At 56.9% G+C, this 120,889-nt stretch overlaps 7 protein-coding genes and 2 long non-coding RNA genes across 17 annotated transcripts; 4 read left to right on the top strand and 5 right to left on the bottom strand.

Annotated features, from left to right (window-relative positions):
* Positions 1 to 1,221: 1,221 nt before the first annotated feature.
* On the bottom strand, positions 1,222 to 17,691 carry PRX (periaxin). The gene is made up of 5 exons (XM_007433784.3): positions 17,364 to 17,691; positions 9,858 to 9,999; positions 9,022 to 9,181; positions 8,561 to 8,754; positions 1,222 to 7,504 (listed from the first exon to the last, which is right to left on the bottom strand). Exons 2-5 carry the CDS (start codon positions 9,882 to 9,884, stop codon positions 2,378 to 2,380), a joined length of 5,508 nt encoding a protein of 1,835 aa, XP_007433846.1. The 5' UTR covers positions 9,885 to 9,999; positions 17,364 to 17,691; the 3' UTR covers positions 1,222 to 2,377.
* A 2,165-nt stretch (positions 17,692 to 19,856) lies between these two features.
* On the bottom strand, positions 19,857 to 24,043 carry SERTAD1 (SERTA domain containing 1). 2 transcript variants are annotated; one of them, XM_088139609.1, is made up of 2 exons: positions 23,354 to 24,043; positions 19,857 to 21,982 (listed from the first exon to the last, which is right to left on the bottom strand). In XM_088139609.1, the coding sequence occupies exon 2, from the start codon at positions 21,961 to 21,963 to the stop codon at positions 21,280 to 21,282; it is 684 nt and encodes a 227-aa protein (XP_087995735.1). In that variant the 5' UTR covers positions 21,964 to 21,982; positions 23,354 to 24,043; the 3' UTR covers positions 19,857 to 21,279. The 2 variants fall into 2 exon arrangements, with proteins under 2 accessions (XP_087995735.1, XP_007433847.1); XM_007433785.4 differs by lacking the exon at positions 23,354 to 24,043 and adding an exon at positions 22,306 to 23,326.
* A 532-nt stretch (positions 24,044 to 24,575) lies between these two features.
* BLVRB (biliverdin reductase B) lies at positions 24,576 to 30,198 on the bottom strand. Of its 2 annotated transcripts, XM_088139610.1 has the most exons (6): positions 29,706 to 30,198; positions 29,540 to 29,591; positions 26,719 to 26,880; positions 26,546 to 26,635; positions 25,836 to 25,967; positions 24,576 to 25,356 (listed from the first exon to the last, which is right to left on the bottom strand). In XM_088139610.1, exons 1-6 carry the CDS (start codon positions 29,739 to 29,741, stop codon positions 25,193 to 25,195), a joined length of 636 nt encoding a protein of 211 aa, XP_087995736.1. In that variant the 5' UTR covers positions 29,742 to 30,198; the 3' UTR covers positions 24,576 to 25,192. The 2 variants fall into 2 exon arrangements, with proteins under 2 accessions (XP_087995736.1, XP_087995737.1); XM_088139611.1 differs by lacking the exons at positions 29,540 to 29,591; positions 29,706 to 30,198 and adding an exon at positions 29,031 to 29,307.
* A 160-nt stretch (positions 30,199 to 30,358) lies between these two features.
* Positions 30,359 to 70,993, top strand: SPTBN4 (spectrin beta, non-erythrocytic 4). Its single transcript, XM_088139596.1, has 37 exons — positions 30,359 to 30,498; positions 33,544 to 33,773; positions 34,441 to 34,592; positions 35,857 to 36,030; positions 36,417 to 36,508; positions 37,035 to 37,115; positions 37,385 to 37,500; positions 38,837 to 38,949; positions 39,492 to 39,679; positions 39,878 to 39,995; positions 40,088 to 40,246; positions 40,762 to 41,064; positions 41,842 to 41,992; positions 42,131 to 43,004; positions 43,181 to 43,318; positions 43,637 to 44,017; positions 44,208 to 44,589; positions 48,768 to 48,970; positions 50,390 to 50,480; positions 51,680 to 51,865; positions 55,206 to 55,469; positions 58,891 to 59,115; positions 59,549 to 59,638; positions 59,944 to 60,222; positions 60,733 to 60,863; positions 60,943 to 61,147; positions 61,513 to 61,890; positions 62,018 to 62,262; positions 62,364 to 62,502; positions 63,371 to 63,455; positions 63,851 to 64,047; positions 64,181 to 64,788; positions 65,197 to 65,266; positions 65,405 to 65,688; positions 67,697 to 67,870; positions 68,071 to 68,113; positions 68,201 to 70,993. Exons 2-37 carry the CDS (start codon positions 33,614 to 33,616, stop codon positions 68,360 to 68,362), a joined length of 7,641 nt encoding a protein of 2,546 aa, XP_087995722.1. The 5' UTR covers positions 30,359 to 30,498; positions 33,544 to 33,613; the 3' UTR covers positions 68,363 to 70,993.
* Positions 70,994 to 71,181: 188 nt separating this feature from the next.
* SHKBP1 (SH3KBP1 binding protein 1) lies at positions 71,182 to 77,599 on the top strand. 3 transcript variants are annotated; one of them, XM_088139598.1, is made up of 18 exons: positions 71,182 to 71,393; positions 71,479 to 71,532; positions 71,637 to 71,682; positions 71,788 to 71,861; positions 71,960 to 72,018; positions 72,131 to 72,214; positions 72,312 to 72,467; positions 72,770 to 72,860; positions 72,960 to 73,150; positions 73,663 to 73,778; positions 74,531 to 74,618; positions 74,744 to 74,860; positions 75,076 to 75,246; positions 75,335 to 75,490; positions 75,575 to 75,671; positions 75,951 to 76,129; positions 76,447 to 76,570; positions 76,852 to 77,599. In XM_088139598.1, the coding sequence occupies exons 1-18, from the start codon at positions 71,329 to 71,331 to the stop codon at positions 77,156 to 77,158; spliced, it is 2,175 nt and encodes a 724-aa protein (XP_087995724.1). In that variant the 5' UTR covers positions 71,182 to 71,328; the 3' UTR covers positions 77,159 to 77,599. The 3 variants fall into 3 exon arrangements, with proteins under 3 accessions (XP_087995724.1, XP_087995723.1, XP_087995725.1); XM_088139597.1 differs by having other exon boundaries at positions 71,637 to 71,861; XM_088139599.1 differs by having other exon boundaries at positions 71,637 to 71,861; positions 76,821 to 76,956.
* An 840-nt stretch (positions 77,600 to 78,439) lies between these two features.
* LOC148216080 (uncharacterized) lies at positions 78,440 to 83,585 on the top strand. The gene is made up of 3 exons (XR_015795931.1): positions 78,440 to 78,847; positions 80,582 to 80,696; positions 82,077 to 83,585. It is a non-coding gene; the product is annotated as an uncharacterized LOC148216080 (long non-coding RNA).
* Positions 83,586 to 84,719: 1,134 nt separating this feature from the next.
* On the bottom strand, positions 84,720 to 86,580 carry LOC148216079 (uncharacterized). The gene is made up of 3 exons (XR_015795932.1): positions 86,457 to 86,580; positions 85,650 to 85,799; positions 84,720 to 84,857 (listed from the first exon to the last, which is right to left on the bottom strand). It is a non-coding gene; the product is annotated as an uncharacterized LOC148216079 (long non-coding RNA).
* Positions 86,581 to 92,183: 5,603 nt separating this feature from the next.
* LTBP4 (latent transforming growth factor beta binding protein 4) lies at positions 92,184 to 113,056 on the top strand. 5 transcript variants are annotated; one of them, XM_088139589.1, is made up of 29 exons: positions 92,190 to 92,776; positions 97,829 to 98,047; positions 99,005 to 99,237; positions 100,108 to 100,219; positions 100,481 to 100,555; positions 100,735 to 100,857; positions 101,620 to 101,784; positions 101,998 to 102,171; positions 102,377 to 102,475; positions 102,600 to 102,731; positions 103,076 to 103,201; positions 103,327 to 103,452; positions 104,044 to 104,169; positions 104,387 to 104,512; positions 104,592 to 104,723; positions 104,904 to 105,029; positions 105,148 to 105,270; positions 105,810 to 105,941; positions 106,166 to 106,291; positions 106,417 to 106,542; positions 106,680 to 106,823; positions 107,821 to 108,030; positions 109,501 to 109,575; positions 109,720 to 109,848; positions 109,962 to 110,111; positions 110,304 to 110,456; positions 111,084 to 111,481; positions 111,647 to 111,799; positions 111,946 to 113,056. In XM_088139589.1, exons 1-29 carry the CDS (start codon positions 92,482 to 92,484, stop codon positions 112,150 to 112,152), a joined length of 4,515 nt encoding a protein of 1,504 aa, XP_087995715.1. In that variant the 5' UTR covers positions 92,190 to 92,481; the 3' UTR covers positions 112,153 to 113,056. The 5 variants fall into 5 exon arrangements, with proteins under 5 accessions (XP_087995718.1, XP_087995715.1, XP_087995716.1 ...); XM_088139590.1 differs by having other exon boundaries at positions 92,196 to 92,776; positions 111,084 to 111,464; XM_088139591.1 differs by having other exon boundaries at positions 92,199 to 92,776; positions 111,084 to 111,464; positions 111,650 to 111,799.
* Positions 113,057 to 113,117: 61 nt separating this feature from the next.
* LOC148216078 (potassium channel subfamily K member 6-like) lies at positions 113,118 to 117,540 on the bottom strand. Its single transcript, XM_088139594.1, has 3 exons — positions 117,096 to 117,540; positions 114,236 to 114,631; positions 113,118 to 113,995 (listed from the first exon to the last, which is right to left on the bottom strand). The coding sequence occupies exons 1-3, from the start codon at positions 117,403 to 117,405 to the stop codon at positions 113,763 to 113,765; spliced, it is 939 nt and encodes a 312-aa protein (XP_087995720.1). The 5' UTR covers positions 117,406 to 117,540; the 3' UTR covers positions 113,118 to 113,762.
* Between the last annotated feature and the right edge of the window lie 3,349 nt (positions 117,541 to 120,889).

Genomic DNA, 120,889 nt, shown 5'->3' with positions numbered 1-120,889 from the left:
ACTGTACTTTGTGTCATATTTTTGTGGTTTAAAAAAAAAATACATATGCTTCAGAATGGATTAACTGTATTTACATTGAACCTTATGGGAAAATTTGATTCGGGTTGCGACCAATTCGGGTTGCGACCAGAGTCGCGGAACGAATTAAGTTCGTGAACCGAGGTACCACTGTATATGCAACTGCTCAATCCTAGACTCTTAAAACAGGCATCCGCTTCACAACACCTGTTCAGAGGATTTGATCTAATCAGTTTGATGATTAGTAATTTCAAAACTGCTAGCAAATTCCTAGGCAGAACTTTTCCTGTTTATGCAAGTACTGTACATCTTCTTTTACAGTGTTCTGGAGCAGAGGACCACATCTGTAACACATGCAGTTGTTACACATCTGGAAACACTGCAGTTGCCCACAAGACCTTCCTTAAAGCAGAAGGGAGGGGGGAAATAACTCTGTGAGGACCTTGGTTTGCTCTATTACCCGAGCAGCCCTATGTTGGGACCAGAAAGGCCTTGCCAATCTGAGCCCTTTCGTAGGTATGTCCTTGCCGCCCAAGCCAATTCAGCTGCTGTCCAGGAGCTGGAGGCACCTGCAGACCAGATGCTTGCCGGGCAACTTGAGGAAGCCCCTCACCAGGAAAAGAGAATCCCCACTAGCTTCTTCTGGCCTGATGCCAGCAAAGCCAGCTTGCTGAAAGGGTAGCAGCCTTGGGGCACCATAAAGACTGATTTATTATTGCATGTGCTTTTGTGGGTCACTGTGCACGTCACTGGATGCATAAAGCCCTGAGAGGGAGCGCTGGATGGACCCCCAGCTGTTGCTGTTCTCTCTCCTCTGCAATCTCCTGTCACGACACCTGATCAAAATGTTGGCTTCTTTCTCCAACAGCAAACCAGCACAGATGACTTTCTGGCGTCCTGAGGCAGAGAAGGTCCTAGTCTGGGCTGCGAGCACACTGATGACATTTCGCTGCCTAGGAATTCCCTTTGAAACTGGCTCGCTTCAGGTCCCCGGCACGCAAGCAGCGTACAGAGGGGAGCAAGCAAGAGTCTCCGGGTGCCAGCACTGACCTTCAAGGTGCTGCTTAGAAAGAAGGAAAGGAATGAGAGATTCATGTATTTCTGAGTCCTTGGCTAGCTTGGCTGCTGTGCAGAGCTGAGCAGACGTGACATGATATAGCTTTGGGTAGCTCGAAGATGAAACGTGAAGCAAGAAGCAACAGAAGTAGTTCACAGATTAATTTTTATTCAATCCCAGGGTAAAAAACAAGCAGCTATCAGAGATAGTGTGAATTCTCTATTTAGAAAAACTCAGCACATAATCTGGGAAAGAAGCAGTTATCAGACGTTTTAGTTTTTTAAAAAGGCCATTACAGCAAGCCATGTTGGTTAAACGCTAGACTAAAAGGTTTCTGTACATTCAGAGCCACATGGAATAATTTCTGCCCCATCTTCACCCAAGAATGGGGAGAGCCCCCACCGCTGCTGCCTAAACTGCACAGCCAGTGCCCTTCCCAGTGCAAGTGCCCCCTTCCCTTTGAAAGGAAGTCACCGGTGGGCCATTCCCAGGATTATCCCTTTTGACAAGAAGAGAGGAAGACCACCGGGGGGGGCGGAGTCCCGAGCTAAGGCAGCGGAGCCCCCCTCCCCTTGCCAGCCCTTTGGTCCCCACAGGCCCAGTGTGCCCTTAGCTTTATGACCGCCCCAGCCCAGCACAGGGGGGAAGAGGGCTGTTCCAGAAGGGGGCATGCCCCTTGTTCGTGGCACCTAGCGCTACTGCTTAAGCTTTCCAACCTCGGAGATGTTCCCTGCGACAAACCAGCATGCGCGGCTGATCGCCTGACCTAAAGCCCCCTTTTGCAAAGGAGGTTCAGAAAGGATCCCCTGGAGCAACCACAGCTGCTTCCTCGCTGAACACCATCCACCAGAAGTCTTCCTCCCCCCCCCCCAATTCTAAAGTTAGTGTTACAAAAGGAGCTGCAGGTGGTGGCGGCGGCCTGTCTTCTAATGGAAAGAGGGAGTTAACTCCTTTTGGCGTGCCCTATCCCAAATGGAATGCCGTGCCCCGAGATACAGAGTGGGAGGCAGGCAGTGCCCAACAGGGGCTTGCCAGATCTGCATCCCTTGGGGGACTGGGACGGAATGAAGAGGCTTCCTGTCTTAAGGCACGGCCAGGGCTCTCTCCCCACTGATCTGCCGTGAGAGAACGAGACCTCCAGTGAAGGGCCATGGTGAAGGGGCAGTTAAAACAGGAAGCCCCCATCAGAGAGGCGTCCCAAGACCTGTGCCAGCCAGCCGCCCCTCACGCTGCCAAGGCCTGCCCCCTCACGGTTAGTGCTGGACATTGCACAGCATGAGCCAGGCCAGGGAGCAAGCTTTTTCAGAGAGCAGCAGCGGCTGCGGCTGCTTCCTTCTCCCCAGGCCTCCTGGGGTCCTCTGCTACCTCATGAGGGCTGCTCTCTGCAGAGAAAGCCACAGCAGGTAGCCTGAAGTTCAGCCCCCCCTGGTCCTGCTGGTGCTCAGAGATCTCCAGCACCCCTTGGGATCTGGAGCTTAATGCCAGTTTGGGAAATCTGAACTTGGTGGACGACTCCCCTTTGGTGGGGGTTCCCAAAGACCCCGTCTCCATGTGGGGCAGGGGAGCAAGTGTGGCCTCGGGGGCCAACTCCCCATTTCGCTTCTTGAAGCCGGACAGCGTGATTCTAGGGGACTTGAACTTGGCAGCCTTGAGGGCTGTGGAAATGGTGGAGCCACGGTGGGCTTCCTCCTTGGCCTCGTCTGCCTTCACCAGCTTGAGGTTCAGCTCTGGGTCAGTCTCTGCCACCTTGGAAGGAGACAAGAGTTCCACCTGGGGCAGCCGGATTTTACCCAGCTTGCTTGCCCCCTCCTGGAGCAGCACTTCCACCCTCTCTCCGTTGAGCTGGGTGGCCACCTCCGCCTTGGAAAAGCCCAGCTTGGGCACCTTCAGCTTGGAGGAAACCTCCTCTACTTCACCGTTGAGTTCAGCTCCCAGTTTTGGCTTGGAGAGGGAGAGCCCGAAGGTCGGCTTCGGCTTGAGTTTGGCCCTCGCACGCTTGGCCTCGCTCTCCTCTTCTCTCTTGAGGAGCTCCGAAGAACCCTCCGTGCCCTTCTCCTTGGGCCTCCCCAAGGCCAGGAGGCCCCTCTTGGCTTCTGCCTCCTCCCCTGCAAGGCCCTCTGGAGCCTCCAGCCCTGCCTTGGGCAGGAAGAGGCCAAACTTGGGAATTTTCACCTTGTATCGCTTCCCTGCTTCTGCGTTAGAGTGATCTTCTGTCCTCTTCCAGCCATCCCTGCCAGGACCTTCCAGATCTAAGGGGCCTCTCTGCCGGATATGGGCCCCCTCCACTTCATATTCAGCATGAGTTTTGAGACTTGGTGTGGAAATTTCCAAGCCAGGGACCTTAAAAACAGATTTATTCCCTTCCAGACCTCCCCCACCTGCACCCCTCTGACTTTGAGTAGTGGTCTCCGTGCCCCCCTTGGTGCCTATTGCCCCAAATGCTGGCATACCAATTTTGGGCATCTTCAGCATGCCCTCCAGCCCTCCCACATCCACCTCCAGATCTGCCATGCCTGCCACTTTCCCTGCTTCCACCCTGGCCTCTTTTTCCTCCTCCTGCTCCGCAGAGAATCTGATCTCAGGCAAAGCAACCTGGGGTATTTTGAAGGTAAGTTCTGGCTCCTCGGCAGGGGGGCAGAGGGGCTGGGTATCTATGCTTAACTCAACATCTGGTTTGGAGATGCTCAGGGATGGGAGCTTCAGCTTGAATTTGCTCTCATCGGTTCCCATCCCAGCTTCCGTTTCCAACTTGCCAAGGCCAAGAGGTAAAGCGGGCATCTTGTATTTGCCTTCTTTTGCCCCAGTTTCGGAGCTCAAGGCCTCGGTGCTTCCTCTGAGTTTGGGAGCTTTCAGCTCCAGTTGGGGGACCCTGGGCAAATTCTCCTCACCCTCCCCTTCTCCCTCTGAGCCAGGGGTCCCAAATTGGGGCCACTTCACTGAAGGAGCACCTACTTTGACCTTGGGCATCATTCCTCCCTCCAGACTCACATCCAGCTCTAGCTCAGGTGGTTTCACTTTTGGGGTGCTGAATTTTGGCAGCCCTGCTGAAGACTTATTGAACTTTGCTTCTGGTCCTTCCAGGCCAAGCTCCACCTTACCCAGAGGCAGTTCCACATCTGACATCCAGGCTTTGGGCAAGGAAATGTCCACTTTGGGCAGCCGTATCTTGGTGCCCAGTGCGGAGGCTTCAGCCACCCCTGCTAGGTCTTTCTCTCCTTCTTTCCCAAAGCCAAGCCTGTGCCCAAGCAGCTGCATGGCTGCCTCTGTCCCACCATCCTCACCCTTCCCCAGCTTTGCCAGCTCCGCCTTTGGCAGCTTGATCTTGGCATCTGTGCTCGGGGCTGCCAGTAGGATGCCCTCCTCTTTACCAGCCATGGGCAAACCAATATCCAGCTCTAGCGTGGGAGCAGACACATCAACAGAAGGCACCCTGAGGATCTTAAGCTCTCCCTCGTGGCACTGGGTCTCCGCCCTGGATACATCTACTGCCAGCTTCTCCAGAGTCACCTCCCCTTCAGTTTTGGGACTCGGCACAGCAATCTCCACTGATGGCAGCTGAACCCTGAAGCTGGGGCTCTCCAGCTCTGAGATCAGCCCTGTTTCGGCTCTGGCGCCAGGCTTTGGGAGCTCTGCCTGGGGGAGGACTTTCACGTCCAGCTGTGGAGCCGGAAGGTGGAACTTCCCTTTACCCTCTTCTGCCTTTAGGGAGGAATGCTTCAGTTTGGGCATCTTCCCAAGCTTACTTCTTGGCTCCTCCTTTGGGCTTCCAGAGACTTTCTTGGCTTTGCCCTCCACCTCTCTTCTCATCAGGCCAAGAGAAGCTACCCGGAACTTGGAAGCCTTGGCACTCTTCTCCAGCGTCTGGGGCTCTGCCCGCCCCGCTAAACCCTCCTTGCCACCTTGCAGCTTTCCCTCCCCACTCTCTAGGGAACCCCACTCTTCCTCCTTGCCTTTGCCCCCGAACCTGGGCAGAGAGAATTTTGGCCCTTTAAACTTGACACCTGGGAGCTCAAGAGGGGCTCCCTCCCCATCCATGCCAGACCATTCTTCCTTGCCTTGTGGATGGCCAATATCCACATCCACCATGGGCAACTTCATTCTGCTCTCAGTAGTTTTGTCAAGCCTTTCCTTGGGTACTTGCCCTTCAGCCTCAAGGGCTAATTTGGCATCTTCTACCTCTGCTCCCCGTTTTGATCTTGGGAAAGAGATCCCAAACTTTGGAAATTTCAGTCTTGAACCCAGGTCAGCAGCTTCTGCACCCTCCACTTCAGACACCGAAACTTCTGGGCTTGTTTTGCTCCAGACTTTGGGCCCAGAAATGCCGAATTTGGAGAGAGAAAATCGAGATGACTTCAGCTTGGCCTGACTCTCAACAGTCATCTCGGGGAGACTTACTGCTGGGATCTCTACAGTTGGCAGCTTCATTTTGGCCCCTGGAGCAAAGCCTCCCACTTCTAGGTCAGTCTTTGGCCACAGTTTCCCCTTCATCTCTAGATCAGGCTCTGCCCCTTCAGTGTCTGCTGGCTGTTTCTCAAAAGCAAGGTCCACTTTAGGGATTCTGGCTACCACCTCAGTGACGGTTGGCCCTTCAATGGCCCTCATCCTTGGCTCCAACTCAGGCTGGGTCATCTGACACTTTGGAATGCTGATTTCTATCCCTAACCCTTTGCCCACAGTCTCCAGTGTGACCTCATGGGCTTTGGGCACCTGCTCGGAAGTATCTCTTTCAGCCTTCGCCAAATCCAGCTCAACCCCAACTTTCGGCAACTCAATATCTAGTGCAGGCACAGTTGCAGATGGAAAGCTCAGCCGAGCTGGAGGAACAGTCACCTCAACCTTTGGCTTCTCAACGGAGATGTCCAGCTCTGGCTTTGGTACTTTAGGAAGTTGCACACCTGGCATCTTCACTGCAGACAAGGAAAAATCCACCTTTGGGAGGTTGACCTTTGCCCCAACGTCTCCTTCTGGCTTCAGCATTTTGACATGGACTGGAGGTGGGGAAGGGGCTGCCTTGACAGGGAGATCAAATTTGGGGAGTGATATTTGGGGCATCTGAAACTTAAATCCAGCCCCTTCTGCAGCCTCCTTGGGCTTTGCCCTTCCACAAGGGGCAGCCAAATCCCCCATTGCCTTGGGAAAGGCAATATCCTGGACTTTGGGGGCAGAGATGCCAAGAGAGGGCATCCTCATCTCAGGGAATTTCACTTTACTATCATCTGCCACTCTGGCTACCTCTTCACTCTCCAACTGCTGCTCCATCAGGGAAATCTCCAGACTAGGTATCTGAATTATGGAGCCTTTCATTTTGTCTGCCTTGGGGCTTTCCAGTTTCCCAATGCTGATTTCTACCTGGGGCAGTTTGCCTTCCCCTTCTTCTTGGGCTTTGGAGCCCAGTTTGGGTAGCCTGACCGAGGGAACTTTCACTGAGATTTCAGGGCTTTCCATGTCTGTCTTCCCCTTGGGCAAGGGGAGCTCTAGATCCACTCCAGGAGCTACCACCTCCAGAGAAGGCATTGAAACTCCTGGTTTCAGCTTGTCCTCTAAATCTTCAGCTTTTTCTCTACTTTCTCCCAGGGCCATCTCCAGGGCAGGAGCCTTCATCAAGGGTAGCTTCAGTTCTGCTTCCTCAGCAGAGATCCCAAACTTGGGGACTTTGATTCTGAACCCCTCCCTCTTAGGGGCAACCTCTGGAGCAACACACTCCAATTTGGGCAGAGCCAAGTCTACATCTACTTTGGGAGCTACCACTTCTGCTGTAGGGAGCTTCAGCCCAGCTTGGAGAACACCTTCGTGGATCTCCAGAGCACTGGCACTTACTTTGGGCAGGGCAGCCTCCACTTTGGCCAAACCAAACTGAGATTCTGGGATCCTTTCACCTTTGGTGCCGGCCTTAAGAGACTCATCATCAGGCCCCATTTTAGGCAGAGGGAGACTTAATTCTACCTGTGGTGCTTGGAATCCCATTTCCATTTTTGCCCCTGCTTCTTCCTTGGGCTTCTTTGTTTTGGGAAAAGGGATGGTGAATCGAAATGTCTTCCCCTCCACTCCTCCTTTGCCTGCTTCTTTCAACTCCACGCCAACTTTGGGCAGGCCCATGTCAAGGCGGGCCACTGCTTCCTCCATTCTTGCAGCCGCTGCTTCCTTGACCTTCAGCCGGGGGAACTTCAGTTTGTGTCGCTTTGTCTCCAGGGAGGACAACTTCAGAGAAATGTCTGGGCTTGGCTCAGCCACTGCCACCTCTCCAGCACTCTTGGCCTTGCGCAGTTTAGAGAACTTGGGGAGGGAGAACTCCACATCAACCGGGGTGATCTCAAGTTTCCCGGATGCCAGGTCCTCCGAGCCATGTGCCTCTGTCTCCTGCAGGCTCTTCACCATCACCCTCTTCTTCTTCTTCTTCCTCCTTTTCAGGGAGGAGAGACTCTGGATGTTCTGGGGAGAGAAGAACCAGAGCTATAAGCGTCTCAGCTGTCTCATCACATTGAGATCTAAGTGAGAAACATGGTTACTTCTGGGGTGGAAGTACACAGACCCATGCATTTTCACAGGCCTCTTCGTCAGTCTCACACAGAAATCACTCTTCTAAGTGGTCCAGTTAAAAAACAACAACATTTTCATAGCCGGGTGCTCCTCTGCCTTTACAATTAACAGGCCAGGGGCAAGAGGTTCCAGACACCAGTTCCTCAAGCCATGAGACCCAGGGAAAGTCAGGACGCACCCTTCTTTGGGCACTCTCCCAGCTTTCCCTATTATGCAGGGTGACTCTAGGGACAAAACAGAAGAAGGAAGATGGTCCAACCAATCTTTCTGAACTGCTTGAAGGAAGGAGGAAGGTTGGGAAGCAAACAATAACTTGCAGACAGGTCTGCTGGGGAGAAAAATGAGCAAATGTCCTGCATCAAGCTGAACAGTTCGGCCTCATCCATCATCAGGAAACCCGTCAGTAGTGCATGAGGAGGAGAACTGTGAGAGCCTACTCTGGATTAGTCCCATGCCGTAACAGGGGGCAGACAGCAACCATTCCTCCTCTCTCAAGTGTGAGGCCTCTAGCCTGTTGCACCATGCAGGTGGGAGAAAAAAGCAGAATTGAATCTAGATTCTGTTATAAATGCAGCTTGCATTTTAGATGCAGCCACTGCTGGAATTATCCCTTAATGGATTTCTTAGTCCTGCAATAAACTTACTTACCAGAGATCTACAGCCTTGGATGACTGCCTGGGTTTCCAGTTCTCGTGTCTGCCAAGAGAAGCCTGACAAAACCCGTTTCCCCCAGTTTCCCCTCTGACTTGCACTCTGGCCATGGAGGCCTTAAGCAAAGAGTAGTGGATGGATCCCGTGGTCCTTTTTTTTTCCACCTCAGCCTTGGTCTGAGGCCACCACCTCACCCTCCCTGGGCTTGCTGCCATGCAGAGAGGAGCCCTCCAACAAAGTCTGGGTCCCTGAGGTACAGCAGAGCCGCAGACACACAGCGGTGTCAGAGTCACTTACCAGCTTGGCCATCTTGGCTTTGGGGCCTCTCACTTCAAAGGTACTGGTTCCAGGTTTGCGGGAGACATCTGCACTGGGAACCACCCGCTTCAGGCAGAAGGAGATTTTGTAGGGTTCAGCGCACTTGAGGATCTGCAAGGCGTCTTCATACTTTATGTTGTCAAAGAAAACTCTGGCACTCAGGAGCTGATCCCCTGCAAATTGCAAGATGGCGGGGAGGATGTAACAGGCATCCTTGCAGGCTCTTGTTTTAGCCCTCCTGGTTCCAAAGGTCTACTGGCAATGAGGCAGCCCACAAGTGACATAGCAACTCCTCTCTCATGAAAGCAGCCTTTTAAGGTACCAGAGCAGAAAGGTCTGACCTCGCCAAAGCACCAGGGCAAGGCAGTGCCATCGTCTTGCTCTGCCCCCCCATTCCCAGTCTCTGTCTACCCAGAGGTGGGCCCTTCTGGATCCCTCACCTTCCTGAAGGCTCAGCACTCGAGCCGCCGGGGAGTCCTTCAGCACATCCTTCACAAAAAGGCCTTGCTTCCCTCCACCAGCCACCCTCAGCCCCCTGGCCCCGGCTTCTGCTTCTGTCTCAACCACCATCTCCAGCAGCTCGGAGGCCTCAATGGTCTTCTGCAGAGAAAGAAGAATCAGTCAGTTGTTTGCTTCCTTGCTTCCTGGTCTAAGCCTGAAGGATGAGGGGGTCTCCCTACTAAATTTGCCATGGACCTGAGCTCGGATAAAAACTGGCTATTCTGGAGGACTCTTTTTATGCTTGTTTGTATAATTGATGCTGCTTGTAAATCAAAGTGGTATAAACAAAAACACCTGGAATATTGTTTGCAGGGGCAGGAGTGGGGAAGGCAGATGGGAGGAGGAGAAGGGAGGAGGAATGCAGGGGGGGAAGCTTGTCCCAACAGCGTGCCTATTGGATAGCAGTTGCGGAGCTGAAGCAGACCCCTTCCCCTGGCAAAGCTGGTTTACCTGTCCTGCCAGGTACACCTGCTCAGTGTTGATTCCCACAGAAGGCAGGAGAGAGCACGTCAGACTTGCCAAAGGACCCCTCAAAGCCACCCACCATCTGTGCATGGGTCCAGGCAGGGGTGAAGAGGGGACAGTGCCCCAGCCACACCGCCTCTCTCTGAGCTCGGCTTCACTTGCTCAGCTCGGCTGGGGCCCTCCTTGGGGTTCTTACCCTAGGTATCAAGGCACAGGGGCCCTTGGGGGGGAATAAAACACAGGCCCCCGATTCAGAGGTCCCCTACTGTAGGCAGAGCTCTGCAGCTCAGTGTCCTCCCACCGCGCTCACCTCCATTGCAACGAGTTGCGCCGCCATCTTGGGGCAGTGGTGGCAGAAGGCCGCTCCACTCCACTTCAGGACCTCCTCCCTGGCTTCTGCCTTTGCTCAGGAGGACCCACTTTAGCACCACATGAAGTTTCTCTTTCTAGGCCTGGAAGGGGATGGAGAGTCTCAGACAGAGGCCACCCTTGGCGGAGGCTCTTCAAACGGCAGAAGAACAACAGGGAGCCACAGGCCACCTCCTCTGCAAGGGTGCTGAGCAAACCCACGTCCTGTATCTCTTCTGCCCTCAACTTGAACAGTGATGCTGGGGCGTGAACTTGCTTTCCTGAAGCTGCACAGCCAGCCTGAATCACCCAAAAGTACCCTTGGCCCTCCCCATTGCCTCCTCCCACACGTGACGAAAGCCCTCCTCCCCCTCGGAAAGAATTCCCTTCCCCTCTCCTCTTCTTCCTCCCACCTGGGGAACCACCTTTGACTGCAGCGGGGCCGAATCAGCAAGGGAACGTGTCCCTCGGCCCCCCACTAAGAACAGGGAGCAAAAGCCACCTTCAGCATGATTGCTGGGGGGGCTAAAACCTCCCCCTCCCCAGCAATAGCAAGTGTGTACTGCTTGTCATGGAGTGGCCTCGCCACCCATCACCCTCCTCCAGGTGCCCCCAGGGTAAGAGCAGTCCTGCAAACTTGCAGCTCTCTTCAGGAAGAGAACTCGCAGATGCCTGGAGCTGACCGGCCGTTAATTCCCTAGAGACTTAGCTGGGGGTGGTGGGGCAAAGGAAAGGGTGGCACATGGAAGCCCCGGAGTGAAGGAAGCTTCCGCTGGCTCCAGCAGGAATCCACCCTCCCCTGCCAGCCACAAGGAACGATAAATGCCAAGGGAAGGAGGCGAGAGGCGCAGAGAATGCCTGGCGCCTGGAATCCCTTCTACCCCTCCAGAAAGCTCAGGTCTAGGTCCCGCAAGCAGGGGGCAGAGAACGGAGGCGTCAGCAACCTTCAGAGCCGCTGCCCACTCAGCCCCCCGGCCGAATCCAGCCTGTTTCTGAACTCAGCCTTCCCTTGGTGGGCTTCTCCCCCATGCCCAGTGCAGTCTCGCTCTGTCCTGGTTTTGGCAGGTGGGCAGGCAGACCGACCCCCTGCACACCCCCTGGAAGAGGGAAGCCAAGTGTGCTATTCCCAGCTTGCAGGGCCCATCGAGTCTCCGAAGCCGCCTGACGTGTTGCCGTAGCCATCCCCGCAGAATTGGGAGCCAAACGTAGGGGGCGGTGAGCCAGTTTGGGCTTCTTTCTAGTCCGTGGCTGCAGAGCTGCAGAAACAAAACCCTCCGTGGGCCAGGGACGCTCTGCGGCCACCCTCCCCCGAACCACGGGCACTTTTGCCTCCTTTCCTACTGGTCGGCGCTGGGTTGGGGGCTGCTCTGCTTGAACGCGAGCCACGAGACAACGGGGCGTTTGTGAAATGCCGCCTCCTTTGCCTGGGCGTCCCCCACCTGCTGGGCTGACAGGAAGCCCTAGTGCTCCCCCAAGCCTCAGCCGACCTTGCTTGGGCTGGAAGCCCGGCTCGGCTTTCAAGCAACAGAAACGTGGCCAGGGCAAGGCAAACCAACCCTGAATTCGATTTCCCCTGTTTACCAAATTATATGACTTAAATACAGTTAATGTCATCGCTCCCTTTGCATCTAGTGCCTGTTACGGATGTACATGTGCTTGGCTGTGTTACAGGATGTGGTCCTAATGTGAATGAATAGCTGTTGTACTGGGTTTCTCTTAGTTGTTAACATTTGAATACTGTCCTGGCTGATAACCTGCAAACTAACTGTTGGACAGAATTTTGCAACAACTCTGCCTGATTTGTACCACACCTCGGACAATTATTTTAGGTACTGTTATTATGTAAATGTGTGTACTGTCCAGAGTCATTGGGAGCTATACAGGTAACAACAACAACAGCTCTCAGTCATGTTGAAAATGATAATTTGGCAGTAGCTTGGGGGGGCACATAAGGCTTAGGACCGCTTGTTATTCCTTCTATCTGGGAAGGGGGAGCCAATGGGAAGGCTTCCTACCCACCCGCCTTTGGGACCTCAGCTTATGGCATGGACAGGAAGGCAGCTTCTGGAAAAGGGGGCCGGGTTCCTGCCCCACGGTGCCTTAGGAGCAGCCCTCCCCGCCCACCCCGTGCATCAGCTACGCTCCCCCAGACCAGCCCTGTCGGAACCCATGCTCCTGCTAGTGCAGGGCATTTCATTCCCACGCTGGACACCGGGGACCCACGCCACAACATTCCCCAAAAGGTCAGGGCTCTGTGCCACACATTCCCAGGCCTGGGAAGACAAAGGGGCACTGAGCCTCGGCCAGGCCCCTGGGCATTGCCAGCATTCCAAGGACAATTCCTCAACGCCTCTTCAGAGCCCGGTGGGGGAAGGGGGCCCAGGGCTCCTCCCATAGCAGCTACGGAGCAGGAGAGGGCCCGGGTGCAACCGGACTCAGCCTCCCTCAGGAGCACCTTTGGCCAAGCAGCGTGTTCAAGAGTGCTTGGGCATGCAGCGCAACTCAGAGGACCAACCTGGAGAGGACAAATGGAGATGAGAGGGCGCAATGCAGGGCCGTGATCAGCTGGCTCAGGACAGGCAGAAGGAAGCCCTGGCAGGGCTTGGGGCAGGCATGCCAGAGGCCACCAGCAGGTGTTTGTGTAAGCTTTTGGGGCTGCAAAAGGGCCAGGCAGGAAGCTGCAGGGTTTGAGTGCCTCAGCCAATTGGGCCCACGGCGTTCCATGGGCCCCATAAGCCACTTCCTGCAAGGCTCAGCCAGATCCCTCTGGGAAGCCCCTCGGGGCAAGGGTGGCCCCCTGCACTTCTTTGGGAGTTGGACACAGCCCTTGGAGGCCTTTTTGGCACGGATCCAAGTTACCTCTTTGGCAAACAGCACAACCACTAAGTCTCTCAAGCATGCTGGAGCCAGGCAAGAGCGAAGCCAAGCTTCCCAAAGCACGTACAGCAAATTAAAGCTGGACCCAACGAGGCCCAGAGTGCCAGGCTGGGGCCAGGTAAAGATCTCCCCAGTCCCTAAGCCAGCTACAGTGCAGCCCTGAGGCACCTTCAAGAGCCCCCAGAGGCTCAGCCCCCCCCCCCCCGCTTCTGAACAGAAGACACAGCAGGAGAGGTGCTCCCACTCGGAAGCAAGAGAATTGGTGGCTTGTTCAGGTCCCTCCTCCCTCCATTCATGGGCCGAGCATCACCAGCCGCATGCTGCTGCAAGGTTGGGGGAGAATGCCAGGCATTCTGTAGGCTCAGCAAAACTCGAGGGGGGCCAGAGCAGAACCAAGGCCGAGGCAGCAGTTCCACATAGCAGAGAGATCCCAGGAAAAGTGAGCCAGCCTACCTGTAGAGGATCAAGGCTAGATGTCATTTCAGAAGACTCCCCCCAGGCCCAAACACTTTGGAGATTGGCCCAAATTCCAGAAGGAGACTGATCTCCCAAGATCGCTGTGCCTGTTATGCATTCATGCTGGACTTCCATCTACATTCCTTCAGCTCCCTCCCCTGCTTCATTCACCTGTCCCTTGAGGGCACCCTTGCCCTGGCCAGATTACAGGACCCCAAGATTTGGGAGGTGCAAGGCAAGATGGGCTCACACTCTTGGGGGGAGGGGGATCCACAAGCAAAATCAAACTGAGCTGGGGGAGCAAGCATATAGGGGCTACACCAGACCACACAGTGGTAGTGGCGATGTCTGAGCAGGGCCTGCTGCTAGGAGAGTCCTCCAATCCCAAAGGACTCTTGAGCTGTGAAAATCAAGAGCAGAACAAAATTGTAAAATCAAAGACATATTAACATCTCAGATGTCAAAAGGAGCAAAAATGAAATAAAGGAAAGAGAACTTTCTCCTTCAGGAGAGATTGCCAGAATTGGGGGCTGCTCCCAAAGACCTCATGCCATATTTCCATCCACCCAGCCAATTTCATTCTCTGGAAGAAAGACTGGTCATTCCCATGATTTAAGGAACATGCTGGCTGGTGATGAGGGCATTCAGCTCAAGCATCCTCTGAGAAAGGCTGTCCCGGCCCATCCCACGCCTGCATCCTGTTGCTAATTCTGGGTTCGGATCTGGGTAAACACTTGAAGCCGGATGCTCTCCATCACAGCTCAGAGTACATATCCTTCCTTCTTGGAGGAAGCAACTCCTCTTTCCTTAGCAGGCTAAGAATGTAATGTTTTGAGAAGCCTTCTCTTGTATTTCTTAAAAAAGCAGACTCTGATAGCAGAAGCTAAAAGCTCTACAGTGACAGCAGCCGGAGCAAGCACAAAGCGTCAGATAGGTGGGGAGAAGGAAGAATCTGCCTTTGATCCCTGGGCATTAAAGGCGTTCCTTTTAGGCTCAGCTGTGAGGCCGCAGAACTGAGGGGGTTCCCCACCACATGGCTGCTGGGGAGGACTTCCAAAGCCCAGCCCAGGTTGCTTGGAGGGGCCGCTGAGGCCAGAGCGGAGACCATTTCATCCGCAGGCTTTGGGAGAGACCCTAAGCCTGCAGGGCAGTTTCAGGTGTACGGTCAGCAGGACTGGTGTGTTTTCGTACCATGGCTGTGAAGAGGGAAACCTCTTCCTTGAGCCATTTCTCCTGCACGTCAAGGCCAGCGCCACCAGGTCCATCTCCAAGGATGACCGCTCAAAGCACTTGGGCCCCTGGGAGCCGATTCCAAATGCTCAGCTCAAGGACCGGCTGTAGCTCTCCTGCCCATCTCGGTCGGTCCCTTCTAGTCTCGGTTCTGGTCATCCCCCAACACCCTGCCCTGGCTTCCTGTTTTCCTCTGCTCCTCTGCAGCCTCTGGGCTCTGCTCTCTCCTCTCTTCCCAGGGCTCTGGCTGTCCCACAAACCCAGTGGCTCTCCTTCTGGGGTCCCTGTCTTGTGGGAACTAGTCCTTTTTCCTCCCCAAAACTGGACAGCAAACATCCTAGCAGCTTTGTTTTCTGGACCCGAGGAGGACCTGGGACAGGACCACCAGTACCAAGACCTTTCCTCTTGTGGCCTGGACGACCCCCAGCACATTCATGGTACTGAACTGCCCCAATGTCCAGGTGGGGAAGCACCAGCCAGGACAACTGCAAGGGCCCTTAGGGAGGCAAAATGGGGTTCCCCAAGGTCTGAGCAGCTCCCAGAAAAGGAACCAACTCCTTTCCTGAGCTGGAACGCCAACTCTCGCCTTTGGTGGTCAGTACAGGAACATGAGCTGAGGAGCCTCCCTTGGGCTGCAGAGTTCTTGATCCCATCAAAGTAGGAAGACACCACTGGCAGTCAAGTGGAAGCAGCCGTCGGGTTTCTGCAGATGCTGCCGCCTCTGCAAAGGAGGGCTCTTCAGGCACTGCCAGCTGGGCTGCAATTCTGAGCCCCCAGGACCAGGGAAGTGCCAGTGGGACTGGTTCCCTCTGCCAAGGGCGCTAAAGGAAAAGAACGGTCAGGATGTGGCCAGGATGGGGACAATGGAAGGAGGAAGGGGGGACCTCAGTACCCTCTTTTCAATGCAGGAAGAGCTTATCTGCAGTCCATTCCAGGTATCCTCCCAGAGAAATCTTTGCCCCCTGCATTGATCCCCCATGCCCCAGAGTCTGTCCGTGCTGTTTTTGTTAATGCCCAGGAGAAGGTGAGGACAAGGGTGACTCTGGGTACATGCAAAAGGAGGGGGTTTTGTCCACACAGTCCCTCTGTAGCAAGGCACCCGTGGCGGAGGCTGAGCTTCTGGCTCCCTCTTGCGAGGAGTCCATTGCTGCTAACTCAAGCCCCTCCTGGAAGCAAAGAGAACATTGTCCACACGCTGCAGAGATAAGAAGAATCTCTCTCCATAGTGCCACAAATAAGCAGAAAGGGGCTATGAGCAGCTCTCAGGCCAGAAGACTCGAAAAAGCCCTCAGCAGACAGACAGCCTCTGGGAAGGGGGACCTGGGATTCTTCCATCAGATTGCTGCTTGACAGAAAATGGAAGCCACCCTGGGACCCTCACCGTTCTCATTCAATCTCTACTTCTTCTGTGCCTGGATATCTACCAGTAACTTCTTGTTTTGAATCTGTAGGCAAATTAAGAAGCCACTGAAGGAGCTCTGCCACCCAGAACCTGGGTTCACGTGCTCAGAAGTGCAGGCTTGCACGGCTACTAATATGGTTAACGGAGAAGCACATTTTTCCTCAGAGACTGACAATTTCTCAGAGAGTGGCACAAACAGCAGCCACTGCCACGACCATCATGAAAATATTTGCCAGTTCCCTTGTGTGGGTTGTCACAAGCCATGTAGATCCTCTTGCAACTGGAGAAGCAGCACCTGGGAGACTCATGAGCAGAACCCAGGTGCCTGTTGCCAACTTGCCTACAGGTAAGCATAGCAGGGGCCAGAGAAGAAAGTCTCAGGCCAAGCCAGGAGGAACAGGCTTGACCATGCCCTCGGCCTCCCAGCCAGCTGCTACCACATGCTCAGAGATGGTCACTCAAGCCCAGTGCCCACTCAAGCATATTCATGCTTTCCAATCCCAGGAACGTTCCATCCCTTGTCCCTCAGCTGCTCTTCCTTCCTTCCCCAGGACATCAGCCAAGGAGTTCATGCTCCCTTGCCAGCCCCAGATGAGGAATCTCCAAAGTGCAGGCTGGAATTCTAACCGCCATCCAGCAGAGCGGGTGAGCTGCCCAACCAATGTGACTGTTCAAGACAAGAGGGAAGCAACCGAGCTGGAGGGAGGTTCCAAGCATGGAGGGCAGCTCCGTCTTTCAGGCTACAACGTCTCCTGGGCAAAAAGCCTGCTGGCTGGCCACTATAGTACCTACAACCAGAACCACACAGAATCCACAACCCTTGGTGGCCACTGGTGTTCCTTGGGATTCTTGCAGCCCAGAACTGGTGCCCTGAATTCAGCAAAAGACAGGGGAAAACCCTCTAACAAACAAAGGTTTGAAGAAGTTTCATGGCGCCTGACCCTGGACCCAGTGGCTCCGGGGCATTTTCCAAAATGGAGCTGGGCCAGGCTCAGCAAGGTCCTTCATCCCCTCCCACCCCTTCCCCGATTCCGCGGTCACGGCTTTTCCCGGGCCGCCGGGCAGCCCAAGAAGGTCCGGCTCCCCAGCCGATGTCCGAGGGGACGGGGCTGGCGGGGCGCCCTCTCCTGTGGCCCGGCCGGGAAGAGCGCAGAGGCTCGAAAAAAATCCGCCAAGTTGCAGACTCGCCGCAGCCGGCTCCTCCGGCCAGCAGGTCTCCGGGGCCCACCTGCCTGCTCGGGGGGAGCCCACCCCGCGAACCCCTCCTCTTTCGCGCTCGGCCGCGTCCGGCGAGCCAGGCAGGGGAAGGGGCTGAAAGCCGCCGGGGCTCTGGCGGGGGGGTGAGGCGGAGGAGCCGAAGCTTCCCTACCCCTCCCACAAGACGAGAGCAGTTCTGTATAGCTAGGCGGGGCCCCGATTTGTCCCCAGGGGAGCTGTGCTCCGCAGAGCGGACCGGTTGGCGGAACCAGGCAAGCCGCGAAGGGTCGGCGCCCTGGGACTTACCCGACCCCGTTCTTGCGCTCCGCTCCCCACAGCTCAGCCGCCGGTCTGGCAGACGCGCTCCGGGCGCGGTCGAGCAGGAAGGGGGCGGCTCCGGCCGACCCCCCATCCCGTGGGTGTCCAAGGCGGCCGCGGCCGGGCCAGGGCAGGGCCTGGGCGGCGACGGGCCGGGTCCGAACCGGCCCCGCCCAGAGAGGAGTTGTTGCGACAGAAGCCGCCCCTCGCCTCCCTCCCCGAGACAAAGGTCCACCTCCGAGGCCCGTCGAGCGCGCGGAGAAGGCGCCTGAAGCGAGGCGGCGGCGGCGGCGGCGGCGGAAGTTCCCGGGGAGGGGCCGGGCATCCCTTGCCCTCGGCAAAGGACCCTGCCAGAGCTGCCCACTTCCATCTTCGTCGGGCAGAAGCGCGCGCGTCGTTTCTGACCAGGCCGCCTCAGATAAGTGAGTGGTGCCTGTCCTGCGCCAAACCGGTCCCTTGTCAAGGGGAGCGACTGTGCGGCCTGGGTCGCCCACGGAGTGGAATAAGCTCCCTCAGCATTCAGGAAATCAAAATGCCAGGGGCGCCTCTTTGGCCAGGCACCTGTTTTGTACTTATTGTATTGTTAATATGTATTTTAATTTTTTAGATTCTGTTTTTGCTTTTAAATGTTGTTTGTCCTCCGGTGCTCACCAGAACAGAAAGACAGATACCGTATGTCAAATAATAGCAACAGAAATGTCAGAAGGACTTCATTTCCTTTGGAAGCAACAGTAACATGCAACACGCTGCAGCCCCTTGAATTCCTCAAGGTTTGCAGAGAAGGAGAATGGTGGCGTTGGCCAAGCGGAAGCGCTAAGCCAGATTCAGATGTGCTGTAAGGCGGGGTGGGCCGGCCAGCCAGCCAGCCAGCCAGCCAGCCAGGCCTGTTAACCAACTGGCCATTGGAAGAAGGAGGACCTGCCCCAGCCAGGGCCACTGGTGGGTGAAGAAGTGCCCTGGCAGAGCTGGGAAATTGCATCAAGCTGGCTGGGGCTGAGGCCTCGCCTCCATTCCACAACTGTCCCAGTCTCAAGGTTTGCAATGGGCGAATCTGGGTCTGGAATTAGAAGGGGAGTCCTCCCACCTAAGTGAGAAAGAGGCATCGGCCTGGGGCAAGGTGAGAAGCCCACCAGCTCCGGCAGAGATTGAAGGTGTATTGCCTTTACACTCCCCCCTGCAGCAGCTGCAACACCAGGCAGAGGCCTCCCTGGAGTAACCAACCTCAGGAGCCACTCCTGCCCCCTCTGTAGTGAAGTAGGGAGAAACCAGACCCACCCTGGACACATCCCAGGGATGGTTTGGCCTGGCAACGATGCAGGGCAGCTTGCAATGAAGGCAAGGTCTCCTCACCGGAAGGAGGCTCAGATGGGAGAAACCCAGGAGCTGGTCTGGAGCAGGAGAGGGTTTTGGTTCTTCCCCAAAATAATGCAAATGAAAAAAAGGTATTTCCCCTTCTTTCCCCAAAGGACTGCGCCCTGGCCCTCTTCCCCCTACCCTTTATCCAATAAGCTTTACAAATTAAAAAGATATTTTCATTCTCGAAGTTTGAATCAAAAGTTCCAAATTGTCCGGGAGCAGCAGAGAGGAATGGAAACTGATGCCGTCATCAGTCACAGAAGTGGAAGAGTCTGGCTCAGACCAGGAGGTAACTTTCAGCGCCTCCGGCTGCCAGCTTCCTTCAGCCCACGTTGGCTGGGCTGAGCAAAGGCCCAGCGGCTCCGTCTTCACAGCCACAGTTCTTGCTTCTTTGCTCTACGTGTCCTTGCGGACTCCTCTTAGTTTAGGGTGGAGAGCAGCCTAGCTAATTTGGAGTATCTGGCATCATCCAAGGCCTAAGAGTGTTGTCCTCTGGCCGGCAGGCAAACCCAGAAACCAGGAAGGATTTAAGGGTTAGGGTCCATTTAGCTCAGAGGCCCAGGCTTCCAGCACGCCTCAGCCATGTCTTCCCACAAGACTGGGGAAGGCTCCAGGCGCTCTTGGAGTTGGGAGCTGAGCTTCTTCAGAGAGGCTGGGCTCTCTGCCGGACTGGTGCTCCAATCGAAAGAACCTGCCCTTCCGAAACGCATCTCCAGAGGAGCCTCAGAGGATGCCAGCTGGGGTGGCATCTTGGAGTGTGCTGGGCTATGCAACTCTGGAGAGTAAGTTGGGTTTGTGAGTAGGTTTATGGTGGCAGGGGTGAGACTGGAAAAGTTCCCCGTGCATTCATACTTTTTTTTTAAAAAGTGTTTAAAGCAGATTGGAGTCAGTCCTGCTGTATATTTAGATGCAAACAGAGAGGCCTGTAACTTGTAAATAAGGGCCAAGGAATACTGAAAGTGCAGAGGTTAGGAACCCCTTGGAGAAGGGTTCAGGAGAGGTGAAGGGGAAAGTCCCTTCTCCTTCTTTGCACCATGCATAATATTAGCCTGATTCACAGAGCAAGATAAAATGAGACAGGTCGGGCTTGTGTGAACTTCTGCAGTTCAGTCAATAAACTGTAACTAATCAGAACATGGTTTAATGTATTGTTCAAATCCAACAACCATGAATTCCACTGCAAAAGTTGGGAACAGTCACTTGCTTAGACAATTTAAAGATAGATTTATAGCTCCAATTATTGGAAGACAAGCAACTTGGAATCTCCTTTAGCAGCAGCACTATATCAGCCAGAGGATAACAAAAAACACAGCATACTTCATTCACAGTTGGCTTGTCACTGCGGAAGAAAAAACGTTGGACTAGATGGGTCCCCTTTGGTCTAATCTAATGTAGTTCTACATTCTTAACCTTAAATCAACCCCAGACCAATTCAGAATTTGCAAGCTGCACAAACCTTTCTGTCCTGGAGTTGTTCTCCACTCCAGCAGCTACTTTGGATCTATGCACACGGGCCTCAACCTGTATGCCTGTGGCTTGTGCACACTTTCCAATCTCAGGAAAGTCCCATCCCTCCTGGAAGCATCCACCCTTGCCCCACAAACAGTCTCCCTCAGCTGCTCTTCCTTTCCCTTCCTGCTCCCTTGCCAGCCCCAAATGAGGAAACTCCAAAGTGCAGGCTGGAATTCTAGCTTGCTCCCTGAACAAGATCGCCATCCAGCACAGAGGGTGAGCTGCCCCAACCGATGTGACCGTTTCAAGACAAGAGGGAAGCAGCTGGGTGTTCTCTGGGTGGGCTTGGGGGCAAGAAAGAAAACCCCGTACCAGCAAAGACCCTCTTCCTGTCCCTGGTTCTCAGACAGACAGAATACAGTACACAGAATTCCAACATGAAGGTGTTGAATCCTTTCAAAGCAATTTAACAGGAAGCAGCTTTTCACCTCTTTTAGCACTTGATGCTCATATAACAAACTACCCTCTGTCTCACCACTGTTGGCTGCCCAACCTTGCGCGAGCAGCTCCTGCCTACGCACATAAAGAGGTCCAGCCCAGCCACCCTCCCTTGCCTGGGCAGCTCAGGAGGGTTCCCTGGGGGAGGGAGGAGAAAGCAGGCAGGGGCCAACGGGGTGGGCGCTGTCTCTCAAAAGCAGGTGTTCTGGGTCCTAAGACTCAAAGGCCCAGCATATTCCTGCCCACCAACCCAGACAAATCTAGCCCTTTGTGCAAGTAAAAAGATCCCTGCTGAATTCCAGAAAAATGTCTAAAAAGCTATTGCAGAACTTTGCCATAGCAGACAGCTGTTTATCCTAGATTATTACTGAAACTGACGACAGCAAGTATAGTACCCAACTTATTTCAAGTTGGTCGCTTTTCTTTTGAGAAAGCTTCCAAAAAGGTAGCCATGTGAGGCATTCAGGAACAGTCTTATAGAAGATATAATGAAAACTTTGTTCTCTATGGCAATGGCTCTTTGTCTGGGATTGTCAACCCTCATTTCCACCACTCTCCGCTGGTGACTTGGGACCACAATTTACTTTGATCAGTGCCCTCATAGTTCCTGTACCCCCACAAGCATGTCCATGAGACAGTCAAGATCTGCCAGATCTGGCCTCTGCTCTCCCGGTGAGCAGAAGGCCTCCTTGAAGTTGGGAAGGCTGGTGGGCAGCCACAGATCACAGTCATACATGGAGGTGTCAATGTCTTCAAAGACACCCTCCAGGCCATCTTCCAGAAGGTAGCCAGCAGGGCTCAGAAGCTCCAGGGTGCTAGAAGGGCAAGGGTGGGAAGGCCTTTCAGCCTCAGGGCTGAGTAAACACAGATGGGGCCCTTCAGGCTGAGCAATGTCATTCGAGTCCTCCAAAAAGGTGGGGAAGGCAGATGAGTCAGCAGTGGAAAGAAGGCGTTCGTCCACATGTGGGGAGAGAGAAGGCAATGACGGCAGCCTCCAGCTGGGCTCCGACAGACGGCAAGCCAGGACGCTGGGCATGGAGATGGAGCTGCCCCCAGGACAAGGGCCCTCCTGGCCTAAGGTGGCCTGGAGAACAGGGGCAGGCACTGGCTGCATCTCACCCTGGCAGCGACGGAGGGTGTTGGCCACCAGCACCAGGTGCCGGAGGTTGGGCTCAACGTGCTGCAGGCTTTGGTGGAGCTTGGAGACAGACAGGCTGAAGAGAGAGCTGCACGGCGTGGCTGCAGCAGGCCCAGCCTCCTCTTCACTCCACTTCCGCTTCATGCCTTTCGTCAGCCAATTTCTGGAAAAAAACAGCAGGGGAGGCGGTCAGAGAAGCCAACCCAGCCAAGTCCTAGGCAGTGGGTCCAGCGGAACAGGCCTGCCCTCTGAGGTAGGCCACATCAAAAAACAGACAAAGCAAGGATTTCAGGAATGCTCCTTTACTGGTGCAGAGTATCATTGCAGGACCTCAAAAGCCTGCCGGAGCACCCCTCTGCCGTCCTCATTCCAGAGGTTAGTTTCGGTTTCTTTCTCTTTCCCGGGACTGAGCTGCCCTCAAGGTCACCTCCCGCCCCCCCCCCCCGTGTCAAGGAGCCTCAAGGCTCCCCTCTGGTCGCTGGGCACCTCTTGAATCAGTCTCAGGCTTCCTGCGACATCCCGTCCCACACAGGCTGCCATCTGGAGCGGGAACTGTGCATCAGGAAGCTTGAAATCAGTTCAAATGGCAGCGAAGATGCAGTTCGTGGCTTTTCGACTTGCAGCACTGTGCAAACACCGCCTTCTGCCAGAGGCCTCTTTCCATCCCAAACAGTTGATAAAGAACCATCCAGGGAACCTGCTCTGCTGAGAAGTGTCACCTCTCTTCAGCTGACAGCCTGGTTCACACAACATGTCAATTCCAGGCTGCCTCCCCCTCCGCATTAGGCGAGCAGAGGTGCCTGCCTCCAGGCACCGTCCCGCTGGGTATTAGATGAGGTGGGCTGTGCGGCCAACCGCCCCCTGCTTTCCACGTGCGCTGGGGACCAGTCCCCTTCGTCCCGACGGGAGCCAACGCTCCAAGCGGTTCGGGCTCTTCGGCTCAGTCTTAGCTCCTCTGGAGGCTGAGCCCCCCGCTGCTTTCCCCGGGTCAGGCCGGCGCTTACTTCACCTAGACATCCGAGCGGTTCGTGTTCTGGGAACCGAGTCAGTTCCAGAAGCTGCCGGCGGGCCGACCAGTGCGGCGCCAGCGAGGTCGGACTGAGTGAGGGGGCGGCCGGCCCGCGAGGCTCCCAGAAGAACGGGGCGGGCGCCGACCCCCGGCCAGCCAGGGAGGGCGGCGGCGGCGGGCGCAGGCTCGAAAGCCGGAATCAGAGCCGCCTCGAGGGCGCCGGGACCCACCCACGCGCTTCCCCTCCCGCGGCGTCCAACTGGGCCGGTTCCGCGGGACGTTCGGGAGACGCGCGCGATCCCCAGCCCGGCAGCGCGCGGCCAGCGGCGGGGGCGCCTTCCCGCCCCGCCCCGCCCCGGCCGGCGCAGAAGCGGAGGGTGACTCACGCCAGCGGCAGCAGGCACCGCCCCCGCCTTGCCCTCCTCCCTCCAAAGCCGGCCGAGCCCGCGGCCGCGCCGCCGAACCCCGGGCCGCCGCGCGAGCCCCGCGCCCGCAGAGGGTCCCCGGACCCCTGGCTTCACCTACCCTGCTCCTCAGAGGCCAATCAGCGGGGTCTGGAAGCCGGCGCGCAGCCAATCAGCGGCCGACATGCCCCCCTCGGCGCCCCGGGCGAATCTCTCCGGTCCGGCGAGTGGAGGACGGCTCCGGGCGCCCCGCGTGGGCGGAGGAAGACCGCGGCGGCCAATGGGCGCGCTCGCGCGAACGCCTCCTCTCCATAGGGCGGGCGGGCGCCGGGAGGGGAGCGGCGCCCGACCGAACAAACCCGCGAGGCCACGCCCCGCGCGCCGATTGGCTGGCGGAGAGCGGCTCCGCGTCCGCCCGGCAGGGGGCGCTGCCGCGGGCCGGGCGCTGCCTTTGAAGGCGGAGCCGGGGCGCCGGGGCCCCCTCCCCCGCGGCTCCCTGTGCCGGGCGCTCCTTCGGCCGTTGCCCGGGGCGGAAGCTGGTCTCCCGGCGGAGGGCGGCAACGCTCAGCTGGGGCTGCAGGACGGCCGGAGCCCCCAGCCGTTCGCCTGCGGGAGGGCGCCTCTGGCCAGGCCGTGGGTCCCGGGGCCCCAAACGGGAGGACGGCGCCCCGGGGAAGGCGAGGGTTTGGAAAGCGCCCCCGCCCTTCCTGTCCCCGGCCGGCTCGGGGGGCCGAGCGCCTCCGCCGCCTCCCGGCGCCGGCTTTCCCCGCGAGGGGGGCCGGCCCGAAGCGCCCGGCCGGTTTCCTGCCGAAGGGAGAGCGGAGCCAGCCGGTGCCGTCAGCCCCGCAGCTGCAAGAGGGCGGCCACTCCCGGCTCGTGCAGCAAAGCGCAGTCACGGCCGTCCTTAGGCGGATCGCCGTGACTGCTGCTCGACGCCTCGCGTCGCGAACGGCGTCTCCGCCGTCAGCAGTAACGCCCGAGCGCAGATGTACAGTGCCTGAACTCGGTAGCTCCACCTGCCATTTTACTGCTCATAAAATCCTGGCTCTCCACGTCTCCCTGCGTGAAAAGCGGTGGAGGTGCCGCCCCGACCTCCAGGACGGCCACTTAAACCGCGCCCGCCTCCGCTCCCCCAACCCCGGTGCCCCTCGCGGCCGGCGAGTCGGAAGCAGGAGAGATCCGTCGTCGTCTCTGCGGCCACTAGCAGAAAGCGAGAGACTCTGCGGGGCGCGATCTGTTTTTCTACCTTTTAAGCACAACGCACGAAATAAATGGTTCAGTGTAATACTGAAAACTCCTTCCAAGCCAAGGCTTAATTAGAGCCAAATAATAACGTTACCATCCCAATAGATCAATGTTTATTTCATTAGGGGCTTATGCTTTGTATGCTTTCGAGTTACACAGAACTTTGCAAGAATCAAAACGAATCAAGCTTTCTCAGCAACACAGGAGGAAGGTTAATATTAATATGGAGATACTTAGTTACTTCCATTCCAACCTTTTAGTACTTCAGACAGGATTATTAGCCACTTTCTAGGTAGATACATCGTTTTAAAAGTGGCTTCTGCATCACACCTCCTCTCTGCTGATAGAAGGGGCTTGGCTAACGCATTCCACTAGTTTGGTTCTAAGTAAAGGCTTTCCTGGGACTGCAGCAAAAATCTTTGCTGCCCAAAGATTCCTTTCCACCCAGGGGAGGAAGCTGCAGACCAGAACTCTGGCACAAACACACAAGGGGCAAGGGCACACCCAGCTGCGTCTGAATTCAGGAGAGCGTCAGCACACAGGGGCTGCTTGCAGCTGGTCTGCCTGAGGTGGGGCTCGTGGGGGATCTGCTGCCCTCCTGGATTTCCTGCAACGGGGAGGAAGGCACTCAGTAGCGCGAGGGGTGGGGGCCGATCCATCCGAGACAGCGACTTCCAACATCTGGCTGGAGGAGGGGGTGGCAAGGCCGTAGGGCTCATTCCTTGGGGTAGTGCCGGGAGAGATAGATGTTCTTCCCGTCATACTCGGATGTGGTCAGGCACTTGAGAAAGAAGTGCCCCAGGTCATGCTTGGAGATGACTCGGGAGCCGCTCGAGGTGTTCATGGTCACAGTGTAGTCGCCAGTGAGGGGCTGGTCACCTGCAGGAGGAAGAAAGCCCCAGTGTCATCTCCAGGAACCGCACAGCAAGCCAAACTGGGCCAACCGTGCCGGGAGCAACCTTAACCCAAACAGGCTAAGCCACAGCTCGTTTAATCCTGATTTCTGGAATAAACCCCAATGGAAGTTCCCATGACACACTCAGCTGAAACCAAATGAGCCATAGTATGGCATTTACCTTGTGAGAACCAGGCCTAACATGCTGTCTGGAAGGAGGAGGCAAAGGATTTTATTTAAAAGAGGCATTTTAACCAAACCTGTTCTTAATTTAGCACTGGGAACAGGGCATGTTTCCACATTAAAGGGTTCTGTGTTACCCTACTCATGGAAAATGAGTTTTTGTGCATGGAAGATTTTGCTGACTACTTCCACATTCACAAACCCTTCTTGTGCCCAAGATGGACCCAGTGGTTGCAGGCCACTGTGCTCCCACAGCCCCAGATCTCTCCCCAAGGCACACCTGCAATGTGGGGTGGCATGACATAGACACAGTCCAGTCCCGACTCTTTCAGGATCTGCTGCATCCGGATGTGGTCTTCTGTCACCGGCCGCAGCTTAGCAGGAACTTTGTCCAGGTCCCACATCAGGAAAGCTATGAGCAAAAGCCCAAAGAGAAGCACCTCATTGCAGTGTCTGTGTCTCCCCTGCAGGAGCAGCCCGAGGGCCAGGACAGGAACTCGCCCCGCTCCTTTGCGTAAAAGGTGCAAGAGCCTCCAAGGGAGGGAAAACATGTCTGCACCTGACCATGGGGATCTAAACTCAACCCTCTTTGATCTGCCAAGGTCCCAAGGCAAGCCTGTCACAGCAACAAGAAAAGGGCTTTGGAGACCAAGGAAGGTGACTCTTGGTGCAGAACCAACCGCAGCTCAAGTCATCCTCTTGACTGCTGGGGCTCACAGCCAGTCCAACTCCAGACCTCCGGGCCTCATCCCCTATTTGGGTCTGGCGAAGAGTCGAGGCTGGCACCAGCTATCTCACTTACTTCAATCTCCCACCTCCAGCACCTCAAACTGCTCGCTCAGTGGAACTGCCTCTCCAATGCAGCTTTTTCCCAAGAAGACCCAGGGCTATTGGACAGGCAGTGATTGGGGTCTTTCTGATCCACTCAACAGGAGATCCTGTCCAGGGGATGGGGGAACATTAAATCTGTGCTTGCAAGGAGACCCCTACCTGAGAGACACACCACCACCTTGCGGATGCCACAGGATTTCATGGCTGCAACAATGTTTCGGGTGCCTTCAGACATCATTGTTGTGGGACCTAAGAGGTGGAAAAGAAAACCCATGTGAGCCAAAAGCCACAGGGCAGGGAGGGGACTGGGGAGGAAGTGCAACCACTCCTACTGAGGTCGTTGCGGGTGCCCAAGATGATGATTACAGCATCCTGCCCATTCACTGCTCGATCAACGTCTGCCCGGTTCAGTACATCTCCGACCACCACTTGTGCAGGCTGGAGCTCTGGGGGGAGCCGGACAGGGTCCCGTACCAGCACCGTCACCTGGTAGCCTGGCGAGGGAAGAAAAAGGAGCTGGTCAAGGAGCAGAAAGTGACAGCTAGGACTTCTTCCCCCAAAGCACAGGAGGGTGCAGCAAAGCAGGCCTCAGAGCAGGCCGGTGAAGAAAGAGCTTCTGCCCATTGTCCCCAGCAGTGAAGGGCAGGGGAGGCTTCAGGAGATGGATTTCTCCCCCCACCCTCCCTCCCTCGGCTTCGCCTCTGGTTCCTTCCCTCCTCCTGCCTGAGAAACGGCTCCTCCCACCTCTCCGGACACAAGGACGGGAAGAAAGGCTTCCGCCTGGGGAGGGCTTTGGGCGCTCATTTGGTTTGGCCACAACCCTCTTTCTGGAGGACCCCCTTTGCTCTTCCTCCCTTTGACAACCAATGGCCTCCTCAAGCTTGTTCAGCATTAAAATGCTTTGCCTTCTTTGTAAAATAACCTCAGTCCAATTTCTTCTTGGCTTATTCTTGACATATTTAAGAAATAAAGTACAGAGGAAGCACAAAACCTGTTGTATATTTAGCCTGGCAGAACTTTCTTTTACAATTTTTTTGCATGGTAAAACCTTCTTTTTTAGCTCATTCCCCTCTAAAGCCTTCTTTGATTCAACCATACCGGCATTCTTTAAGAACTATTTTATATATTCTGCCAGTGCAGCACATTTTAGTCCATTGTTTTAAAGGAATTTGCTACCCTTAAATGGGCCCTTCCAATGGACTTTCAACTAATTATCTTGTTGCTGAGGCACTTCTCTTTTGAAAATCAACCTGGCCTGTGTTGGGCAATTCTGGCATTTTCCCCTGCCTCTGCAATGAGTTTGATAGCACAGGTCCAACCCTCCCTAGGCAGCTCAGCCCCACTTAAAGGTAATTTGAGGCACTGTATGGTATTAAAGCAAAAAGGTTGACTCTCCTTCCCATGATTTCACAAGCAGCTGATCTAAAGGACCATTATAACTGTATATTGAAACTTGAAAGAAGCCCAGATGTCAGGGCCTAATCCTACAATCTGCTCCGCATCAGAAAGAGGATGCCCATAGAAGCAGAACCCAGAAGAGGGTGCCCTGGCCAAGGAGGAGTCTAGATGTGGGGGGCGGGCAGGAGGCAGGGAGGGGTTAACTGGCCAGTTCAGCTGGCTAAGACTCTCCCCACCTGAGTTGGCAGGACCAGTTAGGATCACTCAAACAGACCCTCGCCAACTGTAATACCCATCCAGGGGACCATGCCGGGCCTCTTTGCTCAGAGGGCTTCCTCAACTGGAACATCACGTGCAGCACATTTTGCCCTGGCCCCTCTCCCATGTCTGTTTTGCACACACTCTGGCAAAGAGCAGTTCAACCTCCCCAGCAGAGGTGGACCAGCCCACCTGCCTGCCTTTGGTTGGAGGAAACCCAAGAGGGCCAATGCAACCTTCAGAATTAATTCACCTCCCAAAGAAGCCACAGCCTCCCCACCCATTCTCCCTGCAGTGCTGGTCCCCCCTGATACTCCCTGTAAGGGCCTCCTCCTCCTCCTTATCACTACATGGCAGGCAGAACTGGGGAGTGTGTGTGTTGGAGACAACACGCAACACGTCGCCCTGCTGCTTATGATACCAATGGCGTGTTCCCAAGTGCCTAGCCTGGGTTACTTCAGCTTTCCAAGCATGCTGAAACAGGCTGAACGCTACAATGCCATGGCTGCTCTGTGGTTCAGGGTCTGCTTGCACCACCTGCCAAACCAAGCCCCGGGGGTGGGGGTTGAATACTCTGTGCTGCGAATCTGGTCAGGCTCCCAGAGCCAAGCCATCCCCTGAAACCGCACTAGCACAATCGTGCTTGGTTAACTTCGAGTTATGCGTCAGCCGACTCCTTAGAAAGTACTTTATCTGCCCTAACCTACTTCGCAGGGGTCTAACAGAGAGAGGAAAGCCGCTGTACACAGCTGCCCCCGGGTGAAGTCGTTCCTCCTTCGGCGCCCCCTCCCCCACTCCGGGTGTGAGCCGCAGCCGGCGCTTCTCGGGCTGGCGGCTGATCCGGGGGTAGCAGCCACGTCCCCGGGCGGCGCAGCCTCCGAGGCCGGAGCGCTCCCCGTCGCGTTCTTTCGCACACGGGGGGGGGACGGCGCGCCCCTCCGCGGGTCCCCGCTGCTCTGCTCCCCAGGCCGACGCGCCCCGCCCTCACCCGCCTCGAGGGCTTGCGCCAGGGTGGCCAGGCCCGTCATGCCGGTGGCGCCGAAGATGGCGATTTTCTTGCAGGCTGCGGCAGCCCGGCCACCAGGCTCGCGACTCCCCTCCATGCTGTTGCCGTTGCCGCTGCCTCCTCGCCGCTCCAGCGCAGGGCCAAAGCAAGCTCTTCCGCCTGGAGCTCCGCCCGGGGAGGCAGGCCCAGCGGAGGGCGGTGCCTGGCTGCTTCGGCTCGCCCCGCGAAACGAGCAACCGAAGCGCGTCTCCTCCGTCCCGCGGCCCCGCTGCCCACGCGCGCGCCTGCCTGCCTCTCTTCCAGTAGCTGGAAGAGCCGCTCGCCGGCCCCGAGCGCCCGGGGGAAGCCGGCGGCCCCTTTCTCGCGCGTCGGCTTTACTACCTGAATTGAAAGGGGCGGGAGCGGCTCAGGCGGCGGACAGGCAGCGGGCTACGGCCTGAGTCGCCTCAGCCAGGGAGCCTCCCTGGGAAGTACCCCCCAGCCCAGCTTACCTTCAGGGTTGCTGTTTGGGGGAAACACGAGGAGGAGGACGCGGTACGGCATCTAGAAGGAAGGAAATGGAGGAGGGGCCTTACGCCGCAGTACCGGGAAGGGGAGTCGAGCCGTCAGATAGAAGCTGCAAGGCTCTAGTTCTCTCGGGCGAGCCGCCCCGCGCACCTCTCCTGTCCCCGCGGGGCTGGGCCTCTGCAGCATCGCCCAAACGCGCAGCCCGCCGGCCGGCAGTGTTCAGCCATGCAGGTTCACTTAATAGCGGCGTACTCCGCTTTGGCGTGGTTCGGTCAATTTTGGCGACAGCAGCAGCCTCCGCCTCGCTCGCGCCTTGTCATCCTAGCTGCCGGGCCCTGCTCCGGTTCCTTGCGCCACAGCCCCGCACCCCTTTCTTCCAACTCAAGCTACGCCTCAGGACTCGCAGCCGCGGGAGCCCAGCGCTACAACTCCCCTCACTCCAACCAGCAGCCTCAGCTCGCGTCAAGAAGCTCGGGGTCCGGGAGGGAGCGGGCCAAGGACGGGCCCAAGGTGACCCTCCTCGCCCCCCTGCTGCTGCAGAACCCCTCCCGGGCATCTCGGGCGGCGCGGGTTGCCGGACCTTTTGCCCCGTGGCTGCTGAGCGCCGGGAGAAAGGAGGGCGGCCGCCGCCGCCGCCGCTCCTGGAAAGCGGTCCTTGCAACGGGCGCGGCGGCTGCGGGAGGGGGGGGGGCTCTCTTCGGCTTTCTGGGAGGGACTGATCGGCGCTCCTGGATTGGCTGCTCGGCCAGGATGGCGATAGCGAGAGGGGCATAGCAACGCTGCGCCGGGCACTGCCGGACTGCTTCGCCCTGCTTCTGCGACCACTGACGAGAGTTCTCGCCAGCATCTCGCCCGGCGCGCGGGCGAGGCCGCCTGGCTCCTGCTGCTGCTGCTGCTGCGGGCGGCGGGGAGGGACGAGGCCCCGCAGGTTTCTGGTGCGCAGGTGAGGTTGGCCAGGCCGCAGCTGTTCTCCCGGGAAGAGGCCCAAGGGACACCCATCGGGCTCTAAGGGGCTGACGACACGACCGGAATGGGAGCGAGTCGAAGAGGACAGGAGGCTGTTTCCTGTAACGCCTCTCCGGAGGCGAGAGAACAGGCCGGGGGTCGGGGGCACCCAGGAGACGCCTCCCCACCTCCAGGCCCCCAGCTCTGGCGCGCTCAGAGAAGGAGGGCCGTCGGAGCCAGGCCGTCCATGCGGTAGAAAGTCGCCACATCCCCCGGGACGGGCGAGGAGCAGAAGGGTCACTCTTGCCTGGGCGGCCTTGGTGGGGCAGGACCCTCTGCAACCTGAGGAGGCGTCTTCCAAGCCCTGCCCTGGGGCTGACCCTGGGAAAGGAGGAAGGAAGCCTTAAATGGTGTGCGGGGGGGGGGGGGCATCATCCAGGCCTTTCTCACAAGGAGAAGGTCCCTGCTGTGCCCTTGTGCACCAAACAAGGGCCAGGGACCCGAGTTCCTTCCCTTCCATGGGGCCTGATGAAACTGCACCACTCCTTTTGCATTGCAAGCGCTGTGCTTCAGATTCCAAAACCTGACAAAATTTGGGCTGACATGTGGATTTGGGATATCCAAATGGGTCAGCAAGTATTATTAGGAAGAGGATGAAAGGAGCTATTGCTCCCCTAAAGGGGACCCCAGCTGCTTGCTGGGCAGGGATGTTCCCCCAGGAGCCCTCCCTCCACCCCCATCCTGGGGTTTTGGGGCTGCTACAGGGCAGGAGCAAGTGAGTAGCTCCGCTCAGAATCCCTGCATCGCACTCAGCCCCGTGTGCTGTACCTGCATTTCATCAAAGAGGCATGTCAGGTGGTGGGGATCAGGTGAAACCAGTATGTCCTCAGAAGAAAGGGGGTGTTTCCCCCGCCCCTTCTCCCCCAGTTGCTTTCCCCCTTGCTCAACGGGCTCCAGAGGTGGAGTGCTTTAGTCCATGCTGGCCTTTGCTCTGGGAGGGGCTCATTCCAGCCCACCATTCCCCCTGCTGGTGATCCAAGCGGAAGAACTTGCTGCCCCTTGAAATCAAAAGCATGCGTGATACCCATCCCAGTCAGCTGTTTTGGGGATTAGACTCCTGGCTTTTTATCACTGCCCATGGACGGGTCCTGTCTGTCATCCTGAGTCAGCTGTGACCAATAGGCAGCTTGGACTGGCTTCCTCTTGCCCAGGAGGGCCTTTTAGGTATTCACCGGCTGCTCTGGCATCTTCTCCCCTTGGTCTTCTGTTTTGCAAGCGAAGCATGCAAAGACCTTGGTTTTCAGACCCCTTATCACGCTGGCAGCTCTCCTCTGAACTTGCTCCAGCATCTTCCTCTGCCATTTAAAGAGTGGACACAGTCTGACCAGGGCAAAGGGGAAGAGCACTTTGGAATTTAGCACAATGGGTAAACGGTGAAAATGAAGTGGTCTTAGTTCCATGAGGGCTGAGGCTAGTTACCAGATTCCACAAAAGGGTGTGGTCTCATGAAATCAGGGGTCCTGAGAGACATTTGATGATAGCTGTGAAGGTGGCATCATGCAGGGTTTTGGGGAGCAGTCCTAGGGATGTGGGGCAGCAAGGTGGAAGGGCAGAATCGTCTGAGGGAGCAGGAGATCTCGGAGGGCGGAGAATGCTGGAGCTGAGGACTCAAGCAATGGGGGAAAGTAGTTGGTCAGGATGTGCTGGGACAGTGAATGAGGAATGAGGCATGGCGGAATGGAGGGCACAGCCTGGGCCAGGGGGACCCGGCGGGGCCCTAGAAGGCCTTTGAATGGATAGGGAGAAATGTGGGAAGCCTGATTTGGAGCATATGGAGTTTGAGAACAGGACAGAGGTTCATTCAGGGATGCCTGTTGTAGATAACCTTTTCTCCCTCTTCCATAATGCTGGATGGAAATCCAGGGGAAGCAGAGGAAGATGATCCCCTTTAATGCAACTCGGCATTTTTTTAGTTTGCTGCTGCATACCCTCACTGTCCTTTCTTCTTCAGAATTAAAGCAAGCCTGCAATAATCTAGGGAGCTCTTTAAAGAGTCCATTGATTTTTCTGCCACCACTAAGATTTGGAAATTCCTTTGCTTTTCTATTTCTTTCAGCCTGTATAAAGCAACATGACTGGATAGACTGTAGGGAAGGTTTAGGACAGCCCAGGCATCTTTTTAATGTTTAAACAAAATATTGAGTTAACGTTTGTTACATAACTTAAAATGAATTGTAGATAGGTTCCCTTAAGACTGTTTAAATTAACCTCCTTGGAGTTTTCTCTTAGCTTTCAAAATGACTTCTAGTAACTTCTGTTTCATAAAGTATTTGTAGGCTGCTCACCCTAATGCTTTCCTAGCAATAACTATATATATTCCAAGCCTGCCACTCAACAGGTAGAGGCTTTTATTGGGGTCAGATTCTGCCCTTCCACCCCCACTTCTCATATCCTCTCAGGAGCCTCCCCTCCAGAATTTAAACTGGCAGCTGGTATCCCAGATTTCCGTTCTGTGGGTGCCAGTTCTAACACCCGATCACTGGAACGGGTCGGACAAGTTCCTAGAGGAAGAGAGGGAACTCCTGGGCTCTGAGGGGCTTTCATATGCAGAAGCATTTGGGGCCCCTCACTGTTAGCTAGTGAGGGCGGTTGGCTGCCTTGATGTCTAGCCGGGGGTTCCAGAGCTCTGGTGGCATACTGAGAGAAAGGGGGTGCTGGCTCAAACAGGCCTTTGGTCTGTGCCAGGAGGGCAGTTCTTAGATTCTCCCATAGCACGGCTCTTGCCATCCCATCTCCCCCAGGGGGGCGCAAAGGGCTAAGCACCAAGTTGCGTGGACTGTTGCATTTTCCTGTGTTGTGGCTGGCTGGCTATGCTAGGGACTGGTTGCAAGGGAGCGGGATCCTGCCAGCCATCCTACATCCTCATCATAGAACTGTCCAGTTGGTAAAGCCTTAGTCTAGGCATCACAAAGCATGTTTACCCTGCTGGTACCCACTTTTAAACAGCTGTATTTTCTCCATTTCTTTGGAATTTTGAACTCAGCAGGTGAACCGGCCGGCACAGCTTCAGGGGTTCATGTCGCCCCTTTGTGGGGTTCCCAGAAAGCAGCAACATGGCAAACGTTACACCAGTTCAGCTGGATAACCTGGAGGCCCAGCAGCAATTCAGCAGTACCCGGTGGGAGGGCACAGACCACCCCCAGCCCCGGCCTCGGGAGGAGGCCACCGCCACATTCAAGCTCTTTGAATGCTCACGGATCAAGGCGCTCGCTGGTAGGTCCGAGGACGTGCTTTTCACCCATCCGGGGCTCGCCTTATTATGAGGTTTGAAGGGGAAAGGATACCTTGCAGATGGGGAGGGGCTGGATGGTCGAGTTTCCCCTCCGGGGTGATGCAACCAATGAATTTTTAAATAAAGAAGAGGTTTTTTGTTTTAGAGTAATCTTTTTAATGGCACACAGTCTTCCTGAAGCATGGAGGATGTGGGGAGGATAGAGCCAAGGTTTGGCTTGCAGGGCTGCGCGCTTGACACTGAGTCATGGAACAAGGTGGGGTGGGACTGCTCGACTTCCCCTCCTAAGAATCTCTGGCCAGCATGGCTGCCAGAACCAGGTTGCAAGGCTCTAGCTGTCTCTGTGAATAAAAGGTTAGAGTGGGACGGTAATGCTGAACAGGTTCTGGGATTGGGGGCCACTGTGGCTGACACCTCTCTGTTTTTTAAAAACATTATAGAGAAGTGCCCTGTGGCTGCAGCTGTGGCCCCTTCCCCATTGGCATTTTGGCCAATGAAAATGAAAAGCTCATTGGGGCAGGCAGGATGGCCCTCAGGCCAAGCGGTGCCCTTGAAGACGGACAGCCCATTGTGGTTCCAGTCCTTGGGGAGGAGGGCGGCTCTCTCTGCAGTGAGAGGGGTCTGCCTAACGCATGTGAACTTTGCCAGATGAGCGCGATGCAGTGCAGAAGAAGACTTTCACCAAGTGGATCAACTCCCACCTGGGCCAGGTCTCCTGCCGAATTGGCGACCTCTATACAGACCTGAGGGATGGCTACCTCCTGACCAAGCTGCTGGAGGTTCTGTCTGGGGAGCAACTGGTAGGGGTGCTTCTTGGCTACTTCACGGAGGACGGATGGGGTGGCTGCCTCTGGTGGCCAGTTGTGTGCGTCTCTCACTGTAAAGGGGGATGCACTTTTGACATGGTCAGAAGCCCTCTTGATATTTATTTATTTATTTATTTATTTAATTAATTAATTTATATGCCGGCCATCTCCTCCAGCGGGTGACTCTAGGTGGCTCATAATGAAAGTAAAACCCACAAACAGTTAAAAAATAAATACCCTCACTAATTAATTAAAATTAATTAATTAATTAAAAAGTCAAACTACAAAAACAAGCCCTATACATAAAGAACTAAAACATTCAAGATGACAGGGAACTTCTGCCGGTCCGAGTGGGGAGGGCTGATATAATGGGTGAGACGGCTCCTCCGATAACCTGGTCCTGTGCCATGAAGGGCTTTAAAGGTGATAACCAACACCTCGAATTGGACTCGGGAGCAAACCAGCAACCAATGCAGCTCGCGTAACAGCGGTGTTATATGGGCCCCCCGGGGGCATTCAGAACTGTCTGCGCAGCTGCATTCTGCGCCAGCTGTAGCTTCCAGATACTCTCCACGGGTAGCCCCATGTAGAGTGCATTGCAGTAATCCAACCGGGAGCTGGCCAGGGCATGAGTGACTGTGTGGAAGGCCTCCTGATCGAGGAAGGGCCGTAACTGCCACACAACACGAAGTTGCGCAAAGGCCCTTCTAGCCATGACTGCCACCTGCTCCTCAAACAGGAGTCGTGGGTCCAGGAGGACCCCCAGATTACACACCGGGTCTGTCTGGGGTAGTGCGACCCCGTCAAGAACCAAAGTTGATAAACCCCCAGATCTTGAGGCTCCCCACACCCACAGCCACTCTGTCTCACCAGGGTTCAGTTGAAGCCTGAATTTTTGCTGCGTAACTTCCAGTCTCAGGGGGCTGAGCTCTGTATGGGAAGGAGCGAAAGGAGAAAGGAGGGAGCGTCTGGGCAGGCTGCTCTCTGCGTGGCTGGAGTGGGGGTTGAGAAGGGGAGTTGGCAACGTTAGAGGGTACGGTAAATCTTACAAGCATAGCTAGATGGCAGGTTTGTAGGTGTAGGATTTTATAGCTACGTAAGTGTTATTTATGCTGAGAGTTAGAAACAGAACTTGGTGTATCTTGATTTTATTGCTTTTGTGCAATTTTAAGCGTTGTTAGTTCTACTTGTCAGTTCTTATTGTGCCTGGACTGTGCCCTGGCGGGAACATGTTATGTTTTGTTGGCTTCTGTGGCAGCCCAAGCCCACCCGGGGGAGGATGCGGATCCACTCCCTGGAAAACGTGGACAAAGCCCTGCAGTTCCTGAAGGAGCAGCGAGTCCACCTGGAGAACGTGGGTTCTCATGACATTGTGGATGGCAACCACCGCCTGACCCTAGGCCTCATCTGGACCATCATCCTGAGATTCCAGGTGTGGCAAGAGGGCAGAGCCCCAGGACGTGGGGTCAGGTTTGGGCAGCTGGGTCCCCTAGTGAGGCTGTGTCCTGGCAACTCAGCTGCTGCTGGAGGTCTGATGGCATCCAAGTGAGGCCTGGAGCAACCTGGAGACTGCCTTGTCTCCCTGAGTCCTCCAGAAGCAGGAACAGCTGGAACAGCAGCCTGTATAGGCAGACAGAGAGTTTGGGGAAGCATAGACATCCCGGGCCAAGGAGACCCGGGGGAACCAGCTGGATTGGATCTTCCTCCCCAGAAGGCATGTCAGGGAAGACAATTATGGAAATGAAAGCTGGGGGGTGGGCGGGCTGGATGCAGGTGAGCTTTAGGGAGAGACACCCATCCCCTGCTTCCTCCTTCCAGATCCAGGTGATTAACATTGAAACAGAAGACAGCCGAGAGACCCGCTCGGCCAAGGATGCTCTATTGCTCTGGTGCCAGATGAAGACAGCAGGGTGAGTGCGTGGGGCGGGATGTAGCCATGGCAAAGTCCTGTGGCTTGCCGAGCCTTAGCTTGGCATGGCCAGATCGCTCACCTTTTTTATTTTATTGTGTTGGGTTTTTTTAAAGATCCTCTCTCACCGTATGATTTAAAAGGCAGTTTACAGGCAAGAGAATAAATAGCAGCATTGTGATGTGTCACTGAAGTACGAGGCTACCTAGTTCCCACCAACCCGAGGGGTGGGATGCTGCTATGAGTGAACGCCTGACCTTCCTGGCTCCTTCCCCATCTTCCTGGTTGTCAGGCTGCCTTGGGGGTGGAAAGCCTTTCCGGCATCAGGGGCCTCTGGAGAAGCGCTACGGGAAAGACATGCCCTCTCATGCCTGGGCCTGCACAGGCAGCCTGTTGGTGGGCAAGTGGTCCCTGGGCCCTGCTGCTGCTGCTGCTGCTGCAGTCGCCTGCTGACATGGTGGGGGGACAGCAAGAGCCCCTTTCCATCCTAAACTGCGGAAGGATGGACAGACTTCTCCCCTTTTCAGCTACCCCGAAGTTAACATTCAGAACTTCACCACCAGCTGGCGGGATGGACTGGCCTTCAGCGCTCTCATCCACAAGCACAGGTGAGGAGGCTCCAAGGGGAGTTATGGAGAGGTGCAAAGGACCGCTGTCCAGTGGCTGTTCTCTCCAGCCAGGGATTGGGGGGCCAGGAGTGCTGTCTCCTGCAGGAGCTGGCAATTGGCTGGCTGCAAAATAAACTGGGTTTCTCATGGGAGCACTGACCCAGGCTACCGGTGGGTTCAGTGCCATCAGGAATGCCTTCTGCATCAGATGCAAGTTCCTATCTTGGATAGGGCCCTGCCCCTCAGGAGGCTCTCCGTTTCCTCCCCAGGCCGGATATTATTGATTTCAAGAAGCTGACCAAATCCAACGCGGTCTACAATCTCCAGCAGGCCTTCAATACAGCAGAGCAGCAACTGGGTCTAGCTAAATTGCTGGACCCAGAGGGTAATGCCTCGAATCAGCCCCTGAGTGGCATGGAGAGTGATGCAAAAGCTCAGTGGGGCCCAGAGAGGTCCCATGCCTGGAGCAGGTCTTTTCCTGGCTATGGCACCTGTGGAAAGGAACCCCCTTCTCAGCCTCCAGGAGTGGGCGGTGGCCCTGACCTGCAAAGGGTCCTTGGCATTGCTGTTGGGTGATGTTTGAAGTCCCGAGCTCTGCCACAACCAGCATTCTGTGACAGGTGCAGGCGCTTCTTGCCAGGCACGGGTTCAAAAGCTGGGGAGTTGCAGAGGAGCAGAAGGCGTGATCTCAGGAACCTGAGCGCCAAGTTGGTCTGCCCGGGTCACTGCCCTGTTCTTCGCTGAGACTGAACTGAACCGGGCTGGGAAGGAGCTCCTCAGCCTCAGTCACACAGGGAAACGGGGTCCTCTCTTGTCTGCTGCCAATCTGTGCATCACAGCCTCTGCCCCTTTTGGTCTCTGCATTTCAATCAAAATGTCCTGATTTGCCAGGATTAGATTTCCGCTCCTGCTCACTGGGTTGCCTTTTAATCTGCCTGGGGTCCCACTTTCCACTCCTCCCTTTCCTCGCGCCAGAGTTTTGTTCCCCAGCAGGCCTCTCTGCCCATTTGACTGAGTAGTCCTCAGTGCGCTGGTTCAAAGGCGTGGGACTGAAGCGGCTCCTCTCCAGGGCATGATGGCCCTTTTGTGGGGAACGACTGGCAGCTGCCGCTTGGGTTGCTCGAAAGGGTGCTGGGCAAAGGCCTGGGAGGCAGGTGCAGCGGTGGGCCTGCGAGGCCCGAGGTGCCTCTTGGTTCTGCTTCCTGCCTTGGCCTTTTGGGGGGAGTGGTGCTGAGCCCCCAGCAGCAGGTCCTTGGGGGTCCTCGGGCCAAAGTCCTGCTCGGCAGAAGAGCCGCTGCTCTGAGTGCAAAAGGCACCCAGCCCTGTCACCTTTCCTGTAAGAAGGAGTCAGGTGACAGGCAGGTCTATCCCTGCTGATCCCAGAGGGCCGTTGCCAGGATCCAACCCAGAGTAGCGCTCAAGGACCCACTTGCTGCACCCTCAGGGACCCAAGAGGCAAACGCGCTTCTCCCTCTTCCCGTTTCCTTCTCACAACAGCCTGCGGGATGGGTTGGGGTGGGGTGCCAGGTGGTGGATGTCCACGCATCTCTGTGCGAGTTCCAGGAATGGGTGAGGGTCTGAACTTGTATGGGCTCTGCCCCTCAAGCCCTTGCCTGCATTGGAGGGGGAAAGTCCACCCACCCCAAGTCTTTTCTCCCTCGACACCCCCCTGGCCGCCTCCCCTGCTTCTGCCCTTTCTCACCTCCTTCCTCCCTTTGCAGATGTCAACGTGGAGCATCCGGACGAGAAGTCTGTTCTAACCTACGTGGTTTCTTTCTACCATTATTTCTCCAAGATGAAGGCGCTGGCTGTGGAGGGGAAGCGGATAGGAAAGGTGAACCCGGACAGATGTGCGCTCCCAGAGGCACCTTGCCCACGCTGCCACGGTGCTGGGGGAGGGGCGTTCCGGGGACTCAGGGACTCGGCTGAGCCCAGGGCCATGCTGCTGCTGCAGAAGGAAGGAAGCCCCCCCCGCCCCCCATGGGATATTTTAAATCCTCCTGCAGAGGAATGCTCAGCAGCTCACAACGGACCCTAGAAGGAAGGGGCCTTGTCCAGCTTTTGTGAGAGCTCTTGTTGCTCCAGAAAGGATGCGAGTGTCTGACAGGAACCGCTGGGGCTGCCCAGGGCCTCTTGGGTGACCACATGGACCCTGGGCTCTGGAATAGGTGGCCTGGTGAAGGGCATCAGTTCCCAAGGGCACACGCCTGGAGGAATTTACAGCGCTGGGTGGCTGTTGTGGAGGAACTAAGGGGCGCTCAAGACTGCACGGGAGGCTGAGTGAATCGTGCCGAGGTGGCGCCTGTGTAGGCTTCCTCACATGGCAGGATTGGCAGAGAGCATTTTCAGAAAGGCATCTCCCCTTCCCCTGTGTAGGTGCTGGATCAAGTGCTGGAGATCGAGAAGATCATAGAGCGGTATGAGTCTCTCGCCAGTGAGTTATTGGAGTGGATCGAGATAACCATCCCCATCATCACCAGCCAGAAGTTTGCCAACTCCCTGGCTGGGGTCCAACAGCAGCTGCAAGCCTTCACTGCCTTCTGCACCCTGGAGAAGCCCATCAAGTGAGCGTGGCCACGCGAGGGAGGACCAGCAGCCTTGCCAGAGGCCAGAGGGAGGGCCGCTTTCTCCCACTTGGGCTCGTGGCTCCTTCTGGTTCTGCAAGGCTGCTGCCACCTTCCCTGCCTTGCTCTGAGTGGGCTTCGTCCACAGGCAAGGGTGGTCACCCATGAGTAGGCTGATCCCGTGCCCTTTGCCTGCAGGTTTCAGGAGAAGGGGAACCTGGAGGTCTTGCTGTTTTCCATCCAGAGCAAACTCCGTGCCAACAATCGCAAACTCTATATCCCCAAGGAGGGAAGGAGCATCTCGGACATCAACAAGGTGAACAGAGGAGCGCAGCCGTCCAGCCTCTCTTGGCCCAGGCGCAGCCCTGCCTTTCCCTCTCTCCCTCTCTCAGTCTCGATCTCTCTTAGGCCTGGACGCGGCTGGAGAAGGCAGAGCATGAACGGGAAGTGGCCCTCCGCACCGAGCTCATCCGCCAGGAGAAGCTGGAGCTGCTGGCCCAGCGCTTCGACCACAAGGCAGTCATGCGGGAAGCGTGGCTGAATGAAAACCAGCGGCTGGTCTCTCAGGTAGCAAGAGACTGGTGGCCTGCAGTGGGCTGGGAAGTAGCCAGCACCAGGCTGGGGTATCCCAGTGGAGGACCCTCCTCTTGCACTGGTGTCCAGCACAGCAGCTTTATACTGTCCTTCGGTAGAAATTTCCGGAGCTGGGCTCTGTGGGGTATATTTCTAAAAGCGGGGGGGGGGGGCTGCTGGCCTTGGTGGGGACAGCTGACTGCTTGTGGAAAGGCTTCAACGAAGCCAGTATGAGGTCCGAAGCAGGACTAGGAGGGCGGACGCGGGTCAGCTCTGCTCACGAGCCAGGGCAGCCCTTCGGGACCAGGAGGGCAGGGCTTCGTGGCAGCTCCAAGGCATGAGTTCGCAGAGCTCGGCTAGGGAGCCCTTATTTCCAAATTCCGTATGAAGGCAGGAGAGTCGCTGCGCTTGCTTGAAAAGCACTCTGTGCGTGGGCAAGAGCACACTGCTCTGCTGCTGCTGCGCTCTCTCTCCTCATGGGCTGGCTTTTTTCCCTTTCTCCTCCCCAGGACAACTTTGGCTGTGACCTGCCTGCCGTAGAAGCTGCCATGAAGAAGCACGAGGCTATTGAGGCAGACATCTCCTCCTACCAGGAGCGCATCCAGGTGGTGCTGGAGCTGGCCCACGAAGTGGAGTCCGAGGGCTATTATGACAGCCGGCGCATCATTGCCCAGAAGGACAACATCCTGCGACAGTGGGGACTTCTGACGGAGTTGGTCAGTGCCCGGCGCGTCCGGCTGGAACAGAACGTCGCCCTGCAGAAGATCTTCCAGGAGATGGTGTACATGATCGACTGGATGGAGGAAATGCAGGTCTGGGGGCCTCCCCAGCACTGTCCTGAGGGAATGCGGCCGGGCAGGCGGGTGGGCAGTCCTTGGGCATCTGCATGGAACAGGCCCTCTGAGGACCCCTTCAGGTCCCGTCTATAGGCACTGGTGGGCCTTGAGCCTACCCTGATCTTGGCTGGCTCCATCCCCAATAACACGGGGAGAGCAGCTGGGGAATGGGGTAGGGCGGGGCCCTGCCCCCTGCCACTTTGCCAGGCTGAATCCCACCAGCTGTATTCGTGTGTACGTGTGTATGTGTGTTACAGTGTTTGTAACCCAAAGAACGCTGAGTGGCGTACAGCATCACACAAAAGGAAAACACAAAACAGGCAGAAAGCAAAGAAAACCCAAGTTGGGGGTCCACAGTGGGGGTTTCGGTTGAAGTAGGAATGTGCCAAACCTCTGTGCTGGAGACAGAGCGCTCCACGGAACGCCGTGTCAGGTTGGCCTGGTCCAGAGGAAGAACGGGATGTTCCGAACTTCCCTGGCATGTTCTGTCTCCGCAGCAGGAACGCTGCGCACAGACTCGGGCTTCTCTTCTGATGCCCTGGAGTACCCAGGCCTGGGCCACCCTGATGATTTCCCAGCTGGAGAGTCAGCCAATCCTCTGAGCGAGCAGAGGCTTAGTGTGGCCCCAGCAGGCCCTGCCGTGGCTAGGGAGACCGGGCAGGTGAGCCACAGTGCATCCTGCTTGTGCCCAGCCTGGGAAAAGAAGCCACCGAGTCTTGTCACTGGCATTCATGCCTTTGGTCACCCTGATAGGCCCAGCTGGCCTCGAAGGAGTTTGGGAAGCACCTTCTGGAAGTGGAGGACTTGCTGCAGAAGCACAGCTTGCTGGAGGCTGATCTTTCTGCACAGCGGGACCGAGTCCAGGCCCTCAACGCCACAGCCCTCAAGTTCTCAGAACTGCAAGGTGACTCAGACCGGCTTTACATCCCATCTCCCCCAGCAGCACGGGAGGGGTTTGTAGGTGGGGGTAATAGGTTCTGCAAGCAGACTCTCACTGTGGGTCCTAGTTGCTTTTCACTCCCTTTGCTGTTTTCCTCCCTAGGCTACCAGCCCTGTGACCCCCAGATTATCTGCAATCGGGTCAGTCACGTCCAAGGCTGCCAGGAGCGGCTGCAGGAGCTGGCTTCCAAGCGGCGGAAGGAGCTGGAGGCATCCCGCCAGCTGTGGTCCTTCCTCCAGGGGTTGGAGGAGGCAGAGGCCTGGGCGTGGGAAAAGGAGCGCATCCTGTCGTCCTCCCAGAGCTACGGCAAGGACCTGGATGGCGTGGCCAAGCTGCTCAGCAAGCACAACCTTTTCCTAGGCGAGCTGAGTGGTCGCCGTTCCTTGCTGCAGGCCGCCATGCGGCAGGGGGAGCAGATCCTGCTGCGAAAGCGCTTCGGCCTGGGCAGCGTGCAGGAGAAGATCCGGGACGTGCGCCTGCGCTGGAAAAAGCTGGAGGGGCTGGCAGCCAGCCACCTGCAGAAGCTGCAAGGGGCCCTGAGCTTCCACCGGTTCAGCGCCGACACGGGCGACCTGCTGGCCTGGCTGCAGGACGCCTACCGCCTGGTCTCCAGTGACGACTTTGGGCACGACGAGCACTCCACCCGGTCACTGGTCAGAAAGCACAAGGGGGTGGCGCAGGAGATTGACAAGCACCGGGCGGTGGTTCTGGCCCTGCGGAAGCAGCTGGCCGCCCTGGCCCCCGAGTACCACGAGACGATGGACGTGCAGATCCGCATTGTGGAAGTGGAGCAGCTGTACGAGGAGGTGGCGGAAGTGGCCGTGCTGCGGCGGCAGTGGCTGCAGGACGCCCTGGCCGTGTACCACCTGTTCGGCGAGGTGAACGCCTGCGAGATCTGGATCGATGAGAAGGAGCAGTGGCTCGGCCGGACAGACGTGCCCAAGAAGCTGGAGGACGTGGAGGCGATCCAGCACCGGTGGGCGGGGAGGGGAGGCAGTGGGCCCTTCGGAATAAGGCGGTGGGGCGGGGGGCGGGGTCAGAGCTTGCCCCACGCACCTTGCAGGTCTTTCCCTGCTGTTGCTGCTTCTGACACGTCCAGGTGGGCTGTCTTTTCAGGATCAGTTGGGCTGACTTCGCCTCCTTCCTGTGCAGGTTTGAAAGCCTCGACCAGGAGATGAACAGCCTGATGGGTCGTATTCTGGATGTTAACCAAATTGCGCAGCAGCTGGTTGATGGGGGCCACCCTAGCTCCTCTGAAGTCCGATCCTGCCAGGACCATCTCAACAGCAGGTAGGAAGAGGGCAGCCCAGCTGAAGGTCAGGCAGGCAGGTGTTCTCTGCCCTGACCTGAATCCAGGCCGTGGGGCAGGACAGTGGCAGCTTCTCACGTTTTGCGCCCAGGAAACCTTTCGGGGACCCAGCTGCCCCAGACTGCTTCCTCTGTCCTTTCAGACCCTGTTTCCCTTTGGGATTTTCCTTGGCCCGTCTTCTGCTCCGCTGAGCGAGCCGAGGACGTTCCGGCTCTTAGAGTGCGTCTGTTCCTTCTCTCAGAGAAACCCACACCCTCACCACGATCTTTCTGCACTTGTCATTCCTGCGGTGTGACTAGGTGGAACCGGGTGGTGGAGCTGGTGGAGGAGAAAAAGGATCACCTCAGCTCCATCCTGAAGATCCAGAACTATCTGCTGGAGTGCAGAGAAATCAAGTCTCAGATCCGGGAGAAGCGCAAGGCCATTGAGTCCACCCAGTACAGCAGTGGCGACCTGGGCAGTGTCCTGTCCCTCCAGCGCCGCCTCTCCACCATAGAGGCAGCCCTGGTGCTCCTGGAGCCCCGGCTAATTGAGCTTCAGCAAGAGGGGGAGTTGCTGGCCAACACCCACCCCACCCAGGCTGTGGAGATCCTGATGCATTTTGAGGAGATCAGCGAGGAGTGGGAGGCCTTGAAGAAGACGCTGCAGGGCTGCGAGGACTCGCTTACCGTAGCCAGCAGGTCAGGCCGGCAGGAAAGAGTCGGGGGGCTGGGGGCTGAAGGAGTAGAGGGCTGGGCCTCGCTGCAGGTGGGCCAGCGGGAGCTGCAGAGTTCAGCCCCCACCAGAGAAGGCCAGGGAAGCTGACCAGGGCTGGGGCGAGGCAAGGAGCATCTCTGGAGCCTCTCACTCCCCCCGGGTGTCTCTTTGCAGGCTGCAGCAGTTCATCCAGGACCTGGACAGCTTCCTGACCTGGCTGGTGAAGACGCAGGCAGCCGTGGCCTCGCCTGCGGAGGAACTGCCAGGCAACCTCCTGGAGGCCGAGCGGCTGCTGCACCAGCACGCTCTGCTCAAGGAGGAGATCAGCCGCTACGAGGAGGATTATGCCAAGATCCAGGCCGTCAACGATGTGCTGGCACTGGAGGAAGCTGACCTGCCCTACCTCTCTCTCCAGCAGTGGCTGCAGAAGCTGGATGTAGGCTGGAACAAGCTGCTGGAGATGTGGGAGCACCGCCGGGAGGTCTTGGTGCAGGCACATATCTTCTTCCTCTTCCTGCGCGATGCCAAGCAGGCTGAAGTTTGTCTGTACAACCAGGTAATCCTTGCTGCAGCGCAGCAGCTGGGGGGCCCTCCTCCGTGGCAGCTAGGCTGCGGCACTGGATCCTCAGCAGCGCTGCTCCCAGCTTAAGTTGTGCCAGGGCGGAGGCCACGAGCATGCCTCCCTGGCTTCAGAGGAGGCCACTGATTTTCACACTTCTTACCCTGAGAGCTTGGAATGTGCCTGCTAGGAAAGGAAGTCGCCCCGAGTCTGCCATGTGGCGCCCATGAGGGCCCATCTAGGTCTGCACCGTCTGTCAGCCTGAGGCCCTGATCCCTTAGCTGCGTGCCACGCCGATGGGTTTAGCCCAGCTTTCCCCAACCCCATCCCCTTGGATTCGTCGGCAGTCCCTGAGCAGTCTGGCCCCCACTGGGAGTTCTGGGGCTTGTCTCCACACCTTGGGAGGCTTGGGGTTAAGGAGCCAAGCCAACTTCTGCCAATTTGAGGTTCAGCGGGGGAGTGGCAGGCTCAGTTCTCACCAGTCTCTGGCCTCGCAGGACGTGTTCGCTCCATGGCGGATTCGCTCACCCCAGCTGAACTGGCACAATACCCTGAGTTTGGATACTGAGTTAATCCCTTTGCTGGGTTTGTACAATAATTGAGTCATGCACTAACCAGATGAGTGGGTTCACAAAGGGTTAACACTGGCCAGGCACAGCAGGTTGTGTGGATGCGGTCACCTGGTCTGCAGTGGACGTAGCTGAATGCGTTGCTTGAACCTGGTCCTTCATCCTGGTGTGAGGCGCGAATCAGATCGCTGTTGGTTCGCCCGAGTGCGGCATTCCTGAGCTGGTTCAGCCCCTCACAAAACAGTAGACCTTTTCTGGACAACAGGTGAGGCTCGGGGTGCAAGAAGAGATGCTGTCAAAAGGGCCAGCGGCATGTGGCCATGTCCTCTCCTGGAAGCAGCGGTGCAAACAGAAGTCGTCTTCTGTCTCATCCTGGCTTACCCTTTTATTAACTGACATGAGCCTTGAATTGGTAAATAGAAATAAGAAATGGCTCCTTTTCTGGCCAACAAATTTGATTAAAAGGAATAGGATTTCCTGAGCTGTAATTCGCTTCATCAGATGCATGGAGCGGTTCAGCTGACGTGGGACGTAAAAGGAGGAGAAGGCGGGGCGGGGCGGGGAGGCCTGGCCTGGCCTGGCCTGGCCTGGCCTGGCCTGGCCGTGCAGATGCGGAGCCTCCGTCGTTGGGGCTTCTCTTCTCCACAGAAGGCCTGGAAATGCTGCGCACTGGAAGTGGCGGAGCTTTCACCGCCACGCCTAACCGCCGAGTCTTGGTGTGCTGCTGGACTTCCACTGAATGCCACTGGTGGGGACGACCATCTGTTGACACGCGAAGCTCCCTAACTAAGGGCTAGCCGGTTTAGGGCAGGCAGGAGAAAGGCAGAGTCAAGCCAGTTCTTTTAGTCTCCCAAGAAAGGGACGAGGGATTTTAATCAGTTTCTCATTCATAAACTTGAAGTGCGACTTCTGACAGGTGTGCACTACTATGTTACATATATAGGAGCACTGTGTGCACCCATGTATGGGTGGGGTTGACGAGCTGGTGATTGCAGAGGATTCCTGCCTGTTTTTATTCGTTCTACCTAGTCTTCCCTTGGGAGATGGGGTTGCCTTAAATTCAAGTTGTTGTCTTTTCAGATAAAATATGGTAGTTTTCCATGTGTGTTTTAACCTTTTATATGCCAGAAGAATAACAATGTTGGGTATTTGGTGCTTGAAAAATTTCAGGACCATTCTCAACATAAGGCTTCATATGTAATTATTTAAAAAGAAGAAACCTTTTGCGCAGCAAGTGAGCCAAAGACTGGCTGGAGATCTAAAATTAAAGCAGCTGCTGCTGCTGCCTTCCCTAAGGAAACCTTGCAGGGGCCCTTCCTGCCCATGGGGATGCTCGGGGAAGCTGGCGGGCTTTTCTCTCTGTTTTTTGTGGCATTGCAGGGCAGAAGTGCCATGCCCGTCATTCTGCCTTAGCAATAGAGTTGGTACAACTCCAGGCCCACCACGCTTGTGGCTGGGCCCTGATCTGAACAGGGGAGGGCGAAGAAGACGAGAGCAGCTCGCTGCCCTTCAGCACCTGAGGGATAATCGCAGCCTGCCCAGAGATGTCTCTCCCACTTCCCCCCAGCTTCCTGCATTGTGGATGGCAGTTTGGCAGAGGCCGCTGGGAGCAGTTGGCCAAATAGATGCTGTTTGTAATCTGTTAGTAATTGTGCTTTTAACCAAAGAATGGGTTAGGTAGTAACTAAAATACCATTTTGTTGAGGAGAATATCATGAGGCACTCTGCTGAAGGCTTGGGTGAATGTCTGTGCCACCCCCTTCATCTACTGCTGTATGCTAGTAACTCTGTCAAAGGAGAAGAAGGTCTGACTCCGTCGGTCTGCCAGGTGTCTGCTGGCACCTATTAATTTTAGCATGCTTTACCTAAGTGTGTGCGAGCCTGCCGTTTGGCCATCTGTGGCAGGACCTTGCCTAGCAGAGTTGTCAAGCTGGCCGCCTCCTTCCCCTTCCGAAGATGGGGCGATGTTGGTGCCCTCCAGTCTCCTGGGGCTTTGCCAGACCTCAGAGATTACGGAGAGCAGTTCGTGATCTGCTGGGAGGCAGTTTATCTGGCCCTGGAGACTGCTTAAAAAGGCTAAGTTCCTTCTTCCCTTCCCCTTGCCTGCCCTGAACGCCAGCTCCCCCTTGTCCCATCATCGACGACCAGCTAGGGCTGCATTTCCCTTCCGAGAGAAGACGGGGGCTAATGGGGTCGAAGAGTTCTGGCTTCTTTGATCCTCCTTTTACTTCTAACATACCAACGAACTTGGCTGGTCTGCGGCATCTCTCAGAAGCCTCGGCTGACTCTGAGCGCAACCTTGCATGACACAGCGCCCGCAGGGTCCGGGGCCTGCCCCGTTCTCTTCTCGGGCAGCGCGCCCGCCTTCCGCTGCCCGTTCGCCTTTCGGAGAGCTCCCCGGCCGCTCCCGCTGCTCCCCCTTGTGGAGACTGCTGGCAGTTGCACCGTCACTCTCCTTGCAGGGGCTTCCCCGTCGCTCAAGGCCACTGGATTGAGCACGTCGCCCTCGGCTCTTCTGAATGCAGGAGGCCTGCCCGCTCTCCTGGGGAATGGGCATTTGGCAGCTGTTCGGGAGAGGGTGGACCCCGTGCTTTTGCTTTCGACAAAAATGCTGCTCCTGAATGACTGGCTTCTTCCTAGCAAAATTCAGAAAGCCAGCAGCTTCCCTGGGCAAACGCTTGGGAAAGTGTTTTTCAGTAAGGCAGCTTGTTCAAGTAAGGGCAGGGATCTCTTGGGGAAGGGGGCAGTTGGATCCACAGATGTTGTTAGGAAGCTGAAGTAAAGTAGGGAGTGTGCTCGGAACCATTTGGGAGTTGCTTTTCCCACCCTACAGCTATTTCTCTCTGCTGGTCGTGGTCGGGCCTAAATGAGGGGCAGTCATTCCAGCGGACAGAAGGTGTTCAGGACCAAAAGTACCTAAATACTTGGCACCACCACAGTAGGGCTTTGCGCAGGGCATGCAACGTCCTTCCTTCTTTGTATGGCCAAACAGCAGGATCCAACTTCCATTGTATCCAGAAGTCTGAGCAGGTCACTCCGATTTTGTGTTTGAATCACCCCTGGCTGGGGTGGTGAGCACCATGCAGGAAGTTTGAGCTGGCTTGTTTTGCTTTTTTTAAGCAGGCCGCACAGTGTTTTCCTTCCATTTCAGTATGAAATAAATTGTGGCGTAACATTCTGCGCTTCTGTTAGCTCCAGTCTTGACCATAGCAGTCTTTCCATGGCCTGCCCTTGAAGACTTTTCCAGCTAGAGCAAAACGCAGAGAGTGCTGCATTTTCTAACTGGCTGCCTCATAGCTTCATTCAGGGTACCACTGCCTGCCTTTAAAACTCTTCACCACATGTTAGTCTTATCTGTTTCTGGTTTTGCTTTCAATTTTTCATGCGGGTTTATCTATGCAAGGCATCCTGAGCCTTGGCAAGGCCCTCAACAAATGGGCTAAGGTGGGGAGGGGGTCCAGCCTTGTTGGCGATGGAGTTGGAGGTCACCTGGCCCGCTGGCCTTGGCTCCAGAGGTTGTTGCAGGAAGTCTGAGTGGGAGCAGCTCCACAAGCAGGAGGATTTTCCACAGCCACGGCCTCAGCCACCCCTTTGGAATTGTTGCAGGAAGCGACGCTGGCCCACGCAGAGCTGCCCGCCACAGTGGAAGCGGTGGAGAAGGCCATCAAGAAGCAGAAGGAGTTCATGACAACCATGGAGCTCCAGATGCAAAAGACCACCTTGGCTGTCAAGGCTGGCGAGAGCCTGATTCGGCAGGGCAACCTTTATGCTGAGCGGGTGAAGGACAAAATGGAGACCCTCCGGGCAAAGTAAGCAGGTGGTCAGCAGTGGCCCCAAGTACAAAACCCACAAGACCTGCCAAGAAGACTTCTGTGCCAGCACCTTGCCCCTCTGGGTGTGCTGAACAGGTCTGCCAGGCACCTCTCTGCCTCACTGTCCCAGGCTCTGGGAAGTCCCTCTCTGTTCCTCCTCCTGCCCCAGGCCAACCTTGGGTGGTTGCCAGCCGCTCTCTGCCACTCTCCCTGCGGTCTGAGCCCAGCTGCAGTCTAGCTGCAGGCCCTCGGCTGCAGCGGGAACACATGCAGTTATGCAGGCTATGGCACGGGGCATGGGGCTGCAGGGGCCTTTGCATGCCCCAAGCTCCTAGGCCAGAGAAGGAGTCTTACCCACGGGTTAGGGTTAGGCTCCACATGCAGGGCGGGGCCCACTCTCAAGCCTCGGAGGAATGAACGTGAGTTTCTCCCAACCGGGTGCCTCGAGAGGCCCTGTAGTGGAGCTGTGGCCATCTGCAGCCACATTCAGATGGTGCTGGTTGGGGAAGCCATCCCACCTGTCTGCCTGCCCAGGTACGCCAGTTTCTCTTCCAGAGGCCAGGTGGCTTTCTGTCTCCCCACAGTGACTGTGTCTGGCTGCGTTCCCCACAGCTCCTGGGCCTTGGGTTTCAAGCAAGAACGGAGATCAGCTAAGATGGAGGAGGGCCGCAGTGAAGGTGCTTGGGCTCAGAAGGAGCCCACCCTCCTCCTGAGGTGCCACCGCCGCCGCCACTGCTTCTCTTCCTCCCCCCCCCCAAAGCTTCTCTTTGTGTAGGGCTAAGTGCTAATTTATTCTGACATCTTAATGGGTGTCAAATCCTGAATCTAGTTTTCTGCTCCAGATGGAAACAGCAGCTCAGTGGCTAAAAGAAAAGTGGGAGGAGCAAGGAAGGTGACTCTTGGCAGTATTATTATTATTATTATTATTATTATTACTACTACTACTACTACTACTACCACTGTCATCATCTATTGGTCCAATCAACATTGCAGTCTTTAAACTGGGTCTTACAGTGATTTGGGCTCTTAAAAAGGAACACAGACTGTGCCTTCCCTTGCTTGGCGTTGTCTGTGGGCGTGTGGAGGGGAGGAATCAGTCTGACTGCTAATTAACATCCAGCTCAGGTTTGGCTGTGGGGGGAGCAAAGGTAAGGGGCTTCTCAGAGCATGGAGAGCCTTTGGAGGGAGCCCACCATGGATGCAGCGAGGTCTGGAGCCCAGCCCTGATTCAGCGGTGAATCTCTGCCTTCCTCCCACTGAGCCAGAAGGGAGCCTCACCAGCCAGGGACAGGGTTGGACCGGCAGGTGGGTGGCCGGGAGGAGGGTCTGTGTGGGCGAGTGAGAAGGGGGCAGGGAGCCCAGAGGGGTTCCTCCTCCTGGTATCCCACCCAGGTTGACCAGTTGCTCTCCTTGCAGGAGCGGACAGAATGTCCAGCTGGCCAACGCCTGGATGCAGCGCCTGAGTGACCACCTGGAGCTGCAGCGCTTTTTGCAAACCTGCCATGAGGTATTACCCACTGGGGACTCCCAGGTGCGCCCTGCCTGTCCTCCGAGAGGCAAGAGAAAGCCGTGGACTTGAGGGCGGCAGACGTGGGGGACACCTGCCCCACTTAAGCTCCTCCAAATGCAGCTGGTCCTTTGGAGGACCCCAGAAAGGGATGGGGGAGGCTGTTCTGCTTTGTCCAGAGAAATCCAGTGTCCAGTGAAGGGTAGGGCAGTGTTGATCTTCCGTGGTTTTTTCATGAGGGAACATTCAGGCGTGCACATGCACGCCGACGAACGGACAGGATGAGGGTCAGTGGAAGGAGAAGGAATGAACAAAGGGGAGGCCCATCAGAAGTTGCCTCCTTAACCCACAGCCTTCCCGTCTCACCTTTGCTCCAGGCCTTCCTGATACAGTGTGGTCCACGCACGCTGTTCCTTTAATTATGTTGATTAGGCCTGCTTGAGTTTCACTCTGTCCTCCCTCCCGGTTGGGTCTGAACAGGGCTGTGGGGGAGGCCTGATTATCTCATCCCTTGGAGGCGCGTGGCGTGGCGTGGCGTGGCGGTGTGGGCTTTTCGATTTCCCACGTCCCTCCAGCTGGTGATTCCATCGGGAGTTTACTCTCGGGGGGCTGGAGAGGAGGAATAACCCCGCCGCAGAAAGCGGCTCTGCTCGCGAGGAGGAAGAGGGGGCATCCCGCCTCCTTCCTCCGCAGCGGCTTCCTTGCTTTGCAGCCGCTCCGCCCGCGCTGCCCCTTCCCGAGGCAGAGGGGAAGACGCTCCAAGCAAGGCTGGGTCGCCTCGGGGCACCCTAATGTCCCGCCCCGCCCAGAGGGTCCAGCTTCCCCCAGCCGCCTCGGTATAGGCTGGCTGGAGGCTGAAATGAATGGAGAAGCGGGGGGAGGAACAAGGGCGTTTGAACGCTGCCCTTCTCCCCCCAAACTGTTACCCGGGAGCGTGTGCCCCCCCCCAAACTCGGAATGAGCTCGCTCGCTGTAGGAAGGGAGGGTGACTCCGTGGCTCCCAGTTCACCCGCTGCAGCGCGCCGGCCAGGTTCGGAGCACTCGGGACCGTGACGCGGCAGGGCCTCGGTAGGGCTGCAGCCGGGAGGAGGCGACCCACTGCGCAGGTGGGGAAGAGGAGAAGGGAGGCCCAGGCCGAGCGGGCGGGGTGCTTTTTCGGAGCCGGGCTGACTGCGCCTCCCCCGTCCGTCTGCGTGCAGCTGCATGGCTGGGTGGCTGAGAAAGAGGCGCTGATGGCCGGCGAGGCGCCTCGTGACAAGGACGCGCCGTCATGGAAGCCGCCGCCGCCGCCGCCGCCGCAGCGGGCACCCAAGCGATGGCTTCGGCACCGCGCGTTCGTGGCCGAGCTGGCCCAGAATAAGGAGTGGCTGCACAAGATCGAGAAGGTGGGTGCGGATGAGCGCGAGCCGGGGGCCCTCGCCTTGTGGGGGGAGGAGAGACCCTCCCGCGCCCCAGCGAGGAGGCGGATGACGCAGAGGTCGCTTGAGGCAGTGCGGCGCTCGGCTCAGGTGGGGGGAGGCCCCGATCCCCCCCGCACTGCGTCTTAGAGGGTGTTCCGGAGAAGCTGCCCGGATACCCCGCGCCTCCTGGGTGGGCTCTGCTCTGTCTTGGCCCAAGACTCACGGGTTGATGCAAGCCCCCCCCCCACACCCCCGGTCTGCCTTTGAGGGCACTGGGTGCCTGTGTTTGGCCTTTCGTGTGTTTGTGTCCTTCCCCAAACGGTGATGTGCAGTGCCCCCTCCCCACCCAGAAGGTTGGTGAGCTTTTGCCTGTCTGGAATTGGAGCACTGGCCGGTCCAGGCTTCTGCCCCCTTCTGCTGGTGGGGTGGCAGCCCTGTCCATGGAGAGACTCAGCCAGGTGTCCAGGGAAGGGGCCCAGCAAGCAAGGGGGGGCTGGAAGTGCTTGCTCACCTGCTGGGGTCCCTCCTCTGGGCTCTGGGAGCAGTAGTTCTGGGGCTGAATGTGCGATGGTGCTGTGGGGCAGGAGGATGGCTGCCTTGGGCGTGGGGCGTTTGAACATCCAGCATATCCCCAACTTGCCAGTTTTCCACAAGGAGGGGCTGATTTGTGTTTGACAGCAGCGTGGAGAGTTCTGTGACATGTGCTTGAAAAGATGCCGTTTCCCAAGTGATGGTGGACCTGGTGGTGGTGTGGGGGGGAGGAGGGGGACGGGTTTCTTGGCACCAGCCCTGAGGGTGCTCCGGATTGGTTTAGCGCTGCTGCCTGGTGTTCACTGAACCCAGAGCGGGTGGCAGCGAGACAGAGTGGACTTTCTGCCCTCTTGTTGCTGTGTGGTGTGGCTAGAGATGCTGGATCCCTTCTGAGTTTTGGCATCAGATGTCTCTTGACTTAGGCACAGCGCAGCTTCTCTCCTTCCATCTGTATTCCTGAGGAGTTGGTGGCCCCGCCACAAAACGGGTAATGCTGCAGCTGAGCTGAGGGCAGCAGGAAACCCTCGGGATGGCAGGCCATGTGCTTTGCATGCCCAGGAAGCATTCCCAGCACCCCCCTTGCCTGTGTCCAAGATCTGGGCAAGCCGCGGTCAGTGGAGGGAGGAGCTGCCTTACAAGATCCTTTCCTACAGCTCCAAATATCCCATGTTCTCTCAGGAAATTCCCTGGTGCCTGAATCAAGTTTAGTGCTGCTACTGTGCCAGGTTTTAGGGGGCAGTGGGAGGCTTAGCTATGCCTTGGCACTGTTTTTGCTCTGGGTAAACATTTACACAAAAGCAGTGTGTGGGGCAATTCTGTACGCACGTCTGTATGAATAAGGCTAACCCATCAGTGAAGGGCCAGCAGGCAGGAGGGATGCTGGGGTGTTATGCAGCTCCAGCAACCATTTGCCCTTGGGGTGTTTTGCACTGGCAAAAGGCTGCACTGTGATCTCTGGCAGTGGCAGCAAGCTTGCACATTTTCTCAGTGACCCCACTCAAAAGTTCCCTTTGTAGCTGAGGGGTGGGAGTGCACATGCACATGCATGAGAAATTGCTTTTCAGCAGTGAAAGACAGGCGTTTGTAGACTTTTCTTGCAGATTTCAGAGAAGATAAGAAAGCTAGCAGCCCTCATGATGCTTTCCAAGGCCTGGGCCTGTAAGTGTTGCTAAGAGCCCCAAGGAGCATATCTGATCCCTTGTGTCAGAACCTGGTGAGCGTGGGCAGGATGGCACTTGGGCATACCTGCCTTGCTTCTGGGCTCCCCTTGAGAACTGCGGGCTGCAAAAAGATAGATATTTGGCCTGATAAAGCTACACGGACATCTTGCTGCAGCATCCCAGGATCTCCACCACAAACTGCCCCCTCCCCACAGACAGGGAAGGCAGCTTGTACACAGCTGCGGTGGGAGGCTCTTGCCCTCCCTGTCACGGCCCCCACAACACAGGCAAAGGCGGTTAGGAGGGCTGTAGGGCCTTGAGGCAGGACAGGAGTGATGCCCCTTGGCAGCCTCGTGCCCAGGAAGGAAGGGTGCCTGTCCAGGAACACACAGCCTCTCCCAGCCCAGGGAGGGTCCAGGACATGCATCAAAGCAGGTGGCCCTGCGCACAACAGGCCTCCGCGAAGGGAGCGAGCTTCTTGCCAAACAGGTGGTGGGAAGCCCTCCTGGGGGAGCAGGTGAAGGGCGCTGGAACAGAATCCGTGGAAAGACCACTGGTGCAGAGGGGGTTGCCCACCCTGAAACCCTCCCTGTACATGACTTCAGCAGCATCAGTTGAGAGAAAGGAGAGGCTGCTGGACTGGTGCGGCAGGCCCCAATCACCAGGGGTAACGTCCCTGGGTCTCTCTCCCCTGCTGTTATTGTGCATCAGATGAAAGCGACTCCCACGGGGCAAGGGGACCACAGCTCTTTGTTAGACGGGCTGCCTCATTTCACAATCCCATGGAGACTGGAAGCAGTTCTGGGGCCTTCTAAAAGCCAGCCATCGGAGCCCAGAGCCAGCCGAGAGAGGGAAGAATGGCACCCTGCAGGGCAAGCAAGGCTGCAGCCGGGCGCTCTGGAGAACCGGCGTTTAGGCAGGGAGCCACTTGCGCCCCCTTCCACCGATGACAAAAGCTGGTCAGGCTGCTGAGCCAAAAGAGTTGGTGGCAGCAACTGCCGCCACCCCTTTGTTGATCATGGCCTGCCCCAGGCATTGTAGAGTGGGAAGGGGTCGCCTGTGAAGCTGCAGCATAACAAGGCTATCCGTGTGTGTGTGTGTCAAAGCCTCACAGCAGAGCAGAAAGTGTTTTTAGTACCAGGATTAGGAGTGAAGGCCAGAATCTCAGCAAGGAACTTCCAGGCCTTGTTTCTTAGCATGTTAATAAGGCAGAGGCTCTATGAACGATTTGAATTCCCCGGTTTTTTGCAAGCTACCATTTATGAAATAAGCTACTAACGAATTCCTCTCTGATTTTGTGCATGTCTGACGTCCCTCCCCCCGTGACTTTCCTGGCTTCCCCACAATCTCTCCCTCGAGCTACACCCCACGAAGCCCAGGGGATGTTTACAGAGAGGGGGCTGATGCGGAATTCAGACCCCAGAGCTGAAGGAGGGCACGTTGTGTCTGATGCAGTTCCCAGAACCTGAGGGCATCTGACCCAGCTTCCCAAGATGTATAGGGGCACGCCAGGAGCGCTTTCCTCCCCCGGGACCCTCAGGAGCCAGACGCATCAGGCTTAGTGTCCAGGTGTGTGGCAGAACCAGTGGCGTGTTTTGCCAGCTTTTCCCCTTTCCCCTCCCTCACTCCCACAGGAGGGGCAGCAGCTGATCCAAGAGAAGCCAGAACTGGCAGAAACCGTGCGGAAGAAACTCGGGGAGATCCAACAGTGCTGGGCAGAACTGGAGTCGGCCACCCAGGCTAAAGCACAGCAGCTGCTGGAAGCCGCCCAGGCTGACCGCTTAGCGCAGAGCTACGCTGAGCTTGACAAGCAGCTCCTCCACATGGAGGGCCAGTTGCAAGCTGTGGACACAGGGCCGGACCTCACCAGTGTTAACAGCAACCTCAAGAAGCTGCAGGTGGGTTGCAAGGGGTCAGGAAGGATCCTCGGGAGAAGAGATTTGGGCATGTGGAGACCGCAGGGGTGGGTTTCCAAAGAGAATCTGGCTTTACAGTTCCAGCTTTGGGAAAGGTTTGCCAGTCTGGGATTATCCAGGGCAGAAGATTCAGGGGAATGGCCCAGCTCAAACTTTTCCAGAGATCCTGGCACGCCCAGACCTCTTTTGGCATCTCAGGGCAGTAATGAAAGAAACTGGAATGCGTTGCAAAGTAAAAATAAACCAGCACAGTTCCTCCTCTGAAGGTTTGCCAGGCCCCAGGAAGGTTGCTCAGCATCCAGGAGGCACAGAGAGCAAAGGAGCCTGAGGCGATGTTGGGGTGGAAAGGGGTACCTCGCTTGGCTGGGCTACTTGCTGTAATTGTAGACTGCTGGCTTCAACGGGCTGCCTGTAGGTTACAAGCACATAAAGCACTTCCATCTGATTTGTGGGCTGTGTGGGCAGCCTTGGCCAATATCGTAGACCGCCAGGCCTTTGGCTCTGTGGGGTGAGGCACTCCTTGGTTTAAGGGTGCCTGGCCCAGCTTGCTTTATGGGAATGGCTGGAGGCATTTCTGGCCCCCCACCTCTCTGACCACTTGTCCTTCGTTTTCTTGACTGGTTGCAGCTGCTGCCATGCTCCCTTTCCCATGCTTTGGCCATCTAATTTCTTCACGTGTTCCTTGAATCCTTGTTAATGGAAGAGTGCCTTTTGGCTTCCTTGCCGCACAGAGCCCCATCTCAAATGTGCTCGGTTGGAGAAGAGAGCCTCTTCACAGGAGCTCTGTGCAGCTTGGAGACTGGTGGAACCAACCCCACAGAGGAAAGTGGGACATGGCAAGCTGTTGGGCTCCCCAGGAGCAAGAAGCTGCATGTGTGAACTGGGTTCCTCTGCAGGTACAAGAGAAAGCACTTGGGGCAGTTGCCCGGGTCCCCCCTTCTCTGCCAGGCCTTCAGCATAGTTGGCCACTTCAGGCAAATATAGACACACCCGGTCATTCCCTGGCTTCTCTTGCTATTGTGCTGGGGGTGAGAGGGGAGATCTGGCCCAGGTCCAGACACACACAGGTTGCAGGTGTGAACCTCTCTCACTAGAGCCCGCCGAGCTATAGAGTTGTGGGGGGGGGGCTGGGAATCCCCCCATCAGTCAATCCAGATCAGGCCTTCCCGTGATCCAAGAGCTACGGAGCAGCGCTTTCTGTGTGGAGACAGGAGAGGTGAGGCTGCTTCAGAAAGAACCCTGAGGGAGCGCAGCCCAGGAGGCCCCTGCAGCTGGGAAGGGTGCACGCTCTGCACCTCTGCCTTCTCCCTTCCATCTCCACTGCGGGTTTTCCTTGGCCAGTTTCTTTGGAGGAGAAACCCCCGAGAAGCTGCTATCTGAAGAGGCAGATCTGGGACATCGCGGAAAGGAGGGGGTGCCTGCGAGCCACACACACGTGTGAAGTTGAAGGGGAGGGCAGGCAGCCAGTTGGGCCATGGAAGGTGGCAGGGGGAACTGTCCTTGGAAAGCATCTTGCTCCACATTGCTGCTTTCTACTTTCCATGTGCTGAGAATTACTTGGGTGCTCCATAATCCGTCTGTTAAGATGGGTTCTTGTTTCTACTTCTGGCTTAAGGTGGTTCATGGTTTATTTGGTGCTTCTAGAGCAGGGATGGTCTGCGTAATATTATTATTATGGGTAATCTATTATTAAATTCATAAAGACTGGTGAAAATTTAATAATTCAAGTCCTAACCAAGGGCCTAAGAATTATTAAGGTAGCATCTGAGGATATAGGCAAATTATTATTGGTGGTGGTGGTAGTGGTTGCACACTCAGCCAGATATTTAGACTGGATTTGGTATTTTTGTCCACCTATTGAGTCCTTCCCAAGGACCTGGGATAGGCTGATGTTGTTTGATGGTGTTAAAGGCATCGTTGCAGGATGGAAGCTGTTCCAAGTAAAGCTGCCTTTTGCAATGGACTGATGGTGATTTTGTTGATGCTGATGGTGTTCAAGTGGTGCTCCAGATGTTTTGGGATTGCACCTGGAGCACCGCTTGAACACCATTGACATTGACAAAATCACCATCAATCAGTTGCAAAAGGCAGCTTTGGCCAGATGTTCAGACTGGATTTGGCATGATGATGATGATGACTTATTAAATTAGTATGCTGCCTGATTCCCAGCAACTCTGGGTGGCTCACAACAATCAAACAAGGACATTACAATAGCATCAATAAAAGAAAGACAAAAGATGGCAAGCGCAACGAAGTGAGGGGTCTCTCTCCCCCTCACCAAAGGCCTGGGTGAAAAGCCAGGTCTTTACAGTTCTGAAAACAGCAGAGGGGGCCATCCAGATCTCAGAGGGAACTTGGTTCCAGAGGGATGTGCTGCTACAGAGAAGACGCGCTTCCAGGGTCCTGAGAGATGGCATTGTTTAATTGATGGAACCTGGAGCCTGCCAACCGTACCAGATGGAACTATGGGAGACAGGCAGTCCCTCTAACCAGAGCCTTTGCCATGTAGGGCTTTATAGGTAACCAGCACCTTAAATTGCACCCGGAAGCAAACTGGCAACCAGTGCAGCTTGTGAAGCAGAGGTCCAGAAGCATGCCCATGACTGCTCGAGCCACCTCATTCTGGACCAGTTGAAGCTTCTGGGTGATCTTCAAGGGCAGCCCCACATACTGCGTGTTACAGTAGTCAGGCCGCAAGCTGGCTAGGACATGAGTGACTGTGTGACAATCTAGGAAAGGGTGCAACTGGCACACCAGATGGAGCAAAGGCCTTCCTGGGCACAGCTGACACTTGCTGACACTTAAGAGATGGCCTTCTGCAGAATCACAGCCCCCTCCTCTCCCCTGCCCCCAGGAGAACTCTCAGCTTACTTCCTCTTCTTGGGAACCAGGGCATGGAGTCTTCCTCCTGCCTCCCTTCTGATGTATCAGGTGTACTGGCTGCCAGCCCCCAAGCTCCTCTCTGGAACAGGGACAGGATATTTGGAGAGGGTGAGCTGGGCCAAAGCTCCCCCCAAGCCCCGCACCAGAGGGTTCTTTTCTTTTGTTTATTTCTTGCAGGCACAGCTCACTTGACAAGTGACTGGCATCCCAGGCCTTCAGCGCTCAAAGCAAAGCCATAACATTTAGCAAACGGTGTAAATTCTCTTCTGTGAATTTCACCCATCAACCAGAACGATGCTGAGGGAAGAAAGAGTGGAGGAGGGCATTCTGGGTCCCTGACGGCCTGAGCCATAAGCTCTCACGGCAGCCAGCTGTTTCTCAGAGGAAGGGACGATGGCTGCTCTTGGCCGCTGTAGGGGCTGCAACAGAGCCCCTTGCCCGAGTTCACACTTGGCAGAAGCTGGAGGGCATTCATGGGTGCCTTTTCTCTGCCAGCCAACGCTAGCCTCCTCTCTTGCAGACCATGGAGACGCAGGTGGAAGAGTGGTCCAAGGAGGTGGGGGAGCTGCAGGTCCAGGTGACTGCTCTGCCCCTGGAGACAGCCAGCAAGGAGATGGTGGACGAGAGGCAGAACGCAGTGGGGGCGCGGATTGTGCGCCTGATCGAGCCCCTCAGGGAGCGCCGGAGGATCCTGCTGGCCTCTAAGGAGCTGCACCAGATCAGCCACGATCTGGAGGACGAGTTGGTAAGTGCTGGGCAGAGGTGGTGGCTCAACTTGCTTCTGGAAGGCTGATGGGGTTTGGAGTCCACCTGGGCTCTCGACACACAGGAATGGGAATTAACCTTCAGGTCATGCAGAACTCTTCCTTGACTGGCATTCCCAGCTACTGGAATTACCAGGAGGCAGAATGGGCGAGGGTGCCACCTGGCTTGCTTCCGCACCTCAGCCAGAAACAACAGCGTAAAAGGGATCAGGGCCCCCTCGGGACTGGGGTGCACGTTCCTAGAGGCCATGATACGAGGGAGCTCTCTCTGTGTCCCCACTGCAGCCTCAGGTGGCTCTTGGTGGTACAGAGACGTGACCCCAGCAAAGTGGGGTCAAGGAGGGAGTTGCTTTCAGAAGACAGGCCATCTTTTTTGCCCTTCCCTCCCTCCATTCTCCCTCTGTCTCCTTTTAGATCTGGGTCCAGGACCGCCTGTCGCTGGCCATGCTGAAAGACCAGGGGCACAACCTGCAGACAGTCCAGCAGCTGATCAAGAAGAACCAGGTGAGAAGGAAAGACACTGGTCCCAAAATGTGGGTGGCAGCCCTGCCCCAGAGAGAGGGATCTTTGCCAAGAAGGGGGTTTCGTTGTGAGGGCAGCCCAGCAATGCTGGCTTAGCTTCACCTGTGGTTTCCTGCCTGAAGCACTTTCAGCCCAAATGGACAGTCGCAGGGTGGCCAAGGAGGCCCTGCAGAGGATGCTCCATCCCCCTCCTCCATCCTCTGGGGCTGGACCCTGACAGTCCAAGCTCAGCTTTGTGGCTTGGCACTGAAAAGCAGCAGCCCTGAACCTCTTTCTCTCCGTCCCAGAACCTGCGCCGAGAGATCCAGGTGCACAAGCCCCGCATGGAGGAGGTGCTGGAGCGTGCTGGCAGCATCGCCTCCATCAAGAGCCCCGAGGTGGACTCGGTGCGACTGCTGTTGGAGAAGCTCTCCGAACTGTGGGGGCTCCTGCAAGAGGAGACGGAGCAGCGGCAGCAGCTGCTGGATGCCACCTACCAAGCGGAGCAGTACTACTTCGATGTGGGGGAGGTCGAAGCCTGGCTGAGCGAGCAAGAGCTCTTTATGATGAGCGAAGAGAAAGGCAAGGTGAGCAGCCCCAGGCCACACTGCCTCCTTGATGGCAGCTTAACCTCACCAGGTGCTGGGGTGGACGTCTAGGCCAGGATTACTCCCCCAACGTGCCCTGACTCTGGCCTGCTGGTCCGTGAAGGATGGGAGTGGAAAGCCAGCGTCTGGAGGGAGTTGGACCGGGGGAGATTGGGGGTTCCACTGGCTGGGTAGCAGCTCCTCTTCCCAGGTTGACGGGGGCGTTGGAGCAGCCCTGGCCAGTCAAAGCTGCAGCTCTTGAGAGAGGCTGTGCTGCTGATCTCTTTGACTGCTCAGGAGATGCTTTGCAGGGCTTGTTCTTTCTGCTTCTGGCTGGGCCAGATCCAGAGCTGGTCAGAAGAATGGTGCTTGGAGGGAAAGCTGCCTTCTCCAGCTGTGGTTCAGCCCCCTTGAGATACGGGGTCCCCCGGTTGCGGGAGGAACCAGCAGGGCAAGAGGGGGAAAGGAGGTGCCTCCATAAACTCTCCTGCCTGGAACTTCTTTCTCCAGGATGAGCAGAGCACGCTGCAGCTGCTGAAGAAGCATCTGATGACTGAGCAGACGGTTGAGAACTACGCGGAGACCATCGCCCAGCTGTCACGGCAGTGCAGGTCACTGCTGGAGCTGGGCCATGCAGACAGGTGGGGTCCTCCCCTCCCCTCCCCTCCCCTCACCCACCCACTCTGCCTTCCCACACTGACCAGGTTTTGTCCTTGCCAGCGAGCAGGTCAGCAGGAGGCAGTCCCGGGTGGACCGGCTCTACGTGTCCCTGAAGGACCTGGTGGAGGAGCGCAAGGCCAGCCTGGAGCAGCAGTATTGGCTCTACCAGCTCCACCGTGAGGTGGACGAGTTGGAACACTGGATTGCGGAAAAGGAGGTGGTGGCTGGCTCGCCCGAGCTGGGGCAGGACTACGAGCATGTGACAGTGAGAAAGGGCAAAGGGTAGAGGGCCTGGAGTCAGGAGGGAGACTCTGCCAGGGTGAGGGCAGCGCCCCTGCTTCTTAAATGGGTGGCCCCAAGAAATGGGCTCCTTGGTGGTGGTGAGATGTGCTTTGCACATGCCCTAGAAAACGCTCTCAAATCCTGTGCCGGCTCCAGAGCCGAAGGGGGCCGCAGAGGAATTAAGGAACTGGGAAGGAAAACCTGCTCCTGGGGCTTTTGCTCAGCAGAGGAAAAACCGAGAACTGTGCGTGCAGAATGCAGAGAGCTTCCGGAATGAAGGAAGGGTTAAGCTGCAGTTGAGCTAAACACACCTGTGGGATCTGCCTAGCCTCTTTCTGTTTTGCACAGCTGCTGCAAGAGAAGTTCACCGAGTTTGCCAGCGAGACAGGCAGTATTGGCAATGAACGGATCTTGGCCATCAACCAGATGGTGGACGAGCTGATTGAGTACGGGCACACAGATGCTGCCACCATTGCCGAGTGGAAGGACGGGGTGAACGAGGCCTGGGCAGACTTGCTGGAGCTGATCGAAACAAGGGCGCAGATGCTGGCTGCCTCCCACGAGCTGCACAAGTTCTTCAATGACTGCAAGGATGTCCTCTCCCTAATCGAGGAGAAGAAGCAACGCCTGCCGGAGGTCACGGCCCGCGAGTGCAAGGCCTCAGCTGGTACTCTGCAAAGGATGCTCAACTCTTTTGAGCATGACATCCAGGTCCTGGTGGCGCAGGTGAGTTGAGTGGGAAGGAGATGGCGTGCAGTGAGCCCCCGCCCCCTCCCCGCTTTGGCCCTGGGGAGGATGAATGGAGCTGCCTGGTGGGCTCATATCTTCCTGTTCTGCGGGGGACGATTGGCAGGTGCGGCAGCTGCAGGAGGTGGCAGCCCAACTGCAGACAGTGTACGCTGGTGAGAACGCTGACGCCATCGCCACCAAGGAGCAGGAGGTGCTGCGTTCCTGGAAGGAGCTGCTGAGCTCGTGTGAAGATTGCCGGTTGCAGGTCACCACCACGGCCGACAAGATCCGCTTCCTCAACTTAGTGCGGGACCTTGTTTCCTGGATGGACACCATCCTCTGCCAGATCGGTGCTGGCGAGAAGCCCAGGTACTGCTGAGAGCGGGGGAGCTGCCCCCTGCCGCCCCTCCTCTATGGAGCTGTGCCTCCTCTCGGCCCTTCCGCTCTCCCTACGGCATCTCTGTGTGCAGGGACGTGTCCACCGTGGAAGTGCTGATGAATGACCACCAGGGCCTGAAGAGTGAAATTGAGACTCGCAGCAAGACAATCACCGCCTGCGTGGACCTGGGCAAGACCTTGGTGCTGAACAGAAGCGCAGCCTGCGAGGAAGTGAGTCTCCACCCCAGGGCTGAGTCCCTGTCCCACAGACTCACAGAGAAGGGGCCCCAGCGCCCAGAGGGCTTGACGGGCACCCCAGACCTGGTGCCTGGAGTGTTCAGGGCATTTAGTGCACAGGGGCCCAGCTGGTTACTGAGGCTTGCGGTTTTGGGAAGAAACCAAATGGTCTGTCAAAGTTTCCTGAACTCCATTGCTGTAGGCAGGTCTTTTTAACCTCCATGATGAAACTGCAGTGAGGAGATGGCTGGGGTGCGGATCAGCTACCGTGGACTTGCTGAGGAAAGAGGTTAAGTGAGGGGGATTCTGGAGCCAGGCCTGTTCTCTGTAGCCCTGAGAGGGAGGGGGATGCAGTGTGGAGTTCCCCTTCCTCAGCTAAATGTGGAGAAGAGTCTCCCAAGAAGCCTCTAGGTGGGTAAGGACCCTGTGGCTGATAGTGCTCATCTGACAGGTTCCATGGGTCTGCAGAGAATCAGGCTGTGTTTGCTCTGGCTGACTTCAGCAGGGAAGCAAATTGAACGGAGGCCCTTCAAGGAGCAGCAGGCGGGCCAGAGACAGGTGCTCCTGTTTGCTTGCCAGACTTAACCTTTCCTGCTCTGAGTTTTTTCAGACCTTTGCCAGGCCCAGTCATCAGAGAGAGCTGAGGATAAAGAGGCTTTCTCATTCTGGGGGCGTAGGGGCCCATGGCAAGAGCCTGGGTTCACACACTGAGCAAAGCCAGAGCCTGTATACGAAGCCACCCAGTGAGTAAAGGGTCTTTCCTAGATTGTGATGGAAGCTGGGAATCCTGGAAGGTTCAAGACCGTGCCCCTCTCCCCCTCCCCCTCCCCCTCCCAGCCAGCTTCTCTTGCTTGCCATACAGATCAAGCTTCACCTGGAGAAGCTGATGACCAAGAAGAAGGAGATGGTTGACAAGTGGGATCAACACTGGGAGTGGCTGCAGCAAAGTAAGCCTGGCTGGGTCTCCTCTCCTGTGGGTAAAGCCAAAGGGGAGGGTCGGAGCACTGGATGGTAGGAGAGGAGGCGGCCACACAGCAGAAGCGGCTGGAGCCGCAGCTTCAGAGGGCCAGCACGCATCCCGGTTCTCAGGGCACGCCTCTGGAGTGACGCATGTTCAGCTGGCCCGAGAGGGAGAAGGTTCAGGTCACGCGTGGCCTGAAATTTGGATACGGGATTGATCGCTGGGCTGCTGTGGCCAGGGCCCTTGCTGGGCCCCAAGCTGGGCGTCGCTCAGCCGTGGTGCTTCTGGAGAGCCAGGCACGCAGAACTGGGCGGGGGCAGCAGGGCTCTCCTCTGGGGAAGGGGAACCGTCTGCTCACGGTTCTTCCTCCCTCCCTGGCAGTGCTGGAGGTGCACCAGTTTGCGCAGGAGGCAGTGGTGGCCGATGCCTGGCTGACTGCCCAGGAGCCCCTGCTGAGGAGCCGGGAGCTGGGGAACAGCGTGGACGAGGTGGAGCAGCTCATCCGACGCCACGAGGCCTTCCGGAAGGCGGCTGCAGCTTGGGAGGAGCGCTTCAGCTCCCTAAGACGTCTCACCACCGTATGAGCTAAGACTCGGAGCCTTTTGTGGGGACTGCAGGGCTGGGCTGGGCGGGGCTCAGACGGGTGGGCACGCCGGGTGCAGCAGAAAGAGAAACTGACTTTTTTCTCTCCTTGTATCTGTTGCCCCTCAGATTGAGAAGCTGAAAGCAGAGCAGAGCAAGCAGCCCCCCACCCCCCTTTTGGGCCGAAAGATCTTCCCAGATCCTGCTGAGCTGAGCACTAAGACCGCCTCCCTCCTGTGCCAGCCGCTGTTCAAGAAGGACCTCTTGCGGGGTCGGACAGAGGCCCACCCACTGCTCAGTGCAGCGGAGCCAGGGGCCCCGGAGCCCGTGGAGACCAAGGTGGCTTACGTCCGGCAGGAGGTGAAACCGGAACGGCTGCAGCCCAAGATTGACCACCTGCAGGAGGGTCTGGGGGCTGCAGTAGGAGCCCAAGCCCAGGAGAAAGCAAGCGAGACCACAGCTGCAGCAGAGGAAGCCCTCCGAGCGGGCACCCTGAGCCGAGCTCCTGGGACCTTGCCAGAACAGGTGGAGGCCAAGGTAGGCCGTCTGGAGACGCGTCTTGACAGACCCCGAGAGCGCCAGGAACCCCGGCGTTTGCTGGAGCGGCATGAATCTGGCGAGCAGGAAGCACCCCGGCCAGAGCAAGCAGAGCGCAGGAGGGAGCGACGGGACCGGAGGGCAGAGCGACGGGAGTCCAGCGAGCAGGAGGCCCCACACCCTGACCCCAAAGGAGGCGGGTAGGTGCTGACCAGACCTGAGGCCCCTTGCACCTTCCCATCTCCTGGGCCCACACACGGGATTTCCTGCCCAAGGATCCTCACTGGACCTGCTGATCTGCTGGGATTAGCTGGATCCTACCTTTGACTGTGTGTTTAGGAATGATAGCTGTCATTTCTGTTGGGGGAAACGTTAATCCGGTAATGAAAGACTGATGAACTGGCAGCATTTCCAGGGCAGGTGGGCCATTTGCCAAGTCTGACTGGGCACTCACCTGTGGGCAGGCTGGCCCAGGCCACACTTCTGTGGCAGCCACCTTCTGGCGAGATTTGCCCAGTTTCTCCTTGGCCACACAATGCCACTTGTCTGGCTGCTGCCCTGGCAAGGCTGCCCACTTCTGGCCTGACCCTTCCTCTCTTCCTCTGTAGCAAAGCTACCCTGGCTGACATCGTGGAGCAGCTTCAGGAGAAGGAATCTGGGGTGCTGGCCCCTACCACTGTAAGTACCCTTCCTCTGGTCACTGAATAGCCGTGGGAGCCACTGGGCGTTCGGTAGGTGGTTCCCACACAATGAGTGAGTCCAAAGGGTCTTTCCTCCTTTGCTCATGGCCATCTGCGGCCCTTTCTCCCCCTGCAGCCTCGGGAAAGAGAGTCTCCTGTGCGCCTGCCCAACGGCCTCGAAGTGCTCCCAGAGAGGACACCGCGCCCAGACAGACCCCGTGCCCGCGACAGACCCAAACCCCGCCGGAGGCCCCGCCCCAAAGACCCCAACGCACCACCTGGCGAAGCCCGTCGGTCACGCTCTGCCCCTGCCCAGAGTAGCGCCCCACCCCCGCCACCCCCCACACATACCATCCAGCAGGAGGGCTACCTTCTCCGCAAGCTTGAGCTGGAGGGGCCAAACAAGAAAGCCGCCAATAGGTGAGGCAGGAGGATGGTGCAAGCTGAGACCCTGCTCCCTAATGGGGAAGGGGCAGCCCCAACAAGACACTGCTGCTCAGGTGACAGCCCAGATCCGGCAGAGCAGTGGCCGGCAGTGCTGAAGCCCGGGACGACCGTTTGGTTATGGGGCCAGGCGTTTGGGTGGCCATGGGCAGCAGGCAGCTGGGCAGCGTGACCTAGCCCATGAGAGCTCTTGGTTCGTTGTCCCCAGGACTTGGGGTTCTGCAGAGAGGCGCTGTCCTCCAAGCTCCGACGGTCTCGTCTGAGTTTGGAATCCTGGACTAGAATGGAGGTCTAGAATGCCACAACATCCTGAGCTTTGGATTTAAATGAATTGTTTAAGCAGCACCACTGAGCCACACAGTGCTTTACAAATGTTAGGCTTTGCAAAGGAGTTACGGATGAAGGTCTGAGAGAAGCAGCAAGACTAGGGAGGGAAGGGAAGCCGTTCTTTGCAATGCATGTGCTATTGCTAAATTACAATCAGGTGCTGTTCTCTCAGTCTTTCCTATCCTGGTTCACACTTTGATGGAAACTCCCAGAATTCCCCAGTGGAGGATTCTGAGAATTCTGGGAACTGAAGTCTCTGCATTTGGAGAGTATACTCTTGGGAAGGCTACTTGGGAAGGTGGAATCCAAGGAAACCATTGGAACGACAGCATGAAGAATTAACGTGAGAGGGATGGTGAGGAGGAAGGAGCAGAGCACAGGTAGTCTTTGGGTTATGACCCTAATGGGGACTGGAATTTCCATCGCTAAGCAAAGCAGTCATTAAGCAAAACATCACATGACTGTGCTACTTAATGACAGCTGTCCCAGCAGGCCTGGCCATTAGGCGTGGACCTCAAGTTTCTCCTGCCCTGTGCAAACTGCCTGTTTTAATTCCCCCCATCCGCCTCTCTCCCCTCCAATTCTGCCCTTTTGGCTTCCCTGCACAGCATGGCCAAGATGAACAGGCCACTGTATTCCACCAGTGCCCCCCCTGCCGCTGCCCCCAGGTGACCGTCGTCTTTGCCTTGCGTCCCCTCTGCAGGGCTCGCTGACACCGGCCAGCCTCAAGCAGTCAGCCCACCACCGGCTGGGAGGGCTCTGCATGCTGCATGCGTTCCTGCCCCACACAAAGAAGTTCCTTGGCTGCCCCACAGAAAGGAGGGAGCTGTCCAGAGAGTGCCACCCCAGACTCTGCCAAGAAGGGAAGGGGCTGGGGCCACAAATCTTCCATGCCACGCCGTGTGCTACTCCTGTTTCTGCGGCGGGCTGAGACTTCTGAAGCAGGGCAGGCCCACCAAAAGCCCAGCGCCGGGGAAGCAGTGACGAGGGGTGGAGGCACCCTGCACAGCGTGGCCAACAGAGCACCCGTGCCATGAGGGTTGAGGGCCAGCTGGCATTGGCAAGACCAGCAGAGGGGAGGCGAGGCGAAGATGACAAAGGTTAGCTGGGGGTGGCGGTAGGGGCCAGCAGTGAGTAGGTGGTGGGATACAGCAGCCTCTTCATTTTGGCCATGCTGTGCAGGGTGGCCAAAAAGGCAGAGATGGGGAGGGGAAATGGGGAGGGGGAGTTGAAGCAGAGGCAGTTCATACAGGGCAGGATAATGTGACTGCAGGGTGCTGCGATGGTCACAAACGTGGGCAGGTCGCCAAGAGCCCGAATTTTGATCACATCATCATTCGGGGTGCTGTGACAGTTGTAAGTGCAAGGATTGGTCGTAAGTCCAATTTTTCAATGCTGTCCTAACTTTGAATGGTCACTGAGTGAATGGACGTAACCCAAGGATTACCTTTATCGCGGGACAGAAGGCTTAATGGAGATGAAAAGCCTCCAGAGATGAAGAGAATATTCTTTTTCCTTGCTGTTCTCCCATCCCCATGCAAATGCCCTGGGAAAAGATAAGTGCCAGCTTCCAAATGAAGGCAAGGGAGCTTCTGGGAGCAACTGCTGGGAGTATGCATGGATCCTGCAAGAGTTTCTTTTCCTCCCACTCTGGTAGATCTTGGATCAATCTTTACTGCGTCCTCAGCAAAGGGGAATTGGGATTCTACAAGGATTCCAAGGGCCGGGAATCCGGGAGCACTCACGGCAACGAGCCTCTGCTGAACCTGCACGGCACCATTGCAGAGGTGGCCAGCGACTACAAGAAGAAAAAGAACGTGCTCAAGATCAAGTGAGTCCTGTGGCACTTTGCCCTCCCTCCCAGGATGGGCCAAAGAGCTAGAGCAGAGATAAGGGCCCTCTGGAGAAGAGTCCCTTCCCAGGCCGAGCACTGGGACTTGCTTTCTGCTGGCCCTGGCAGAGGGACTGGCATCCAGGGTTGCAAGGAAGAGGCCAGAGCTCACGCCCCGTTGATGGGATTCTCCCTTGCAGGACTAATGATGGGGTTGAATTCCTCCTGCAAGCCAAGGATGAGGTAAGATTCTTGTCCCCACCCCCCCCGGGCACAGCGGGCCACCCACCTCTGCCTCTTACAGACTGTAAGGGCCCTTTTCTACTCTAGGAGGACATGAAGACTTGGCTGTCGGCTCTGACTTCTTCCATTGCGGAGCATGCTGAGATTGTCCGCTGGAGCCAGGCTCTGCTCACCACCTCCTCCACAGACGAAGGCGTCCCCAAGCGGGACACTGACCGAAGGGCCAGCACCTCCGGCAGGAAGAAATGAGACAGCCATCCCTCCCCCTCCCCAAGGCTGGGAGGGACAGTCCAGGCATCTCTGCCTGCAGGCTTGCCAACATCTCAGAACGTGGAGAGGACTGCTGCCCAGCAGGAACCCTGATGCTGCCAAGAAGAGGGGGGCCAAAGGGGGGCATGACTTCTCTTTGGAACTGGCGCCGGGGAGGAGATGCTGGACCTGTGCAGTTGGGAGTGCAGGAAGAGCTGCTCCCCTCCCCCCGCTTATGTCTGCCAGGAGCTGAGAGGCACAATCAGGCCGGACCAAGAGCCTTTCCTTCCCTTGAATGGCAGCAGAGAGCAGGCGCCCCACAGGCCCCGTCCCCTTTCCATTTCCGTCTGGGTCCCAGCAGCTGGGCAGGAGGACCCAGTCCAGGGGCTCCTTTTGCCCCCCTGGCTCTGTGGAATTGCTGTCAGCTGGGGAGGGGGAAGCAAAGTGACAGGAGGGTTGCAATCCCGAGGAGCTGCTTGGAGGAGCCTTGCAGGACACCCCCTTGTCTTCCTCCCAGCTTCACATCTCCCAGACATGGTGCTACTGTGGGTGCAAAGGACAGAGTTTCTGTGGATTCTGAGGGCTTGCTGTAGATCCCTCTCTGTGCACGTGTCTCCTGATCCCATCTATCTGCATTCAGGCTCCCAAGGGTTACTTTGGAGGAGTTGAGTTACTCAGAAGAATATTGGTGCACAATTGTTGTAGTGGGGGCAGAAAAAGGTGGGCCCTCTTTATACTTGCCTGCCTGGGCCAACTGCCTGTGTTGGAGAGAACTTTCCCTCTGTGCTCCCCAGTTAATTGCCTTTGCACCCCGCTCAGAGATTTGCTTGGATGCCATGTTGGGTAATTCTCTGGGATGATTCCCACAAATATGGCCTGGTGGGCTTGAGGAGCAAATGCACTTCCAGCTGACCCTCCAGAATTTTAGCTGGCGTCTCTGAAAAGCCTGCTGCTTTGTTCATCGACCACAACCGGAGCACCGCTCCTTGGGCTCCTGGATCTCCCTGCTTTCCAGGCTGAAGGAGGCTGTGCAATGCCCGGAGCTGAGAGCACCAGGCTAGATAGCTGCCCAAGCATGCGTGGAGGCCTCTCACCCTTGTGAACAAGCCATATTCACATCCCCGCTCCTCGCCCAGGTGCATTTTCATGCAATAACACAACAGAGGAGCCAGGAAGCAACAGCTCCAGCCCTTCCAAGGCCACGGCCTGGACAGCCTCAGCAGTGGAGAGGCTGCATGGGGCTGGCTGGGCCTTGAGTGGAAAGCCCACCCCAGACCCCGAGCATCCTCAGCGCCCCCCCCGGTTCTCGACTGCCTTTGTCCACTGTGGCAAGGGGATGGGAGGGTGGCTGCTCCTGAACTGGAAGCAGAGTTGCCTGTCCCTCAGGCAACAGCTTGGAGTCGTGCACGTGGCCCCTTCCTCTACCTACCCGAGAAGGTCCCCCTTAGAACTCTCCTCTGCTGGGAGGCGGCAGCGTGTGAGCAGCAGCGTGGTGGCCACGGGGCTCTCAGGGAGTTACGGAGAGCCCGCAGGGAAGCTGCACGATGTTCAGTAGCTGCACTTTGAAACTGTACCTCCTTTTGCGACACGGTAATGTGGATGTACACATATAATCTAGAAGAAACGGAAAGGTACCTAGGGGATCTAAACAAAATTAAAACGTATGTGGTGAGCCTAGAGGAAAACGGCTGCCGTGTGGCTCAATTGTCTCTTCCCAAGGACCCTTTCACCCCAAGGAGTCAGTGCTGAGTTGATGCCTGCCGTTGCCCCCGCCATCCCCACATGCTTCACTGGTAAGGAGCCAAGGCTCGGTAGATCATTTCTCAGAGCTGCTTCTGTGGCTGCGAGCGTAACATCCTCGGCCTGTTGAGCCGTGGCCAAACCCAGCCTCCTCCGGACCTGATGCAGTTTCTACAACGCTCCTCCTGGACGGAATTGGCGCAGCTCCAGCCACTAATGCTTCCGTGTCTCCTTCCGTCCCTCTCTGGGAGCTTCCCTGGTTCAGAATTGTAACTGCTTTTTTTTGTCTCGTACACAGAAGGAGCCACCAAAATTGGAACGACGGGGTCACGTCTTGTGTCTAACTGTAGCCCTGGAGACGTGGTTTTTCAGAGACCAGTTTGCAAAGGTTCCGGATCTTATTGCATGAGAGGCTCAAAGGACTGCTCCTCCGCGCGCTCCGACCGCCCTAGTGCGGGCGGTCGCGTCAGGAAGAGACCCCCGGCGGCCCCGCCCGCGCAGAACTGACGTGACTTGTCCCCGCGGCGTTACGGCACCAATAAAGGGGCGCGGCGTGGTCCGAGACTGGTTGCAACCGAGTGCTGTCGAATCCCATTTCTTTGCGAGGCCGCGGTCCCCGGGGTCTCCCTTCCCGGCAGAAACAGCCCGGGCTAACCCCACAATCTGTCGCCGCCGCCGCCGCCGCCGCCGCGCTTGCTCCGGCTGTTTCTCGGATTCGCTTCTCCCGGGAGGGGGCGGCCGCGCGGGCTGCCCACGTTGACTCACGCGGAGCTCGACCGCTTGCGCGCGGCCGCGGACTCGGAGGCGCGCCGACGGCCGGGAAACTCCGGGGGACCCCGTCCCCGAGCAGCCGTCGAGCAGCCGCTCGGCCCTCCCGGGGAGCCGGCGGCGGCCGGTCGCGAAAGCCGCGTTTTCTCGCCCTTCGTGGTCCCCGGACGGGAGGGGGCGGGGCCCCGCCGCTGGCCCCCAGGCCGCCCCGCGGGCAGCCGCCGAGGCCCGCGGCGGGCGGCCCGCGAAGAGCCGGCGCGGCCCGCGGAAGCAGCGCCGCGGCCACCCGAGAGCGGAGGGAGGGGGGCCCGGAGGAAGCGCGTGGACGCCCCGGCCAATCGGCGCCCAGGGAGGGCTGACGGCGGTCGAGGGGCGGCCCTGGCCAATGGCTTGTGGCGGGGCGGGGCTCCCCAGGGCCCGGATGCGGACGCGGACCCGGAAGCGGCCGGGTGACGACGATGGCGGCGGCGGCGGCGGCGCCCGGCGCAGCGGAGCTGGTGCAGCTGAACGTGGGCGGCCGAAGGCGAGTGGCCGCGGCCCGGGGAGGCCCGGGCGGTTCGCCGCGCGGCCCCCTGCGCCCTTCACCCGCTTTCCCTCTCCCCCCGCAGGTTCAGCACCTCCCGCCAGACGCTCACCTGGGTGCCGGACTCCTTCTTCTCCAGGTGCCGGGGCCGGGGCGCGGGCGGGGGGCGGGCGTAGCGGGGGCCCGGCCCGGCCCGGCCCGGCCCGGCCCGGCCCGCGCCCTCACTGCCTCTCTCGCCCGCAGCCTGCTCAGCGGCCGCATCTCCACGCTGCGGGACGAGACTGGCGCCGTGAGTGAGCTCCCCTCCCTGCTGCCGGGCGCGACCTGCGCCCTCCCGGGCCCGCGGCCACAGGCTAGCCGCGCCCTGCCCTGCCCTGCCCTTCCTCTCCCCCAGATCTTCATCGACCGGGATCCCGACGTCTTCGCCCCCATCCTCAACTTCCTCCGGTGCAAAGAGCTGGACCTCAGGTAGGGCACTGGGCGGCCGCGGGGGGGGGGCGGGGGGGGGGCGCCGCCGCCGCCGCCGCCGCCGCCGCCCCGGTTCCTCTCCGTTTTGCGCCCCTCAGGAGGAGCGACGTCTCGCTGCTGCTGCACGAAGCGCAGTTCTACGGAATCACGCCGCTCGGTACGTCTCGGGGCCGGGGCTCCCGGGGAGTTGGCCCGGCCCTCGGATGCGAGGCTGCGGGGCCCCCGTGCCTCCTGACTCACCTGGGCCCTCTGCCTTGCTCTTCCCCCAGTTCGCCGCCTGCAGCTGCACAAGGAGCTGGAGCGGTCCTCTTGCGGGAGCGTCCTGTTCGAGGGCTATCTGCCGCCCCCGTCTGGTAGGGCCGGGGTTAGGGCCGGCTTGAGGCGGTGGGCTGGGCCACACAGCCATCTCCCCGCAGCCAAGCCAGCTGCCTGCTCTCCTTTCCCTTGCAGTGTTTCCTGCCAAGCGGTGGAACCGCCACAGCGTCACAGGGGTACAGTTGGCTGCCCGGGCAGGCAACCCCCTCGTGCGCCGGAGCAACACCATGCCCCCCAATCTTAGCAACATAGGGCTTCTGGGGAGACTGGAGGAGAGGAATGCAGTAGCAGGTGTGCACCGAGAAGGGCAGGATGGAGCCCGAGACCGGGAGGTGTAAAAGCAGAGGGAGGGGGGCTGTGGACAGCTGGAGTCGCTCTCGTGCGTCTGTTCAGTTAGAATCCTCTGGTTCTGCAGCCACGCAGCTAGGCTGGAAAAGGGAACCGCTTCTTAGCTTGTAGCGCAGTCTTTACTTTTTTTTAGAGAGTGACGTAAGGAAGCTAGGATGCTTGTGGGGTAGAGGGTGGCCCATGGGAAACGCTCTCTGGATTTTGGAAACGAGCCCCCGTACACTCGCGTGGCTCATTTTCTCTAGGAGCCGCAAACGATCCAGGTATGGTACGTCTTATCTGTGGCCATCATAACTGGGTAGCTGTGGCTTATGTTCACTTCCTTATCTGCTACAGGTAAGTGGGCTGGGGGGGCAGCTGGATGCTCAGCGTGGAGAGGAGATGGGAAGAGACTGGGCCCTCTCCCCTCGCCTGACTAATCCCTCTACTCTGCAGGATGAAGGAGACCTCCGGCTGGCAGCTGGCTTTCTGTAGCCCCCGGCTGGACTGGGTAATCGAGCGCGTGGCACTAAATGCCCGGGTGCTTGGTGGGTCCCTGGGTGATAGTGACAAAATGGTGGCTGCTGCCTCTTGCAGCGAAATCCTTCTATGGGCTCTTCAGCCTGATGGGAACGGCACCGAGATTGGTGAGAGACTAATAGAACCCCAGTCCTTAGCATCTGAAATGCCTCAGGCGAGGGGAGGTTCCTCGACGCAGGCCTCGCCTGGGATAAGATAAAAGTTTATCCGTCTGGGCAGTGGGATCAAACTAAGGGGGCATCGGTAACCAGGTGCCAGGAACTTCCATCTTTGCTCTTCTCTGGTGTTCTGAAACCTGTCCCCTACCTCTGCCACAGCTAGCTCTGGTCAGTAAGCCTAGCACTCCCTGCTGTGATAGGTGAAAAAGATTAGGAGAATCCGTAGATCATGGGCTGCTGCCTGAAAGCCTGCCTCTGCTTCTGCTCTCAAAGACAACGTGGTAGAAGACCTGGGTTGGGTGGAGAGGGGCATGTCGTCTTCTTGGGCCAGGTGGCCTCCTGATCCAGCAGGGAACTTCTTAAGAGCTCTTCGGGAGTGGCTGGTTCGTGAGTGGAGAGGCCTTGGGTCTAATCCAGCAGCCTGAACCGCTCACCTCCCAGCCTTTTGTTTCGTTCTGTAGGAGTGTTCCGATTAGGGGTCCCTGTAGAAGGCCTCTTCTTCGTTGGCAGCCAGCTTATTGCCACCAGCCACACTGGCAAGATTGGCGTCTGGAACGCAGTCACCAAGCACTGGCAGGTAATGAGGCTGCTCTGCCTCGGGGGGACATGGAGGATTTGTGGTTGAGTTGGGGGAGAAGGGAGTAGCCTGTTCCAAAGAGCTGCACAACAGGTGCAGCTTTGGGAGCGATTAACAAATACAAGTTGGAACTGGAAGGGGCAGTTTAGATCTTTGAGTCTGACCTGCAGCAGCTAAACTAAATATTCTTGACAGGTTCCCCCTTTTGAAGATGGGGACAAAAGTTGCTTGACTCCAGTTCTCTTAGTTCTTCAGGATTTTCCAAGGATCACGATAAGGTTTTGAGCCAATCGTCTGCCAGTTCCTTTAGCTCTTTGGGGTGTAATTCATCTGGCCACGGAGATTTAAGCTTGTTTGCATTCTGTGGGTGCTCCCTGACTGTATTTCATCCTGCTTTTCAGAGTGGCCTGGTGGAATGCATTCCTCCTCCTCTTCCTCGGAGAAGATTGAATCCCACTTGGGGTTGAGTGCCTCTGCCTTTTCTTAGTCAGCTATCGGCATTTTGCCATGTCTGTGGAACAGCTTGGACACTAGTGCAGTTCCTTTCACTCAAAACATTCGTAAAAAGTTTTTTGGCTCTTTGAATTTTTTTTCTATTAACATCAGTTGATTTTGATTTTTAGCTCAGGGTCTGCCTAAATTCTCATAGCAGGTAATTTCTTAGTTCTTGTGCTAAAACCCATTGATTGGAAGCCTGCGACCTCAGGCTCTCCGATGCACCCTGTTCCTCACCATTTGCTCCATCCCCGCAGACTCAGGACGTGGTCCCGATCAACAGCTACGATGCAGCGGGGTCCTTCTTGCTCCTGGGCTGCAACAATGGCTCCATCCATTATGTTGGTGAGTTAGCAGCTGGAAAACAGCCAGCCGGGGTTCCTGATAGGGTGCGAGCGTTGCTGTGGGGTCGGAGGAAGATGCTCTGTCTTGAGAGCTGTTCCTCGCACCTGTGTGCTGCTTCTCCACAGATGTGCAGAAGTTCCCCCTGCGCATGAAGGACAATGACCTCCTGGTGACTGAGCTGTACCGTGATCCCGCAGAGGATGCTGTTACTGCCCTCAGCGTCTACCTCACGCCCAAGAGCAGTAAGGGGCCACACCCTGGGCAGAGCTGACTCCCTGCCTGAATTAATGAGCCGAATCAGGCACGGAAGTCCTGGGTTGCCTGCCTGCTTCTTCCTGTCTGGTGGGAGCCCCAAATCCCAGCTAGGCTTTGCCTTCCTCCAGAGCTGGCTATTCCTCTTGGGCCTCTACTGGCTGCAGCAGGGCTGCTTGCCTCCAGCCCTCTGTTCCTTGTACAGGCAACAGTGGAAATTGGATTGAAATTGCCTACGGCACCAGCTCAGGGATGGTACGAGTGATTGTCCAGCATCCAGAGACTGTGGGCTCCGGGCCCCAACTTTTCCAGACTTTTGCTGTCCATCGTAGCCCTGTCACCAAGGTGATGCTCTCAGAGAAGCACCTCATCTCAGGTACTGGCTTTGAGAAGGAGAGGGTGGAGGGGTGGGGCCAGCCAAGGGACCTCTCACTCCCTTCCTTGTTCTTTCTGCCTGCTCCCAGTCTGTGCCGATAACAACCACGTGCGCACGTGGACAGTGACTCGATTCCGTGGAATGATTTCGACGCAGCCAGGCTCCACTCCCTTGGCTTCCTTCAAGATTCTGGCCCTGGAGTCGGTGGATGGGCATGGTGGCTGCAGTGCTGGCACAGACATTGGTAGGGATAGCTGGTGGTGCAAGGGAGGGGCCCTTCGGGATCTCAGTCCTGGGACCCCACCTGCTTCCTCCTCCTTCCCTGCAGGGCCTTTCGGTGAGCGCGATGACCAGCAAGTGTTCCTCCAGAAGGTGGTTCCTGATGCCAGCAAACTTTACGTGCGCCTCTCCTCTACTGGCAAGAGGTGGGTCTGCAGCAGGCCAGGCCAGAAGCGTGCAGGCCAACATGTAGATATTCTTAACGCCAACCTCAAGTGGGTAGCTTCTGAGGCAGCTGGCTGTGTGAATCTCCTTAAATTTAGTGCTGCTCTTCCCCTTTAGAGGACAAAATGTGGTTTGTAGGACACCCCGACTACATGGATTGCAACAGCGGTTTGTGGCTCTGCCATTCTGCTGTGAGGACAGACGTGCTGTCTTCATCCCATCAGCTCTCCAGCCCAGGATCCTCCTCTTTTCCCTTGCAGAATATGTGAGGTGTGCTCTGTTGATGGCTCAGCCATCACCGCCTTCATGGTCCAGGAATGCGAGGGCTCTAGCCGCATTGGCTCCCGCCCACGCCGCTACCTCTTTACTGGCCACAGCAATGGCAGCCTCCAGATGTGGGACCTCACCACCGCTATGGAGATGGGAGACCGAACACCAGGTGCAAGGGCTGGGCTTGGTTGGGGGATGCTGTGCAGAGATCCCCTGGGGGGCAGCCTAGGGGGGGCAGCCAGGGGCCCTACATTGGGCTTGGGCAGATCTGCCCCCAGTGGAGAGAGGGCTGCAAGAAGTCCCTGCTCCTCTCTGCTATTCGCTGAGTTGTTTCTAGGTCTTCTGATAGCAGACGTCAGTGGGGTCTGACCACATCCTGTCTCTGCACTGGGTTTCTTTGTGTTCTCTTTCCATTTCTGGCATAAGGGCCTGCCATCTCAGCATGCTCCAACCTTTTGTGCTGCCCCTCCTCCTCCTGTCCTGCAGATTGTGGTGGTCCCTCAGAAGAAGAGCTGCTGCTTGAATTAGAGCAGTGTGACCTGGCACTTACCCACACCCTGGAGACAAGTCCTGGGGGGTCTTTCTCTCTCACCAATACTTCTGGCATCAGGTACAGGTGGGGACTGGTCCATGCACACATGATGGGGTGGGTAATTGAAAGGGAACATGCAATGCTCTCTTCTTTGAGGGTCAGCAACTCCAGATGTGCAATTCCACAAGGATCAGGAATGACTTGAAAAGCTCTGGCCTGATCTGCTGAATTCCCACTTTCCCCTGCCCTCAACTAGCCTTAGTTTGTCGCCCCAATTTGGATCATGGTGGGGATTCCCTCTGGCTCTTCTTTTCCCCATTCCCCACAGATAACACATAACAAGGTTGTGGTTCTCCTAGCTGCCCCCAGTGCCAAGATGTTGATGGGACCTGTGAGAAGCCAGCAAAAGCCTCCCCAAGCACGTCCTGTTGCTTGAGGCAGGAGCATCAGCCCACATTGGACTTCCAGCGAGGAGACCTCCACCGACAACAGCTGGGAAGGAGTTTCTTTGACCGATCCTCCGAGGGCCAGCGGGTCAGCCACTCTAGGGGTGGGCTTGCTGCTAGCCTTCTGAGCCAAAGCTCCCCCACCCCCCGTCCTGCCCCCATGGAGCCCACCCTCCCCCTAGCCCCATCCAGAGTGCCACTCAGTGAAACCTCTTTCTGACTTCTGGGCATGTGTCAAAAGGGCTGGACACGCCACTTTCTCCTCAGGGGAGCAAGAAGGGAAGGCAGTGAAGATCGATGCCTTTGCTGTGGCATGAAGTCCCATCTCTAGCAACTTCCGTGATTTGCTGCAGAGCTTCCCCTAGCCTACCCCGCCCCCTTCGCAGCACCGTGCCCATGAACTCTGTCCCAAGCACTTTCAAAGCGTCTCAGGGCCTTAATCCTCTGGCGGGGTTTGTCTTTCTCCTCTGTGGTGGACTTGCTCATGAGTAGATTGCGTTAGGGTGTAACCTGTGGCCTCTGCGAGGCTGCCATCCCCCTGCTTCTTCTGAAAAGTCAAAGCTATTTGTGAGCAATAACCCCCCACCTGCCTTTGCTGACTGGTCTCTGCTTCCCTTTTCTGTAGTAGATAAGTGGCAATAAATACATGTGGAAAGATGTTCTCCTGATCTCTGGAGTCTTCATGGGATTTGCCGGAGGGGAAACCTTACCAGGCTTTTCTAGCACCAACTCGTAGGTTAGGGCCTTGTTGGGGTTGGTGACTGTCAGAGTGTAGATCTTTGACCGAGCCGGTATCCTGCAGGGAGCCTGGGCGCACATAATAAGGTAGCAGTGGGGTGAGCGGCAGGAGCCAAGAGGGTGGAGCCAGCTCCCTGTCCAGACTGGAGGGCATGGTCAAGTCTAGCAAGGGCCAGCTGGGGATGGGGGCAGGAAGAATCGCTTCCTATGGAGAATCCCTTGCCGGCCTTTAGGGAGAATGGTCTCTCCTTGAAGTTTTGGAAGTGAGGGGAGCTGCTGCTTGTCTGGCTGTTTCTCTTAGTATTTGTGTGCTGTTGGCTCATTCAGGTTGGGCTGCCCCCTATGAGCCCATCCAGCTGGTCTGAGGAGGTGAACAGGGCAGCTGGATGGAGAGCTTATCTTGGGTTGCATTATGGTGGATCCTCCTTTCCCCAGATCTCCTCTGCAGGGTGCCCAGCTAGGGATCCTGCTTGCTCTGCAGCTGGCAGCCAGAGGGACTCGACCCTCCTTCCTTTAATTACCACACCAGAACCCACGGGGGCCTCCCCCGGAGCCCCTAAGGAGAAGGGTGCCTGAGTAGGGGAAAAAAATCGGCTCACCCAGCAGGAGGATTCACGGCCGGGAACTGTTACAAAGGAGAAGGCAGGGGGCTCGCCCGGGCTGCAGGGTGTGCCCTCCTCACGTCACCAGGGTTCTCTCTGCTGCTGGGCAGCACCATCGACCAGCCTGGACATAGGCTTCGCCGAAAGGTGGTCGCATAGCAACAGCCTCTGGCGATGCGATGGCGGGGGCCAAAGGAGAGCACCAGAGAAGCCTCGCCCGCCCGGCAGAGGAGTCCGGGCGCGGGAGAGCTGCCCGGGAAGAAGGAGCTAGGCTCCTCCGCTGTCCCCCCACTCCTGCCAGCTGTCCGGGGAGAGCGGGCATGACCCGCGAGCGGGCACGGCAGCCTCTCGACGGTCCCGACCAGCAGGCACGGGCGGCGCTAGCTGCCCCCCGCAGATGCAACGCGCTGCCAGCCCCCGCCTGCACCTCTTTCCCCCGCCAGACGAGCCTCGCGCAGAGACGCGGCGGCGGCAGCCCCGGCGAGGCGGGGGAGCCCGTCCGGCGCGCCATGGCTCGCTGCGGGGAAGCGGTCGGGCAGAGCACGGCATCCGGCAAGGCTCCCGGGCAGGTAGGGCGACGGCGGCGTTTCCCCGGGGGGGTGGGTGGGCAGGCGGCCGTCGCCCGGAGAAGCTTCCTCCTCACGTGGGTGGCGGAGACGCCGGCTGCTGCGGCCGAGCACCTCCTTCCCTGGGCAGCAAGGCGCGCCGCTCCCGGCCAGAGAAGTCGGCTCGGGCCGGGGCGGCGGGGGGCGGCGAGCTTCTCTGGGCTAGGAGAGCAACAGGCCGCCGGGCCGGGTCCCTCCTTCGGGAAACGGCCGGTAGCGGAGCAGGGCCGCAGCTCGTTCGGGCCCGCACCTGGCGGGGGCGATGAGTTGTTCACATTTGTCACTGCCAGCTCCAGCTTCCTGCCCCCCCACCCCCGTTTGTGAAGGATTTGGGGCTTGACAAAGAGAGGAGACCACCTTCTGCAGCTAATACTGGAGCCAAGGAGAACTGTGATACCCCCTCCCCCCCCCTCCCCCGCAAGTGGCGCCCACTCCTATATGAACAAGTACGCCATTGCAATCTGGTACAATATGACCCGGGATTCTGCACCAGAAAATTTCTTTTGCAGTTTCCCTCTCCTGCTGCTGCACGTGTGTAGTGTTGCCTCTGCTCTGAATATTTAGCACTCGTGCGTGGGCAATGTCTGATCAGTTGGTCAACCTTTCTCTTTATATTTGCACATTCAAGGCTACCTCTCTTCCACTGCCCACCGGTAGAACCATGGGAAGAGGCAGCAAGTGGGTTTTCTGTGAGGGCTCAGGCTATTGGGTCTCATCATCTAGATGTCTACCTGCTTCCAATGCGACTCAACTTCCAAAGGCACCCGAGAGCTTCCTCTTCCAGGAGGCCCTTTCTGGTGCTGAGATGGTTACTCTTGTTCTGTTGGTTGGTTTTCTAATTGTTCTTTTGAAGAAAGATTTGGAAATAACAATAGTATGATAAAAATGCCCCCTCCCAGCAATAATGAAATCAGTATAGTAAAATCTGAGGTGAATAAGCAGCAAAACTTCCAACCCAGAAAACCACAGGATGAAATGGCTAGGTCAAGGATGGAGCCTCCCCCCAAGGGGGCTGGTAACAGGGCTGAAAATAAGATGACCTCATCCAGGTAACCACTCTGCTGCCCTCTGTATCATCTGTGACATGATAGTAAGTGTATGGACCTGAATACCCTAAAGAACACATTCCAGTTGCTCAAAGGTGAGACAGCCAAGTCAAGGATTTCTGCAGATAAGCGATACTGTCCAGGATATCCCAGTGTTCAGCTCCACTGTGCTCACCTGAGCCCCCAGTGACAAAGCTGGATCAAGCAGTACCTGCTCCCATCTGGCCTCCATTAAGTCCCCTCTTCCGATATGCTGAAAACGGACAGTCCAGGTTTTGTCCAGGTGAACAAATTAAAACTGTAGAAAATGTTCCTAGATACATGTACAAAGAATTTTCCAGACTCTCTCTGCAAATCCCAGCCCCGTCTACATGTCACAACTTGAATTTAAAACAAAGCAACAATAAAAACCACTTTTATACTGGACAGTGGTTGATCTGACCAATGTCTCCTGACCCTGGCACATGGCCCTTTACCAAAACTCCTCCAAGGAATCGGGCACAGGGACAGCCAAAGAAGAAACTCAGATGAGCAGAGAACACTGGCTGTTAAAGCAAGGGTTGGCTCCTGAAGGCGTCATGCCAAAGGCCCTTCCTGGAGGCCAAGGCTGTGGGTTGGGTGTGCTGATGGGGACTTTGGTGTTGCTGCCTAGGTCCCAGCAGGCAGAAACAGACCTAACTAACTGAGTGCCCAGAGGAGACCCTGCTGAGTTGCAGGAGGTGCCCACGGACGGGATTCTCCTCGACCTGGTCCTGATGCAGTGTGTGGTAAGTCACTCCTTTCCCTTTCCCCAGTTCTGCAGTCTCAGGAAGCATGGTGGATTTGCACATGGGAAGCAGTGCTGTTCTGGGTGGGGAGAGGAGGAGATGGGAAAAGGGAGCCTGGCTCCTTGGAAGGACAGCTTGTCCTGAACCCCAATCCTTTTTTCAGCCAAAGATAAGCTGCTGCCTATAAAGGACAGAGCCTCCGTCTCACACAAAACCTGCTTGTGGGATGGTGAAAAGCCGAATGGGGACAGGGGGCCCTTGGGGTGTCAGGGTGCCTCTCCTGTGGGCTCTCCCTGCCCTTGGGGCCACAAGCCAAGCTGCCTGGTCAGAGGAGAGCCTGTCTTCCTGGGGTCTGAGCTCCAGCTGCTCTGGAGTCCAGAGCCACACAGGAAAAGAAGGGCCTGTCCTGGTCCGGATTTGGAGATGTTTTTCTAGTTCCCAAATGCAGGAGGGAAGAACGGATTGCTCTGATTTATGACTTCTATCAACAGGTCAGGAACAGAGTTTTATGGCAGTTTTATTGCACTGGGGTAGGAAAATTAAAGGCACAGGACAGGTTGGCGGAGATTGGGCTTCACAGTAGTTCATGAGAAGGAGCGCCCTTGTCAATCTCAAATTAAGCATAAGCCAGCTGTCTTGAGGTGCATTAACAGAAGCACAGAGTTCAGTTCGTGTGAACTAACTGTCCCACTTTGCCCTGCCCTGGACAGATCCCATTTGGAGTCCTATCTCCAGCTCTGGGCATCATAGTTCAAAAAGAAGAGTGCACATTGGAGCGGGGGCAGAGGAGAGTTACCAAGAGGCACAGGGTACAGGGTCTGGAAGGGACCAAGTCAATGAATGAAGAGGTCCAAGGAAAAAAGGGGCTCCTCCCCATGGCAGTTTTGGCTGAGAGTGTGCAATAATTAAATTGTTCTTTTGTTTCTTGGATCTTAGTAGCCATATTAGTCTGTAGCTGAAGAAACAACAGTCTTGTGGCACCTCATACATTAAAAGACATCATAACTATACTAGTAGGTAGGAAATCACATTTTTCTAAATATACTAGTGATAATTTGATTTATCCTCATAAAATATGGCACCCTGCTTGCTTGTTTGCTTCTTGTGTCAGAAAATTCTTTCTTACTTTTATGTAAGAACCCTCAACCCTTAGTCGAGCCCATAACTAACTGTATGAATGTATTTCAATTGCTTCCTGGTACCTTGGAGAAAGTAAAACTGAAACTGTGTTAATTATCTAGGGAGAAGGTAGCAGGGAGCGTCCCTTGTCCTTTGCTGCCCTGCCTCCTTTTTATTTTCTCACCATGCCTTCTCCTTCCTTCCTTCCTTTCTCCCCTCCCTCCCTCCCTCCCCCGCCCCCCCCAATGTCCTGCTCAGCAGGTCGATCTGAAGTTGCGGGTAGAGAACCTGAACGTGACCATGGTGCCTGTTGCTGCAGGGGCTGGCCAAAAGCTCAGCCCCCCATTGCTGCTGGAGTCCAAGGAAGACCAAGAAGAGAGGGTCCTTGCCATGCTAGGCATCGTGGGCACCATTCTGAACCTCCTCGTCATCATCTTTGTCTACATTTACACCACGATATAGTGCTCATCCCCACTTGCTGGCCTACTCTGCTGGGTTGCCCACTCTGTTGCTACCTGGTGCCATCTGGAAGATAAAGCAGTGGCAGGGCAAGACTGAGTGCCAAAGGTGCCACCTGGGCTCAGGAGGGGCCTAGTCTTCCACCCAGCTTTGCCCCTCTCAGGACATTACTCACCAAAGGGGGCTTTGCCACTGCCAAGAACTGCCAGGATGGAGTCTGGCCAGCCACTTTGGGCCATGTCAGCTCTGGGCATGGGTTATGCCCTCCCCGGCACAGCTGCCAGCTGCTGTGGCTACCCTCCCAGGTTGTGATGGGGCCCCATCTCCCTCCACTCCCCAATGGCTAGAGGGGCCCAACCCCACTTCCTCAGACGTAGCCCCCAGCACAAGCACAGGAAGCCTCTCCTCTCCCTTCCCCTCTGCTCCCAGGAAGCTTCCACTGCCAGAGAGCGCCAGGTTGGTGAGAAGAGACACAGCCAAGCTTTCCCTCCAGTACAACTGCCCTTTGCCACTTGGGCACTAGCCCCTGCCCTCCCTCCAGCTCCCACCAGGACAAATCCGTAAACTGCCAGCAGCATTCCTGATTGGTGTTCTTGTTTGGCGCCACTCAGAAGCCAGCCCTGCTTCCTTAGGTTCTGCTCCAGCTGCAATCCCTTGATATGTGGAGGGTCACTAGCTAGAATAAGCCCCCTTGCCTACCCCCAGCCTTAACATTTAGTCCCTCCTCAGGGGAATGCAGTCAATGCTGCGCCTGGGATGGGACTGAACTGGGCTGCTGAATTCAAAGTGCTTTACTGAGCCATGCAGAAGGCCTTGGCCCCAGAACCTCACCACCTCCAGGAGATGGGAGAGCTTGGGATGGAGTCAACCAGGGCAGGGAGGACCACAAAAATGTACAGAAAAGTGCCCTAGGGAACAGCTAGTCACTTCTGGAGGAAGAGGCCAGCAGTTGGGGAAGGAAGAGGAACCCCCGGGCTGGTTTTTGACAGGATTCCTCTACTTTTCTGGCAAATGGGAGCCACAGGGGTGGAGAGAGGAGAGGGAGGGAGGGAACTTGCTGTGCACCTCCAGGGGAGGGTGATCGTAGCAATCACCACCACCAGTCAACCTTTAGGGAACCCTTGCCTCACCTTGGACTGTCTCCCCTCTACTTGGCTTTCACCTTTCCACCTGCATATGTGGCAGGGGGAGAAACAATCCAGATTTTGGGGAAAGAGGCAATCTGTTTTGTCCTTCCAAAATGAGTGTTTGCAGCGACCAACAGCTAAGGCCAACTTGTAAGATCTTTGCATTTTGTTATCAGAGCAACCTCAAAGGGTGACATGTCTTGATGATTCTAGTTCTGTGCCAAGCAAGGAGAGGCCTGTATTTTTCTAACATGTTGTAATTGTGCAATTTTATATGCAACCAAATTTGAAATAACCACAAGGAAATATTTATGGACACAAAGCAACATTATGCTCCTGTTTTGCTGCTGCTGGGTGTAAGCAGCTGGATATTTGACAGGGTGCAGTGTGTGTGTGTGGGGGGGGGGAGTGCCAAGGCTGTCAATATTTTCTCACTATACTACCTGTTCTCCACATATGGAAACGGACTTTTCTACCAGCCAGGAAGGTGGCGCCTGCGCAGCAAAACTGGCAGCACCCGCTGCCTTTCTCCACTGATGTCTGTAACCCTGGCCTCTGCCTGGCGCCAAGGGAGATGGGGAAAGTCCACTAGGCTGCACAAGTGAAGACAGCGGTGGGAAGAGGTAATCTGGGAGGGCTCTTTTGGAAGGCCCTTTTGCTTCAAGACAGTCAGCAGCAATTCTCTGTCACGAGCCAACTTGGCAGGAGAGTGTGTGGTGGATAGACCCTGATTTGTTTGCCCTTGATGGTCAAAGTTATGGAATGTTAGAAGGGACATCTCCTTTCCAAGACAGGCCTTTACTCCAGGGGTAGTAAGGAGGTCCTCTGTCAAGAGTATTAGTCTTCAGAAACCATGGCTTACCTGGCAAAAAGACCCCTGTTGATTTCTGGTGGCATCTCTGCTACCGTCCAGTAAGGCGGCTATCTGGCTAGGCTTGGTGCAGCCAAAAAGGTCTTCAGGTACTCTTAAGCAAGAGGGCAGATCCAGGCTCATTTCATACAAAAGCATAGTGCCGTTACTGATCTGTGCAAAGATTCTGGGTGCGCTTGCCAGCCTTAGATGTTAAAATATCAGAGGTCTGTCTTACAGAAAGAGGAAACTGAGCTGCAAGACATTTAGTAGAGGTGTTTGAGCAAGCTTAGCTATTTCCCTTCATCTAAACAGATAGGAAAATATCCTCTGAAAAGCCAGCCGGGGAGGATGGCCTGGATCTTCTGCTGGTCCAGGAGAGCGAGAATGGAACATGTGGGGGCCTTTTCTTCCTCCCCTGACACAGGAACAGCTGAGGGCGGCGGTGCCTCCTCTCGGAAGGAGCTCCTGGGCTTCCCGGGAGGCAGAAAAGACTTTGCCAACAGGGCACCGGACGCCGAGAGCAGCAGGGAAGTAGCAGCCATGCACGCTAAGGTTCTATAGCTGCCTGTAGACATCAGCCAGCCAGCCAGCCATGCGGAGAACCTAACGTGGAAGACAAGAAGCGACTGGTCAAGGCCGCCGCCCCCCGTACTCGCCCCCGCCGCGTCCCAAGCCAGGCCAGGATCTCGCTCCGCTCCGCGCGCCCCATCGCCGGCAGGTGGCGCTCCATTCCGAGCTGCCCCAGCTCGCTCTCGCCAGCCCCCGCAGCCTGGCTGTCTCGGGAGCAGCGGCCTCTGGAGGGGCGGGCGGGCGACGCGCGCTCCAGATCGGGCCAGGGCCGGGGGAGGACGCCTCCGGGAGCACAGGGCCCTCGCCCTCGCCCTCGCCCGGCTGCGCTCTTCCGCCCCTTTCGCCGAGCCCCTCTTTACCAGGGTGGCGGGCGCAGGCGACACGGAGAAGCGTCGTGCCCCGGGAGGAATTCCGGGCGCCTCCGACCATGTGCGGAGAGCGGCCTCGCCGTCCCCTGGAGGGCTTCAGCAGGGGGCTGCGGGAGGGGAGGTACAGAAGACGCGGCTCTTGGCGTTCTCGCGACCGGTTCGCGCCTGCGGTGCGGGAGAGGGACATGCCCCCGGGCTTCCTTTGGGCAGTCGGCCCAGGGGCTCCGGCTGCGTAGCTGTGCCTTGCCCCCGGGGCTTGGGGGGGATCTTTTTCTTCAAAATGCACCATCCTTTGGCCCCAAAGGAGGCTTTGCACATTATTACTTCTTTCGATTTTAATAACTCACAACTCTGGGTGCTATGCAAATGAAAAACAAACCCAGATAAAAGGTGGTAAAAACCAGGGGGTAATAGCCATACCCAACACATTAATACAAATTCGTTCAGAGGCACGTACCCAGCCTGGGGCCTGGGAAGGAGCCAGGTCTTCATGGCCTGTCTGAAGGGCAGCAGTCAGGCAACTCAAATCCACAGGGGGAGTTGCAAGTCCAGGAGACCCCCAAATCGTGCACCAGTTCTGTCCAGGGAAGTGCGATCCCATTCCGACCTACAGATAGAAAACCCATGGCACTGGACGCCCAGCCAGCCAGGCTTGTCAGGGTTGAGTTGAAGCCGCTTCCTCCCCATCCTGACCCCAACACTCCTAGGGCTTGCTGGAACTCTCAGGAACCCTTGAATTTAGATGCCTGCCGGAGCAGGGAATTAGACCCAGGGCCTCAAGGGCCAATTCTGTGGTTCTAAGATTTTCCCCATTTGAAACTCCCAGAACTGAACTTCATCAAATACCAAGTGATGTTCAGCTTTGAATGTTGAGCAGAGTTATATGGAGACGGGGCTTAATGTAACCACTGTGGTACACCATACCTGATGGCTTAGAATTTCAACCTGTGATTTCTTGTCCATCTTCCAGAAGGATAGCTCTTCTGATACTTGAAGATGGCTCTCATGTTTCTTCGCAATCTCCTCCAGGCTAAGCGCACCCAGCACCTCCAACTGTTCCTAGCAGGATTTTCCTCTCAGTCCCTTATCCTATTGATTGCTCCCCTCTGGACACACCCCAGTTTATCAGTGTCCTTTCCAAAATGCAGTGCCCGGAACTGGACACCCTATTCTAAATGCAGTCTGACCAGCACAGTCTAGAGAGGAATTATGACTTAACCCTCTACGTCTATCAGTGCAGCCTAGCATGCCGCTGTTTACTTACTTATTCCGGCTTCGTCACACTGTTGGCTCCCATGATCCATCAAGACACCCAAATCCTTTTATGTATTGCTACCCAATATGGTTTGCCCCATCCTTTCCTCAAGCCTTTGATTTTTCCTATCCAAATGTAGGTTTTCACATTTGTCCTGTTGAAGTTCATCTTGCTGGTCTTAGCCCAATATTTCAGCATGTTGAGATCCACCTGAGTCTTGGTATGTCTCAAGGTGTTTGCTGTCGCTCCATGTTTATGTTCTCTGCAGATTCAATAATTATATTTTCTAGTCTCTCATCCAGGTCACTTATAAATATGCTGAATAGCAGAAGGCCTCAAATGGAGCCGTGCAAAAGGTCTAAAACAGTTGTGCAGTTTTTGCTCGACGCTTCCCTCCAGCTTCAGTTAGAGCCATTGATGTTCACTTGTTGCATATGCTTGCTCATCTGCTCTGTATCCATCTACTCTTGGATGGACTTTGCATAATCCAGCCCACATTTTCCACCTTCTGTACTAGAATCTCATGAGAAACTTCACTGAATGCTTGGCTCGCATCAAGATACACCGCGTTGTTGTGAGCTAAACTGGTCACTCTAAGAAAAAAAGAGATTAGGTTCCTTTGGCATGATTTATTCTTGATAAACCCTTGCTGGCTCCTGCCAAGCCACACATTCTTTCTGAATGTTCAGAAAGCGATTGCTATTTGCTCCAGAATTTTCCGTTGTATCCTCATCAAGCTGACCAGTATGCAGTAACTCAGGTCCTCTTTTTTTCCCCTTTCTAAAGCTAGGGAACACCTTTGCCTTTTTCCAGTCTTCTGGTGCTACGCCTGTTCTTTATGCTTTCCCAAAGGTCCCAGAAGGAGCTCTGAGATGATGACCGCCAGCTTCTTCAAGACTGTCAGATGCAGTTGATCTGGTCCCAGAGGCTTAAAGTTGTTCATGATAGCCAGGTGCTCTGTGATCATCTCTTTTCTTACTTTGGGTTTCTTCTCCCGCCTTCGGTCAGTTTTTCTTAGGTCTGTTTGAATTATTGTTAGGTCACGGTTTTCCTTTTGGGAGAAGCCCAAAGAAGGGAGATGTTGAGGAGCATTGCCCTCTCCCTGTCCCAACACCTGGTCCTGTCTTACCATCTTCCCCACCAGCTGGCCCACCCCTGCCATTTTCCCATTGGATCTGTATGCCTTGGGACACAGCACCCGTAAGGAGCCTGCTTCCCGTGCCAGCGATGGGAGGAGGAAAGTACTGCGTGCTGATATGAAGCCGCTGGGATGAGTCTACTATTGAAGTTGCATTCCCAGAGAGTGATGGGGGGGGGGTCTGGAAAGCATGTCATGCATTTTTTACATTCTAGCCATAGGAAGATTGGCCTCTCAAAATCTCTCTGGATCACACTTTTTCAAATCCGCAAGGTGGTTCCAGACCACCTGAAGAAGTCAGCCCTGGGGAAGGGGGCTGCCCTGGGCGTCCCACACAGCCTTTCATTTAGGTCCTGATGGGAATACCAACTTCTGGCAAATCTGCGGTCGGTCTTTGTGAGGCTGGGTTTCCCATGTCCAAGCAGCAGATGGTTAGAAGGAATGGGCTGGGCTGGTGAGACGCCCCATTCCTCTGGCAACCACTCAAGAATGCCCATAGAGAGGCTCACAGACCCCGGGCAGGAGCTGGGGGGGAGTGCAAAGAGGAAAGTGCCTGGCCATTCTGGAAGCAGCATTCTGGCAATCACAGAGGTGAGCGAATTGCCAGAGGGGAGTGGGATGGCAGAGAATTGAGCTTAACCCTTTGTCAAGTGTTGTTGGGAATTATATTTGCACCTGAGCTATTACTTGAGGGTGGTAATTGTAGGGCTGCAAAAAGGTCATTTTTTGCAAGCGGACAATACTTGCAGTGACAAACAGTTCCTGTCAAAGCAGAAGGGCATTCACAAGAGAATCCTCAAGAGGCCAATGCTGATATTTTTTAATAAAGATGTGTAAGTTATGGGATCTGCCTTTTTTCCTTGGAGAACTCGGAGGCAGCAAATGCAAAAGGTTCTTTTTTTGTGTTTTTGAGTGGAAAGAGGCAACAAGATGAATTCATGTTTGACCTGCTAACCCTGAGAAGAGCAAGGCTTTTGAAGAAGAATTGGCATGGCTTCTTGCGAACGATTGGATGTCCTGCCTGACCAACCTGCCAAGAGTTCTTTTGGATGCCAATGCTCTGCTGGACGTTACCTACAGCTGCTTCTCGGAAGCATGTCTTTATTGTAGGGCCAGGCAGAGGATAAAGCAGCAAGTTCTCTTAGCCATCAGGAACTAACTAACTGAGAGGTGTCTGTCTTGGTCAGGTTGCAGTGTGGCCAACAGGCAAAGTGGAGGGGCTAAGCAGACGCGGGCAGCTGTTCTGCAGGCAGTGAGTCTGAGCTCAGGTAGCTGTGGCCTATGTGGAGGCAGCTCTGCTGAAGGCAGGTAGGTGGGTTTTTCCTGAAGGGAGAATCTAGAGGTGGAGCAGGTCCTCTTTTCCAGGGTGGGGGGAGGTAGCCATTGTTGACTGGGGTCACTTAGCTCCAGCTAATTCAGCCACAGCAAAAGGCCTTGAATCCCTCTGAGAAGGGAGATGGCCACCATCATGACACAGCACCTGGCCTTCAACCCGACCACATTACCTTTGGCTTTTCTATCCACCAAAGGTCCAATGTAAAGAGACAGGGAGGTGGAGGTGGAGGAGACATCAAGCCCTGTGGATGCCACCCTGCGTCTGCAGCTGGGGAGAGGCTCAGGGTCTTGAGCTCTTGGAGGGCCTTCGGTGGAGAGTAAGGGGGCTGATTCCTTGAGCCATCCAAGGAGAGTCTGGTGCTTGTCTTCAGTTGGCAACTTACAGTGGGGCAAAAAAATATTTAGTCAGCCACCAATTGTGCAAGTTCTCCCACTTAAAAAGATGAGAGAGGCCTGTAATTTTCATCATAGGTATACCTCAACTATGAGAGACAAAATGGGGGGAAAAAATCCAGAAAATCACATTGTCTGATTTTTAAAGAATTTATTTGCAAATCATGGTGGAAAATAAGTATTTGGTCAGTATCAAAAGTTCATCTCAATACTTTGTTATATATCCTTTGTTGGCAATGACAGAGGTCAAACGTTTTCTGTAAGTCTTCGCAAGGTTTTCACACACTGTTGCTGGTATTTTGGCCCATTCCTCCATGCAGATCTCCTCTAGAGCAGTGATGTTTTGGGGCTGTCGCTGGGCAACAGGGACTTTCAAATCCCTCCAAAGGTTTTCCATGGGGTTGAGATCTAGAGACTGGCTAGGCCACTCCAGGACCTTGAAATGCTTTTTACGAAGCCACTCCTTCGTTGCCCGGGCAGTGTGTTTGGGATCATTGTCATGCTGAAAGACCCAGCCACGTTTCATCTTCAATGCCCTTGCTGATGGAAGGAGGTGTTCACTCAAAATCTCACGATACATGGGCCCATTCATTCTTTCCTTTACATGGATCAGTTGTCCTGGTCCCTTTGCAGAAAAACAGCCCCAAAGCATGATGTTTCCACCCCCATGCTTCACAGTAGGTATGGTGTTCTTTGGATGCAACTCAGCATTCTCTCTCCTCCAAACACGACGAGTTGAGTTTAGACCAAAACATTCTACTTTGGTTTCATCTGACCATATGACATTCTCCCAACCCTCTTCTGGATCATCCAAATGCTCTCTAGCAAACTTCAGACAGGCCCGGACATGTACTGGCTTAAGCAGGGGGACACGTCTGGCACTGCAGGATTTGAGTCCCTGGCGGCGTAGTGTGTTACTGATGGGAGCCTTTGTTACTTTGGTCCCAGCTCTCTGCAGGTCATTCACTAGGTCCCCCCATGTGGTTCTGGGATTTTTGCTCACCATTCTTGTGATCATTTTGACCCCACGGGGTGAGATCTTGCATGGAGCCCCAGATCAAGGGAGATTATCAGTGGTCTTGTATGTCTTCCATTTTCTAATTCTTGCTCCCACAGTTGATTTCTTCACACCAAGCTGCTTGCCTATTGCAGATTCAGTCTTCCCAGCCTGGTGCAGGTCTACAATTTTGTTTCTGGTGTCCTCCAGCAGCTCTTTGGTCTTGGCCATAGTGGAGTTTGGAGTGTGACTGTTTGAGGTTGTGGACAGGTGTCTTTTATACTGATAACAAGGTCAAACAGGTGCCATTACTACAGATAACGAGTGGAGGACAGAGGAGCCTCTTAAAGAAGTAGTTACAGGTCTGTGAGAGCCAGACCTCTTGCTTGTTTGTAGGTGACCAAATACTTATTTTCCACCATGATTTGCAAATAAATTCTTTAAAAATCAGACAATGTGATTTTCTGGATTTTTTCCCCCATTTTGTCTCTCATAGTTGAGGTATACCTATGATGAAAATTACAGGCCTCTCTCATCTTTTTAAGTGGGAGAACTTGCACAATTGGTGGCTGACTAAATACTTTTTTGCCCCACTGTAAGTGAGGCTTGATGCGAAGGGTCCCAAACATCCCAGGGTGCCCAGCTTGTATTCCACGTGTCTGGGCAGAGCAGGACAGACTCCTCCATATCAGAGGCTTGGGCTCCATCAGGAAGTGGCCAGTGGCCCTTCTCTCTCTGCAGAGAGAGCCAATCCACCAAGGAGGCGGATGCCTCTTCCCCTTTCCCCCCAATTGGAAGTTTCTGAAGCGTTCCCATGTCCAGCTGAGGCCCCACCCCTCTGGGTCCAGCAGTTGTTTTGTGTACCCCCACCCCCTCCACCCCTGGCTAGGTTTTTCCAGATGATGTCATGCTAAGCTGCAATGGAAGGGAGAGAGCGGGTGCTGCGCCTTCCCCCACCGCCCACAATCCTGCTTCCTCCCTGGGGAGACCGTCAGGAAGCCCCACCTCCTATTGCTGCCTTTGAGTGGTTTCCACATTCATAAGTTTGGGCGGGAGGGCGGTGGTAGAGGAGTGAACCATGTATTTTGCACACACTTGAAACTTCCATAAATCCCAGAGCTGTTCTGTTGCTATGGGCATGGAACCCTTTCCCTCTTTTGCCCTATGATCATGTGTCCCCCATTTTTCTAGAGTGAACATAGTTAAGTTCTCCTGATATCTGAGAAGGCAGCAAGCAGCAGGCATGGGGGTGGAGGAATCTGGAGAACTGGGCTTAGAGTACAAGAGGAGCCCACTGTGACCAGCCAGTCCTTGTCCAGCCGGAGCAGATGTTCGCCCTGTTCCCAAGCTGCACTTGCTGGGAGATTTGCAATCGGGGGGGGGGGGGATCCTTCTTCTGGGAACAGCTGTTGGAGGAGGAAGACGCTGCATGTCAGAAATCGAAGACAAAGCAGCTCTGAGTGTGTCAACAGCTGAGGAGGAGAAACTTGGGGGGCACTTTCCACTTAGAAACCTATTTGAAGTCTTGCACTTCCAGGCTGACGAAGAGTTGGCCTCCTGTGTATCAGTGACCAGGCAGAAATGGGATGGGGGAAAGAAGCTTCACCCTTGAGATGGGCGGGGGGGGTAGAGTTAAACGTTGGAGTGGGCAGGGCAGCCTCTCTGGAGGGGACAGGAGTGGTCTTGTCAGTCCAGGAAGGAAGCAGCTGCTGAGGGGGAGCTGGCCCTGGTGATGGCAGGGGGTTGGGGTGGGGACACACCAATTTGGAGCAGTGTGAACTAACACAAGGCAGTGCGAGGGCACCAGCGAGCACAGTGGAGGAAAGCTGGGAGGTTGCGGGGGAGGCCATGCGCCCTTCAGAATGACACTTTGCTGACGCATCTCATACAGATGTTCGTAGAGGGAAACAACTGGAGTGACTTCAGCAGAGTTTGTCTGTCTGCTGGCACCTCATATTGTGTGTGTGTCGGGGGGGGAGAGAGGCCGTTCATCCAAGGCTGCTCTGCATTTCAGAGCCAAGGAAAGTAGTTTCTATCTGGCTTGGGGAGAGCAGCTAAGAGTTAACCCTGTTCCTGGCGGCCGTGCTCCCTTGTAAACATTGTTGTTGGCTTGCAGCCCACCCACCCCAAGCTTGCTGCTTCCAATTAGCGGGTGGGTCTGCGCGCTCTCCATGGTGGGCGCAAAGCCCTCCCTGCCTGCAGCCTGTCTGGAGCTGTGGCTCCCTGCTCAGCTTGGGGCCATGGGCTTCGTCCACCACCTCCTGTGGGCCGTGCTGCTGCTGCTGGTTGGCTTCTCCCCCCTGCCTGGGGAGGGTCAGCAGGTCAAGGTGCTCTTCACCCCCACGATCTGCCGCGTGCATTGCAGCAGTGGGCGCTGCATTAACCGATGTGAGCAGGGCAACGTCACCACCCTGTACAGCGGGGAGAACGCCAGGGCAGTCGAAGGGGCCTCTGGATTCCGTGTCTGTGAGTACTGATGGGGGGGCACTAACGGCCCCAAACATTGGCTTCTGGGTTGAGATGATGGGCCCTTGATAAGCGGCCTGCCAACTCTGGTCAAGATGAAGGGAGGGAGGGAGGGCAGGAGGCCAAGCAGGCATCCCACCCTGTGGGCTGGGGAATGGGGTGCTCTACCTTCCTTCAGCGCGAGTTTACCTTTATGCCCACCCTCTCGTTTTGCTGCCTGATCAAAATCAGGTGCCCTCTCTGGGGAAACCCTTACTAGACTTCTCACCTGACTTTCAGGCTCAGCTACTCCTTGGCAGGCCCCCAGTTCTCCAGGCCCCTCCTGTTTCCCAGGTGAGGCCAGCCCTGCACGGACCAAGGATCAGCAGCTAGCTGGACCTCCCCCCTTCTGTAGGCCCACCCTGTTTCTTCCTTCTGCTGCCCCCGCTTTTGCCAACCGCTGCCCTCGCCAAAGGGTCTCTCTGGATGGGACTTCTCTGTGCCGCTTCCCTGAGTCCAGGTCTTGAACCTGTTTGTGCTCGGCAGATGCAGAAGATGGCTTAGGGTCTTGTCCCTATGTAACGGGAGCTGGTGGTGCAGGGGAGGGTCATTCTTGTAACCAGGAAGTGTGTAGCTGCCTGAAAGGCAGATTGGCCTCCCTCCCCTCCCAGGTAGGTGCTAGTGGGTCTCCCAGAACGGCCTGCCGGTGTTCTGGCTAGGAGTCATGGGGAGAGGGGAAATCCAGATCAGAGGTGCGGAACTGACTGGCGTGCTGCCTCTCTCCCTCCCCCACTTTTTGGGAGGGGGCTGCCTGCCGGTGGCCTCCCCATTCCTCTGCTAGCTCTTTCCGCAGCGGCTCAATTCCAAACCAAGGTCCCACTGGAGCCTCTTTAGGGCCTGGAGCTGGGAAATGAAAGCATAAACAGGAGGCTGGCGTCATGCCACCACCAGATGGGACCAGCTGCCTTGGGCTGGGCGCCAGTCTGCCTCGGCTCCATTCCTCCCGAGTTCGCCGGGACAGAGCGAGGCAGTTGCTGGGCTGGGCCAAGGCAGGCTGCTGGCAGGATTCCGGGCCCAAGTGCTCATCCAGCTTGCCCTGAGTGAGCCTCAGTTTTCCCCAGGAACGCTACGGCCTCCGAGCTTGAGCTCATGTGTGTGTGTGTGAGGGGGGGGCTCGCGACGGAGGGAAGGGGTTGTTTCCCCTCTCCTCCCTTCGAGTTATGCAGTTTGTTCCACTTGATGCTACCCAGGCCTAGTGTGGGTGGGAGCACAGCGGGGGGGCTTGGCCAGTGATCCAGGGGCAGTCTTTCTCCTGTGCTCCGTCTTCACCGCTCGCAGCAGCAGCTGCTCCGTACATGGGGGAGGGACAACCTTTGGCATCCCACCACTCAGGTGGAGAAGACGCCTGCGGGAGCTTGAGGGAGATGAGGAAGGTCCAACTTTGCAGTGTGATCCGGGCCGTGGCAACTGCTCTGCTTCTTAGAAGTCATCCCTTCCCACCCCACCCCCGATGCTGCTCCTGCTGGCCCCGAATCTCTCCTGCAGTGGTTCCAGATGTTCCTGTTTCATGGCGTCATAGCTTTCCCTCCCCAGGCCACTCTTTCCATGGAAGTATTCTTAGCTGTGGGGCTCTGATAGGCAGAGGGGGAGTAGGTGCGTGAAAGCCAAAGCCGGGTCCCCTGCTCAGGCACCCCGATGTGGAAAGGAGGCCACTGTCCTCAGATCTGGCACCTGCAACCTGGAAGGACAGGGGCTGCCTCCTTACCTGCGGACGGTGATGGCTGAGGCGGAACCCCCCTTCAAAGCTGAGGTTTGCCACGGCAGAGGTGGGATCAGCCAGACCAGCCTGGAAAAAGACGAAGGACCCCCTGCCCACGCTCTAAAGTCTGGTGCCTCAGCCCTGCTATCACAACCAGTCAAGCGACTTCTGGACCCTTTCCGACTTCTGACTGGGCCACATTGGGTGGGGAGGCAGATGCCATGTTGCCCTTTTCCTGGAGGAAAGACTGCTGCATCCATAAGGCTTGGCGGGGGGGAGTGGCTGGCAGGGGCCCAGCTGGAGAAGCTCCTGGAAAGAGCCCCACCAAATGCCGGCACACCTCTCCCAAGGCGAGAGGGGAGGCGGGAGATTGCCTGGGAACAGGCGACCCCCACTGAGGAGGATGGTGGTTTCCAGGCAAAGGGCACAGGGCATGCCCAAGTTCTGAAGCCGTGCCCTTCTTGGCCAGCGCTGCCTCGGTTCCCTGCTCCCCTGCTGCTGGCAGCCAAGCACCCCTCTGCTTCCCCTGGGCTTTATGTTGGGGGGGGGACTGGCTTTCTGCCTTTTCAGGTTTTTGTCTCTCCCGCCCCCCACCTTCCCCATACATATGCAGACGTGCCATTTTCTTAAAGGGCCCGGATAGCCGTAGAGCTTTCTGATGTCTTTTTGCCTCAAGCATGAGGCTGGAAATCGCCCTCGCTGGGCTCCACCTCCTACTTCCTCTCTCTCTGCCGGGCATCTCTGCTAACCTTAACCCAAGCAGGGTATAAAATGATACCTCCCGCGTAACTTGCCTTCCAATAACATCCGTGCGAACAACCAAAATCAAAGGAACAGAAACGCTGTGCTTACCACAGTCTACCAGGATCAACATGTCTGTTCACAGCAGACGGTTCTGTGGATTCCTATTCAGAGGGATGGAGCAGAGGACTGGGGAAAGGCCCTTCCAGGCACTTGCTGAAGAGTTTCCCCCCTCCCCACATTTTCTTTCTCTGATGTTTGGATGCCACTCAGCCTTGAAAAGGTTCAGGTGCCAGAGGGCACCCTGTCCCAAGCAACTGTGGGCGGGGGCTGCTCCACAGCCAGCCTGGCCTGGTTGCTTCCTGCCAGAGAGGAGGATCCCTCGGGGCCCGGGCACTGCTGCCGAGCCCTTTGCCTGGGTTGGGGCCCCCGTGTTACAGTTCCTTCTTTTAAAAGTCTGGCTTTTTATCATCAGAAAGGGAAGGCAAGGAGCAGCTCCAGAAAATACGCGAGGTTGGTTGTAAAGAGGCATCAGTATCGGCTGGATTCACACTCTGCTAGCCCAGGATTTTTAAGCCTAGATTTATTCAAGATGCCAGAACAAAGTAGCATGTCTTAGCAGGATGTGCAACTTCCTTGAAAAATGTGAGCAGTCATGTTGGGGTTATTTCTTTGCCTCCTTGGGAAGCAGCCAAGGATTTCATCAGGGAGGGTGCCATAGCAGAGGAACCCCTGGGCAGTTCATGAAAGGCTGAGTCAGTAGCCCACTGGAGCTGGGAGAAGGTGGGACAGAAGGACTGGCCAGGGCCGCCTGGTCCTCAGGGCCTTCTGCCACAGCCCGCTGCTAGCCCTGAGTACAGACACAGATCAGGTACAGAAGACTAAAGGGATGAGTAGTTTGTAGGAACTCAGCCCTCACCACCTGAAGGTGCAATGTGTTTTGCTTGCTTCAACCGAGTGGTGTTGCTCGCCTGGAGTCCAGCAGGTCGTGTGTACCCAGGGCTGGGGGCAGAGAGGACACGGTGTGTGTGCGCGCCATAGCTGGTCATTGAGGAATGTCTTTGGCCCCCAAGTCTGCACGTTTCTCAGTTAACGCTATCGTTTCTCAAGAGTAATATCCCATTTGTTTCCTGGGGGCTGGAGGAGTGACAGGATCAACAATACTTAGAACAATCCTAAAATCCATATAAATAAGAAAGTAATCAACCATAGTGTCTAAAAAGACAAACAAGAAGAACTCTAAAATTATTTATTCAAATGCCTTCTTGGAGCCCAGCTGTTACACACTGCCCAAAAGGGCTGGGGCCTGGGTCCCAGCCAGAAAAAATATGGCTGGCAAAATAATTCCCAAAGGAAGTGTGATTATGGGAAAAGTCCAGAGCTCATGGCTGCCTTCCACGGCTTCAGTGGGCCAGGAGGGAGAGAGTCTGCAGTCCCACCCCAGATGCGGAATGGCGCTTGTGGGGATGAATTAGGTCTTGAAAGGTGAAAACAAACAGTTTGAATGGAGCCAGGAAACCCAACAGCAGCTGGGCTGGGACCCCTCGGCTGAAAGAGGCCAGAGGATCCAAACGTCAAATTCTTGCTTGTTAGTTTGCTGTCAATGTTTGCACTGGCATATTTCTAGGGCAGCCCTGTGTAGAGCATGTCGCAGTAGTCTAGGCTGGAGGTTGCTGGGAGGAAAGATCCCCTGAAGCCAGGAGGGGTCTTGGCAGCTCAGGGCAGCCTGTCCCAGCCCTTCCCTACAGGGCTCGTCAAAAAAGAATGGAGGCGCAGCAGCCTGGCCATGCCTTACCCCCCGGGTCCTCCACCTGGCCAGGCCTTTGGCCTCTCTCTGGCCGCAGGGATGTGCATCGCACATTAGTGCTTTCGAGCACCCTCCTGACAGGCTGGAGGACTGCCCGGCTGTCCACAGTTGTGCCTGGAAATGCCTAGTGGGTGACTGTCCATGTGGCCTGCTTGCTGCCGGCCAATGTGCCCTGACCTGAAGAAGGCAGGTATGCAAGAGGGTGCATTTGGCATGGTGTGACAAGAGTGTCTGCCTGGGATCCTGCATATCAGGCAAGGAGCTGCTGTTTCTGGCTCCCTTTGTGCCAGATTTTAAGAGCAGAGTGGGCAGGAGGAGAGAGTAGCCTGAGAGGCTGACCAGATTAACACAGCAGGGACTTTCAGCTGTGCCCTTCATGTGACAAGCAGTGATCTTTGCAAGTGGGCCAATCCATATGCTCCGGAAAGGAGTTCACCATGGCAGACGGCATCTGGAGGGCACTGGATTTGGAAAGGACGACGCAAGGGGGTCCTGGGCTCTCTGCTGATCTCTTCCTCCCCATTCCCTCCCCTGTGCTCAGAAACTCTTCTCCTTGAGAAGAAAAGTTTCAGTTGAGGATGTGGCAGGGCCAGACCATTAAGGTGACCTTGGGCTTAGAAGACCAGGCTGCTCGGTGCAGTGGTCATGCCCCCATCTGCATTCCCACTGCAAGTGGAATGGAAGTGCAAATGGGAGGAGGCCACCAAGGGCTTCCTCCTTTCCCTTCTGTCTCTGGCCCCTCTAATACACTTTCTCCATCCTGCAGTCCTGTGTCCCCTCATCTGCCAAAACGGGGGAGTCTGCCTCAAGAAGGACCAATGTCTCTGCCCCCCCACCTGGACTGGCAAGTTCTGCCACATCCCGGCCTTTCCTCACCCCAGCCAGGGACAAGCCCCTGCTCGCCGTGGAATTGAGGGAGAGCCGGAGGACAGAAGGCAGTCCGTACACACCCTCCCCATTGCCAACCATCGCTACGAGCGAGACGGTAAGGAGGCATGGGGTGGGTGCGGGTGGGAGTCAGAGTAAGAAAGGAAAGAACTACGAAGATGGGAAACGGCTGGCTGTCGCGAGGACACTGGAGCGCTTTGCCTGCAGCAAGGCTGTGAAAGATGGGCGGGTTCCTTGCAGGAACGTTCCAGGAGAGGACAGAAAGACAGGGCTACCCCGTCTTCCCCATTTGCCACTGTGGAATAAAGCACATCATTGCCAGGGCGGTTGAGAGCTGGACCTGTGGGTTAAAGGGATGGAAGGGTTTGAGAGAAGAAAGGGGGTCTCTCACATCTGCCTGTCCCATCAGGACCGGCAGGAGAGGCACATTATGGGTCCCATCTGCGAGAGGGTGTCATCTGGCGGGACCCAGGAAGGGCACCTTTTCTGCCATGACACCCACCCTGCAGAGCATCATCCCCTCCCTCAGACCTCCGATTGACCCCCCCCACCGGCCTTTAGGAAGGCCCCAAAGGCCCAGCTCTGCTGCTGTGCCCCAGGCACAGCAACTGAGCTGACGTAGAATGAATTCTGCTGCTGATCTGATTTTCTGTTTTTGAAATTGATTGTGGACAGTTTTTATATTCGTATATCGGTTTTTAGCTTGCTTTTATTGGTTTGTTTTTACCTGTTGCGAGCCAGCCAGAGTCACTTAGATGAGACGGGCAGCCGTACAAATTGAATACGTCGTAATAATAACAACGGCAGCAGCAACTCACGGGCCTTGGGCAGGAGAGGCAGGTCCGAGCTAACCGGGGAGCTGGCACCGCTGGCAGCGCGGCAGGGCGGCGCAGCTGGCCCCTAGCGTCCTTCCCGGAGCGCCTTTCCTGGGCCCTGGGCTGTGCGCCGCAGAGCCAACGGGCCGCCCGCTCCGGGTAGCAGAGAGGCCCGGCGGGGCCCGGGGCCCGCGGGCGCCTTCCCCCTCGGCCCCCGCTGATCCCCCCCCTCCCGCCAGGTGTGGCGTCGATGGTGAACGTGCGAGTGGAGCACCCGCCGGAGGCCTCCGTCACCATCCACCAGGTGGAGCGGGTGCGCGAGGAGCTGCTGCCGCGCGACCCCAACGCCCTCCCGATCTCTCGCCAAGCCCTCTCCGGCGTGCTGGCCCAGAGCGGCCGCCGTGACCCCGACGGCGGCTACGGCGAAGCCTCCGGCTTCGGCTATTGCTTCCAGCAGCTGCGGGGCGAAGAGGTAGGTCCTCGGAACGCGAACGCTCGGGGGCTGGGCTGGCTGGAGAGCCGCTCTGGAGCCGCCGACCCGCTTTCGATCCTGCCCGAAGGCAGGAGGGGAACCGAGGGGCCAGGCCGGGCGGGGCCGCCCGCAGGTTCCCGCAGCCGCGCGCCAGCCTCACGAGGGTTTTCGGTGCCGGCTTCTGGGGCGGCGGCGACCGCCCTGCTGGTGTGGCCCTCGGTCAGATGCCCTACATTCCAGCCTTCCTTTGCCAAGCGCGTTGCGCTTCCCCCTTCCCGGCCTCGGCGCCCAAGAAGGGAACGAGGGGGCCCTTCCCCGCCCGCGTCCTTGACTCTCCCTTGACCCTGGCAATGGCCCGGGTTGCCGGGCAGGTGGGCCTGGCGCAGCTCCGCCCCCAGGCACGGCCGCCTCCCTCTGCCCATGGAAGAACCGGCTCAACAAAACAGCTCTTGGCGCCTCTGGCTGGCTCCCTCCTCTTCAGCCAAGACTGGCGGGCAGGAGGCTGGAGGAGGGAGGGAAGCCTCTGCCCTGGGCCCTCCAGTTGCAGGTCCTCTGTAAGGAATTCTCCAGCACCCAGAGGCATCTTTTCACACCCTATACCACTTGCACAGGGAAGAATACAATTTTGCACGGCCTGATTATGTGTAAACATGCACTTCTGGAGAGGGTAAACATTTCTAAGGAAGAAGCAAACTGCAGAGACCCCTGTTGTGCAATATGGATCTCCCAGCACCATGGGGCATGGATTTTTGGCTTGTGTGAGCTCACGCCTTGCATTCTTCTCACTTGCTAGGAGAGCAGAAGGTTAGTGGGGGTGTTGCTGGGTTGGTTAGGGGCATCGCCTAACTGCCCACTGTCTTGCCCTTTCAGTGCAGTGCTCCTCTGCCTGGGCTGCGCACCCGAGAGGTCTGTTGTCGTGGGTCTGGAGTAGCCTGGGGTGTTCACGGCTGTCTGCCTTGTGCCAATGGTGACACAAGAGTGGGTAAGATTGCTGAAAGCAGGGGGCTCTTGCCCTGGGGTATACAACATTCCATACCTCGCTGGCTTCCTCTGACCAATTCCTTCTCCAGATCCTCACCCCCCCCCCCCATGGCACAAGCAAGACGGAGGCAGCCGTCTGCTTGGAGGACCCCCCCTCTTTCACGCTCCCCCATGACAAGCCATCTCAGAGGAGGGGAGCGGTTGCTCAGGAAAGGGAGGTTGGGTGGACTCTCAATGCCTGAGGCAGGATGTGTCCCCACAGGGGATTCTGGGCCAGTCGGAAGGAATGAAGTGGGCTGCCCCAGAGGGTTTCTGCGATTGAATAATTCCTGCATTGGTGAGTGGGCTGGGCTACCTCTGGATGGATTGCTGGGGGGGGGGGATTTCTCCCTCAAACGGCCAAAGGCTTGCGTGAGACCGCAGGGTGCCTTGCTGAGAGGCTGGACCTGCTGGGCGGGGGGGTAGCCTCCCCTAGCTGATTCCCCAGCCATCCTGACACCCTCTCCCCCTTGCCAGATGTGGATGAGTGCCAGGAGGGCAGCTTCTGCCAAAACGGGGAGTGCACCAACACGCGCGGCAGCTTTGCCTGCGTCTGCCACGAGGGCTACATCCTTGATTCCTCCCGCAGCAGCTGCATCTGTGAGTCTAGCCCGCAAGGGAAGGCGGGCTGGAGGGCTGGAGAGTGGGGGGACACCGGCTCCATCTGGATGTCCAGAGGGCTGGAAGGACAGCTGCTCTGGCTTGAGCCTGGGAAATGAACCTGCTGATGGCTGGGGGGCATGTGGGGGGGATCTTTTCGCCTCCTGGCTCCCAAGGCAGGCAGGTCTAGGTGGACAGATGCTGCCATCTCCTGGACATCCAGAGCAACATGGAGGAAACCCCAAAGGGTGAAAAACTGGAGGTGAAATAAGTTCTCGTTTAACATTTGCTTGGTTTGAACTGAATGTTCATTCAGTTTGAAGAATTTACACAAAGGTGAAAGGGGGAAGCAAAATCAGACTGTTGAGAAAGCAACACTTTCCACATGCAGGCCATTGAAAAGCAAGATTGTACCAAACATATAATCAATTGATCAGAAATTGTGTCCAGATATTAAGAAATAAATCTTTAACTTGTTATTCAAAACTGGGCAAATTATACAACCAAGTGATCTGAGCTGAATGCAAATTTATCTAAGATGAAGCAAAATTTTATATTGGGGAAGGATCAATGGATTTTAAGGCCTTGTAGCAAACAGCCACTCTCCCCGGGGTGCCCAGGCTGAGCTGGCACCTTACGCTAGAAACAGACTGACCCACAGAGCCAGTGGTGGGGTTGGGTGGGGAGACCCAGCCACCACCTGGACCGCTGGCTAGCCAGAGCCGACCCCTATGCTTTACGGTCTTTCTGTCGCCCCCCCAGCCCACCACGTGATCTCAGAGGTGAAAGGTCCCTGCTTTCGAGTGCTGCGGGACGCTGGATGCTCCCTCCCCATCCTCCGCAACATCACCAAACAGATCTGCTGCTGCAGCCGAGTGGGCAAGGCCTGGGGCAAGGGCTGCGAGCGGTGTCCGCCTTTCGGCTCGGGTGAGGCTGGCAGTGGCGCGAGGGGTCTATGGAAGAAGCACACGTTTATTAGCGATGCCGTAGTAAAGGGGGGGCAGAGAACGACACTGGAGCACGTGCGGACTGGTTTGCGGGATGAAGGGGGAGTCTCTGAGGACCCTCAGGATAGGCACCAGCACAAGGAAGTGCCTGCTTTGCCCTCTCGCTTACCTGCTGCTGCTGCTCTTCTGGCAGAGGGGTTCAAGGAGATCTGTCCAGCCGGACCCGGCTATCACTACTCCGCCTCTGACCTCCGCTATGACACTCGCTTCCTTGGCCAGGACCCTCCCAGGGTGCCTGTGACCCGCCAGCAAGGGAGGCAGGGACCTTCCTCCTGGCTGCCTCGCACAACAGCAGCACCAGCCCTCGGTATGTGCTCCTGGATTGCTGTCCTTGAAAGCTTGGAGATGCCCCTCTGGGCTGCGCTCCCCCAAGGCCCATCTGAGGGAACCCACCTCTGAACACACCCTCAGTTCAGGCTGGCCACGATGTGTGCCCCAAGGTTGCCCAGCGCAGGCGTCCGGGAGCTCCTCTGCCTCCCCTCTTCCTTATGCCAGCTCTTTCTGGCTTGCAGTTCTCAGGAGTTCCCCACCCACTACCCTGTTGGAGCGCTTTCCTTGGAACCTGCCCACTCAGTCACCTGGATCTGGGCCACCTGCACCAAGTACTGAAGGTGGGGCCTTGGCCTCTAGCAGGGCCATGCCAGTTGGCGAGGGGCTGGTTGCAGTGGTGGTGTGGAGAGGGAGGAAAGGCCAGAGAGCAGAAATGACTAGGTCCCCATGGCATTCTTCTCCCAGAGGTTGGGCGAGGGGTGTGTGAACGGCACCCCCAGGTGTGCGGGCCAGGACGTTGCATCCCCCGCCAGGGGGGCTACACTTGTGTGTGTGAGCGTGGCTACTGGTTGAGCCCTCAAGGCACCCACTGCATTGGTGAGTTGGGAGAACTGGGGGCCCAAAACTGAGGGGGCACTGATGTTAGCCCAGCCCTTTGGGGTGGCATGCAGAGCTATTCAAGTTCACCTTCTAGGCCACCTGAAAGACACAGCTTCTGGTTGTCATTCGGAGATAGATGCTCAGGGAAAACTCCGAGCTTAGGTTTTACACTGTTGGGGGATTCTGGGTTGAGCCCAGCTTCCCTAGCCCTGACCATCTGGCCCTGGGCATGTGGGGGGAGGAACAGATTAATGGGCCCCTCTTGGATGTTCTGCCCTTCCAAACTCTTCCTCCTTTCACCAACATGCTGCCAGCCACACTCCCTTCCTCCCCCTCTCCAGATGTGGATGAATGCCGTCGCAGTCCACGCCCCTGTGCCAACGGGGACTGCCAGAACACCCTGGGGAGTTTCAGCTGCAGGTGCCGCGCTGGCTTTCGCGCTGACCCCTCTGGAGTGGAGTGCCAGGGTAAGTGTTCTGGAGGCTTTTGCCATTGGGGGAATTGGCCATCCCATCATGTACCCACATCCCTGTACCAGCTCCTTTCCTCTGCCTACCCTCTAACCTTTCTACTTGCCCGACTTCCCTTCCAGATGTTGACGAATGTGCTCAAGTGCCCCAGCCCTGTGCGGGTGGGCATTGCCGCAACACCCTGGGCTCCTTCCGCTGCTCCTGTCCCAGTGGCTATCAGCCTGACCCCTCTGGCTCTGAATGCCGAGGTAATAGGGGTGGGTGCCTTGGCGGGAGCGGAGAGGCTGGCCGGCAGCACCAGCTCCTTTCCTCTGCCTCCCCTGACCTTTCTACTTGCGTGCGGAGGCAGGTGGGGCATTGAAATGCAGCATTATTTAGAGAAACCCGAATGTTTTTTTGCTCTTGGAAAACGTGGTTGCAGGGGAGTTACCCACCCGGGGGCAAGGCCGCCTGCCCTCTTCTCTGTCTCTGGCTGCAGATAGTGATGAGTGCTCCCAGAGGGCCCCCCTCCCCACCCCTCTTGTTGCTGGGCCTGCCCCATTGGTTACCAGCCAGTGCCGGGGCGAGAGCAGGGGCTCTTCCCTGTCTGGGACCTGAGAGCTCACTCCCTTCGCTGATAGGGTTCATGCTCCCCATATCTGCTGCAGCACCTCGAGTCCACCTGGAGGAGTACCTCTAAGCACGGGTCTCCCTTCTCACCAGTGGTTGGCCACCACTGGCACTCCTGGTCCTCCTTTGCCAGGGCTTCCCTTTTCTGACATGTAAAGCATGTGCGGGGCTGAGTGCACATAGAAGGCAGGGAAGGACCTAGGACACGAACTCACAGTGTGGTTTTCCAGATGTAGACGAGTGCCAAGAGAGCCCTCCTGCCTGCCAGCCTGGCCACTGTGAGAACGTGCTGGGGGGATATCGCTGCAGCTGTCCCATTGGTTACCAGCCCAACCCACTAGGGACACTGTGTGCAGGTAAGGGGGCCAGGGAGAAGCTGCCACCGTGGGTTGGTCTGTCCCCTGTCCACAGTTGAGGCACGACAGCACCCTGTTCACACGCAGCAAGGCTCCCTTTCACTCCCAGATAACCCACTTCTGTTGGATTTGTTCTGAAGCACCCAGAGCCCGGAGACCCTGAGTAGGTCCATAGGAGCACTCTGTGATGTAGCCTCTTCCTCTGTCCCATGCACAGATGTCGATGAGTGCCTGCAGAGCCCTCCACCCTGTGGCTCTGGGCGCTGCGAGAACGTGCCTGGAGGATACCGCTGCCTCTGCCCTGCAGGATTCCGTGCCAGCCTCACGGAGAACCAGTGCCTGGGTGAGCAGTGGGACAGGGGAGGGGGGAGGCCTGGGGGCACCACAGGCTCACCACCCTGACAGACGCACTCCCTCCATAGACATTGATGAATGCGCAGCAACAGGATTGCCTTGCGGCCCTCAGGGGCGCTGCTTCAACACGGAGGGCTCCTTCCGCTGCCATTGTGCCCGAGGGTACCGGACAGAGGGCGTGGGGGGGACATCCTGCGTGGGTGAGTGCCGCAAGTCAGAGGAAAGTGCCGGCCCAAGTTGGGTTTGGTCAGGGGCTGCCGCCTTTCTGTGGACCCACACTGAACCCCTCTCCAAGCTCTGGGTTCCCTTCAGGCATAGACGTGGGCAGCACTGGCAAGAACAATGTTTCTGCTCATCTCTCCCTACTGTCCACCTGTCAGATGTTAACGAATGCCTGGAGGGCGACTTCTGCTTCCCACGGGGCGAGTGTCTCAACACCGAGGGCTCTTATACCTGTCTGTGTGCCCAGGGCTTCATTGCAACCCCTGACGGGGGCTCCTGTGAGGGTAAGAGGCCCTGCAATCTCATTGGGGGGGCCATTGAATGCATGCCAAGTGGGGGTGAGGTCCAGGAAACCGCTGCGGTGGTCTTGCCCTGCTGACCTCCCCTTTGGCCTCTGCACAGACATCAACGAGTGCCTCAGCACCGCGGCCTGTGCTGGAGGGCACTGTGCCAACACCGATGGCTCGTTCGATTGTTATTGCCCCCCCGGCACCCGCAGCACACCTAACAAGGCTTCCTGCGAGGGTGAGTGGCAGTTCTTGGCTGCAGCCTCGCGGCAGTTTGTCTCTGGGTGCGGTGGGGTGGGGTCCTTCTGTCTCCCTCCCTACCCGAGGCTGGCAAGGGAGTCAGAACTCTGGTTGAAGCTGCAAGACAGCAGAGCTGTTGTTCCTTGGGGTCTCCAGCCCTTTGGGAGCTCCTGTTGGCGCAGGATTAGCCAAGTGACCTTCTGCATGATAAGCACAAACTCTGACTCTGCCTGATATGGCGCTAGCGGCCCCGCTGAGGAGGACCACAAGCCAAGAGCTTCTCAACCCCGATGCTGATGCCGCTCTAGCTGGTAGTTCTCCCAGGAGGGCCTGCAGCAAGGGCTCCCCCAGAGTGCGATTTGCCACATTTGTCCCCTTGCAGAAGACATGGGGGCCCCACGGGCTTATTCTGGGATGCTCCACAGTAGTTGGTCAGACCCTTGGATGCTTAAGACATGGTTCGGTCCCTGGAATTCCGAACCCTCACCAGGGACAGGAAGCTCCTACTGAGCCTTGTTCTCTTCCTACGTCCCATAGATATTGACGAATGCCAGGAGTATGGGGCAGCTCTCTGCGGAACACAGCACTGTGAAAACTCAGCTGGCTCGTACCGCTGTGTAGCGGCTTGCCAGGCTGGCTACCGAACCAGCGCCACGGGAGACTGTGTTGGTGAGTGCTGCCAGGGCCATGCAGAAGGGGCTGGCTGCTGTTGGGCTTCTGGGTCTCATGGGCTGGTGAGGGGCTGGTGCTGGGCAACTGCTGTGCACCATCACAAACCGTGTGCACGCGAGCCTTCCCCGAGAATGCAGAAGACCCTCTGCCTGGGATGTTTGGGCTTCTCTTCCTTCTTGTTAAGTCTTGCATCTGTGCCAATATGTGGCTCCCCGCTTCAGATATCAATGAATGCCAGGAGTACAGGGTGTGTGGAGAGAAGCGATGTGAGAACACACTGGGGTCCTACCACTGTGTGGCCAGCTGCCAGACGGGCTACCAAGCCACCGCTACTGGGGACTGCGTAGGTGAGGACATCCATGGTATTTGGACCATGGGCAGGAGAAGGAGCCCCTCAGTGGTGGCTTCTGCAACTCAGCAGCCCACCAAAAGATCATGAGGCCTCCTGAGTGGGTGGATGTAACTCTTGCAGATGTGGACGAGTGCCAGAACAGTTCTGTGTGTGGTGCCCATGCCATCTGCCACAACTTGCTTGGGTCCTTCCAGTGTATCTGTGACCAGGGCTATGAAAGTGCCAGGGATGGACGGCATTGCTTAGGTATGTGGCTGGCAGCAGGGCATGGGGTGGGAGGTCCTGAGACGGGCAGAGGGAATGCAGCCTTCTGCTGTAGGAGAGAGGTGGAGGGCTGGATTCCAGGGGGAACTTTTTCCTGCTTCTCCACCTGTTCCTCGCAGATGTGAATGAGTGTGAGACACTACAGGGGGTGTGTGGAACAGCACCGTGTGAAAACGTGGAAGGCTCTTTCTTGTGCATCTGCCCCCAAGCTGGTGAAGAGTTTGACCCCATGACTGGCCACTGCATTGCTTTGCCCGGTGCTGGTGAGAGGCGGGGGAGGGGGCTTGGGAGGGATTGAAGTGGGGAGAGGCCTGTGGTGCAAAAGCTCGGTCTCCTTCCCCAGCTGAGAGGCAAGGACCTCCTGGCGCTGGGTCAGCATAGGCACTTCCAACTGGCCCCACTCCCCAGGGTCAGTGGCCAGATGCCTCTGGGAGTCCATCAGCAGAGCGGCCTTCGCAGTGGGCAGCCTTTGGGGGTAGGCTGCCTCTGAAGCAATGTGCTGGGCAGCCATGGATGTCCCCTCCTCTGATTTCTCAAAGCTCCAAACTGCCCCTGGCATTAATGGCATCTCCAGACCTCGCATGGGGTTTTTTAAGAGAGCAGCTGCAGTTTTTCCCCCAGGGAGCCCCTCCTGGGCTAATGCAGGAGTAGCTGCAGCCTGCAGGGGGAGGCTGGAGCAGCAGCTTCAGCAGTTCTGGAGATTTCAACCACCGCCAGTGATGTGTTTCATCCACAAATAGACTATCCAGTTCCAGAGGGATTTGTGGTGGTTTTCAATGCCACGCAACAATTAGAAGTCATCAGGCACATAGCATATTAATTAAGGCAAGCCAGTATGGGCAGCACCCAAAATGCTCTATGGAATCAAAATGCTTTTAAGGCCTTCTTGAAGAGCAGGGGGTTGAGGGCATCCCTTATTTTGGGAAGGAAAGGGTTCCAAAGGCTACTGCTGAGAAGACTCATCGCCGTCATGGGGTGGGAGCCCTCAGATCAAATCGGGTGGGCCAAGACTGGGTGGGATGGTGGTCCTGTAGATACCTGGGTGCCAAGCCACGTAGGGCTTTAAAGGCAATAACTGGCCTTTTGAATGGGAGCAACCAGGTCGCCAACAGAGTAACTGCAGAATAGGCGTGATGTTGCCAAATTGGCTGCTGCCCGTTGGCAGACCCACTGCATTCTGGACTACCCAAGGCACCCCAGGCAGAGCGCTTTAGCAGTAACCTGCTGAACGAAGGGTTCCATCAAGGCCTCTCCTTGCAGCTCGTCCCCCAGCCTTCCCCAGGCACCCGGATGCTGTGCAGTCAGAGAGCAGTGACGGCCTGCAACGCGAGTGCTACTATGACCCCAATGCAGCCCAGGCCTGTGAGAACGTTCTGGCCAGGAACACCACGCGCCAGGAGTGCTGCTGCAGCCTTGGCCACGGCTGGGGCCTTGACTGCCACATCCAGGCCTGCCCCTCCTTGGGGACAGGTAAGGCTGGGAGGGTAAACAGCGCCGCCCGGCAGGGGCTCTGGTGCAGTGCTAGACCAGTGCCATGTAGGACTAGAACTACTTCGACTGGAACAGCTCTAGTAACAGAATCTTGCAAGCCTGAATGTGCCCCTCCCCCATCTTCATGTGAACAAGAGGGGCCTGACTGAGGGTTTTTTCAAGTTAAGGGATGGGCTTAAACTGTGCTTTTCTGATTGCTACCATGGTTAAGATTAGGGTTAGGTCCTCCAAGACCATCCTCTTTGCTCTTCTACATAGAGTGAGATGCATTAGCCCCCCAGCCTCGGGCCCCTTTGCCACCAAATGAGGCAGGGGGCTGCTTGCTGCTCTCCCAGCCGCAGCTTCCTCCTGGTTGGCCTGTGCAGGCCATTTAAGCGCTGGGTACAAATTAGCAACTACTTGAGTGAGGGGACAAGTTTTTCATTTTCATCCTCTGTTTCATTGGAATTGCCTGCCCATTTTGGTCCCACCCACTTTTTGGGAAAGCTGCATTTGGGGGACCCTCCCCCTCACAGGCTTCTCCAAAGCATTGTGTGGTGGTGCTGGGCCCACCCATTATAAGCACCCAGTGGAAGAGGCAGGTCTCCTGCTAAGCGTCGTTCCTACTGGCCATACAAGGCGTTGAAGTATGGTTCGGGCTCAGGCGGCAAGAACCGTGTCATCGAGCCGTGTGAGCTGTGGGGCAAAAGTAGGTCTGCACTGCAGCTGAAACAAGGCAGAGAGGCAGGGGTTGCATGGGCCCAAGTCAAACTGCCAAGCGCACCCAAGTTCTCTGCAAGGGCTCTGATCCTTTGAACAGATATGCATAGGCAGAAGTCTCCAGGGTGGCCAAAGCAGGCGGTGTGAGCATGGCCAGGCTTAGGGGTTGATCCATCCTCACCACAAGTGCCTGCATCGTTCTGGGGAAATGCAAAGGGGAGAGATTGTGGCTTAAGATGCTGCAAGCCAGCCTCTGATCTCCCTCGCAGATCCCCCTTTCTGGGAGGTGCTCAGCCAGGCTGTCTTGGCCACGGAAATCCCCAGCCTTTAGCAGGGTATTGGCCATCCTGCACGCGGCAGTGCTTATGACTTCTAGGAATCAAACAGGAAATGGGGAGGGAGAGAGCCATTCTCACAAATGGGAACTTGCATTCAGGGCACTAAATTGGTTCCAGATGGTGGGTTCTCTTGAGGGTGCCTGTCAGCACAGGATGGCTCTGGAGGAAACCAACAGTCTCCAAAGGCCCAGTTTGCCCTTTAGGAACGTCCTCGGGTTTACCATCTACCCAGTCTTGGATCTTCTCGGAAGGTATCTATGAAGGCTATTTCCGTGGTTTTAAACTGGAGCTGGAACAGAAGGGACGCTTGAAAAGGAGGTCTTTTTCCCACTCTTGAGCCACCAGACTGAGGGCGGGCGGTGCACTCGGGGCCCTTTGGGCAGCTGCTGAGACATGCACTGTTTCCCTCCAGCTGAATTCCAGAGCTTGTGTCCTCACGGCAGTGGCTACGCTACCATCAACATCAGAAACGTCCCGGCTGTCGCAGGTGGGAACTACTGTGGGTGTCCAGACAGGGCCAGTTCTGCTGCAGGGTTGGGGAGGGCAGGCTTAAATGGGGCTGGGGGTTCATGGAGGAGGGGGGGTTCTTCACTGTTTTTGTTTTGATCCCCAACTCGATGTTCCTACACAGATGTGGATGAGTGTGCCCTCTTCAGCTCTCAGGTGTGCAAGGGTGGGGTTTGTGTGAACAAGATTCCTGGGTACTCCTGCTACTGCCCCAATGGCTATTATTATGAGACGCAGCACCTGGAGTGCATTGGTGAGTGCTGGCTAGGGAATACTTGGGGTGGCTCTCCTGGCAGCTGTGCTGCTGCCCCCCAGCTCCTGATGTGCTTGCAGTCCTGAGACCGACTGATGCCCTTGTCACCCCAGATAACGATGAGTGTCTGGATGAAGAAGCCGAGCCCTGTGTGGGGGGGCACTGCGTCAACACCATTGGCTCCTATTACTGCTCCTGTGCTGCTCCCCTGGTGCTGGACCCCTCCCAGCGCCGTTGCGTGACCAATGAGAGCCACGGCTTGGGTTTGTACTGCCCCACCTCTCTGCCCATCAATTCTAGCCCAGGGCACCGCCTTCTCTGCCAGATGGCCAGAGAGGTGCTTGGAGACTCTGATTACAACACGATCCTTGATACCCAGTTCTTTGGAAAGGTGCCAGCAGGGACGGGTCACCCTGGCAATTCCTCTCTGAAGCCTCTCTGCTCGGTTCCCCCAGATGACAACCTGGCTGTATGCTGGCAAGAGGTGGGCCCGGACCTGGTGTGCAGCCGACCCCGCCTGGACCGCCGGGTGACTTACACGGAGTGTTGCTGTCTCTATGGGGAAGCCTGGAGCATGAACTGTGCTCTGTGCCCAGCCCGGGACTCTGGTAGGTCCCCTTCTTCCCCACAGGAGTGAGGCCAGTGACAGCTGCAGGGACTGAGTAGAGGAGCTAGTGAACAGAGAGGGGGACCAGAACATCTCCCATCCTCTCCAGCTGCCTCAGGTGCTGGAAAGGAAGAACCACAGTGGTGCTAGGAGCTGTTGAGAGGAGCCTTCTCATTGTCTAGTTTTCTCTTTCAAGCTGTATGGATTGGAGGCCATCTTGGCATTGGGTGGAAAGGAGTTCGCGGGTGATTTTGTCCCACAAGAAAAGTTCCCATCTTGCGTGCAGTGGTATACACCTCGGTCTGCCATGATTTGCCTTTTCCCTAAGCCACCCCCACCGCCACCCCAGATTTCCTCTACTTTGTCCAGCTTTGCAGTTCTTTGAGAATCTTCTCTCTCAGTGCAAATTTTATCGAGGAATTTTCAGGGCCTCCCAGGGGTACGTGGGGAGATGCTGGGGGGCCACCTTTTACCGCACTTCCTCTGGAGATGATCCTGTCCTTTTTCAACATCCCGTCCATATAGCCATACCGTGGGGGCCCAGTGAGACTCTCTGACCCTGTGCCTTCATTGCTTTGCAAAGTCTCTGCCCTCTACCCCCCCACACCTTTGCTTTCCCCTCCCCCAGATGACTTTGAAGCCCTGTGCAATGTCCTTCAGCGCCCCAGTTATGGGCTGATGCGGGCAGGGAGCCTGGGGGCGCCCTTTGAATATGGTGGAGGCGACTTTCTGCCCTATGGCCCTGAGGTCTACAACCCCCTGGCCCGGCCTGGCCCTCAACTTCCTGGCTACAACCCGCTCCCTCGCGAGTCGCTCTACGGCCCATCACCCTATGAGGCAACTGGCCTGGACGATGCATCCTACAGTGACACACAGCTGGAGAGCCCAGCTGAGCCACCCCGGGGTGGATACCAGCCTCGTAGCCCCCCTGAATCGGACTGGCACTACCCATCCCATGGCCGTGGGCCTTCCTATCCCGAGCGGCCCAGCCGGGCCAGCGAAGATTACCGTGAGTGGGAGATGCAGGTGGGCGGGCTCCCGGTTGTGTTCTGGGTGGCTCTGGCTTGAAAGAAGGCCTAGAGGAGCCTCTAGGAGGGGAAAAGGAGGGCAGGGGCAGGTGTGGCTGCTGGGCTCTGGGTGTGCCAGAGCCAAAAGGAAGCCTCGTTTCGCTGTCTGTGGGTCTTTCGGCAGCAGGCCGTTTCGGAGGCGCTGGAGGGCTCCGGCCCGAGGAGTGCGGGATCCTCAGTGGCTGCGAAAATGGGCAGTGTGTCCAAGTCGCCGACGGGTTCACCTGCTCCTGTAATGAGGGCTACCGTCTTGACCCAACCCACATGGCCTGCCGTGGTGAGAGGGGCCCCCTCCCCTTGCGCTTCGCTTGCCTCTGCCTGCCCCCCAGCTGCCGGGTTGTGGCTCGCCTTTCTGGCCAAATCTCGACCGCTCCGACGCCTGGTCCTCCAGTGACCTGACTCCGTCTCTCTCCTCCCCTGTAGATATTGACGAATGCAGGGAGATGGAGAGGCTCTGCTCTGGTGGTCGCTGCCTCAACCTGGACGGCTCCTACCGCTGCCTGTGCCCCCCCAGCACTGTGCCCACCGGACAGCCTCCCCGCTGCCTCCACACACCCCGCAGCCGAGCCTGAGCTGGGGCGGGTGGGGAAATATTTATTACTTGTCCAGGCGGGGAATGGAGGAAGGTAGTGAAGGTGAAAGGACCCTTTGCCTGCCCCACCCTTCCTGCCCCAGGAAGTTGTCGGCCTGCAGCCCCTGGAGGAGCCTGGGAATGCGGTTAGTGCTGGGCGGGCAGTGCTCAGGAGAGGCGGGTCTCCCCTGCTTCTGGTTAGTGCTGTGGGGGGTGGGGGTGGCAGAAGTTCCAAAATAGGGTTCAATACTCTCCCCAATAAGTATTGTCCTTGGAAGGGGGAAGCCAATGTGGCTACCTCCCTGCTTGGTCCCAGGGGCCCCTGATTGAAAACGTCTTCTCACCCTTGGAAATTTTTTTCCAAAGGGCCCCCCAAGACCTGCTCCATCTGTTGTCTGAGTTTGCAAGGGGAGGGCACACCCCTGGAGCCCTTCCTCATTGGCTCAAGGCCCACGTCAGAGCTCAGTTGCCTCTGGCGCTCTGGCCAGCGATCCTGCAGGGTGGTGGCTAGTGCCTCCTGGTGCAGGGGCGTTTGGAAGGGGCCGCTCCTTCTCTGCATTTCCTTTGGCCCTTTGAAAGTGTGGGGTTTTCTCAGAGGGCATGGAATTAGGGTTGAGCATGCAGGCGAGTGTCAGCCAACTGGGCTCTTGCCCTACCATCAGGGACTGGCTGGAGAACCACATTCATCCTGCAGGGCAGGGGGGTAGCAAGGAAACCCAAATCCCCGAACATTTCCCAGGTACTTGTGCCTGTTGTGAGGGGAGGGGGCCCTATACCCCACCATCCCTACTCCCCCAGCTCCACCTCCCTGATTACTACAACAGATGCTTAAAATCCCTTGCACATCTAAACATGCACACAACCCAGAGAGGGGCTGTCAGCTAGGCAGGGGGCCTTTTGGCATCATGCCAGTGGGGGCCACAGTCACTTCCTCACTGCTGTTACTGGACCAATAAATATTTTCTATAACAGGAGTTTTCGGATTTGGCTTCTCTGGCAGGGAGGAAGTTCCGCCCCCCCGAGAGGCAGAGACGAGGGACTGGCCCACTCAGGCCTGGGGGAGCGGCACAGGCCAAGCAACCTCCAGGATAGCTCTGGGGCCTCACCAGCCGGAAGGGGAGGGGAGGGGAGGGGGCTTCTGCAGTCCGAGCATCAAGCACTTAGAAAGAAACCCCAAGAACGAACCCGGCCAGTTCACATCAGGAGCAAAACCATTCAAGGAGGGGACCCTGGGGAGAGTCCCCAGCTTCCACCTTCTGTGTGCGGCTTTGGGTTTCTTAAGCAAGCAGCAGGACTTCCGCCTCAGCAGCTCCTCACTTGCAAAACTTAGCTCAAGCTACAGCTGGAAGGAAAGAAGGAAGGATACCTGGGCCATGATGTACTATCTACAGTTACAAAAGTACGTGTCACCGGGCAGAGTGAAGTGCCTGGAAGTTCCAGCCTTTTATCTGTGCTTTTTAAATAAAATCCCCACCGCGAGCTCACCCAAAGGCAAGAGCCAGAAGAATCTCTTCTGGTCTGAGAGAGCAGCTGGCATTCCCAGCCCTCTGCTCACAACGGACTGTCCAGCAGCCTCATTTCCCAGGTCGGGGGCAGAGAAGCTCGGTAAAGAGGAGAGCAGTGAGTCTTCCTTGTGGCTGAGCCCTGACGGTCACCGTCCTACTCCTTGCTATCTGTTAATGGAGGAATACTGTGCCTGTCCCCCTGGTCGGGGGTGCGCAGGCAACGTCCCCCTCTGCCCAGGCTCAGAGGGAGGGCTGCGCTCCTCTAGGATGCTCTGGTGCTCCTCAGGAGGCTGGTCCGGGGACAAGAAGACCAGGTCAGAGAGGCCGTGCAGGTCTGCCAGCTTGTGGAAGGTCTGGAGTATCAGCAGCATGGCCATGAGCCCCAGAAGCAGGTAAACTGGAAGGAGAGGTGGGATAGTGAGCAAGGGGCAGGTGTGGAAGATACGAGGGGCCCCTCCTAGGTTCCCCCCCCATCTGGCTGAGGCACAGCTTAAGGGTATCAACCGTTTCCCATGTGAAGTGATGGGTTTGGGGTGCCCAGTAATGAAAGGGTAGATTTGCTCGGCCTTCCCCATCTGGATGCTGTCCTGGCAGGTTGGCCTTAGTGCTCACTCCCCCAGGGCACAGCGCTGCTGACCTGTGACAGAGATCTTGTAGAGGGGGCGAAGGCGTTGCCCGGGCTGTTCCCCAGGGACGTAATCTCCCAGGCCAATGGTGCAGAGGGAGATGAAGCAGAAGTAGAAAGCATCCAGGAAGCTCCAGGACTCTTCTAGCGAACTGAAGATGGCAGCAGGCACTAAGAAGAAGGTGGCCAACACCAGGCCCATCAGTGCCAGCAGGTGCCCACACGACAGGACCCGTTGGTTGGAGCCCCAACGCAGGGCCAGGTATTCCAGAGGCCCAGAGGTGAAGGTGCCCACAAGGCGCTGCACGGCGGCTGTCAGCACCAGCATGGTGAAGGGGACGCCCAGCACCGCATAGAAGATGCAGAAGGCTTTGCCTGCGTCCGAGAGGGGTGTAGTATAACCGTAGCCTGGGGAGGAGGGACGGGTGAGCACCAGCAGCCAAAGGAGTGACCAAAAGCTGCCCCACACGCAGCGCCTGGGGCCGAGGGCAGAGAGCCGGGTGTCCCTCCACTGAGCCCACAGGCAAGCGGGAGCTGGGGCTGAAGGGTTATGAGTCGTTGCGGGGCTAAATTCTTGTTTGGATAGCAGACCTCACATGGCTCATAGGCAGGAGGCAAACGAACTTCAGCCCTTCTGAGGGGAAACAACGTTCATGGAGCAACCTGAATTTCACAAAGTATGCAAATGCAGAGTGGGAAAGGGAGGGAAAGGCTCTGGATATTGTGGCACGCAAGAGACACCAATGTGTGGGAGCCGGTCACGATAAAGCCCAAATCTGACAGGAAATGGCTGAAGGCCAAAGTTAGCCTTAGCCCTAGCCCAAGAGCCTGGGCTGGAAGCATAATGGCTTAATCATTGCTGGGATCCTCTAAAGGCTTTTCCTTCTTGAAGAGAACAAATCTTGACACACCAGGTCTAGACAGAGGTGACACGGCACAGAGAAGCAGTTTCCACCTTTCCTGGCCTGAGGGCGGCCTTCACGTGCTGCAAGAGCCTCCCTGAGGATTGTACGCTCACAAAGAAAAGCCCCAGCTAGGTGGGTGCCAGCACCCCATGACTGGTGAGATAGCAGGAGCCCTGGAGCCAGAGGGTGGGGAGCCCCAGCCCCATCTTCTGCCTAATCCCCATTAATATCTTCCACCGCCTGCGCCCAGCTACTGAAAGACTGCGGGGTTCTGGGTTAAGCCCCTGCTCTTCAGACAGGCGGTTGGTTGGGAGGGCTCTGCCCTAAAGGATAAATTCACTACAGCCTGAGCTGCACACCAGAGGGTGGCACACCCTCTCCCTGCTGGAGAAATTGGCCAGCTGACATGTGTCTGGGCCCAATCCCAGGAGGCCCAAACAGCAGTGGTCTCTTCCTGGGTTGGGTACCCCATCCTTCTGTGTGGCAAGGGACCACCGGTGCTCAGGGCTAGGGACCCTTCTCTAAGGAAACACCGGCACATCTGCCCCATAAGCCAAAGCTCAGCATCTACCCACAATGCCTTTCATCCTTCCTCTCCCCAAAAAGAGATGGAGGAGGGAAATCAGCTCGTTTCTTTTTTGCCCACTTTTGTGGGTTCTATAATCACAAGCGTATCTTCATATTCATTCTACATGACAATTTGTGCAATATTTATGTAACTGAGTTGTTAATAAAATGTTGCAGAACCCGCTTCTGTTAATGTACCTGCCGTTAGATAAAAATTGTGGGGACATGAGATTTTACCACTGGCGGTGGGCAAAAAAGCCAAGAAATCGTCTCTTGCCACTGATGGAACCTGACTGTGGAGGGCACCAGGGTGGCAACCTGTTTGACAGAGCACTGGGACCATGGGCAACGAAGCAATATCAGGGCTAAGGGGAGGTCTGTGGCAGGATAGCCGCTTCCTCCCTGCTGCTCCGTCCCGGTTTACGGCAGGAGAAGACAAGCGGCTGGAAGCCCAGAAGCCGCTGAGACCGTCTCCTCCCCGCCTTCTGGCACCGCACGCCCAAACGCGGCAGCCCCCTCTTCCTTTAAGCTCAGGCCGTTCTCCTCGGTGGCGGGAGGGCCGTAGACACCCTCCGGAAGGCGGTCGAGAAGCAAGCCTGCTCCGGGCTTAAGCCCTGCAGGGCCCCTGCAGCCCGCCGAGGAAGAGGCGGCCCTTGCTGAAATCGGGCCTGCGCCCCGGGCGCGGCTTCAGGAGCTGCCTGATGCTCGCTACGAAGAAGCTGACTCCCGAGCCAGCCGCCACCGGGCAAGGCAACGGGCCGAGCCGGTGGGCTGCTCCCAGCTCACGCAGCCACACGAGCCCGAAAGGCGCTCGATAGGGCGGCTTGCCTGGGGTCCTGAACCGCCGAGCAAGGCGACGCAGCCCCGGGCACCCGGCTAACCCCTGGCAGCTCCGTCCGCGCCCTTCCGGTGAGAAGCGGGCTGCAGGGACCGTATCTGGCTGGGCTCTACCAGCAGAGAACCGCACCGACGGCTCGGCTCTTACGCAGAGCCAACGAACGCACTCAACTCCCGCTCCCTGCGCGCTGCTTCGGCCCTCAACAGCATCCATCGGGCCCCAGCCGAAGCCGAGGAAGCGAGCTGCAGCGTCCCAGCAGCCCCGGCTGCTCACCTGCACCAGCAGTTCTTCCTCAGGATCCTGTCCGCGGACGGTTGAGATACGGCGCCGCGTCGAAGCGCGAAAAGGAGGCCGTGCCCGAGAGCCGGGGGCGGTGGCTGGGTGCGTGCGCCTCGGCTCTAGGCCCGCTGAACCCCTCCCGACACTGACACCTTCCTAGGCGCTCGGTTGTGGCCCGGCCCGGCCCGGCCCTTCCACGCCCACTGCGCCCGGAATCACCCGTGGGAAGTGGAGGAGAACGTGGCCACCTTTCACCGAAGAAGTGCGGCCGGCGCTGACTCACCCACAGTGGTGATCAAGGTGCTGGCGAAGAAGAAGGCAGAGGCGAAGTCCCAGTTGGACGCGGCAGCCGAGCCATTGCGCAGGAGGGCTGCGGAGTGGCGGTTGGCGCTCAGGACGGCGCCCAGGAAACGCTCCAGCGTGGCCTCGGACAGGCAGGGGCTGTGGCGCAGGAAGTCGCTCTTAAGGTCCCGCAGCTCGGCCCTCAGCTGGCTCTCGTAGGGTCGCTCGACGGCTGAGATGATCAGCGCTCCGAGCAGCAGATACCCCGCGTAGGCCAGCGCGAAGGCCGCCAACACCGCGCCGCGCCTCATGGACCCGACGGCGGAGCGAAGAGCCGGTCGCGGCAAACCGAGCGGAAGAACAAGGAAACGTTTGGAGAAGCGAAGCCGGCGCCCGCCCCACCACGTCGCGGCCCAGCGACCCTGCGGGCCAGCCTCTTGGGCGGCGGCCAGGCCCTCCCGTCGGGCGGAGCCAGGGCTGCCTCGAGTTGCACCTGGCAGGCGGGATACTGGGCCGGCGCCGCCCGAGCGCGAGCTGAGCCGCCTCCCGGTCCACTTTCACCAGCTTCGCCCCTTCCACTGGGTGAGTCGGTCGCACTCTCAGCATCGGGTACATGCTCAGGGACGACTCCGTCTCTGTGTCTCCTTCCCCTGACAGATTAAGGCCTCACCCCCACCATCCACCCAGACGCTGACCTTGGCATTTCCAACCCAGAGAGCTGGAGTGCCACCCCCTCCCCCATCCCCAGGAGGGAAGGATCTGCTGCTTTGGAGAGGGCAGGCGTAGTGGGCACCAGGCAGGACTTCTGGGCCAAAGCCTGAGATGGGCACAGGTTGTGCTTTACAGCTGCCCTCCTCCTGTCCTGCCTTTGCCTTTGCCACCTCCCAAAATGATGGAGGGCTATAAAAGCCTAGCAGAAAAAAGGGCTCGCTAGCCCCCTCTGGAGGTCTTGAGGAGGGAGGCATTTCCCTCCCTCCACTCTGTGGACTGTGGGTGTGCTCTTGGCAGGAAGCGAGTTGTGCGAAAACAACAGGAACTGGGGAAGAGATGAGAGGCTTGCTTGCAAGAAAGCTTGAGAACCAAGATGGGGGGGGGCACGAGGACCCCAGGGAAAACAGAGATTGTATCCTCCCCTGCAGTTTATTGCCCAGAAGAGCAGCAAGGCAGAGAAAAAGGATCCTCTCCAACAGCAGCTGGGGTGGGAGCGAAAGTGAAGCAAATGAGCAGTTGCCAACGATCACTTGCATTGCTCATGTGAGAGTATCCAGAGTGTTTGCAGGTCAGTGTGTACATGGACAGCCTGTGTGGGTTGGAGAGTGCTTGCTCCAGAGGTTCCGGTACCTCACTTCCACCCAACCTTGTGCAAGGGAAACCACGGCTCTCTGTGCTCAACCCTTGCCACTTAGAGCAGCCCAGCATGGCCCCCAGAGCCCACCCAGCAAGCTGGAAGTGAATCTTCTTCCTGAAGCACGCAGGCACCTCCAGGACTGTTGAGGCAATGTGCTCCCCATTAACAAGGGGTTCTTGCAGAAAACTAAGCCAAGCTGTCACCAGCAAGAATTGTGCTTCCACAGCTGATCGCATGAGAATCAGAAGGACCAGCAGCCCCTCACAGCCACCACCTTGGGGCCCTAGCCCAGCCAGGAAAGAAGGATGCCCCCAAGTAACAGCTGGTCAGCTGGGTTCATACGACAGCCTAGTCGAGAGCTTCAACCAAATGACCATTCCATGGTTCAGCACATTCGGCAGTGTGTGAAACCGGAAGAAGATGGCTCTCTGGCAAACGGGGACAAAAGTCTGGTCTGGGCTGTGCCAACAGGGAGGAGAGGAAGCTACTGCCACATCACATTATGAGCAGCCCACACTGGCGATCCCTTGGCTTGACTTGAACAATGGCTCCACTGTGCCATGGAAGGCCTGATACAGGGCCTATTATTTATTTGTTAAATTTCTAGGGCACCCGAATCCAGAATGACTCTTGGCCATTTCACCTTTTTTTAAAAAATGGTATCATATAAGAAAAGAACTGCAGTCACCCAGAGGGACCAAATCAAACAGATCACTCACCCCATTCCCGAGCTCTGGGGAAAAGCCAGCATTTTAAGGCTCGCTGAAAGTCAGGTAGGGTGCAGCGAGAAAGGAGGGCCGCTTCCTGGCTCCTGCTCCATGGACAGGACCCAGAACAAGCTGAATCTGTTGGACTGTGCAGGACAGACAGGTGCAGCAGCAGAGAGAGAACTGGGCCCTGCCTCGTGCTTTAACGCCCCTTGAATTGCTCCCGGACAGGTACTGATAACCAGCGCAGCTCACGGAGCAGGGATGCCATGCAGGCATCACTACTTATGCCTCTGTATTCTGGCCAACTGCAGCTTCTGAACAATCTTCAAGTAATCTGCCTGTATGGTGCCCAAGGCACGAGTGAATGGACTCAACAGATGCACAAGCTGAACCTGCTTGAAGATCTTCCTGGCCATGGCTGCCACCTGCTCCTTGTGCAGGAGCGGAGAGCCCAGGTGGCTTGCCAGTCCCAAGTGGGCACTGCAGCCTGATTCGTGACCAGAGGTGGAAGACCCCCAGGGCCAGCCAAGCGAGGTGTCAAGGTTCTGTCCCAGTGCCTGGAGACTCTGTGGGTTTGGATGGAGAGGAACGGTCTCCAATTCAATCTTGTCAAGACCAGCTGCGGGTGTTTGGACCATGCAGATCGGGGGACGTCTCCATCTTTGACCTTGGATGAGGTAGCACGTCCCCCTTCAAGGTGTGCAATCTGGGAGTCTTCCTGGACATGCACTCCAGTGTCCAGTTGTGGCCAGGAGTTCCTTTGCACGACTCCATCTGGTGTGCCAGTTGCGCCCTTTCCTAGATTGCTCGGGCCCTTCAGGCATTCACCTTCATGCCCTAGTCATGCTTGCGGATTAACTGCTACAACGTGCTGTATGTGGGGCTGCCCTTGAGGACCACCCAGCAGCTCTCCAACTGGTCCAGAATGCGGTGGCGCAAGCAGTCATGGGCATGCCTCAGTATGCCCTTGTAACACCCCTACTTTGTGAGCGGGTACCAGTTGCTGGTTTGATTCCAGGCACAATTCAAGGGGGTGGTTGTGGAAACCTAAAAACCCTACATGCCACAGGGCCTGCTTACTTGAGGGACCACCTGCGTCCTCTATAGCACCTGCCCGGCCGATTCGATCCTGCAGAGGGTTGGCACGCTCCAGGCGTCTTCAGTTAAGCAGTCGCCAGCTACCAGAACCCTGGAAGCGCCTTCCCTGCAGCGGCGCCTCCCCCTGGAACGAGGCCCCCCGCCCAAGGTCCGGATGCCCCCCGCCCTTCAGGAGAGCCACGAAGACCCAGGCCTCTGCTGCGGGGGGCGGGGGAGCTCTCGCTGCTCCTCTCATCGACGCCACTGCCATCTACTGCGGTGAGCAGCCCAGAGATGGGGAAGTTACGATCCGGCCATGACGGACGAACCCGCGGGCCCCCGTCCTCCGCGCGCTGCGTCACTCGCTGACGTGGACTCCTCCCGCAGCCCCGCGATCCCGCCCGGGACTCCGCCCCCCGCCGGGACCCGCGCCGGGGAAGCTGTTGTGCGCAGTGACGCCGCCGCCGCCGCCGCCGCCATCCCGCCTCGGCGACGTCAGGGGCGACCGCGGCCGCCTCTCCGGAGCGTGCTCGGCGCCCGGCCTCCGATTGGCCGCGGGCGGCGCCAGAGCCCCGCCCACAGCCACCCCCAGCGATGGAAGGCGCCCCGGCCGGAGGGGCCGCGCGCGCGCGTGGGTGCCGCGGGGGGCCGGGTGCGGGG

This window comes from Python bivittatus, unplaced genomic scaffold, assembly GCF_059951505.1.
Source record: "Python bivittatus isolate LINGU-HERP-01145 unplaced genomic scaffold, Pbiv_v1 ctg000310_np1212, whole genome shotgun sequence".
Classification (NCBI taxonomy): Eukaryota; Metazoa; Chordata; class Lepidosauria; order Squamata; family Pythonidae; genus Python; species Python bivittatus.
Note: the sequence above shows the minus strand (reverse complement) of the source record. Positions and strands in the feature narration are given on the sequence as shown.

Bases quoted from the DNA above. Each gene is read 5' to 3' on its own strand.
- LTBP4 (XM_088139589.1), top strand. From the start codon at position 92,482: ATGGTGGGCGCAAAGCCCTCCCTGCCTGCAGCCTGTCTGGAGCTGTGG. The intron at 103,202-103,326 runs GTAAGTGTTCTG...CTTCCCTTCCAG, and splicing joins CTCTGGAGTGGAGTGCCAGG to ATGTTGACGAATGTGCTCAA. The intron at 110,112-110,303 runs GTTTGTACTGCC...CGGTTCCCCCAG, and splicing joins CAATGAGAGCCACGGCTTGG to ATGACAACCTGGCTGTATGC.
- SERTAD1 (XM_088139609.1), bottom strand. From the start codon at position 21,963: ATGAAGCGGAAGTGGAGTGAAGAGGAGGCTGGGCCTGCTGCAGCCACG.
- SPTBN4 (XM_088139596.1), top strand. From the start codon at position 33,614: ATGGCAAACGTTACACCAGTTCAGCTGGATAACCTGGAGGCCCAGCAG. The intron at 39,680-39,877 runs GTGAGCGTGGCC...CTTTGCCTGCAG, and splicing joins ACCCTGGAGAAGCCCATCAA to GTTTCAGGAGAAGGGGAACC. The intron at 62,263-62,363 runs GTACTGCTGAGA...CTCTGTGTGCAG, and splicing joins GGTGCTGGCGAGAAGCCCAG to GGACGTGTCCACCGTGGAAG.
- PRX (XM_007433784.3), bottom strand. From the start codon at position 9,884: ATGGCGGCGCAACTCGTTGCAATGGAG. The intron at 9,182-9,857 runs GTGAGCGCGGTG...CTTTCTCTGCAG, and splicing joins CGCAACTCGTTGCAATGGAG to AAGACCATTGAGGCCTCCGA. The intron at 8,755-9,021 runs GTGAGGGATCCA...TGCAATTTGCAG, and splicing joins AGTGCTGAGCCTTCAGGAAG to GGGATCAGCTCCTGAGTGCC.
- SHKBP1 (XM_088139597.1), top strand. From the start codon at position 71,329: ATGGCGGCGGCGGCGGCGGCGCCCGGCGCAGCGGAGCTGGTGCAGCTG. The intron at 71,533-71,636 runs GTGCCGGGGCCG...TCTCGCCCGCAG, and splicing joins CCGGACTCCTTCTTCTCCAG to CCTGCTCAGCGGCCGCATCT. The intron at 75,491-75,574 runs GTAGGGATAGCT...CCTTCCCTGCAG, and splicing joins CAGTGCTGGCACAGACATTG to GGCCTTTCGGTGAGCGCGAT.
- LOC148216078 (XM_088139594.1), bottom strand. From the start codon at position 117,405: ATGAGGCGCGGCGCGGTGTTGGCGGCCTTCGCGCTGGCCTACGCGGGG. The intron at 114,632-117,095 runs GTGAGTCAGCGC...CCTCCTCCCCAG, and splicing joins CACCTTGATCACCACTGTGG to GCTACGGTTATACTACACCC. The intron at 113,996-114,235 runs GTCAGCAGCGCT...CTCTCCTTCCAG, and splicing joins CTACAAGATCTCTGTCACAG to TTTACCTGCTTCTGGGGCTC.
- BLVRB (XM_088139611.1), bottom strand. From the start codon at position 29,145: ATGGAGGGGAGTCGCGAGCCTGGTGGCCGGGCTGCCGCAGCCTGCAAG. The intron at 26,636-26,718 runs GTAGGAGTGGTT...TCCACCTCTTAG, and splicing joins GGGCACCCGCAACGACCTCA to GTCCCACAACAATGATGTCT. The intron at 25,357-25,835 runs GTGTGCCTTGGG...TTCCTCCTGCAG, and splicing joins CATGCCACCCCACATTGCAG to GTGACCAGCCCCTCACTGGC.